A 133,907-nucleotide genomic window follows, 5' to 3' on the forward strand; every position below is an offset into this window, starting at 1 on the left:
GGCGTTGGTGGTGTGGGGGGGGGGGGGGGGGGGGGGGGGGGGGGCGGAGACATTTGTCACTCATCACACAGCACTGTACACTCCATACGATGCCTTTCCTTCAGAACGCCCAGTAGATTCAAGAAAACCAACGACTCCTAGAAACGCCTTGCTCGAATGCCCCCACGATAGCTAGCTGGCCCAAGCAGACGTCCCAGCACCAGCACCAGACCGCGATTATACCTGACAAGAGTAGCTATGTTATGTTATGTACTTGTATATACCAAAAAAGCTGCGAGCACGCGCAAAAGATACAAAAAGGGGCGCCAAATCAAAGAGATGGAGAAAAAGCCTCCCCCCCCGTCGGCGCAAGGGTAGGTAGGGTCAAGCAAAACCTGCCATCATCATCTCTCGTCCAGACAGAACACATGCAATGTATCCCATGTCCGATCACTTTTTCAATCCAAAGATATTGCGCTTCTTCTTGTCCTTGTCGGCCTTGTGGAGCTTGCCGTCGCCGTGGGCCGGAGGCGGAGGCCGGGCACTCCCGCCGCCGCCGTTGAGCGACATGCTGCCCATCTGGGCCGTCGGCGGAGCCACGGCCGCTGCGCCTCCCGGCCTGGGCCCGCTGGGGATGCCGCCTCCGCCCCCGGGAGGCGCGGGGCCCCTCGGCATGCGCTGCTGAGACGCGCTCGGCGGCAGGCCACCCGTCGCCCCCGGCCCGGCCGGCAGCCCCTGCTGCTGCTGCTGCTGCGGGGGAGGCCGCTCCCGCTCAAACAGGTGGGCCGGGGCCTTGGGCTTGGGCCGCTCCATGGGCAGGTCGAGCCTGCGCTTGTCGACCGACAGGTCGCCGACCTGGCGCACGAAGAGGGCGGGCGTGAGCATGTGGCTCGTGGCGAGGAAGACGTCGCGGTTGTGGCGCGCCGAGGCCTCGTAGCAGGCGCGCGACTCCGAGTACGTGGCGCCGCCGGCCATGAAGACGATGACGCGCTGCCGGTTCTCGACGACGCGCCGGCCCGCGCCGGCCCAGCTGGGCTTGGCGGCGCGGAGGGACCCCTGGCTGGCGAGCGCGGCGTCCTCGTTGGGGTCCAGCGGGGGCTTGACGTAGGGGAAGACGGTCTGGTCGAGGGTGCCGCGGCAGAGGTGGTCGAGCATGTGCTTGACGGCCGTCTCGAAGCGCGAGAGCGCGTACTCCTCGCTCTGCGACGCTGCCTTTGTGTCGATGGGGAAGAGGGGGGGCAGGTTGGGTCGCTGTTCCTTGAGGCCCCGGTTGATGCGGCCCCCGAGCAGCTCGAGGTTTGATATTATTTCGCCATTCTGAGGCGGGAGAGAGGCGTGCGCCAGCAGCCTGTTGATGTCTTCCGGGATGACTCCCTCTCGGTATAGGATGTATAGCATGATCAGGCGCAGCCTGTCGCTTGGGATGATCGCCTCGTCGTCCAGTAGCCGGACTACCTGATCCAGCACGTTCTTGGGTTTTCGATAATCCTCATCGAGCCCCGTCACGAGAGTCTGCTCCACCGAGGCCACATCAGGGAGTTTCCTGTTCTCAAAGGCGTTCATACACTCCTGTGCCATGCTAAGGTGCAAGGAGTAGGCCTCCTTCATCTCTTGGAACTGTGGCAAGCCTGCCAACATGTCCTTGATGGCGTTGAGACTCGTGGTGTCGGGATTGTCGTTCGAAAAATGGGGATTCTTCTCGATAAACTTGCGGAAGTCCTCCATCAATTTGTCGATCGTGTCCTTCATGTGCCGATGTCGGTTGTCGACCCAGACTGAGTCTTTCTCTTGCAGCTCCATGTCCTTCTCCTGGGCATTTATGGCGCCCTCATTGATCTTCATATGAAAGGTGACCTTGTCGCCCTCCTTGATGGGCAGCAGGTCGTGCGCCATAGCCTGGTATGTAAACTCGTGTACCAGGGGTGCCATGATATCCATCGAACGATCGGCTATCATGAGCACGCCTGGAGGTCTTGACGAAGGTGGCGGGAAGTTTTTATTCCACTGGGCGTATTGATCGAGTTCCTCCTGTACGAAACGAGCCAGGTGGGAACACAGCACGCTTGCCTCGTGAGATGGATTCGCCGGTCGGTAGTACCTGACCTTGGGATACTCGCCAAGCGATATGCAGATATCGGTGATCTTAAGGCGAAGTCAGCGAGGTTCCGGTACAAGCCCTTGGGGACAAGGCGCAAGCAGACCTTTTGTGCCAATATTGACATATGCGCTCTGACTAGATTATTACACGCCGGGTGATAGAGTATGGGGAAGCTCCAGGGGTCTCTAAAGGTGATGACCTGGGCCTCCCGGGGGAAGAAGTCAACGGATAAGGTCTCAAAGCCAGCTATTTGCTGTCGCGCTGCCGGAGAGGCATCGATCCTCCTGCGCACTTGAGGGTCGAGGACCGCAGTCCACACCAAGAAGGCACTCTTGTACCTACGCCGATCGAGGTCCGCGACGAGGCAGTCGACGACATGGGGCTGAGGGGAGAGGACATAGATGGCGTCCATGGTAGGGTTCATGTCTCTTCTGTCTTCGATGCGCTCGATGTCTATGTGGTATTCAGCACATTGGCACACGTCAGTGTGGTGGCCTGTCTCAGGGAGCACATACTGGCGATGTTCTGGTTGAGCAGCTCATCCTCCTTGAGAACATTGTCGATGATCTTCTTGGCAGCCTCGTCTACGACGAGGACTTTCCACTGCACATAGCCAGATTGGATGTCAGTTTCCCAGTTGCCCTCGTCGTGTATTGAGTTCGGGGTAGTGAAGGGAGCGCAAGTGGCGGTGGTGGGAGCTCACGTCATTTCGGGCGATGTTCTTGATGGTGTCGAGGATCACTGCGGCGCGAGTTGAGATGTCAGCTCGGTCTATTTCCTAATGCAAGCTGCCATCGGAGTTGAGGCAAACGGGGGGTTAAGGACCTGGTGGCCATACCGTCGTGCTGTTCTTGGATGATCGAGACACCCATCTTGGCGGCGGGAGTGGACAACCGCCCAGGCACGAGCGGCTGTCGCAACAACGGTCCTAGGGTGGTGGGAGGAGCTCTTGAAGGTTCGGCAGCGTCTTGGAGCTCCGGGAGCGCTTGACGGTACGAGGCCGAGCGAGCGAGTAGAGGCTGCGGCCAGTCGACTATGGGCTGTAGCAAGACGGGGGCTCCGATGTGTGCTGGAGCCGCGCAGAAAGGGGCGGCATGGAAGTGCTGGTAGCTATAGCTTGTCCGGTGCTGCAGAACGGGGAGAGAGGAGTGTGGGTGTGACGGTGAGGATTAGACGGAGGAGAACCGATCGATGCCAATGCGGCTTTGGCTGTGTTGCAGGTTGCTTGGCGGCGGGGCAACTTGGCTTCAAGCATTCTGCATGCCTGAAATGGACTTCTGTTTCATCATCGTTCTGGAAGCGCGGGGCGGGATCACGGCCTCTGCATTGCCTACGGCACACTAAAGCTTAGTGTGCTCTAGGGGCCAGATGCCACGACCTTAGCGGGTGGGATCCACCTCCGGGCTGCTGAGGATTGGGGTGTTAGGTACCTCATACGGGTAGGCACTTTAGGTAGGTTCCAGGGCTCCAAGCTGGAGGTTGAGAAGTGCCGGCCGCCTGCATCGACCGGGATTGATCCATTGGTGTTGCCATCTCATTTAATATCGCTCTTCACATTCAGGCCAGTAAATCCAATGAACTGTGGGTTTGAATTACAGGCTGTAATGGCCAAGAGAAGGAGGGTATGTAGCTAGGTACCTAGATATCACAATCTTGAGCACCAAGTCCAAAGTTCTATTGCTCCCGGGTGTCAGGCAACGAGTGTGAGTGTTTGTGGACTAGGCCAACAACAAAGGCATTGTCTTTTCTCTCTGTCTGCAAGAATTCTATCTCTTAATCTTCCCGCAGAGCACAACATCTTCGCCGAGCTGATGCCAGCTCGCGCCTGCGAGCCTTACGGCAGCTTGTGGGCGTCCTTCTACATCGAATGACCGATTAGGTGAGACGACCACACCGCCCTGCCCCAGCCACGTCGGGGCGATGGTGACAATGACCGAGTCCACGAGGTCGCTATTGGCCGCATCAAGCAAAGAATTGATGATTTGTCCGCCGCCCTCAATCATCACGCTCTGCAGGCCTTCTCGTTGTATTGCCAGTAGGATATCTTCCCAGCGGAAGCGCGCTCTTGAGGTTTGCCCTGCTGGACTTCCTTTATCGAGAACAATATACTTCCCGCCATGCCTTTGGAGCATCTCACGCTTCTCCAAGGGCGGCTGCTGGACCGAGGTCACAACATACGGGGCCAGTCCTAGGCCCCGTCTGACCAGCTGCAGCACTTTGCTGTCTTCCGAGAAGTCCCAGCGGCCGTGAGGGTCAACGACGATGGGCCGGGGCTGCTGATCTAGCTGCCGAGCCGATTCGAGCCGGCAGTTCAGGCCCGGGTCGTCCGCAACCGCAGTACCCACGCCAACAAGGATGGCATCATGCCGGCTGCGAAGAAAGTGCGTCATCGCCTTGGACTGGGGCCCCGAAAGGACTGTGCGAGTCCCCGGAGCTAGCGCTAAGGAGGAGTCCAGGGACGTGGCGAATGTGAGAGTAACAAATGGGCGGGATGGGTGTGATACCCCATGAGGTTCTCCAGTCCGGTGAGGGAGGTGAGGCTCGAGCTTCGCAGCTTCGGCCTCGGAGAAGTGCAGAGACTCGGCCATGGCTCTACAATCACCGAATCCCAAGCACAGGAAAGTGGCCAGCAGAAAGCCTTGAACCTTGAGGATGTGTTAGTTTTGACCTAGAGCAGGCCGATGGTGTTGACTCCAGTAGGGCTGACATGAAGGCGGACTAAGGGTCGACGACGGCGATTGGAGCTCGGCGGATGGCTGGGCACCGGGAGATAGTCTGGTCGTGACGGTCTCCAAGACAGCTTCCAGCCTGCAGGCCGGCCGCGATTCTGTCGCTTGACTCTCCTTCTGGCGGCTTGATACGGGATCTCGAAGGGGAGCGATGTCGCTACTCTCCTTCTTTTCCTGGCTCCCCAGAGCGTGCCGTCGTGCTTCGCAGAGGGGCCGACGTTAGGACCAAGCCTTGAGATGTCTGCAAGCCCGTTAGATCTCAATATCGGACCCGGCACATGCACGGGAGTAGCTGCAACGTATTGGCGACGACAGTAACGAATCGATTGGGCGATGGACGCTGTGGATCACCGAAGACCGGCGCTCATCTCGGCCAATCAAAGCCCTCGACGCACCCGCCAGGACGTTCCAGAAGGACGAGGCCCGGTGGCGCAGCCCTCCAAGAGTGAACGCGCAAGCTTCCAAGCCGTGGTCGTGGCGCTGGAAGGCCACTGTAACTCCGTAAGGCGCCGTCTCGCAAAGGGGAATTCCTAGCGCTTCCGGTGATGCTGGAGTGCGTGTGACCTGACACAGATACAGTTTTGTCCTTGTTGGCCTTTCCTTCGCCGCCCTCCTCCTTTCTCTTCAGTCCCTTTTCTCAATTTCTTCTCCTCAATAAATAAACGAACCTCATAATTCGACAATTTTTCGTGGGTCGCATCTGTTCGCGACTATTCCAGAGGACGGGGGCCTCGTTCGAGTAACCGAGGCGAACTTCGTCAGGCGATATTAATAGCTTCAAACCTTCCCACGCCGCTACCCGTCAGGCCAAGACAAACGAGCAAAATTAAACTCCGCCACCCATCGCAAAGCGTCAGGAACACTTTCTTCGTAATCCCCCACCCCGAGCGACGCCGAGTCAGCCGATTGCCTCTTAATTACAGCCGTCTCTGCACGACCGATTGAGTTCTCTTCCATCATCTCGACCCCTTGCCAGTACCTCTCTCGACACCGATCTGCGCGCGCTCTCTCCCTTTCTCACTCCATTCACGGCACGATCTCGACTCCCCAAGCTACACATACCGGACCAGCCTAATCTCGACTTGAGAACATCAGACCTCTCATCGCTCCCGACCACCGCTTCGACAGGCGCATCACCCATCCCGCCCGTCGCAATGGCAAACAAGTACGAAGAGCCGCCGGCGTACCCCGGCCCCCAACAGCCGCAGGCCGCTTACCACGGCGGCGGCGGCGGCGGCCCCGCCAACCAGGGGTACTACCCGCAGCAGGGTCCTTACCAACAACAACAACAACCACAACAGGGCGCCTACTACCAGCCCGGCCCTCAGATGGGCTACTACCCTCAGCAGCAAGGCTACGGCCCGCCGCAGGGACAATATTACCAGCAGCAGCAGCAGGGCTATTACCAAGACCGACGTCAGGGCCCCGGCTGCATAGAGGCCATGCTGGCCACGCTGGCGTGCTGCTGCTGTCTCGACTGCTTGCTCTTCTAAAGGTTCTGAAAGGGGGGGGCTGAGAGAGTCCAGGGATGCCGGTCTCGGATGGTAAAAGACACGACCTGGCTTTGAAGCACGCAGGCTCAGACGGAGCGTGTGCAAGAGGCACATGGACATGCCGACGCTGGATGGGATCCAGTCGTCGCTATCGAGCGGAGCAATCGCAGGAACGGTCTTCGGTTGGTTCTCTTTTACAATCTTTGTTTGGAATGGATCTGGCGTTTGAAAGGAGGCGCATCAGTCGGAAGCACTCGCATGCATGCATTTTCTCCCCTGCTGTCTGGCACGGCTCCAAAGATACCACTTATACCTGTACCTACCTAGTTGACTTTGGTGCCCGAGCAACCACTGAAATGCTCTTAATCTACTTTGTCTTTTCAACAGTGGCTCCTGCCCTTTGACAGTCTTTCTCATTTGACTTTGTCCTAGATATTCCTAACCCGCGATGATGCAATAGATACAAAAAGAAGAAGAAAAAAACATTTACAATTTGGCTGCTATCGACTTGTACAGGTCGTCAAAGTTCTGGCGCGCGTGCGCGACGCAGTCGTGCGAGTAGATCATGTTCTGCACGTCCGGGGACGCCCACTTGTCCGGGATGGACGCCTTGTTCTCCTTGAAGGCGGCAAACTGCTTGTCGCGCTCCTCCTTGGCCTTGCCCTCGCCGAGGTGCAGCGCGCGGCCGGACTGGTAGGCGAGGTCGACGAGCTCCGAGGTGCGCTCCTTGCGCAGCAGCTCGTAGACCTTGAGGCAGCGGTGGACCTCGGCCGGGTCGGCGCTGCGGGCGCGGCCCAGCACCTCGGCGATGACGGCGCCGTCCTCGATGGCCATGGCGGCGCCCTGGCTCAGGTGCGGCAGGGTCGGGTGGCAGGCGTCGCCGAGCAGGGCGACGCCGCCGTGCACCCAGGTCGGCAGCGGCTTGTGCTGGCGCAGGCGCCACTCGCAGACCTCGCCCTCGGGCACCATGCCGAGCATCTTGTGCACGAGCGGGCAGAAGTCGCCGTAGACCTCGAGCATGGCCTCCTTGGAGCCGAAGGTGGTCCAGGTCGCCGTCGGGGCGGCGGCGAACTTGGTGTCGGGCTGCGCCGACGACAGGTTGTAGATGGTCTTGTTGGCGACCGGGTAGGCGATGATGTGCCGCTGCTCGCCGATCCAGCGCACCACCAGGTCGCTGTCCAGGAGCGCGAGCAGCTCCGGGTCCGTCGACATCTGCTCGCGCGTGAGCATGATGCGGTACGCGGCCTGGCCCGTCTCGAACTCCTCCGCCTTGAGGCCCAGCCTGCTCAGCATGCTGTCGCGGGTGATGGACTTGATGCCGTCGCCGCCGATGACGACGTCGGCCTCGACCGCAAAGTCGGGCCCGTTCAGCGGCTTCATCGTCACCTTGGCCTTGGGCGAGAAGCTGTCGACGCTGACGAGGGTCGTGCCAAAGTGGAACCTGATGCCCGGCTCGTTCTTGCAGCCGTTGTACATCTCGCCGGCGAGCGACGCCCGGTGGCCGGTGCAGTGGGGGTAGCCGTACTTGGCCCGGATGTCGGGCATCTGGACGTGTGCGAGCTCCTCGTTTGTGCTTCCCTCTGTGTGTTGTCGGCTAGGTTAGAACATGTGCGACTCTCGTCCAGTCGAATGCCGAGGAGGGAAAACGGGGGCACATACGCCTGATGCTCGTCTCCTTGACATTGGTCGCCTCCTTCTCGATTGCGTCCCAGCAGCCGAGCCGGTCCAGGATCCGGGCCATGTTAGGGGCCATCTGGATCCCAGCACCGACGAACCCCAGGCCCGGGGCGTTCTCGTAGACGTGGACGTTCTTGAAACCGTTCTTGGCCAGTGACAGCGCACAGCCCAGCCCTCCCATGCCTACATTTCTGGTTTAGCCCCCCGTGAGGTAGAGGGTTCCTGGTGCAACGCGGGCTTTGTACATACCACACCCTACAACGATAATGTGCAAATCCCGAACGTCGGACATCGTGGGCAGAGCGGGAGAAGCTGTCGAACACAGAAGATGCACACGGGAAGCTCTCAAACTTCGAGATCAGGATAGGGCTCGGCAGTTGTTTGGTGAAGCACGACGGGACAACAAAGGCCTCCCAAGAGTCAATTGACAGAAGGCAAACAACAATATATGTGAGACTCAGCCCTCTCCAAAATACCCATTCTCCCAGGAACTCGTCACGGCGTCCAGAACAAGAGCCGACAGCGCCGTCCGCATTGTGTGGGCGACAGACTGGCCAGCGTGAGGGGGGGACCGAATGGGCAAATGGGCTCGGGAGTGTGGGGTGGGCGCGGGGAAGTGGCAGTTGGAGCTTTGGGAAGCAAATTGGAGAAACAATTTTGCCGCGATTTGGTTTCTGGCGGTTGGGCCAACATCAATCCGTCGAGACAGCTCAACGGTGAACCCGGTTCCGGCTCTCCAGAACTCTGTGTGGTCCGTGCACGCCCACGGCCTTTGTTACTCTCAATTGGGGTCCAGACCATCCATCCCATGTCCTCCCCGCGTCAGCAGGCGTTACACCGATCAGGAACGCTGGGATTCAGGATCGATTCGATCAGTTCCGGGGTCCCTTTGTTGCAACGGTCGTGTTGCAGCAGGGTCCGCATGGCTTCCTTGAGCACACCAGCTGCTCTTCCTGGGTTGGATAAGAGATTCATCCACGCCCAAGTACTCTACTGAGCCATTGTGGTGATTTAAATGGTCCAACGGGCGGCATCAGCGATCGCCTCTCCGAGTCTCGTAACTAGTGATAGCAAGTAGAAACGAGAGGAAGAGACTTCGATGAACCTTGTGCTAGGTAAAGGGTGTAGAGTGAAAGCGTCTTATGAACGTGGTGCTACGACTTGAGTATCTACTGGCGCCTATCAGTATGGGTGCCATCATCAAATGCCATTTCAGCTCCTAGCTTCCGCTGTCACCTATCAAAATCCTGCCTGATCGCCATCGTCACCGATCGTCTCGAGCCATGCTGCGAGCCTGCGAATACGCGTGTACGATCTGCAAACCTCGCCAGGTAAAGTGCCTACGTTTCCATTGGCTGGCAAGGAGGAGAGGGTGTCTGCCCCATCGCGAGCAAGTCCATAGTGGGCATTAGCGGGCTTTGGTGACGCAACAGCGCAGGAAGAGAGGCATGCAAGCCTCGGAACCTTTTGCTGAGCGCGACGGGCAGGACGGCGTGGATGGGTCAAAAGGGTGGGCCCGCCGTCCCACTGTCCACTGTGGACGGCCTGTTGGCATGCCGTGACTCTGAAGGACATGCGCGTGCTTTGCGTCGACTTTAGGTAGCCCCGATCGGACCTGTCTTACTACTTGTAGGTAGTATGACGTTTGGCGTAGGTACCTTAGACAGGGAGAGGTGCGTATTAATCTGCTGTTGCTGTTATCACAGGTGATAGCTAGCAAGGCTCTCTGTTACAATCGGTTCAATGTTCCGCACGGACGAGGAGCTGAGAGTGCACTTCGTAATGTTAGGTACCTGTACTCCGTAGATCAGCTCTGAAACTGGCAGGCGGTTAAAGGGTTCAGCTCGCAACGCATGCCGGTACGGTACGTACGGGCGTTGTTGATCTGGCCCGACGACCGCGACCGCGACCACGCAAATGTTGGTTCGGTGGGAGGAAGCCAAGATTTCAGATTTCAGGGGGCCATCTCCGCCCCAAAGGCGGGCCAATCGCAGCGTCCCCACCCCTGGTCGCATTGGTCCGCAGCGCTAAAGCCGCCTACGTCAGTGAAGTCACACCCAATTAATCTGCCAGTCAAGGGGTCGCTGCCGCCATCCAAAGATCCGGTTTTGAAACACTTCGCTTTCCCGCACACGCGCGCATCGACTCTCCTTTAGGCTCAGCACGGGAATGGCCCCTTTCATAGGACGCACAAAGGCCAGTCAGGACAAATACCCGGCCAGCAGCATCCTGCCCCGGTTTCTCGGTAGGTCATTCTCTGTTCAGCATATAGTTGGGCTATCTTATACGACCCTTATAACACCCCAAACGGTCAGGACGACCATCACCGCCTGAGCCAGTCTGGCGGCCTCTTCGACCCCGGAATCACAACACAGGCGTCTCGGTGAACTGGGAATGAATCTGACCCGTTTCTAGTCATAACTTGCGGTATCTCGGTGATTCACGCGACAGTACGGCCATAGTCTGTGACTGTGCGGCCGACCATACGCTGGGCGCTTGCCCCTCGACTATAAGCCCAAATTGAACCACCAAGTCCTCAGGTTCGAAATCGCGACGGCCACAACCCGCCATCGTCCCCAGAGCGCAACGCTGGCACCATGTCTTCTACAACAAGCGCTGCCCCGGCGGCGACGACGTCCTCGGCCGACTCAGCCGGGAGCGGCGTAGGACAAAGCTCCGCTGGAATCAGCCTGGTCGCCTTTCTCACGGCGCTGGGCACATCGTTGATCATCTTTGGTGTACAAATCAGCATATTCCTGTTGTTGAGGAACAAGTTGGCGAGAATCTTGTAGGCCTCGAACCCCCTTTCCTAAGGCATATGTCTTCTTCTGACCACCTGCGTGTAGCAAACCAAAGTCATACCTAGTACCTGAGCGGGAACGCACCGAACCTCCTCCTGCAAGTCCGTGGAGCCTGCTGCATAACCTACTCCGATTCAGAGACCGCGAAATCATCAAGAAGTGTGGCCTGGATGCCTTCTTCTTCTTGCGGTACCTGCAAACCCTCCTCTTCATCTTCGTCCCCATCGCCTTTGTCGTCATCCCCATCTTGGTTCCCATCAACTTTGTGGGAGGCAAGGGCAACTCTGTCGATACCAAACTTACCAACAACAAGGACCCAAATGCCGTCACTGGCCTCGACACCCTGGCTTGGGGCAATGTCAAGCCAGACAAGCTCAGTCGCCGGTGGGCGCACCTGATCCTCGCATTAGGCGTCATTCTCTGGGTCTGCTGCATCTGTTTCACCGAGATGCGTGTCTACATCAAAGTCCGACAGGATTATCTAACCAGCGCCGAACATCGCCTGCGGGCCTCGGCCAACACAGTGCTGGTCAGCTCCATCCCTGACAAGTGGCTGTCGGAAGAGGCATTGCGAGGGCTTTTTGACGTGTTCCCAGGAGGTATTAGAAATATCTGGCTCACACGCGATTTCAGCAAGCTGCTCGACAAGGTTCACAAGCGCGATGCTGTCCACAAACAGCTGGAGGGCGCGCAGACGGAGCTGATCCGGAACGCCAAGAAGAAACAGCTCAAGGTCCGCGCAGCCGAAGAAAAGAAGGCCCGCAAAGAGCACAAGACGCGGAACCTCACCAAGGCGGAGAGGGAACAGCGCCAGCGCGATGAGGATGCGGCCGCCCAGCGACGCGCTGCCGCCTCTGGAGGCCTTAGTGCTGGCGATCACGAAGACGTCCAACAACTAGATGATGTTAAGGACGATGGGTTCGGGGGAGTCGATAGTACCGACGATCTCGAACTCGGCAAGACTGAATCCCGTGGCGGCCTTGAAGGCGGGCTTGCCAAAGTCGGTCACGGCCTCAAGGGCGGTGTTGGGCTCTTTGGCAAGGCCGGCAAAGGCATCCTCGGCGGTGCGAAGCAGATCGGGGGTGGTGTCGACAAGGAATTGGAACGCACTGGCGGCTTTGAGTACATTCCCGACCAGGGTCCGACCGGTCCCTCTGCGAGACCTCAGACCCGAGATGCTGAGCGCCCCAAGAAGACTGTTCATATGGCCGATGATACGGACCCTCCAAAGGTGTCTTTTGCATCGGAAGCCGGCCGGAGCAGTCGTGCGCCATCGACCTCCGCCGGCTCGGTCGACTTTGGCCACCCGAGCAGGACCAATACTGACATTCGCAACCATACCAACACCACAAGGAAGGTGGACAACTGGGACGACGTGCTTGTCACTGAGGAGAGCAAGTGGTGGCAATTCTGGAAGCCCCCGTCGGGTGCCTACGCATCCCCCGTACCCCAGGGCTTAGAGGGCGACGAGTATCCTTTCATCGACAAGGAGGTTGCTCACGAGGAGAAAAAGTCCCTCTGGGCAAAGATCAAGTCTGCCATCCCCTTCGTGGGCGGCGACGATGAGGAACCGCCCGTGGACTACCCTACTGCAATCAACCCGGACCACAGCGATGACGACAAGGAAGAAGGTGCCGAATGGAGGAAATGGCTTAAGGAGTCAGACCGCCCCACGCACAGGCTCCCGCTCTTCGACTTCACTCCGTCATGGCTGCCAGGCCTCCCAGGGATTCACAAGAAAGTGGACACCATCTATTGGTGCCGAAAGGAGCTCGCTCAGCTCAACATGGAGATCGAAGAGGACCAGCAGCACCCGGAACGCTATCCCATCATGAATTCCGCCTTCATCCAATTCAACCACCAGGTTGCTGCTCATATGGCGTGCCAGAGCGTCACTCACCACATCCCCAGGCAAATGGCCCCTCGTGTCGTGGAGATCTCGCCCAATGACGTTCTCTGGGACAACATGGCTGTGAAGTGGTGGGATGCGTGGCTCAGGACCTTCATCAGCATCGGTGTTGTGGTGGGCATGATCATTCTTTGGGCGTTCCCCGTCGCCTTCACCTCAGGCCTGTCGCAGATTGACTCGTTGATCAAGCATTACCCTTGGCTGGGCTTCCTTGGGAGGAATCCGACTGTCTATGATGTCGCCAAGGCCGTCGCAGGTGTCCTGCCCGCTCTTCTGCTGTCCATTCTCCTGGCGCTCGTGCCCATCATCTTCGGTTTCCTGGCGTCGTTCGCGGGGGCTAAGACGGGTTCGCAGAAGACCGAGTCGGTGCAGATTTACTACTTCGCCTTTCTGTTTGTACAGGTCTTCCTGGTTGTCTCCATCGCCTCCGGTGCGCTCACAACGCTGCAAGAGGTGGCAGGAAACATCCAGAGTATCCCAGAGACCCTGGCTAAGAACTTGCCCAAGGCCGCAAACTACTTCTTCTCCTACATGATTCTGCAAGCTCTCTCGACTAGCTCCGGCACCCTGCTCCAAGTTGGCACCCTCCTTGTGTGGTTCGTTGTGGCGCGTCTCTTCGACAACACAGCTCGCAGCAAGTGGGCGCGGCAGACGAACCTTTCCAACATCACCTGGGGATCCTTCTTCCCAGTCTACACCAACTTCGCCTGCATCGCGCTCATCTATTCCGTTATTGCGCCCCTGATCTCCATCTTCGCCATTATTACCTTCAGCTTGCTATGGTTCGCGCACCGCTACAATATGGTGTACGTGATCCGATTCCAGAACGACACGGGTGGTGTTTTGTACCCGCGTGCGATCAATCAGCTGTTCACCGGGCTCTACGTGATGGAGCTTTGCCTGATCGGGTTGTTCTTCCTCGACAGAGACCAGTATGATCACGTCGCCAGCGCGCCGCAGGGCATCGTCATGATTGTTGCCGTATTCTTGACTGTTCTCTTCCAGCTCCTGCTGAACTGGTCCTTTGGTCCGTTGCTCCGATACCTTCCCATCACCTTTGAGGATGAGGCGGTCATCCGTGACGAAGCGTTCCAGAGGGCCCAGGACCGGCGTCTGGGACTCATCTCGGACGACGATGACGCTGGCGAAGCAAACAGCCTGACGGCGGCCAACAGCGCTGTCACCACCGACACAGATATCGAGATGAGAAAGCTCAACAACCAAGGCCGGACCGGAACGAATCGGCTGGGCAAGCTGAACCCGGTCAAGGGCATCAAGCAGGCCGGCACATGGGCTGTGCGCAGCGGAAAGCACGTCGGCAACGCCACCTTTGGCAAAGCAGGAGGCAACTTGAAGACCGCGGCGCAGTACCGCAGAGAGCGCCGGATGAAGGACCTCGAGGCGCAACGCAAGATCGGCGAGGCGCTCTACGGCGGCTACCACGACGAAATCGAGGACCTGACGCCGGAGGAGAGGGACCAGCTCGTCAAGCAGGCGTTCAAGCACTACGCCCTGCGGGCGAGACGGCCTACCGTGTGGATCCCGCGCGATGATCTCGGGGTCAGCGATGACGAGATCATGCGCACGCGGGAGATGAGCGACTACATCTGGATCAGCAACGAGGGCACGGCTTTGGACAGCAAGGTCCGTGTTGTATATGGCCGGGCGCCTCCTGACTTTTCAGATGTCGAGCTTATCAACCTGTGATCCGTCACGCGTCTTATAAGGACAGGATCACTACGACTTTGCATCCATTTTTATTTCCCTCTCCTTTAATTTCCCTTCCAAAAAACAGACCGAGCGCAAAGTACCACATTTCTTTTTTTTTTTTTTTTTTGTTCACTGCATTCAATCAGGCATTTCCTGCGTCTTGCGTTTTTGCATTGGCCCCAAGATGGCAAAAGCTAGAAGACATGAGACATGTCGCACTTATCTGACATAGCCCTGCTTGTTCTGTGCACGATGGACGCAGAGAGGGCTTTTCGGGAGTCGCATGCACGTACACGAGAATACCCAGAAGGCGAGGAGGACGACGATGGATAGATACCAATTGCTTTAGCATGCACGAAGCCAGAATGAAACGAACATCTGAAGATACTTTGAATGAGATCTATGTTCACCCAGCCACCGATATCATCACTCCTCGTGCAATACACAATAAGTATCTGTATACGCTGTGAAGTCATGACTTGGTGCAGTATAACGTTGAAATCTGAACCTTAATATGAGCCTGTTCTTCTACCTACTACCTAAGGTACACACTCCAAGCAGGGGTTTTAATTGAAACGCGTAAGAACGCGTCAAGCGGGACGAGCCGACGCGTAAAGTTACCGCCGTCGTGGCGACTCGCATGGTGCTAGGCCCACTAAAGTTACCTGCTGAGCTGCTGTCAATTTGTACATTCACCAGCTGCAGCTTTCGAGCACGAGACTTCTCTCCAAGACATTGCCGCATTCCTGACATCTACCAGAGCGGCCGCACGATTGCTGTTTCTCGAGCCCAGATCCAGACAAGACAGTCTGGCCCTGAGGGACTTTGCGATGGCCGCAACTACCACCCCTAGCAGAAAGCGGGCTAGGGAGGACGATGCCGACCAGGAAAACGGAGAGTACGACGATGGGCGCAAGACTTTGGCCGTTGCCTCGGCCAAGAAGCGCCGGCTGCAACTCGCCTCGTCTCCCTCGACGCCCAAGACGCTGAACGCCATCGCCTCGGCAATCTCGGGCGCATTGGCGGGCGCGAAGCCAAAGAACGGCCACGCTGCGGCGGAGGACGGTCGTGGCGATGTCGACATGTCGTACGAGGTCCCCGACTCTGATGAGGAGAGGGCGCGGGAACAGTCGAAGAAGAGTAGCAGTTCTACGGACAAGACGGCGGGCGTGGGGCGCTCAATCCGGAACAGCAACGCGGCAAATGTCTACGACGTGCCGGGATCCGACGACGACGACGACGACGACGAAGGCGATGCAGCCGCCACGCCTTCGAAGCGGAGCGGTGGGAAGAGCGCATCTGGGCGAGGATCTAGTACAAGGAGGACGGCGGCGGGCCGGTCATCGCAAAGAAAAGTCCTCGACGACGGCGAAGACGGCGAGAATAACGTTCTCACCGACACCACCGCGACTCTCGAAGATGACAACAACACACCGACAAAGCCACGATCGACGAGAAGATCTCTGCCTGCTACTGCAATCGAGAAGGACGGGACAGAGACGAACCCAGGCACGGCCGAAGATGAGGGCACGCCACGTCGAGCTGTCGAGCTGACACCCTCGGGGCGCAAGAAGCGAGACCCGTTGGCGGAGCTGGTCATCGACGGAACGCCCAGGCTCAAGGGGATTCTCACCCCGTCGAGAAAAGACAAAGGCGCCGGTGACCGGCCGCAAAAGAACGTCGCCTTTGAGCAGGGAAGCAAGGAGAAGAAGAAAAAGTCGGAAGAGGTCTTCTTTGCCGATCTTCCCGGCAAGAAGACCGGCAGGTCGCCCAAGCCACCGGCTCAGAGAAAGGCATCAGCGTCCCCGAGGTCAAGAAAGAAGGAAGTCGTTCCGGCTCCGCCCAAGATCCTGGAGGCTGAGAAGGAAGAGTCGAGTGGCGAAGATGACACTCCTTGCGCCGTGTGCGGCGATCCGGAGTCGGGCCCGTCCAACGACATCATCTTCTGTGACAACTGCGACCTGGCTGTGCATCAAAAGTGCTACCACGTGCCCGTGATCCCAGAAGGCGACTGGCTCTGCAAGACTTGCAGCCAAGAGGACTATGCGCCTCCCGAGCCTGGCGCGGCGGTTGTCTCGAAATCCGCCGCCGCAGCTGATGAGGTGCCCGACATTCCAAACTTCGATACCCATTTGCGTTCATGGCAGCGAGTTCTGTTGGACAGGTGTACGGGCAGGCGACGGATGAAGCTCAGGGGCCAGGGCGAGGCTTATGATAAGACCTATCAACTGGTTGAACAGACAGTCCTGGCCGGCGAGGGGAATTCCATGATGGTCATTGGGGCCAGGGGCAGTGGAAAGACAACAGTAAGCCCGCCAATCCTCTATGAACAGTGTGAAGTGAGAATGCAAAGCTGATTATTTCATAGATGGTAGAGTCTGTTGTGTCGGCCCTTGCTGCAAGCCACAAGGAGGAGTTTCATGTAGTGAGGCTCAATGGGTTTATCCACACGGATGATAAGCTTGCCCTCAAGGAGATATGGAGACAACTTGGTAGAGAGATGGAGGTGGAAGACGACCTCGTGAACAAGGTGTGTCGCTCCAAACTATCACCTCACAATTGATACCTCACGCTGACCCTACCTAAGACAAACAACTATGCCGATACTCTGGCCTCGCTGCTGGCCTTGCTCTCTCACCCTTCGGAGATGTCTGGCGCAGAGCAAGGGGTTACCTCCAAATCTGTCGTTTTCATCATTGACGAGTTCGACTTGTTTGCTGCACATGCCAGGCAGACATTACTATATAACCTATTTGACATTGCACAAGCAAGGAAGGCCCCCATCGCGGTCCTCGGCCTCACAACCAGGATAGATGTGGTCGAGAGTCTGGAGAAGAGAGTCAAGAGTCGCTTCAGCCACCGATATGTCTACCTCGGCCTGCCTAAGAGTTTGCCTGCCTACTGGGATGTTGTCCGCCACGGTCTCAGTATCGACGCTGAGGAGCTGGCCACAGAGGGGATCGACACCAAGCTCGAGGGCCACAAGCAATTTTTCGAATGGTGGACCACCAAGATCGGAAACCTGCGCAAGGACGACGCCGCCTTCCAGGACCACCTCGAGTACCACTTCTACACCAGCAAATCCGTGCCATCCTTCCTCGCGACCTGCATCCTGCCCCTCTCCGGCATGACGCCCACCTCGCCCTCGCTCAAGATCCCCGGCTCCGCGGCGCTGCCGTCGCTGGCGCCCCCGGACTCGAACCTGCACCTGCTCGGCTCGCTCTCGGACCTGGACCTCGGCCTGCTCATCGCGGCGGCGCGCCTCGACGTCGTCGCGCACACGGACACGGTCAACCTGGCCATGGCCTACGACGAGTACGCGTCGCTCGTGGGCCGGCAGCGCGCGCAGTCGGCCGGCGCGGGCATGCTGGCGGGCCTCGGGGGCGGCGTGCGCGTCTGGGGCCGCGGCGTCGCGGGCGCGGCGTGGGAGCGCCTCGCGGGGCTGGGCCTGCTGGTCCCGACGGGGCCCGGGGGTAGGGGCGGCGGCAGCGGCGGCGGCGCCGCCAACGCGGGCCAGGGCGGGCTCGAGGCCAAGATGTGGAAGGTCGATGTCGCGCTCGAGGAGATCCCCGCCGCGACGAGGCTGAGCGCCGTGCTTGCCCGGTGGTGTCGGGAGATCTGAGGCCGGGCTTTCAAGCAAAGCCCAATTCAGAGCAAGGGGGTGGTTGGCTTGGCTTATTGTAACGGCTGCACCTCTGTGATCCAGGGCTACAGGTTTTGGGCAAATGCATCAATTGTAACATTGCTAATGATGGCGGCAATGTCACCTTTCCCACGGCCATAGGATGCCATTACATGCTATTATTTCGGCTACTGACTCTGTGTGTGTGTGTGTGTGTGTGTGTGTTTCGGCCATGTCACTGACGCATCATGACTGTTCGAATGGGTGCTGCGTCGCACGATGAGGGAGTACATAGTTCCAGGAGAAGAGTGTGCCGCCTGGAACGATGAGTGTTGCAATGCGTTTGCACGATTGAGAGAGCAAAGTGTATGAATAGGATAGCAAGGCGGTACTGCAGGCATACTCACTGCGCATGTAGGCAATCAGCAGCTCGGCGTTTGTCATCGTCGCCTTGACACCCACTGAACAAGGAGCATTTTGCCATCTTGTGCTTCGACTGGCGGGCAACGTATGCAAAACATCTCGGGGGAAGTACATCTGTATGCTTTTGCGGGGACGGTGGTGGCTCAGATCGACGCAGACTTCCGACAGGACGACGCAACGCAGGATCGTGGCGCCCTGACGAGCTGGTGATTCACACCGTCGTGCTGCACCTCGTGGAGGCAGTGCTTGCTGCCTTGCGGGTTCGCATTCTCCAGTGTCGCGACAACCAACCACGAGTACTTAAATTGGGGCCGCCTTGTCCGCAACACAACCTTGGGAAGCAATCCATCCATCACATATGGAGATCTCCAACTTTTCCATCGCCACTGTTGAGACAATCTTGTTTCCCGAAAAGGTATCGGTTTTATAGATAATGAGCGACCACAGCAGCGGATACATAGGGTCGGACGGCCGGCGCCGGCACGGGCAGGGTGGGGACGCGGCCCACCGCCGTCCCCGTCACCGTCACCGCCACCACGGGGCGGCCGAGGACGATAAGGTCGACCCCTACGGCTCCCGGGCGGTCGCGCTCAGGCGCCACGCTCTCGCCAGAGTGCCAGAGGCCGCCCGCTCCGACGTGTCGTCAGAGGTGGAGTACGAGTACGACCATCGCGACCGGCGCTACGAGGACAGCCCGCGGCGCCATCGCGAGGACCGCCGCCGCCGCAACGGCCGCGACCACAGGCACGCGGGCATCATTGTCGGCCTCGTGATCCTCCTCGCTTCCTTCATTCTCTGCTGGAGAGGCAACGAGGACAGCGATGACGACGACTGACTGGGCCGTGCCCTGGGCTGCGGAAAGCGGAGCAGGGCATCAAAGAAGACAGGAAATCAGGCGAGTGCGAGTGTACACACACCCGCCAAATGTCCAACGCAAGCCACTCCCGGCCGCATACAGAGCCATCTTTGCCCTGAAAAACGCCTTGAATCCAAGCAGAACGCAATCAGAAGGAATGTTCAATCTGCCATGCCACGTAACCTGATACCGGACACCGCTTGCTGCCCAGCCTAGCAGCAGCAAACTCAAGGGGGGCCTCCAGAAGTGTGTTACCGTTGAGCAAGTATCCCACGCCGCATGGGAGGAGGCGACATCTCTGCATGAAGCACCTCGACAAGCACACGCATGAGGTTGCGGTACAGCAGATGATCAATGGAGAGACGTCTGCTTTCGCGCTTAAGCAAGCGGGACGCGAGCAAATCCAGGAGCACCAAGAGCACCAGCAAGAGTGGGCAGCAGGGTCCAACACAGAAGAGCAAAAGGAAGGAGGGGATTTTGGCCAATTGGCCACTCCGCCCCACGAGAGAGGGTGGCGGCTCAGCAACAGGACATACAGACGTCTCTTAGCTGAGCCATCGTGGCAGTCGCCGATCCGGAAAGGTGATGACCATGCTGTAGGCCGCAGATGTGGCGATCTGAGCCATGATTCCGCATGCACGCGAACACGTTGGTACGGGAAGTCGTATACAATAGGTGATCACTTATCATAATGTTTATGTACTAGAGCGGCGACATAGATAGCATGGAGGAAACACGATATGGGCACATACCACGGCAAGCACCAAGACTTTAGACAATCAAAGTATGCAATCGTTGCAAGCGCCAAGAGTGATTCCGCCTCATACCATGCGGATGCGCCTAAATCCAAAGTCTAGTTCTACGCGACCTCCTCATACGCCAGCTTGGCTTTTCTTATTACACCAGAAGGTTGTTCAGAGTAGATTCCGTGTGTGAGAAACTAGTCAACCCTCAAAACGCCATTGCGCCGTTTTCGCTCCGAGTCGTCTTCCCCTTCCCCTGATTCCTTTTGGCATTGTCCTAATGTACAGTTCGAATTGCAAGTCGGGCCCGTGCCGCGTGTGGATTCCAGGTCCGTCAGGTCATCATACCTTCGTCGGGCCCGAGTCCCGCTTCCAGCCCTTGGACCTCATGTTGGCCTCGATCGCCTTCCAGATGGCCTCCATGACCTCCCTGTCGCGCCACCTGCCCGTCTCGGCGCCCGGCTGGCTCGGGTCCCGCCACTTCTCGACCTGGGTCTGCAGCACGCCGTGGCCCCAGGCGCGCACGTTCTCGGGCGCCGGGTCGCCCCGCCAGCCGACGTACACGCCCAGCGCGTGCCGGAAGAGGTCCTGCGGCTGGCTCCACTTGTAGCTCTTGAACTGCCACGTCTGGCCCGTCGTGAAGACGGCCACGACGCGGTTCCAGTACTCGGGCTTGAACTGCTCCGGGCCCTCGACGAGGATGAACCGCAGCGGCCGCGCCGGGTCAATGTCCCTCATGGTCCGCTGGATGTGCAGCATCGTCGCGGTCGAGCTGTTGTCTGGCGGGACGTAGCGGCCCGACTCCAGGAAGGACTTGATGTTCGACATGCGCAGCAGCGACGAGGCGGATGGCGAGAGGAGGATGATGGGGTCGGGCCGTCGCGACGGCTTCTGGTTCAGCGCTAGTGAAGGGTTGGACGAGATGATTGCCGCGGCCGGGTGGCTGGCCTTCTTTGCCATGAAGGGCGCTGCGAGCTTGCGGATGCCGGAAAAATCCTACGGCGTGTTAATCACCAGTAACTTGAGCACAGTGAAGCTTTTGACTCGACCTACCGTGGGTTTTGTCCCCCTCAACACCGTGTTGTGGTCTCCCATTCTCCGCTCACCGTTGTAAACCACCGCCAATCGAGGGTCAAGAGTACCACGTCCCGATCGCGCCGTCGCTGCTGTGGGCTTGGAGGCAGCCGTAGTAGCAGCCGCCGCGCCAGAACCAGCACCCGCGGCGTCCTTGTCGCCCGCGAGAGGTTTGATGTATTCACTCTCCTCGCTCGCGCCCTCGAGCCAGGTAATCAGGTCGAGTCGCTCGACGAACGCAAACTTGTGGACAGCCGCGGCGCCCGCGAGCTCCTCGTTGAGCTTGGTGGCACTGGCATTGTAGTCGGGAATGGCGACCTCGCGGTTCAGCCACGCGAAGTAGATGGAGCGCAAGTCGACAGGCGAGCCGCTCGAGACGAAGCGCGTCTGTGAGTCTATAGGGATGGCGATACGCGATGGCTGTGAGAACTGCAAGTGCGTCGCTTTCGAGAGAGGAACTTCGGCGCCTGATTCGGGCGAGGCGATCGGGGTGATGGAGCTTCCAGCTGCGATGGACTGGCGAAGCAGCAGGAGCGGATCGTTCTCTGCTGACGCCGCCATGGTGAATGAAGCCCGACGCTCCGAGATCCGCACCCTAATTCTCTGCCGATCCGCAAGACTGAAATCAACTGTATTCGAGGAGTTGTAGGACTATATGCAGGAGCCCTTCTGGAGTGGTGGAATTTGGCGCAAGCTGGATAGACTGGAAGAAAAATCGCGGCGTGGTGAAGCTATTCTGATGGACAAAGATGGACAAGGTTGGGGGAGGTTAGTAGAGCTGTGCACGGACCACTGAACAATACAAGTACCTCAAGCACCCAGTATTGTCTCTCAACTCAACTCTGAATCCGTATTGATCAAACCGATTCACTTATCATTTAAATCCCCAAGTAAAAGGGCTATTCAACTACTGTTACTGGCTGTCCCGAGCCTTCTCGTTCTTTGGGTAACACATGCGATCCTTGGCCATTCCCATTGACTGTCCAACAGCTGTCTCGCCAGTCACTTTGCTGCTTTTCCGTCTACCATGATACTTGTAGGTCCATCGAGGTCAATCAGTTTGGACATCAAACACCAGTAACTACGGCAGCAACTCACAACACAGACCACCCGATCCGTTGCTTGGTGCAATGGATGGGCGGGACACAAGGTGCTGTCAGCCTCGTGCGGCGGCAGATCGAATTGAAAGCCCGAGAATGTCAAGCTGTTGACACGAGCACGCGTCGAACGAGTCTGTGCATTCTCCAAGTCCATCGCGTCCGCCTCGATGTGGTTGTGAGTCCTGGAGCGTCTGCTGCTGGGTTTAGACGACGACGTTGAAGCCGAGACCGCAACCGGCGATGATAGTTTCTCTTGGTTTGCAGGACTAGCAAGACTTCTTCCTTTCCGGATGGACGGCTCATCCTTCATCGGCGGAGTATTTATTCTTGTTGCTTCCTGGGTACTGTTCAGTGTCAGTGTCCTTGGGGGAGAGATGTTTCACTTACGCCGCCGGGGAATGACCGTATTGATCGCCCGCTCGCAGCTACGAATATTATACTCGTCAGTGACAAATCCGTCATCGTGGGCGGTGCGGAACAGCACTTACATGGATTATCGGCATCACCGATTGGAGTCGAAGGCGGGGATCGTCCTATGAGTATCTCGCGTATCGAACTACCCGCGCTTGTCATCGAAACGAACGATTCCCTCTTGTGCCAAGGAGCCTTCCCGAACAGCCTGGAAGTTCCCTTCTGGGTGGTGTTGCGATCCTTGCTCTGTAGAGTTCCCGACCTGCCTCGAGGGATCTGTGCAAAATAGCCCCCAACTGCATCGAGTGTAGTGCTGGTGTGCGAGTTGTCGCTGCCACGCGCCTGGATTGGATCATCGCCCCTATTCCCGGACTGCTCTTGCTCTTGCGAAGACAATTTCTAAGGAAGCACATGGTCAACAAGGCGGCTCGGAGATCTTTTGAGCTTTCGGCCAAACGCACCTCTTTGCTTTTGCTAAACTTTCCCCCCATCCTCTTCCGGGCCGCTCGAAAGAGCTTTCTTCGCGTCGAGGTCGAGAGCTCGCGCATCGGCCCGGACTCCGGTTCCAGGTCGTCCTTGGAGGAGAAATAATGCGAGGACGGTACTTCTGGATCGCTTCCAACGCTCGTGGGCCGAATTTTCGATGGCGGCGGGTGCTGTAGCGATGCCACATGCGCTTCCTCGGTCAGGTACGGGCTTGGTGGCGGCGGCACAAAAACCTGATTAGGAGAGAGTTTGAAGGGTGTCTTGGGGGACGCCGACGTTGTGCCTCCTTTTTGCTCATCAGAATCCGCCTTGCCCCTGGAAGACCGGGAATACTATCGCCAGAGCCTGCTCTCGCTGCCCTTGCGGCTTTCTGTCTTCTCGTGGACCGGCCGTTCGGCCCAGTAGCCATCCGGGAACCAGACCCATTCGAAGCCGTCCTTGGCCGGACGGGGAGGATCAACGCCGTACGGGCTGCCAGCGCCGTCCCTGGCGCCCCTCGACGGCGTTGAGACCTGACTTGAAGGTGTTGGAAGCTTGCCGGTGGCATTGTCTACCATACTTCTATGTCTTGCTTTTCGAATATGATTGGGATCATATCCCAGGGTAGGAGTTTCAGGCATCTATCACAAAGGTCTGCCGTATTAGTGAGCTACTCGGTGGCTCTCGATTAGCGAAGTCCTGCGTTCTTGAGATGGGAAAAGGTCACCATTTCAACCTAGGTCAGTAGCCATTCTCGGATATCGAATATAAGGGCGTGGGAAACGCAGACTGCGATGCGTCGAGGTCTGGAATTTAGGATACGTAGGTATCACTAACCAAGTGTAGTAGGGTCGTACGGTGTGTGAGCGAGCACGTTGTAATGCTTTGTGAAGAGCCGGGACCAGCGATGATGTCAAAATTCCCATCGTCAGATACGCAAAGCCTCACGCTATGTTGAAAGAAGTGGCAAGAGCATCCTGCGGTTGCACCTTCTTGTTGGCCCGTGGACAATTTGCACGAATCTTCCATACCGCCAAAGAAAGTCGATCTTGGGCAAAAAGTATCAGGATCAAGCGAACATGTCATAGTAAGACTGACGGAACTACTTCGTCACTGGTATCATAATATTGTGAATAAATCCGGCTCGGTGCCGGTCTAAATCAACCGAATTCAACGCCATGCCAAGGCTTTTCCCAGACCTGTCAAACGCCAAACATTCATGCATCACACCGCCGTGTGTAAGAAGATTTCGTTGCGATTACGCAGCGGTCAATCTACCAACATGGTATCGTCTCCATCGAACGCCGAGTCTTGAGGCTCGAGCGGAACTCCTCTCCCCCTCCCAGCCAGAAGCTCTCTCCTGACCTCGGGGCCAATTGTGTGGTGGCCATGCGTCAACAGCAGATCTAGGAGAGCCTCACGCTGGTCCTCAGTAATATCGTTGCGGTATCGTTGAGCAAACGCCAAGAGACACTGGTGCCAGATCACGGGCAGCTGTCTTGTGTTGCCGCCGCCACCAGTCAAGCCGGACATGGCATCCCCCTCTTTGACCGCCGCGGGGTCCACGCTACGGAAGCGAAGGAAGTGAAATACCAGGGCATCGATGACCTGGAAGGGAAGTGCGTACTTCTTCTCAAGAAGAGTTTTGATGAAGATGTTGGTGGCACCGCCTCCCTCGGTGCCAGCAGATGCCTCTTGCGCGGCGATGTCACACAGCCCCTTGATCGCGGCAGCTGAGTGGAGGACCGGTACGGAGACGCGAGTGAGAACGGCCGAAATGATGTGAGCCTCCCGCAACGTGCAGGTGCCCGAGCCGACTAGCGGGAAGAGGAACCCTTTAAACCACGCGCTCGGCTTGTACAACCCCTTCTTGAGCGCATTGAAAAGATGGACATTCAGTTTCTTGGTCTCGTGAATATCCTCGCGGACCCGATCCAGGATCACCATCTCGAGAAATCGTTGCGCGACGATCGGTTTGGAGCTGACAAAGATCCTCGTCATTTCATAGCATGCGTTGGGTGTCCAGGTGTCCGGTCGAGTAAGCTCGAGAATGTCTTCCCACTGCGGAACAGTGGGGAGAACCTTAAGTGGCTTGGGCAGCTTTCCAGACTTGTAGCGTGACAAGATCATACCAATCCTGGAAGGACACCAGTCAGTAACTCTACGATGTACGGGGTCAGAGAACTGCTTGAATGTACTTACTTGGTATAGACCTCAACCACCTTAGGCGGCAGTTCAAAGTCGTCGTCAACAGCAGCCATGGGATTCTGTCGACCCTCCTGTGTTGCTTCGTGCTCCGCAATCTTTGCCAGAATGATGTCGGCCAGGTTCTGCCCGCCAGCACTGGGCTCGGCGGCAGCATCAGCGCCCCAGCCGGGGAGGTTCGCCAGAGGATCCTCTCCATTGGCAAGAAACTTGTTGAAGGTCTCGAGGTCAGAGGGGTCAACCTCAATCTCTTCTACAACCTCGTCCTCGTCTCCCCAAGCCTCATCATCCTCAAAAGCTCCTCCCTCTTGCTCGTCTTCCTCGATGAATCTGGAGCCCAGACCGAAAGCATCTGGTGCTGATATGGAAGGCTCTGGTTCCGCGCGATCTTCGTCAGCGAGCTCGCGACCAAGTTGTAGAATCTTCTTCGAGGCCTTGGACTCGATGAACTGGTTGTCGGCGTCCTCGTCACTCTTCGATTTGCGCTTGGGTGCCTTTTGGCGCAGGACGCCCGTAGCGAGAATGTCGCTCTCGAGAGGGTTGTGCCGCCGGCCAGCCTGGCGGGCAGACGTAGGGGTGGTCGCTTTGGGCATTGTGAATTGAGCTTTGTCCGGTACAATTCGAGACTATCACGGGCCTGACGAAAGGCGGTCTCACAAAAATTTTGGCGGAGTTGAAGTGCGTGTGCACCTGAGATTTTCTGGTGCCAACTTGGAAATTCAGGTGGGGTCGGCACTGCAACCCTCTATCAATTACGGGGGCAGATCCCCTATCGACCAATTACTATTGGCCGAAGGAGCCTGAATGTGGCAGAATCTTCCAAGGTTCATTCGGATAAGAAAGTTATCCCACTATCAAAAATTTTGATAAGGAATTTATTCGGCGCCCCTCCGCTGCGGTGGCATTGTTAGTTATTTATTGCCTGAGATATCACCATCCCGGACACCGAATTCACGGCCTTTACAGCTATTGCTGGGAACCATAAGTGTATCCTTGAAAGAGAAACGAATACCATAGTGGAGAGACACATTGTCAATTTGTGAGATCAAGACTTGTCTCACAATGCCTACGGAATTAGAAGAGGTGCGTGCTCCACGTCATATGGTGCTCCCGTGCATCAAGCTAAACAACTGGTCACAGCTCGTCGGCTTCATAGCCCACCCCAACCCTCAGATCCGGCAGCTTGCAGTCGAGAATCTTGTGCCGTACTCGACCGTCCAGCCCGCTATCTTCAAGGTCAACCAGCTTGTCCCTGTGAGAAACTTGAAGATCTTGGTACGGGATCATCCTGTAAGTCCTTCCCGAGTCTACCCAAGTCTTTACAGCCTTCTAATCCACTCGTTAGAAAATTGCAGAGCATGCAATCACCATCATGGTCAACCTCTCTGCGGATAATGAGATTCTAGAGAATCTGGCGAAGGATGACTCATTTCTGGAGCTGATCTTGTCTCGTGTAACAGTAAGTCTTGCCTTCCACCCTCTTTTAAGCTGACCACTGACCTTTGCTGGCAGAATCCGTCCGAGCCCAATGCCAACCTCTTGGCTATGTTATTGGCCAACCTTGCCAAATGGGATGGGCTAAAGAACATAATACGTCGGAAACAGGCTGCACCGGAGACTCTGAAGTCAGACGAGCTCGTCCTCAACCAGCTTCTGGATCTGTTCGTGAAGGGCCACGATGGGTCCTTCAACAAACATGCCGATTTTGACTACCTTGCTTATCTTTTCGCTGACCTTGCGAAGCACCCGGAAATACGCCAGTTTTTTGTCAAGAAGCAAGAATACGACGATTCTGTGCCGCTGACCAAGCTGAGAGTTTTCACCGACCACAAATCCGACATCAGAAGGAAAGGAGTCGCCAGCACCATCAAGAATGTGGCGTTTGATGTGCCTTCTCACCCTGCGTTTTTCGCGGAAGATGAGATCAACATCCTTCCTTATATTCTCCTACCCATCATGGGAGACGAGACCTACGAGCCAGATGATATGATGGATATGTTGCCAGATCTGCAGCTCTTGCCCCCGGATAAGAAGCGGGATCCAGACAACAATATCGTGCAGACTCATGTGGAGACCTTGATGCTACTAAGCACTACAAGGGAAGGCAGGGACCTTATGCGAGAGGTCAAAGTCTATCCTATCATCCGCGAAACTCATCTCCGGGTTGAGGACGAAGGTGTTCAGGAGGCGTGTGAGAGGCTAGTCCAGGTGCTGATGAGGGACGAAGAGGACCAGAGCTCTGCAACACGTGTCGAGGAACTGGACGACGACGAGCGTGTGGTCGAGGTATAACGATCCAATGACTGGGTCGATACCACGAGCTGAGAGATCACGTCGAGCTGGATTCTTGCACAGGTCATGCAGCATCATCCTGATGTTCCTTCGTAGCCGGGATGCAACAGCGTCCGCGTGCTGTTGGTGGTGTGGAGCAGGCTTGACGGCTGCGCCGAAAGCGCCTTGGCAATGGAACCTGGAGGAAAGGGTGTTGCCAGGAGAGCCTCGTGCATCTCGGCGCAGCTAGGCCAAGGACCAAGCAAGGCGCTGTGAGTAATCGCTCTGCCCGCCAAGACGGGCTGCAGAAGGAGAAGGCGTTTTCGTGATCGCCAAGAGAGCTTGTCTTCCTCGTCTGAATGCTTAAGGCGCCGAGTTGGCTTGGCGAGCACGAGACTTATCCTCACGGTGATCTGGATACCTATTTCTTGCAAGGCGGGAAACGCAGCAGCTCTTGGTCCTCCATTGCGAATTGCCTGGTGAACCAGAGTTGGGCGTCAGCAACTTCCCAATTCTATCAAATTAGCGGCGTCAGGGAGGACAACAAAATTATCATGAAGAATGAACATGATATATCTAGTGGAACCTAGTCTCGAAGCCAAGAAAGAGACAGGTACCTAGCCGTGAAGATCAGACTATGACTCGTTGTGGCTTTGTGGAAAGATCCGAGTGGAAAAGCTACGCTGATGCCGAACTACTTCCACCATTTCCCCAGAGTTGGCAGTTTTTGAATTGAGAGTCGGGCGAGCAGAATAATTGCATGACGGGTGTTCTAGAACACGAAACATTCGGAACTCGTGCTCATATTGTGCATCGCGGTTGGCCGAACCACTCAGCATCAGGTGCAAATGCAATTGTGCGGCTGGCAGCAGATGTGACACTCGTTTGAACAGGGCGTCCAATACGCCAACCCGTATGCGCGGGAATATCCTTCTTCGTAAATAGAAGCTTGGAGTTCTCAAATAGGTTCTCTACCTCGGGGAACTGGACCCGCCACCAACAATGGGCACGCTTCACTCCTCCTCCTCCTCCTCCTCCTCCTCCTATTGATGTACAGAGCCAGAAAGGCGAAGAGGCGTCGGGAGGATGACAGGAGACGAGTGGAGGTTGCTTTGTCGTGTCGTATGTTGGGTGTGTGCGCATATATGTAATTGGGCGAACTGGAGGCTGAGAGGCTGAAACGTGCGCGGCTCTTCTCAGCCGATTCGTCGCCGGGGATCGAGGCGCTAAGTCCGGAGGGTTGCGCGGCCCCACTCCCGGCCATTGAGTCCACTTGCCGCGACGACCCACCCCCAGTGTCCGGCCCCCATCATAATGGGCAACCTCGAGCTGGGAGGGAGGAGGTGATCAGGGTGATCAGGGATATGGTCACTACCCATCTTGGAGCCAACCGTCAAGCGTTCATTACTACTTATGCCACGACTGCATCCGCGTGGGACTGAATAAGGTTACTGCTCATGCTTAGACAGGAGAGGGTCCCTTCTTCTGAATGCCTCTACTATCCAAGACATCTCAAGAATCATAAGGAAAGTGACGCAGATAAAAGAAGACTAGAAGATCTAGATAAGTGAGGGAAATAAGCCAAGGTCTGGGGCACTGAACAGGAGTCAACCGCGAGACCAGGGTGCCCGAGTGACATCTTTGGTATAGCTGATCCGCCATGGACGTGTTGCCAAGAGCATCGTGGAAGCCTACTCTTTCCTAGTTCATCGCCAATGCATCGCCCAGACATTGCCCAGAAAGCTTGGTTAGATCTCACAACCGCCTGTCCCGATCCCGAGCGCTCCGGGGCCCAAATCCCAGGGAATTTGTATTCAGGTTTAGGCCAGCAGCTGGATCGTTTTCACGGATGAGGATAGAGATTCCTACGCTGTTTGAATCTATTGATATGTCTCTGCTGATGTAGGCCCAATAATAACATTCGACAGTTTGACCCCAGGTGCGCCTCGACCACTCGTGGGCCCAGAAGGCCCTTTCCAGCCATATGTAACAGCTAATGCTACCATTGATACCTGTCACTGACCCACTTCATCACCAGACGGGCAGTCCGGATTGACTTTATGTTCGCTTGTGGGTGCGTGGGTATTATCTGCACTTCGGTATGGGCGTCTACCTAGGTGCAGCTGAGATGCCATGTCCAGGTTGATATGCAGGTCAACCTTCTACGGGAAAGGGATGGAAGCCAGGATCTTGCTCGGTGACGGGTGGCCAATCTGATCCCTGCTCTCGATCATATGTCTATTGTATGAGTATGCGAGCTCGACTGGTATATTAGACTGTAACCCTCCTCTCGGGAACCCTGCGTTCTGCTATTCCAACTTTTTGAATCCAAACCTCACCCCCTTCTTAATCCCTCTTCTACGGCGGAGGACTGCTTATCTCACCATACAAGGCCTGTCCTCATAAGTACTCTTTATTACTTTTGAGAAGGGTAGACACATCACAACACCTTCAAATTCTTATCCATCCAACATGAGTGAACCCACGGGGCCAGCTCCGGCTGCATCAAAGGCGGCCACCAAAACGTCCGGCGGGAACAATGCCTACCACAACTTTCACAATGACTTTCTCCATGTTCATGATATTAATGAACGCCGTCGCCTTGCTCTTGCCGAAGTTGACAAGGCGCCTTTTGGCTGGTACCACGTCAGGGCTATTGTTGTTGCCGGCGTTGGTTTCTTCACCGATTCCGTACGCTTTTAGAGTCACAAACTCAGAGGGAAACATGCACTGATTTGCGTGGCAGTATGATATCTTTGCTGTGTCACTCTTGACCACGATGCTGGGTATAGTATACTATCCAGGAGTGGGCACGATGCCCACAAACAGCGATACAGCCATCAAGTTGGCCACCTCGGCCGGCACTGTCGTCGGTCAGCTCGGCTTTGGTGCATTGGCAGATATTGTAAGTGTCCAATGGTGAATCAAAATACATTTTCATGGAAGATCCATGTCTGACTGCGTTCAAACAGCTCGGCCGAAAACGCATGTACGGTCTCGAACTCATCGTTATCATCTTCGCAACTCTGGCACAGGCTCTCTCCAGCGGCTCTGCTTCCATGGACGTCATCGGCGTAGTCATCTTCTGGCGTGTTATAATGGTAAACATAAGCCTTGCGAGATTCACCTCTGATTCTATGATTGCGACAGGCTTGAAAGTATCGAGAAAGAGCGTGGCTGACATGTCTGCAGGGCGTCGGTATCGGAGGTGACTACCCCCTATCCAGTATCATCACCTCTGAATTCGCGACAACCAAGTGGAGAGGCGCCATGATGGGAGCTGTGTTTGCAATGCAGGGCCTCGGGCAGCTCACGGCCGCCTTCGTCATGCTCTTCATCACCCTTGGCTTCAAGAAGTCGCTCGAGCCGTCCACCAAACTTGCCAACTGCAACGGCGACTGCGCCGTCGCCGTCGACAAGATGTGGAGGATACTCATCGGCTTCGGTGCCGTTCCTGGCTGCATCGCACTCTACTATCGTCTTACTATTCCGGAAACCCCACGATACACTTTCGATATCGCAAGGGATGTCGAGCAGGCCGACGACGATGTCAAGGCGTACATCAACGGGAAGCGCCAGGGCAACCCCGACGAGGTCTCCCGCGTCGCTGGAAAGAAGGCTGCTGCCGAGCAGATGGCCGTCCAACAGGCAAGCTGGCGTGACTTTATCCGTCACTACTCGATCCCCAAGAATGGCATGCTTCTGGCTGGGTAAGTCTACGATCTCCTACACCTGGAAACAGGGGCAACATTAGTAAACATGCTAACCACCACCCCCTCACACAGTACTGCCCTCTCGTGGTGCTTCCTCGATATCGCCTATTATGGTGTCTCGCTGAACAACGCCACCATCCTCAGCATCATCGGCTACTCGACCAAGGACGCCCACAACACCTACGAGATCCTCTACAATACGGCCGTCGGCAACCTGATCCTCGTCCTCGCCGGCGCCGTCCCGGGCTACTGGTTCACCGTCGCGACGGTCGACACCATCGGCCGCAAGCCCATCCAGCTCGGCGGCTTCGGCCTGCTAACCATCATCTTTATCGTACTCGGCTTCGCCTACAACCACCTGTCCTCGTCGGGCCAGCTCGCCCTCTTCGTGCTCGCGCAGTTCTTCTTCAACTTCGGGCCCAACTCGACCACCTTCATCGTGCCGGGCGAGTGCTTCCCGACGCGCTACCGCTCCACCTCGCACGGCATCTCGGCCGCCTCGGGCAAGATCGGCAGCATCATCGGCCAGGGCGCCATCGCGCCGCTGCGCACGCGCGGCGCCACCAAGGAAAATCCGGCCCCCTGGATGGACCACGTGCTCGAGATCTACGCGCTCTTCATGCTCTGCGGCTGCTTCTCGACGCTGCTGATCAAGGAGACCAAGCGCAAGACGCTCGAGGAGCTGTCGGACGACAACGACTACGCTGCTCAGCACGGCGGCGGAGTCCTTGCTGGAGATGATGCTGCTGGCAACGGTGGCTCGTCGGATGAGAGGAAGGATGCTGGAAAGGCTGTCTAGAGGCCCTTCCATGCTCTCTCTTGTCATAGTTCTATGGTGGAAGTGTGGTGGTTGTGAAGATAATGGGGTTTCCAAGACCGATTCGTGGAGTGAAGTGAACCCCGAGGATTCTTTTCCTATTCGTGTTCCGAGGGTGTCATAACTAGTTTTACAGAAGATGTGATTGCTGTTTCTTGCCAGCTATTTCTATTATTTCTTATAGAGATACCACCTATTTAAAAAAATACTTTCCCCAAGAACATTGCTCACTTCGAGGCCCCCAACACAAGGTGTAATCAATAATCCTCGGTTGAACAACGCTGAGGATTGGAAGTATGGTAGGGGGAAACTCGGGCATTGCTCGAGTGCGGCAAACAACCCTCCAGGTTGAGTTGCTTTTTTTTGATATGCATTACCAAGAGAGACGGATCAATAAGAAAGACTTAGACTGGGGAAGCATGCTACCGGTTGCAGTCAGCATCTTCATGACAGCCTCAGCTTTGTAATCTCACCCATGACTCGTCCAGGATGTAATTACTCGACATTAGTTGTCAGGTCTTTGTGTGTAATTCTTCTGAAATGAGATATCATCTACTAAACTGACATAAGGGCAATCTAGGCCGCCGTATCTTTTCCCTCTGCGATACTGCAGGACAGTCGGAAGTACCCGACGCATGACGAGGGTGTGCTGCTCATTGAGAGACTAAAGAGTCGAACTCCGAGCTTCCGGCATGCCGAGCACCGGATACGTCACCGTAGTTGCGGAGCTCCACCCCTCCTGAGTCCTGACACAAACGCAAACCCCGGGCGAGATCCGGTGTCTGCTCTTGGCCGATTATTCTCGAGAATCTGGCTCCGACGGCAGCGTTAGCCTATCTTTCCCTGGACGCCGGATATAATGCCAAGCCTGCATGCTATCCGGAGGTGTGGCTGCAGGGACAAAGTTTGATGGACCGCCCAAGCTCTTGAGGCCGGTGTTCTTCCCGAAGGGAAAACTACAGCGAGGGCCGTGGAGAAGAGGGTGTCGTCCCGCCTAAGGAGCACAAGCACGCGGCCTTCACGCCGAGGAGGGCTGTAATTGGCTGCTCATATTCGCCGTAAGTCATCGCCTGCGGGAGCCGGCGGCGAGCAGTCATGATGGTGTGAAGCAAAGTTTATCATTCATCTTGACTTAAACTGACCTCGCTTTAGTGCCCCTTTGAGCCGCCCTAAGTACGAGTATCCTGCCGTACCCTGAGCGGAAGAACCTCGAAAAGAACGGGGAAACATGTCAAAAAATTAGTCATCCCCTACACCACCTCCACGAAACGTCGAAACAAGCATGTTCGCGCACCGCCGAGGGACAAGTCGCGGGTGGGGACGGCATCGCGCACCGGCACTCGAGCGGCTCCGAACTAACGGCCTTAACACGGACACGGGCTACGGATCTCTGATCTGACTCCAAGCAAGGTTTCACGAAGCAGAAAACGAGCCATCTCCCAGACTTCCGCCATCCTAGGCATGTGCACCTCTAGCGCGCATGTGCAGAGTTTGACAAGCCCTCTTCGCGCGTCTCGCTCGCTCGTTCAACTCCATCCCTCCCGGTCACCGGCTCCCCCCAGGTCTCGGCAACTCGAAGCACGGCATCGAAAACACTGCGCGACGTCGCGAAAGCGCGCCGTGTCATGCGAGATGACTCGGGAAGGAGTTGGGCACATGCGGCACAAGAGAACGGAAGGGGTTGGTTGGGTGGGTGAGCCCGGCGCGGCTCCCTCTGCAACCCCCCAAGCCCACGTGTTGAATGCCAACGGCATCTGCCGTGCGACGCGATTTCCCACCCCAAGCCTCCGTCAATGTGACGTGGCACCGGCACGGGGGATACGAATGGAAATTGGGCAGGACAATGCCTCGGCTTCAGAAAGAAAGAAAGAAAAAAATGCACTGGATCAACGCTGGGAGCTGAATCAAAAACACACGCAAAAAGGAAGCTGTGCGACGGGAAGTAGGACACGGCAGGGCGCAGGCGTGGGCGGCCGATGAACTCTGCCGCGTCAGAGGGGTCGAGGAGCAGCGACATGTCTCACCGTGGAGGATCCCTTACGAAAGGTGTATGAGGCTCACGATGACTGGCGCATATGCATATCATAGTGTTGGTTTTTTGACAGCGGGGTGTAAGGAAGCAGCAGGAGGTGACCGTTGGGAGCGGTCCTCGGTACCAGTTTGCAGGGAGGTTAGTGCAACGAGAGGTTGGACGAGGAAGTATAACAAAAACGTAGTAATCACATACCAATCGGTGTATGCATCTCGCAGGTGGAAAGGGCGTGATGGAAGCAGCGCCAATGCACAGTAAGGTTTGGGGCCGAGGTCAATGGCCCGATGTTCGTTGATTTGCAGCTATGCATCGCGTTCAGGTGGTGGCAGTGGTGGACGGCTATAGAGGAGCCCCGTGACGGGGTGAGGCATAGTATCAGAGGCACCATGAAGGCGAGTGTCGAGGTTGGTCAGCTTCCTCGGCACGGGGGGGCGAACAGATGGGATAGATCAACCGGCGGCGTGTACCATGAAGGAGCACTTACAGCGGTGGTTGGTGTCTACTTGTAAACTAGCAGCTCCGTCTCTCTCCCGTCATGCGTAGTACCCACACGCATTCGCAATTCCATCCGGTGTGTCGGTTCTGCTTGTGATGCCAACTACACGGAAAGTCCTGCCTAGTCAAGGCAAGCCATGACGGCAATCAGAGCTGATCGGCGCGCTAGGGAAAGCAACCAGCAGACTGCAGATTATGTACCGGTTACCGAACCCAGCGCTGGGAGAACGGCGGTCAATGTATGGTGACTTTCTACTCTTTCACACTCCCGAAGCACGAGTCTTGGCGCGGAGGCCGGACCCGGATCTCAGTCTAGGCAGGCCGTGTGTGTCAGCCGCGGACAACGTGTACGTACGTACATGTCCGCGCAGTGGCATGCGGCTTCTGAACTAGAGGCAAAGCTCAATGCCAAGAGCGAGAATTATCCCAACCTTTTTTCTAACGTCTTAGCCACAGGGATCCACGGACTTGATCATCAGGGGAGCGGTGATTGGGCTGGGCTGTGTACGGGATGCAACGGCCTCGGCCTCGTCGTACGATCCATGCCTGCAAGCCCCGCAAGACAGCAGCGGCATCTGGCTTTGATAAGCTCAAGGGAAAAGGACCATGCGCACAAGTGTACAAGGACAAGGTAGCTGGGTAGGAATACTCCGTAGGGCAACAGACTTGGCTAAATCCAGATCTCCTCTTTGACGGGCCCCGCATTGATTCCTACGGTTTGCTTCTTCGCTGTACGGTGACAGGATCGGATCATACCAAGGGTCATCGGGCCCCCCCAGTGGATGTTGTTAATCAAAAGGGCCCTTGTATTCTTCTAGAAAAGTCTCAGGCTGACTGGGGGCGGTCCATCCCTAGATGGGGGTCAGTGAGCATTGAGGTGCCCCCGGTGCTTCGCTTGATCCGAAATTTGACAAGAGGGAAAATAATCCCAAATTTACGAATCAAGCGGGGGTCGAGCAAATGGACCGCAAGAGCGCAAAGGATGGAGACTTGTTTTATTGTTGGCCTGCTTGTGCCTGGTGTGAGTGTGTCGTGCGTATGCACGGAATATGGACTTTGACCCTGAGATCGGCCCATGATGGCCTTGGAGCTGCATATTATCGTCATTGATCCCACCCAAGGAGGTGTGACTTCATAAAGCGAGGTCCTCTCAGAACTATGGCCAGCTCTAGTACGACTGTTGTTGACAATATCAACACCAACATGGCGGTGTTGGAAAGTGATGTCAATCTCATGGGCTCAGCTAACTACCTAGGCATTCCTTGTATGCTTCCAGGAGGCGAAAGCCGGCATGAAAGGAAACGATCTAGAAACATTCCGGATTGGTCGACGGTCTTTTTTCTTTTCTTCTTCTTTTTCTTCTTTTGCCGCGTCACATCCTGGAAAGCGTCTCCAGATGTCGGAATAACGACGGAGACGGCAACGGGCAGAAAAGTGGGAAAGTTGGGCGTTGGAATGGGCCATGCCACGCTCATGCCATGTGGCTTTATCCAGGGTTCCTCATCCCTCACTGCCTTGCCACGCGTGCGTCGCGCAAGTCGCGGTACCGCCAGCGTTTTAATGAGGAGGAGAGTGGTTCTCCGCCCGGCTAGTCGCAGTTTGAAACAGAAGCAGGGTACGGCTCCCTCTAGACGAAGAGGCTAGGTACAAGTAGTCACGGCAGAATGTTCTACAACGAGCTTGTGTGTTTTGTCGCGCGCTTGAGGATATCCCTTCTGGGCAGTCCTTGCGAGTGCCGACTGACTGCCTGACTACTTGCACAATAACTTACTCCGTAGGTACCTAGTGAAGGGCTCATCTTCCAATCTCCCTACAAGTACAACTCAACTCTTCAGCCAAGCTTCCAGGGCTCGGGCCAAAAAAAGTACAAGTAATGTGGCTTTGGCCCACCACGTGGCAATCCCCACTTAGCCACGCTTTCTTTCCCCCCGAACGACTGAGATTGCAATTTATCCGCGACTCTTGCGACGGCCTCTGAAGCCTTCGCCCAAGGTCTCTCTACAAGTACTCCGTTCTCCGTACTTTGCTCTCTGGCCAACCACTAACTACACAGCCAGCCAGCCTCCCTCTTCCCCTACCCACACCCTTCCTACGTTCTCCGTACAAGTAGGTCCAACCCGCCTATGAACGAGGGTGAGGTTCAGCAGACCCACTGCATCACGATCGGATATTTCCAAGCGGAAATTGATCTTGCACAAAAATAAGGGCCACAGGGGCAGCGGACTCCATTGGGTCGACTGCCTGCTCATGCTGCCCTTGACTTCACTCCATCAACTTTGCAGGTTGTTTTTTGCCGATTAGCCACTGTCGCATACATACAGCCATGAGTATGTTGGGGCCAAATGAACAGGAGTTTCCAGTGTAGGGCAATCTACGGAGTAGGTACCTACTTGTATGTTCTGATCCTACGTAGTGTGCTGAAAACTCGGTGACCGGGTTCTCCTCTTATCCTCTTTGGTCGACGTGCAGAACGGCCTCTGCTGCTAGGTACGAAGTAGATTCGTCTTGGCGCGCCTCTTTGGCTGCACCGGTGCTTTTCCGCGTCGTCGCTCTGACGAGCCGAGGAACTCTTCTCCCAGCCCAGAGCCAATAGGTCCGCCTGGTCAGCAAGGTACAGGTAACGTTAGCTAGGTATCTTCCCCTCTCGCAGTGGCTGCCGATCCTTTCCTATGCGAAAGGGGCATGCCTGGCCTAGTTCGGTGAATCAATTCTGCTGTTTGACTACCTAAACCAGAATGGAGCCATGGAGCCTCCGATTCGCTGTCAGATGACTTGCACCGCATTCGCCATGTTTCGGACCGGCCCACCGCCGTTCTCTTGCAACAAATCTCTGCATGTGTTTTGCTGGGATGCGCTGGGGAAACCCTCTGAAAAAATCGGGACGCCAGGTCCCACGTGGATAACATGCTGTGCTGCTTAGGCCGACCCATGGGAAAAGGGAAAAAAAGAAATGTGACAGGCCGGTCTAGTTACTCAGGTTGTTCCTAGAGAGGGAGAGAGGCGACTGGGGCCAAAAGGGGGCGCTTCAATTTCCATATCATTCCCGGGACAGGTGCGAAGTAGTGTTCGGCGCCGACCAAACCTCCTGTCTACAAGTCCTGACCTCTAGGCGATACTACAAATACTGCCTCATGACAGTACTGCCTGCCTGCCTGCGTTGCTTCCCTCACAGCTGCAATTGTAGACCGGCACGAGCCAAGTACAAGCACAGTAGAGCGGCAAGTGGGTGTCTGAATGGTTGACGGGAAGTTCATCAGGAGCTACCTCAATCTTAACAATCAATATCCCTGTCACATCCTTGCCCTAAGAACTCGGAAGAGCTATCCCACTACCTAAATCCGATGGGCTTGATAGATAGTCAAGTACTTCTGTTAGCAGTCCGTCAACTCACTTGAGCGGTAAAGCATGCACTCAGCTGGGTATGAGCTTGACTGGATTGCCTGAGCCCGCCGATCACTTCTCTTAGTCGACCGCCCTTTCCAATTACGTCGTAGAGTTCTATTTGCCAATGCCGATCACGACTGATGACAACACTCTTGCAAACGATCCGTGAACTCTAATGAGAAGAGGTGCTGTAGTACCGTGATGTCTTCATCGGCCGTACGGGCGCGCGCATCGTTAATCAGGCTTCATCACATGCATTGGCATCTAACTAAAGCACCTATGGATGTTGTGCTCGCTGCCCAACAGCGCCGACGAGCACAAACAACCACTAATGGGCTGTCCATGACAGCTCGCCCAAGGCCAAAAAGGATAGGCGAGGTGGAGAGGCCTCGCCTAGAGGGGATACTGGAGGCCCGGAGAGGGGGTGAGCAGGGGATCAAGTCCAGGAGGGTCGCTAAGAATGTTGGAGAATACCTCCGTACACACATACAAGTACATAACCCCAGGATGTTCTGATTCCGAGGGCGCGCTCGGTTTGTCAAATGAATGATCTGGACATCCAGTGCCTTCGAAACTGTTCCTCACAAGCCATCTGAAGGAAAGAAGAAAGCGAAAGACAAAAAGAAAGTACGATCTTGCTTCGGTCGATGATCGGAATCCCAACCGCACCAAAGGAAGGAACAGCCCGGATACATATGCCAACAAGCAATATTTCTGAACCAAGCGCCCCTCCGTCACGAAAAAGTTGCAACCCACCGACCAACCCTCGATCCAAGCGCCCTCTCTCTCACCAATACTCCATACCTAGTTGGAGTGTCGGGACCAGACCGGCCTCTGAACCCATCTGCTGTCACGGGAGTCGCACCAGGACCAGCCCCCAACGAGCGATTGTGAGCACTAGGGATCCCCGACTACGAGCCGCGAACGAGCTGCGAGTTGTGTCGTTCCATAGGCCAGCTCCAGACCAGGACCGCCGCCTCATTCCGGCAGTCAATCAATCAATCAGTTCGATCAATCGATGCGAAGCGTCTTGCCAGGCATGTGCCTTTGAGTTCACGGTACGTGCAGGGCTTCTCTTGATCCGCTTCTCGTGAGCTCTATCCAAGGCGTCGGTTCGCCATGCTTTCTCCGCAATGTGCTCCCTTCTGTTATCTTGCTATTGCTTTTTCTGAATTTTTTTTTATCTCTTATTCCCAAGCTTTTATTCCTTGCCTTTGGCTCAGGCCCAGTGGCACCTGGTTGTGGCGTTTATGCACCTCACTAGCCTTTTCAACTGGGTGCTTCTTCTCCTCCTCAGCGATGCACAACAACCTCAAGGGAGTCTCGCCAAGGGATAGGGACATGAAGTGCTGGATGGATGTTTGGCACAAGCAGGGACAAGGAGCCTAACATTTCCTCATTATCATCTACCTGCTCAGAGTAGTGCCACTGTACCCCCACGGCATTCGCATGACAGGTATACACATACCTACTCCTGCTTTCGACTGCTGGGCTAGTTGGCCCTGTGCAGTTTGGGTGGCTAGGCAAGGTACCAACCTATGGAGGTAGTCCACCGCCAAGTGAAGCGAACACGAGAGACTGAGTTGGCGTGGGTGGTGGTGCTTGATGGCTGCGTCAGGTGTGGGTGTGGGTGAGGGGTCGGAATCTGACAGGGACCTCTGACAAGCCGCGCCTCGTGGGAGTCACTCGAGCAGGGATCATGCTGCAGGGTAAACACGCCCTAGCGAGCGTGGCTGCAGGGGTCCCAGGCCGAGAAGGGTTTGGCCTTGAGGCCAGCATCCCTGAAAGCCACGCGCAGATCTTGGTTGGCCATGCGGTGAAACTTTCTGCTTCCACAAGTTCCATGCTAGCCAGGCAAGGCCATGCAGACCACACGCACTCCATGCAGCCCATGCAGTCATGCACTTTTTTTCATCCCACCCCGCCTTCTCCTGATTAGAGGAAATCCTCCTTCGGCAAGGCAGGGCAGAGGGGACCATACACAGGACAACACCTGCAGCTGTAGCAGGACAGAGAGGCACGCCGTCATCACCTGGCTGTCTGAGAATGGACTGGCCCAGCCATTGCAATCGCAATGCACTGCGGATCATGTCTTCTGTTACAGCCAGTCTCTGGGTGACATATTTGCCTGTTTACCTCACCTTCTAATTGTGCCTGCAAATCCGCACACGAGCACAACTCCCCGATATTGGCGATTCCCGGTACTTGGCGCCTAGCACTAGGTAGTTCCCTTGTTGCTTTTTACCTTTCATTATCTTGTTAGATAGTATTTTGTTATCCACGGGCCGTCACGATTCTCCGGTGTGACCGCTTGTTTCCGCTCTTGGCAAGGTGCTTTCTCACGGAGCCTCCACTCCTCTTCTCCGAGCCAGCCAGTGCCCTACGCACGTAGTACCTACCTAGAGGGCAGCTAGGTTGTCTGCAAACATACATTTTCACGAACTGAAGCCCGTCACTGTCGATTGTCCTTCTCCTCTTCCCTCTACGCTGCTTGATTCACAACGATAGGGACAATCTTGGCCGTTTGGGCAAGTGTCAATGCATCGGACACGAATCGCATGATGATTCTAGTGAACAAGTCCTCAGGCAATAATCTACTCATAGGCAAGTCATCTGTCTCAGATAGCATTTGCCCGTTGAGCAAGTGCTTCCAACAAGACGCTTCTGCTGTGGGGTGACAAGGCAACCTCATTTTGTGGGACAAAAAGCAAGATGCCTGACGGTGATCCTCTGCCGTGTTTCAACTTCAAGACCCTTGGAGCGTTGGGAGAGCGAGCGTCAGCACTACGCGTAGGGAACATGGTACCTTCATCAAGTTCCTATTGCCCTGTGGGAACACCGCTGAGCCCTACGGATAGTACTGCCCAGGGCGCCTCTTTATGTGAGACGGAGCTCGCGTGCTTTGGTGGCCAGGACAGTCTTGACAAATCTCTTGTCGGATTTCTTGCCCACGAGCGGCGTGTGCCCCGGACATAACACCAAGCACACCGAGCATGGAGCATGGGAGGAGCGAAGAATGGGAAGAAAAAAGCAAAGAAAAAGGGAGGCTTTCTTTTTTTGTGTTTAACGGCGGATGACCATCTCCACTTTTCTCTCGTGGCTCCATCTCGGGAATTGGGCTTGAGTACCAGGGAACGCAGCGAGGCCGTCAGGTTTCGGCGGGCTTGTACCGGTACATCTGCACGCACAACCCTTGCAAGCTGCGGTGGTCCCGCTCCTTAGCTCATCGCCGAGCACCCACCCACCGCCCAGAGAACGACGGTTCCCTGCAATGGTGACGCCCTGGCTCGTGGCCGCCGCCCCTCCACCACCACCCACATCTGCCACTCGCTCGTTCACTCACTCACTCATGCAGAGTCACTCCCCACGGCCTCTGGCCCTGTACCTGACTCTCCTTCTTCTCGGCTCTCCTGACCTTGTCATTTTTGCGTTCCCCTCTCCCATTAATTTACATGACCGTCTGTCTGTCTGTAGCCTGTACGTACCTACTCATGCTTTGCGACTTACTAGGCAGTTCCTAGTCGTCCGGAAGTGGAGGTCGAGCGGCCTTGACTTCTTTTTATTCCCATCCTGCCGCCTGCGAACCCCTACACTTACTCCATCGCATACATGCGCACATATACCTGCGTCGTCTCGCAGACGTCCTTTCGTCCCGCCTTTTGTCTCACCTTTCCTTTTAATCATCACTGACCCCCCCCTTCTCTGCGTTAGATGGCCGCAGTCTCACAGTCTACCCGTTCGACGCCCATTCACGCACCACCACTGTCCAACGCAAACACCACCTACTCCACGCAGGACGGCGCTCATACATCTCGACGATCTGTTTCTGTCGCAGAGCTTCCCCAGGACCGCAGCACCACCCAAGCCTCGGCCAATCTGAGGGATCAACATCACCACCACCCCACCCCCTCCACCAGCTCGCTGAGCAAGACTCAGAAGCCCGGTGGCATTTTCGCATTTGCAGCAGCGGCCTTGGACAAGACTCAGAGCGCCTTCACCGGCACCTCAGATCCCAGAATTCGACCTCGCCAGTCGCTGAGCCGTCTTTCAATCGGCCCAAACTCTTTGAGCACCCAGAATTCGTTTTCGAATCTGTCGTCCAACTCCACCACTCCCATCAGTCCGCAGTTTCCATCTTCCCGCACTCCTCCCTCACAACCGTACACAGATACGGACCCCAACCGACCACCTCCGGTCCTGCTCCCGCGCCTAGACAACAAGATGCACCAAACCTCGTCGAGGTTGCTCCGCATGACGGATGACGATAGGCCTTTCACTAAGGTGAGATCTGAGTGCGATTGGTTCAATGTCCCAACCAGACAGCGCTCCCCCGCCCTACCCATTAGCAAGTTGACGTGCTCACAGATCCTGGCAGGATTTCAAAGACCTCTTCTCCACACTGATTGTCAGTCTGCTGCCCTTGTCCGCGCATCGTGTGCGCTTGACAAAGGTCGAGCACACATTCCTCTCCGAAGATGCCATCAACAACCTCGGATCTTTGAAGTTTTCACAGTCCAATCGCATGCCGGATCCGAAAGACCCGTCGCGAATCGTGACGACGACCACCACGACCACCTTTTCCATGGCGAAGGACATGGCCCGCTCCATCTGTCAGCGGTTCCTGGAGGCCCGGTTTATCGAGTCTGCAGATGGCAAATATCAGCAGGTCTATACGATGAAGGGATCGGTCTGGCAGATTACTCCCAAGGGAATCTGCATCCTGGACCGCTTCTGCTCAAGAAACGGCATTCAGCAGAAGCAAGTCGCGGAGCTCATCGGCCCGGCGATATGTCAACTTGTGATCCTGGAGCGGGATAGCCAGACGGACAAGCTTGTTAGCGATCGATCCTCGATCGAGGTCATCTTCAGGAGATTCATCGGCGTCAACGGCCTCAACGTCAAGTCGAGCGTCAGCTCGGCGGACTCGGAGTCGCTCAACGACTACCGGGACGGCTTGACCGGCGTCAAGATGGCAAGCGAGCGCAAGGTCGGAGGCAAGACGTACAAGGACACTTTCACGGGCAAGGCCACCACCGACTGGCTCATGGACTGCTGCACGACGGTTGACAGGAGGGAGACGGTCGAGATGGCCTCGCTCTTTGTCGAATATGAGCTGATGGAAGCCGTCGCGCAAGACCGCACCTACATGGCGACGTACCCTGGAAGCACCCTTTTCCAGCCCACCAAGAATGCCATTTACCAGATCTCGGCCAAGGGCAAGGAGCTGATCAATGGAACATCTACGAGGGGTCGCACGTCGGAGAGCGAGGGCGTCCAGGCTTCCCGGCCCGGCATTGCTCGGGATTCCAACACTCAGCGGCTGGACAAGATCCTGAATGACGCCGCGCTTCGCCTGCTCTTCCGCGAGAACCTCCGAGACACCCACTGCGAGGAGAACCTGTCGTTCTACTTGGAGGTTGACGACTTTGTGAGGAGCTGCCGTGTAGCTATCCGAGCAGCACAGAAGAACGCGACTGCAACCTCGATGGACGGTGTCAAGGAGATTATGGCGCAGGCATATGGCATATACAATGCCTTCTTGGCCCCCGGATCGCCTTGCGAGCTCAATATCGACCATCAGCTCCGGAACAACCTTGCTACGCGGATGACCAAGGCTGTCGGCCAAGACGTGGCCATGATCGATACCCTGCACGAGGTGACGGCCCTCTTTGAGGATGCGCAGAATGCTGTCTTCAAGCTGATGGCGAGCGTAAGTTCCAAAGCCCCCCCCCCGGCTATATATGCCATGTCCCGCCATAGTCCTGGTTCTAAGGCGTTATTATAGGATTCGGTGCCCAAATTCCTTAAGAGCCCCAAGTATGAGCAGACGCTCAAGAACTACGACTTTGACTCCATGTCGGGCAGTCAGACACGCCTACCGGAGCGCAGCCAGAGCAGATCTAACCGCAAGTGAGATGCCTAATGCGCGGCGATTGCTGTTGGTGTCGTCGTGCGTGACCTGCGGAGTGGATCTGATCCACCTGGTCGAGGACGGAATGAAGCGCAATTTCTGGCCACCAAACATGCCAGTCACTCGCTGATTCGCCTCGCCAAACCTGCGTGCCCGGATTAGATCCTCTTTTTTTCCTTTTATCCCTTTCCCTCTTTTGTGTGCATCGTTTCAGCACGGGTGTCTGTCGTTTCCAAATTGCATAGACATGGAAAAGGCAGTTGGGAACCCTTGGGATGGGGGTTGGCCTTGTCGTTTCTGCGGCTGTATGAGATACCTTTGAGCATCTTCACTCCGAGCTTTCTTCTTTACTGCATCAACGGCTTTTGGAGGGTAATGATCTATATAATTGCAGGGCCGGGGTGTACTGTTCTGGACACTTCTCTATTTTGGCGGGTAGAGAAGGGCGTTTGCAGAGAGAGTTGACCCATAGAAGGCCCATCACACACACACACACACACATATCGGCGTTGGGCTAGGCGTGGCGGATCCCCATACCGCCTCCCCGGTGTGTTGCATTGGGGTTTGGCCACGAGCCATGTCTTGTTTTTGTTTTTCTTTGTTCTCTGCTAGCATTATCAAAATCTGGAGCGGGCGGCCGGGGATATACACAGTACACGAGAAGAGAAGGGAGGAAGAGTTTGCCGGAAGAGGGGCGTGAGAGACGGTGGCGGCTGTCGAGTAGAAGAAGCAATAAATAAATGATGAAACAGCTTTGTAGAAAGGCTGATTCTTCTTGTCAAATTCTAACAGTCCTTGCTGCCTGTCAGTGAATCTTGAAACATAGCTAGCAATGTCAGACTTGATTTGAGCTTGAGCTTGAGCTTGAGCTTGAGCTTGAGCTTGAGCTTGAGCTTGTGCTTGAGCGAGTCAGACTGACTGGCAGGGCAGATGCATGACATGACGGCCCCCGGCGCCACCGACGATGAGTTGGCTTCTTGTGGCACGCGAGCTAGGTGCACGCACCCGCGAGCCGAGAGAGGCCCGAGGCTGAAAAGTTGATATCCGGATTGGACTTGGGGGCTCGGTCCAGAATACTTGGGCAAAGTCGGCCAGCCGGCTCTCTTGAGATTGATTCTTCTAACGATCCGGTATTTGGACTCGAATTGGGAAAAAGTGCCAGAATTGATTCGATAAATCAGCATTGCGGAGTAAACACTGATATCCGGGCATACCAGCAAGCTGTAGTTGAATTTGGCGATACGAGGTTGGTTCGAATGATCGGTATGGTCCCTGAAAGGCGCCATGAGACCATGACATGGCGGCTTCAAACCCCGAGATGCCAGGAAGGGAGAATGCGTCAGGAGTCCCACTGCGCCGCGTCTCGCGAGGGCTTCTCACAAAACTGGACCGACATATCCTATCTATTGTCTCCTCTCTACAATACTGTACCTGGCGCTAGTACAAAGTCGAGCAGACGCAGAACTATTTCCTGACAAAGGGGAATGGAGATCTGATCGTATGGTTTACGGAGTGCCTACCTACTACCTAGATGGATCGTCCTGATCTACGGGTCGTTCATGACATGGGTAGTCGGTCATGTCTCAAGGGCTAGCTAGGGAGGCGGCCGGCTACTACCTATTGACGATGCTTAAATTTCCTCTATACTGGAGAATGTCTCGTTCCCGGTCCTGTGCCTGGATCCCGAAACTTGCTTGGCATATCATACTTATCCTTCTCTTGCTTCGGAGGTGCCTCAGCGAGGCTAGCAGGAGGGGTGGGACTGAAGCATCCGGGCAGGCAAAAAGTGGTGTCAGACTAGGTACCGACCTTGCTCACTCGGTCGTGCCTCTCTTGTGTGGTCTGGCATGTAATCGATCAGGGCTGCGACGATGCGATCACGATATGGACCAATGCGCGGGCAGCGAATTGGGGGAAAAGAAAGAAAGCTCGAGCTGTCATAGGTAACTACCTACCTAGTGTCATCCGGCCGCCGGGCCTGATGTGTCAAGCTTTTGCATCGGCTCTCCGGGGGGCCCAACGCTACATTTCTCCCAAACATTTTCCCCGACAAAAATCAGGAACTATTTTGATTTGCGTTTCTTTGAACGAACCCAGGGCCCCCCCCCAAAAAAACGGGGCTAGCGAGCTGATGGGAGAGGGCAAAATCTTTTGATCTCGGGTCGTTCGTGTTTTCGGTCGAGGCTGCTGGTTCGGCGGCGGTGGTCCGAAGGGCGGGCGGGCGAATCCACTTACACGGTCGGGCTGGAATGCTGCGGGTTGCGCGCGCCATGGCGGAGGCGCCGCACACGCATTGCTGGCATTCCAGGCCCGGGCAGCGGGCACCCTTCTCTCCTCTCTCTCTCTCTTTCCGGCCAAACACCACTGAGAGAGGAAGGAAAAGAAGAGCTCCTACTCTTTGTTGTTTTGATCACCAGCACCGGAATGCCAGTTTCCTTTCCCCCCCCCCATTGGCCGACCCACCGAGTTTGATTGCTGAATTCTTGCGCACCTTCGTGACCGGTTAAGCATACTCAGGCCGGCATAGCGAGAGGAGCTATCGAACGGGTCCCTGTCTCCCCTCTCCTACCTAAGTAGGTAATCCTCTGGCTCTGGCCGGAGCAGGTGAGGCTATCCGGGCTGGGATGAAGCTGGGAGGGGGGGGGCGGCGGAGAAGGACTCCTGGCAAGCGTGGGCACCGCATGTCTGGCTCGGCGCGCTCATCGAGGGTTGCTTCTTTTTTGTTTTGGTTCCGTGCCAATCAATGTCACGAACACCCACCCAAGTCCGCCGCCCCCCGAGGCTGGGTGGCCAGGAATGCTGGCGTTCCTGGACCACGCCCGAGCCAAGAGCAGAGCAAGAGTGTGATCCCGCCGACACATAAGTACAGCCTCTCTCCGTCCCGTCCCTCTCGACCTGCCTTCTTCTTTTCTTTCTCTCATCCTCGTATCAAAGTAAGTCTTGCGTTCCGCAACAGTCACTCGCTATAAACCGAAAACTCGCCCTCAGTCACTCCTTACCAAGCCACTTTCTTCTCCCGCCAAAGTCTTTTTTCGACTCCCCAACAACAACCAAATCAGCCAAAATGCAGTTCAAGGCCTCCATCCTCGCCCTCGCCGCCTCGGCCGCCGCCCAGAGCACCACCGCCAACTCGCCCCAGACCATCAACGGCACCGTCCACGTCACCACCGTCGTCTCGAGCTTCACCACCTACTGCCCGCAGCCCACGGTCCTGACCTTCAACGAGGTCTGCTACACCGTCACCGCGCCCCAGGTGCTGACCGTCACCAACTGCCCCTGCACCATCGTCACTGTAAGTCTTGTCTTTGCCTGATCATCATCTGCCCGGCCCTGCTCTCAACAAACAAACAGCGCTGACGTCTCTTCTCCAGCCCGTGCCCGTGCCCGTCAAGCCCGTCTGCCCCCAGGGCGGCTGCGTCGTGCCCGTCTGCCCTCCCGGCGGCTGCATCACCGTCACCCCCGTCCCCGTCGTGCCCGTCACCCCGGTCGCCCCGACCGGCTCGTGCGGCACCGCCGGCTGCGTCCCCCCCCAGCCCACCTTCGTCGTTGCCGGCGCCCCCAAGGCCCAGGGCATCGCCGGCGCTGCCGTCGCCCTTGGCGCCGCCGCCCTCGGCGCTCTTGCTCTGTAAAAAGCGGCCCTCTTCTCTTCCCGAGTTGAGCCGTCTTTACCTCCTCTCTTCAAGGGCTCTTCTCTCGTCTTTTCCCCGGGGCGGGTTTTGCCTCTGCTTTTCGAGCCCGAGCCCGGTCGTGCCGTCTCTGAAGACCGTCCGGCCGGTATATCGAGCTTCTTTTACTTCTTGACCCTCTCATCGTTGCACGCGCCTGGTGCCCTGGGAAGGAGAGTGAGCCCCGCCGGAGAGGAGCCAGACAAGGGAAATGTTTTTGTTTGATCCCCGCCTGACGATGTTTCGATAATGTCTCCGGGCGGGTTGAGAAATGTGAAGGAATTCTTTTTGGGTTTTCTGTGGTTGGGGGATATTTTTGTCTTTAGTGATGGGAAATTCAAGGGGAAACGGGGGGGATGCAAAGCACGATTAGCATGATTATCACGATAGTCTTCCCAGTGTCCCCCAGCGGCTAGTGGTCGATGGGCATGATGCATGCGAAATTGAGAAGTTGAAGTTGGCATATAATTTCAGGGGGGGGGGGGGGCGGTCTCTGCTTTCACTCACCTCACATCTCTGTTTCCCACCGGGCTTGCCTTTTTTTTTTTCTTTCCCTCCCATTGTTTCTCTTGCATGTTTCTGCTCTTGTATGATAACATGGGCATCATGTTCCTCAATCTTAAACGCTAATGTTTACACAAAAATTCATAACCCGCTCTGTCCGAACCTTTTGAGATGTCCCATTCTAGATTTGATATAATGGTATATATAGTACAAACGAGCGATGTTGGTATCATCATGGAGAGAGGCCCGTCAACCGCCTCGAAAGAAAAGATAAAAAAACGAACGAGTATGGGGGGGTATAGGTTGCTTTGCGCCCTGGCTCTTCTTCTCCTGCGCGCTTGTACAAAAAGCAAACTCGCGCTGTGAAAATACAAGACTCCGTATTGCTATGCTCTGGTGTACAGTTTCCACCTTGGAAAGACTGAAAAACCGACCATCATCATCATCATCATCATAGATGTACCCGTGCTCCCCCAGTCAGTCAGTCTACACTACACCAGACAGAAATTCTCATAGAACTCGGGCGCAAAGGGCGCGTTGAGCGTGGCGCTCGTCAGGCGCGCCGGCTCCTCCAGCCGGGCGGCATGGGCGGCCTCCCGGACGGCCGACAGCGTGTCGCTGATGCCGCGGAGGATCGCCGCCCTCTGCTCCTCGGTGAGCACGATGGGCGAGAGGCCCTCGTCCGAATAGGGGTTGAGCATGGGGTACAGCGGGTGCTGCGTCGTCGTCGCTGTCGTCGCCACCGTCGCCCGCTGGCTTTGCTGTTGCTTCTGCAGCTGCTGCTGCTGCTGTTGTTGCTGCTGCTGATCAGAGGCGGGGGCTCGTTGGCGCGTAAGAACGGCTGTAGACATCCCACCCGGTCCCGCGCTGCGTGGGCTCGGAGCTGGACGACGGGCGGCGGCCAGCTTGGCTGTTTCGGCACCCCGCGAGCTCAGGTGCCAAGGCGATGAGGTAGAAGAAGCCGGCGGAGCGGCGTGCCTGGCCGATTCCGGGCTGGCTGGTGCCAAGTGGCCGTTATTTGTCATTGTAGCCGTCGCTGTTGTACCGCGACTTGTGTCGAGGGTAGTACCACCCAGAGTGGACGGCGGTGGTGGTGGTGGTGGTCGCACAGGCGCAGAGCTATGTCGGTGGCTGGGCGGCGGATGGGCGGCGGGTGAGACATGCCGTACGATCCGCAGGGGATGGGGGTACAAGCTGCTGTCTCTGTCGCTGTCGTTGTTGCTGTTGCTGTTGCTGTTGCCATGGCCGCCCGTCGTCTCTACTGGTACTGGTACCGGCGGCGGAGCTGGGGAGGGCGGGCCAAACTGAGTCGTTATCGGCGGCAGACTCAGTCGTGCCCGCGTGCCCCGAGTCATGCCGGGCGAACTATCCCGCGACGCCCCCCAACCACGGTTGTGATTTGGATTTCTCGTCGTGTACGTCTCCGGGTCCGAGGTCGAGTGCGACAGGGGCCGGAAGTGGGCGAGCTTGGGCTGCAGCTCGTGCGCGTACAGGCCCGGGGCGGGCGTCTTGGAGTAGGCCATCGTCGTCGCCGTCGTCGACCTCGGCCTACTAGGACGGGCCGGTGCCAGCCACGCCTGCTCGCAGAGGCGCTTTACGTGGGCGGCGTGCGACCCCCTCAGGCTCTTCTTGAGCGACGACGCCATGAGGACGTTGCAGCGCATCTCCACGTCTTCTCGCAGGTGGAGGCCGATCAACGGGGCCTCGGCGCGGCTTCTCGGCTGGTGCGCCGGCTCGCCGGGAAGAGCGCCCTCGACGATCCATCTCTGGCGAATGTCGCTGGGGGACGAGCGTCAGCAGAGAGGTCCATACATACATGCGTGCAACAAAGAAAAGGAGGGGAAAAAAAAACCACATACACTCCCATAGTCGCCCAAACATGTGTTTGTATGCCGTCTGGAAGATTGTAGAAGGAGCACTCCTGAGTGATGTCGTCGCCTGTCCGGCCGTGCAGAGCCGAGTGGCTCTTCTCCGTGACCGAGAACCACGCACATTTCTGCTCGTCCGGATGCACGCCGGCAGGCGGTGCTATCCGGCGCCATTCCGTGACGAGCGGGTTGCAGGCCAAGAACTCTTCGTGGTTGTGGAGGTAGTCGAGGACGGCATCCCGGCCGACGCTGGCTGGGAGCCGGGTTGTGGTGGTGAAGGCATATCGTTTCGACATGCTGGGCGGCCGTACCCAGTTCATGATTGTTCAAGAAGCAGCAGACGATGGGGAAACGGTCGGTCTAGGTGTCGGTGACGTGAGGAGGAAGTCGAGGGGGGAAAGGATGGAGACGAGAGAGAGGCAAGTCTGGTGTTTCGCAAGGCTGTGCTGTAGTACCATAGCCTACCAACAAACGAAGCAGCGAAGCTAGGGGCTGAAGAACAAAGCAATCAATCTAATGATGGGACCAAGTCTTCGTCTTCCCAAGAGGAGGGAAAGCAGAAACAGCGTGGGGGATAAGAATTAGAAGCAGAGGTTGACGTGACGACGATGCCCTTTGTCTCGACTTGAGTCGGTCAGCCACTTTGGTGGTGTTTGCCTGAATCACGCATAACCATAAAAACAATCGGGACTCTGTCCGCCCGGGCTGGGTTGGCGATCCCGAGGACGAACCACACAGTCTGGGATATTTTGAGATGGGGCCATGGTGGCCGATCCTATTCTCGATACAGGACTGAATCTGTCCGCTCGCTTACTCGTCGCTCTTTGTCGAGAGACAGGCACATGAGCAGGCACAGCTCAGATGATGGGGGCCGCCAATTGCTGTGCTCCGCTGGGCCTCCTGCTCCTCCTCATGCTCCTCCATCATGGATGACTGTCGCCGTCGTCATTCGCCTATCGCGGCGTCATCCGCGCCAGCTGCGGCGCTGCCAGAGGACCCAGCTGGGCTCCAGCAGGAGGAGGAGTTGGTGGTGAAAGAGGCGGCGTGCCATGCCAGCCCATGGATGACGGAGCTGAGTGTGGCGGCTGTGCATCCACACATACTCCGTAGTTAGATGGACATTTCCCAAAATAGACGCCCGGACTCGCGCCCCTCCGACAACGAACGACAAGGCAATTGGAAGAACCCTGAAAATCATCTGGACCCCATGGCAAAGTCTCCAATTAATGATGGAAATTTTTCCTACGCCGCAAGCAGGAATAACATTGCTATCTTATTCATCAAAGCCTACTTGTACGTGGCTACGCGGTCCGCATCACAAAGGAAGCACAAGCACTTCATCCCGAGGACTCGCTGGACCCTCTCGCACTCTGACGCGCATTTATCTTTGGGCATAAATACCCAACAGAAAAATAGCTACGGTACTGGGGACCCTGGACGACATACAGACTTCTCGTTGTACAAGTGTAGATGGATGGGACTTTTGGCCTGGCGCAAACCCTATTTTCATTCCTGACTTTCTATGTAAAGTAACGGGTTGATTACGTAGTCCCCGACTTCAAAATACCTACATCCAAACCGTATATGTATATGGATGCGCCTCACGACGCTAAGGATCCAACCGATTCAGGCAAGGATGAACATGGCTGACGACGTACAGAATGATTGACATAACCCAGACACCCTGCTTTACTCTCTGTTGCTTATTGTGTCAAGCGAGGGTCAGATTAGCTGACGGACTGCTAACAGAAGTACTTGACTATCCATCAAGCCCATCGGATTTAGGTAGTGGGATAGCACCCTTCCGAGTTCTAGGGCAAGGATGTGACAAGGATATCGGTTGTTAAGATCGAGGTAGCTCCTGATGAACTTCCGTCAACTATTCAGACACCCACTTGTGTGTCATATTTTGGAGTTTTGGCGATCTGATGCTCCAGAGTACATCATCTTACCAAGAACGTCGCGAGCTAAACCTGAATCTTCGATTGCCTTTGTTATTGCTTTTATTCCCAACGATATATCAAATCGAATCACCGTTCATTATATGACCTGACCATAAGAGTGTCTGGCACAATGCAACCCTTGGTCTTACTCAACTCTATGGTGAATTGTGTTTACCCTCATGTTTCTATGAGCAGAGGAATGTGTAAACTCTCCAGATATATGCCCTGCGCAGCCCCTTTTATGGACGGACAACAACTCACTTCTGCTCTCGTCAACAACCACAACGAGACAGTGGGAAAAACAACAAGAAGCATGCCGTGTAAATGCCATAAAAACAAGCCAATGCAATAAAGTGCCTCCCCCAAAACAACGCCGCCATAAATAGACAAAAGCCGCCCCCCCCAAAACAAAAAGACGCAATGGCGCCGCCATTTTGCAACACACACTCTCTCCACATCTAGATGCCAAACAAGGTCTTCAAACGCTCGTAGGTATAGAAGCTCGCCGCCGACATGGGTATAATCTTGGCATACCCGATCGTCAGGCCGACAAAGAAGCCCCGCGGGCCCCTCTCCTGCAGGATGAGCCGCGCCGTCTCCCCGATCCGCAGCCGGTGGCCGTCGCCCACGGCGCCCCCGACCTGCATGCGCCGCCTGATGACCTCGAGCGGGTACGACGCCGTCTGCGACACCAGGCCCGCCACCCCGCCGGCGAGCAGCTCGGCCCAGGACCGCAGGGGCACCCGCTTGCCGGGGGGCGCGTTCCGGGGCTGCGGCAGCGTCGTCCACCTGGCGATGGCCGGGTGCCGCAGTATGTCGCCGCAGGTGTCGTGCGTGAGGAACGACATGCCCGCGTAGGGCAGCATGCCCAGCATGGTCGGCGTGAAGCCGCGGTAGAAGTTGATCATGCCGGACTGCGGCGCGTGCAGCACCGCCGCGGTGCCTGCTGCAGCCTCGCCCGCGGCAACCCCTGCCGGCCGGCGGTACGACTTCTCGCTGTATATCCTCTTGCAGATGGAGATGAGGGAGGAGCGGCCCTCGCGCTTCGTCTCGAACGCGAGACGTACCCTGATGACTTCGAGCGGGTATGTAAAGAAGACCGAGGTGATGCCCGCGAGGGAGCCGCTCAGCAGGCGGCGGATGGGCGTCTCGTACTCCTTCCTCGGGATGATCGTAGATCGGATCTGCTCGTAGGCGATGAACTTGATTGCGGCGTAGGGGAAGATCTTGAGGAGAGTGGCCGAGTGCCCGCGGAAAAGCCCGACCGTACCGTCCTGGCGATAGATGACCTTCATCGCATTGGCCACGCCGACCCACGACCCAGAGTACTTGGCGAACTGCGGGTTGCTCGACTGAAATAGAATCTTGACCCTGTCGAGGGGCGCGACGATCGTCTTGGCCTGCATCGTTTGTCCCGTTTAGTACACCGAGTCCAGAATCGACAATACGGCGCCCACGTCGCGCTGGATAGACCAGAGGGTAAACCTACCGCGCACCCAGCTGCGCCGCCCGCAACACCCGACCGCCATAGGTAGTCTATGCTCTGCTTGTCCAGTATCTTCTTGCTCGCCGCCTCGCGCGACCTGGCGTCCGCGACCGGAGCCGCAGGCGCGCCGGCTCTCTCGCGGCCGCCGTCGTTGTTCTTGGCGAGCGTCGCCGCCTCTCTGCGCGACTGCTCCTGCGCGATCACCGGCATTGCGGCATGGCCGGCGAGCGCCGATGGCATCACCTGGCCACCGGAGCCCTTCTCTCGCGTCTCGATCGTGGTTACGGCTGCCGGCTGAGCGACACTACCATTCCGGGGCTTTGATTTGTCACCGGGGCCGGTTGGGCGGAGGCTTCCGTGGGGGGTTTTCGCGGCTATTGCTCGGCTCAAAGAAGAAGAAGAAGAAAAATTCCGAGTTCGGAGAGAGACGCGAGGAGCGAGCCCACAAGACAGATTGTACTCTTGAAAGAAAAGGTGTCGGATCGACAAGCAAAGTCGTCGAGGGACTCCAGAATCTGGGGTCTGGAGTGGGAAAACGCGGAGGCAGAAAAAAAGGGCTTTGTCAGGGCAAGCGTGAGGAATGACTTTCCTCGGAGCGGGAGCATGCGACCAGAACAGCGAACGTCATCCGCCCGCCGGGGGAGGGCTCGCTGGATTTTGCCCAATGGTAGGCGAGGCATTGGCCCCCAAAGCACAGCGCTGGACCCGGCAAAAGGCGCGGCTCCCGCTCTTCGACCTCGCCTAACCGAGGCTTACCGAGCCTCGACTATTCCTCCGACTTCACACACTACTACCTATCACACATCGAGCCTGGGTCACCCATCGCCCACTTATTACCCTGCTTGAGCTTTGAATTGGCGATATAAGCCTGGCTACATGGGCCATTTCAGAACTAGGTAGACTGGTTGGACTGGAAGCCTCACAGGCACAGTTCGCGGCTGATGAGTCGAACGCCATCTGTGCTATTCCAGAATGAGGACAAATCAGTGATTCTGCTAGACCTGCCCAAGTCTCTTGAAGAAGGGCAGGTCCTTTCAAACGAGTTACACGGCGACCGCGAGCCGCGACTCCGGAGGCTCATCTCAACGGCCCCTCCAGAGGAACCATTCAAGCTTCCGGAGCCAAAGAAGCAAAGCTTCCAACATGCCCCGGACCCGGCAGCTCAGGTGGCCGAGTTGATGACTCTCGCAAGAGTGAATGCAGCTCTGGAGGAGATCCAGCAGACCTACTCTGGACCCTGGTGCCATCCTCGTACATATGATGAGTCCAGGCCGTCCGACTCGGGCGAGGGCTCCTCGCAAAAGAGGAAGTCTATGTCTATGCAGTCGAAGTGCAGCAATGATCAAGTGATACCACCAGAGTCTCCTCGGATCATGACGCCCAAAGACTCCCACTACCTGGAAGGCACAATCCGGGATCGACGACAGGACCTTATCGAAACAGCGCCCTTGTTCGACCTCATCCTCATGGACCCGCCCTGGCCCAACCGCTCAGCCCGTCGCAAGCAGAGAGGCAGCACGTACACCACTGCCGACGGGCTTTCCTCGACCAGGGACCTCCTAGCAAACACCCCCGTCCGTTCCAAGCTGGGACCAGACGGCCTCGTCGCGGTCTGGGTCACAAACAACCACAGCTATGTTGACCTGCTCACGTCGCCGCGGAACGGCATCTTTGCCGAATGGGGCGTGGAGCTCGTAGACACGTGGACCTGGCTCAAAGTGACGACGACGGGAGAGCCCATCTTCGACGTCGAATCCCAGTGGCGGAAACCATGGGAGCGGCTGCTCCTGGCCCGGAGGGTCGGTTCTCCGGCACCAAAGCTCAGCTCGGGAGGCAAGGTCATCGTCACCGTCCCCGATGCGCACTCGAGGAAGCCTTGTCTGCGGTCGCTGCTCGAGTGTGCATTGCCCACAGACTACACTGCCTTGGAGGTATTCGCTAGGAATCTCACTGCCGGCTGGTGGAGTTGGGGCGACCAGGTGTTGATGTTCCAAGCGCCTCAGCATTGGCACAACCCGGATCATGATGAGCCCGGGAGTACAGAGACGAGTGACAGTAGATCAGCAGAAGCTCAAAAGCGTTGCCGAGATACTAGTTGAGAATGGACAACTTGTTGAGCTGGCCATTGGTATCATTCCATGTTGTCTTCCCCAATATCATACAGTCTATCAATGCGTGACGTGACAGTACATGCACATGCTATAATTTACAAAAAACTTTCCGCTCATCATCGACACACCTCGTGGGGGGCCCCCGTTTTTTCGCTCTCATGACGACTTCTCCTTCGTCTTCTGTATCCTCTCCAGCTCCTCCCACTTGTCGTCGAGCACGACGTCGTTCTTCCACTGCGTCTTGCCCTTGCGCAGGTCGGCCGCCTGCCTGGCCAGCTCGACGCGCTGCGGCTGGATCTCGAGCTCCTCGCGCAGGGGGTACTTGCCCGCCATGATGCGCTCCCGCGCCTCGAGCTGGCCCCGCTGCGCCTTGCGCAGGCGGTCGTACATCTCCTGGTCCCAGGGCTCCAGGTCCTCGGGCGCCTTGGGGAAGACGAACGGCTTGGCCAGCTCGACCGTCATCATCTTCTTGGACAGCGGGCGGTACCACTTGCCAAACTTGGCGCCGTTCTCCTCAAAGGGCTGCCGCGGCTTCTGCTGGTTGATGAAGGAGCGCACCGACAGCACCTCGACGTCGTAGGCGTGGTACAGGTAGTCGCGGAGGTCGAGCTTGTTGAACTTGAGCGGCACGAGGAAGGTGGCGTAGGTGGGCGGCTGGTTGGGCTTGGGCTGGACCAGCGTGATGACGTGGTTGGGACTGCGAGCAAGCGACATGCACCGTTAGAGAACATCCCTCATCTTGCTAGTGGCGCGCTCTGCGGATGAGGCCATCGTTTCACTCACAGGAAGACTTGTCTGCTGCCGACTCGAAACCTCGGGCCAGCCCTGACGGCCGCCTCTGCCACTGCTGAAGCCATGACTCTGATACACAGCCGAGGATTATCGAGATTGACAATCCCGAGCAGAGTATGTGTGTGTGTGACGAGAACGGATTGGCTTCTGCTTGCCTCTCTTTGATATTGGCAGACGGCGTTCTTCGAGTCTCGAAAATAGCACTGGAAAATTAGAATGCCCAGTCTCCGGAGATTTTATGGGTCCCGGAGCTGTCAATTGGTGCTAACACGCATTGTGTCAAGCGTCTGCTGGTGGATTCAGGGATTGCATGCAAAGGGAAGCCCTGCACCCCACAATATCGTCTGCCCAGCTCTGCCCAGCTCTGCCCACCTCGTGTGATGTAGCAGGCCATAATGCGACGACGCAAAGCACTCAATTGCACACCGTCTGATAGTCAGAGTGCGGTCCTGGAGGATGTGATTCCATTGTTCATCCTAGAGTGGTGATGCGAGCTGCCACCGAGTCCAAAACCTTACAACATCAAAGATCGATCCCAATTCATACAAACCCTGAAACATCCGTCTCGCCTGCAAACAAATCCGTGGAGCTAGCCTTTAGCCCATGTAGTGTATCCCGATCTATGCAAATCCCGTCTATGAGTCTAAACATCAAGACCATCGACCACAACGCCCTTAACCCAGGTCCACTGCATCTGCCTGGCCACCTCCTCGGCCGACTCCTCCGAAACGAGAGCGCTGACGAGATACAAAGCTGCATCCACGCCAGCGCTCACTCCCCCAGCCGTGATGACCCGAAGCCCTCCTAGGCGCATCGCGGCGCGGCGGGCGATGGACTCGCGACGTGAAGAGCCCTTGAGAGACATGCTTCCCTTCCTATATGCACAGACGTGTTAGCGGCTGCGAACCCATGCCGAAAAAAATGGAGTGCCGTGTTATTATTTACCTAGCATTGGAAGGACGGCGAGCATCCGACTTGCGGCGGACGTATGGGTTCTCATCCTCGTCGCCAAGGTCGAAGCGCAGATTGTTGACGACATATCTGGCATCCTCGTCCACGTCGGTGCGCTCAGCGAGCTCGCGTGTGGCAGCCTGGCTGCAGAGGTTCTCAAATCGGGTGAGGTAGTCGGGGTGGGTGGTGGCCGAAAGGCCAGTCAGGATGCCCTGCTGGGCGAGGAAGAGGGAACCGGTGCAGATAGACAGAAGGGTCCTCTCGCGGCCGGGGTCGGACTTCTGGAGTTCGGCAAAAGCAGTGATGATGTTGAGGGGCTCCTTCTTCTCCTTAAGAACGGTTTCCGAGTTGCCGCCAACGATGACGATGGTATCGTAGTCTTTGAGGTTCTCATAGGCCTCTTTGTAGGACAGCTGGCCGCCAACGACAATGCCTTCCTCAGACATGACCTTGGGTTCCTCGGAAGCGATGGAAATCTCAAAGGCCTTGGAGGCTGTAGGCGCGGAGGGGGGCAAGCGGTCAGCTCGGAACTACAAGTGCATCTTGGGCCGTTTTCGTCATTTCACCTACACTTATCCTTGATCTCATGGAGCGCGGTGGTGAAGACCTCGGCAGCGCCGCTGAAGTCCATCAGGTTGAACTTGTCCTGCAGACAGAAGAGCACCTCAATGGGCTCGTCGGCAACGGCAGAAGTCTTGTGCGCCATGATTGATGTGTGCGGGATGAAATGTGAAGAATGTGAGGGTGGCGTGAGAATCAAAGGATATCTAAGGCAAGGCTTGTACTGGGAATAGAGGTGCGTTGAAATCTAGCACTCTCGTGAGTCAATGGCAAGTTCGGAGCTGTCTTGGAGGGGAGAGAAGAGAGAAGAAGAGACAAAGGAGGGGTTGGAAGACGTCCCGCACTCTTTATAAGCTGGGTTGCTGCGTCGAGTGAGGAGTTAGGAGGTGGTAATGGTCTCGGTGGTGGGAGGAGGTGTGTGTGCCATGCAGATCAGCTTGTCCATCCTCCCAAGACCCCACGTAGGTACCTAAGTCATATAACAACAGCCATTCCTCAGTGGCCAGATGGTGGCCTCATTGGCCAGAGGCATTGGACCATTGAGTCTAGTCGAGGCCCATGCCGGGACTCCATCGCGGGGTAGCAGAAGAGGTGTCGATAGGCCCGTTCAATTGCACTGAATGGGTAATTTAGCACGTAACTGTGCTTCACTGGCGTGACTCGGTCGCTGGAATTATGGGTATTGCGGGGTCCCAGCCGTGGTCACATGCCCCGCCTGTTGCGACAATGAGGGCATTTTCTGCATGGTTAGTGCAGTTGCTTCAGGCAGGAAACGCCAACCCGGCCAACTGACCAGGGGGGAAGCTGTTCGCTTAGGTAAGTACGTGGACCTTCTAGCAGTAGGGGCCCAGTGGGTATTAGCGTATGCAGGATACCGAGTGGAGGAGAGGAGAAAAGCAGATGACGAACTTGATGGATGCAGCTGTCAAGCTCCGAGTCTCGAGCTTCAGGAGCTCCTCGTGTTGGCCTTGCATCACCACCATCGCTGTCCCTCTCTGGCTACCATTCTGAGGTGCTGCCAGGACAGGTAATACCGGACTTGTGCCCTTCATCGGGCGCACGGCTTCGACCCGCCCACTTCGGATCTCATGGCGGAGGAGCTCTCCAAACCTTGGACCCTTCGAGCTCAACGTCAACGCTAGCTCGGCTTCCCTGAACTACGAACGCCAACATGAGTTCTCATACGTATGTCCTCGGGTGCCATAACCCTGACCCTCATTCCCACCGTGCCCTGCCACGCTCCAGACAGCCTACGAGCTAATGCTGATCAAAATGGTACCCCAGGTCGACCAAGGACCTCACCAAGGCAATTACGGCCTTTATAACCACGCCATCGCTCCCTCTCCCCGATGATCTGAGCAATACGATCGAAGGATACCTCGAAAAGCATGAGAACTATGACCAGGCTTCAGCGGAGAAGCTCCAAGAGGAGCTATTGTCCATCTTCAATAAACATGTGCTGGACAATCCTCCGCGATTCGCACCATTCCTTGCCATCCTGCGCCAAGTACGCCCGGCTATCCGCGCCTCGACACATATACTCCAGTGGTTTGACATATTGATCGAACCCGTACTCGGCTATCTCGGGCAGGAAAAGAGACTTGCCATGGAAGCGCTGTCCAACATTGAAAGTCTTTTGATTGCCGACGGCGATGATCAAGAAGCCGAGGAACACACAACAACACCAAACCCTGTCGTGGAGCGTCTCTTTGAGAAATGGGTGGCTCTCGCTAGGCTTGCGCAGGATGACAGTCCTGACGCTGCTTTCCATGAACGTTTTGGGCGCGAGGCAGCTCTTCGATGTGGCAAGAAGAGGCCTCGGGTACGTCTATCGCATGCTCGTCATATATCATTGAAATAGCTGGCTGACAACTCATTCAGAGTTTCTTCCTAGCGCTAGACCGGGCGTTTAGGAAGAAGGAACTCCGTAGCCGAACGCTTGTGTTGCTGTGCGAGTTTGTCCAGACTCAGCCAGCCCACCTCTACGTCGCCCAGAAGACACCACTCTTCGAAGACCTTCTACGTTGTCTTCAGACCGATACCTCCACTACTGTCGTGTCGCTCGCCCTCTCGGCACTGATCATGCTGTTACCCAACATGCCGAGCTCATTGGTTCCTTACCTGCCCGCCTTGTTCAACATCTATGCCAGGCTACTCTTCTGGGATAGAGAGCGGGCTGTCGCACTGGATGAGACGCAGACAGCCTCGAAGCAGGAGAACACGGACAGCGCCACTGACTGGGAGATCTGCACATACTCGCCAGATACGGACGGTAATCACATCCAGTATCTCCTTGGCTACTTTACGATTCTGTACGGCCTCTACCCACTAAACTTTATCGAATACATCCGGAAACCGCAGCGATATCTTAGGCATGCCAATGCATCAGGCGTTGATGACATTGAGGTGCAGCCGTCCGAGATCCGCCACAGATCTGAGCGATATAGGCAATGGCACTTACTTCATCCCAACTTCTATAGCATGACGATCGACTCGGAAAAGACCGACTTCAGCCGGTGGATCAAGAGCGAGCCAGCGGATGTAGTTGCCGAGTGTATGGCTCTCTGCCTCCCTCTAGAGTCGGGGGCGATGAGCCATCTAGGCTCGATCCCCTTGCGACGTTCCCCAAGCCCGCTGACCAGCGAGGATGCCGAGAAAGAAGGCTCAGACCATGCCTTGCTGAGCGGGTCCCTCATGATGCAATCCAGTCATGGTTTCGATGCGCAGCAGGCCGGATCCGGCGCTGGGGGATCGGGACCGAGCAGCAGAGCCCAGTCCACAATCGCACGCCAGAGTTCCGTGTCAAGTCATCCTTCTGTGCACGAGCCCACAGAAAGCCGCATGAAGGAGTCGGCAGCAGACAGTCCAACACTCCCGCCTCACTTGGTGTTATCACCCTCGCAGACAGATTTGCAGGACATGATCAATTCTAACAAGGCCATCAAGTCTGCGGGACTGCAACAACATCTGCCAAACGATAGTGTCCCATCCCTGTCTTTGAGCCACCATGAGAACATCCCGGAAACACCGTCCGTTCGTCTGTCTGGGCCTGGACAGCCCCTGACCTCCCGTCATGTTTCCACGGACGGCACTGACCAAGTGGCTGAACTACGTCGGGAGATCTTGTTGCTCAAGAACGACCTCAACTTTGAGCGGTATCTGAAGCAGCAACATATTGCTCATATCGGGACGCTACGAAGAAAGCAGGTCAAAGAAGCAGCGACCGAAGCGGAGACCCAGAATCTCATCATGGCGAATCGCAATCTCAAACATCGCCTAGAGGAGTCAAAAAGAGCCGAGCTGCAGACCAAGAAGGAATCAGAGAAAAGCCGGACACTGGCCAAGAAATGGGAATCTGATCTCTCGAACAAGCTGAGGCACCTTCGCGACGAACAGAAGAAGTGGAATACGGAGGGAGCATCGCTGAGGCGGGATCTCGAGGCGGCCAGAGAGGAATGCGAGAAGCTCCGTAAACTAGTCAGCAATGCAGAAGTCAAGCAGCTGAACTCGGCGCAGACCATGCAATCTATCGAAATCAACAGCAGCGAGATGGAGAGACTCCGCGCCGAAGTTCAACGACTTGCCGCCTTGGAGAGGGAAAATCAAGGCAAGGCAAACACGCGCGAAGTTGCAATGCGGGAGGCTGCTCAAATGGAAAGCGGAGTCGAGGCGCTGAGGATGCAGCTTCAGGCCCGGGAGACAGAACTGACCAGGACGCGAAATCTCTACGAAGGCCAGATCGAGGAGCTAAACAAGAAGCTTGCAGACGCGCTCGAGAGAGGCAGCGCGCCAAGCGGTGCTGGCAAGGAGGCTGCAAAAATGTTTGAGAGTGCCCTGGCAGCCAGCCGAGCGAAGCAGTCGGATCTGCAAAAGCAGTACAGCCTGCTGATGCGCAAGTACACCGTCTTGCAGTCTTCGCTGCTCGACATGACCTGCAACGCAGCGCCCTCGAGGTCCAGAAACGATGCGGCGGCCTCGTCGGATGCCGACGCAGAGGTCTCCGCGATCGTCGGTAGCCCGTTGAGGACCACGACCAGCAGGACTCAGAGGATCATGTCTGACCCGGATTCCTTTGAGCCGTCGTCGGCCAGTGCACTATCACCGCTGGAAAGTTACGAATCTGGTGGTTCGGCAGCCACGGCGATCCATCGCCCCGCGAGCCCTCCGGGTGGAGCCAGCCGATCAGCCGACCTCTCCGGCGGCGCCGTAAGCGTTAGCCCGACGAATGAGAGGTACCATGGTAGAGGTGAGTTGTTCAAGAGCATGTCATTCACCGTCGACCACAATAGACTAATTGTGAATGCATCGGCAGGCGGCGTCCAGAACACGATCCGTAAGGATCGGAAGGACAAGAAGAAGGACGAAGGCGACAAGAAAGAGAGGAAGGGCAGCGAGGCCAGGGATATCCGAGGCCTTAGGGGGTTCGTCATGAGGCAGGTGCCCTAGATATCCAAGTCGCAACAGCTGGGTACTGTTTTCAAAGGTCGAATAGTTATGGGTAGCATGGGTGGCGGCTTTCTATTATCAAATACCCAGGCGCTTATTTTGCATCTCCCCCGTCCCCCAACTTTGGCATTCAATCGAATCCTCCCAAAGAGGCAGGATTGTTTTATGCGGAGATTTCTTGGCATCTCAAACGGGCCTATACAACTACTGGCGTGAGGGTGTTGATGCGGCAGGTTTCCCAGCCACTCGCATTTCCCGGAACGCTAGGCATTAGTGTCATCAAAACCGGGTTCAGTGGGCGGAGCAGCCGCGTATTGGGGGTGGCAGGGGTTTGTTGGTTCCATCGCGGGCTCGTTCCCTGGACTGGACTTTGAATGATACATGCATGCTTGCTGGTGCCTGCCCCTCCCTCCAGTCTGCCCTCGTTGCCCCGAGGGTCAATCATGATTTGATTACTTGCTCTGCCGCTTGCGCCGGCGACCCCTTCCCTGCTTCTCACATCATCGCCATCCGACCCGGGCACTCCTCTTCTCTCTTTCGCCCTCCCGCCGCTCGCTTTCCACTCCTTTTCATCTTTTGGAATCGAATCCGCATGGTCGCGACACATTGCGCGGCCTTCTGCCCTGGAACAGAACCAAACCATAGCCGCAAAGCTTATCGGGACGTTCCGCATCAGTTCGCGCTCCCGGCAGAGCTAGGCAATTAGCAACATTCCTCCCGCCGCTCGATTGCGTAAAGTGCTCTGCGAAACCGAACGCGCGCCCGCCGGCCGTACCAACGAATCGACGAAGCAAGAAAGAAGCTTTGCGGGGATCTCCAATAGTCGTCCGAATAATCCTGCGGACGTCGGCGATTCGTTCGCTCCATTCCCACGTCGAATCGCACAATCCTCATCATAATCTGACCCCATTCCACTCGCGCGCGCCTCGGCTCTCATACGACAAGCGATTGTCCACCGGAGCCCTACGCCCAACAATGGCGCCTCTGATACGGCGCGGTGCCGCCGCCGCCGCCGCCGTCGTCGCCACGCCACCCCGGGCGATACTGCCGAAGATCGATGACCTGTTTTTGGCGCCGCGTACACCTCCCGCCGTCGCCGAGCGTCTGCTCTCCCATCTACCCTCGAGAACGCCGGTCGAGGCACCGAGCCGCGTCGTTGCGGCGCGCGATGAAACAACCTCTACCATACCCTCGGGTTACGGGGCTCTGTATTCCGGCCCGGACCCCGGCACCGTCGTGGGCATCACGCTCGGGGCCGTGGCGGGCTTCCTGCTGCTGGCGTGGCTGATCCGGTCCGTCTGCGGGCTCGGCGGCATCATGGTGGGCGCCGAGGAGTCGAGCGTGGGCACGGCCAGCGTGGTGACGCGCAAGTCGCGGCACGGCCACCACCACCACCACCACCACGGCCGGGACCGCGTGCGGCGCGAGACGGTCGAGGTGCGGACCGCCTCGCGCGGGCCCCCGGCGGCCATCATCGTCGACGAGCCCGGGGGCGAGCGCGTGGAGCGGGTCGTCATGGAGGAGCGGAGGCGGCGGTCGGTGAGCAGGCAGCCGTCGGTGCCGCCGCCGCCGCCGCGGGTGGTGGCGAGCGACGACGACGAGGTCGTCGTCATCGAGGAGCACTCGCCGCCGAGGCGGCACCGGAGCAAGCGCCACAGCAGCGGGAGCCGGCGCGAGAGCGGATACCGGGACATTGACCCGGATCGGTTCGCCGGCGGAGACGCGCCGCTCAGAGACCCCAGGAGAGGGAGCAGGCGGTATAGTCGAGACCGCGGGTGATGATGGCGCGGGGGCGCGAGATGTGTGACGAATATTTCTGGATCCCAAATGGTGTTAGGTGCATTTGTAGGAACTTCATGTTGGGCTGGTTCTTTTGCTTTTCTGGGTGAGGAAGGGTGTTCCAACGGGGGGAGGGGCTCACGGTTGAATCTCCAAGCCGATGTGCCTTCTGAGGGCTTGGGTTTCGGCTTGTCCGTTTCGACGAGCGGTGGCCATGGCGTTGTTTTATCTGGGAGTCGACGAACACTCGTGGGCATTCAACGTGGATTTACGGGCATTTCTTCGGGTATATATTGCATACCATTCTATCCCTATCCCTTGGTTCAGTTGGGCAGTGGTACGGCCAGGGTCCGGATCAAAACCATATAATGTTGTAGACTGTTCATATATGTTGGAAATATGACCGCATTACCGATGCAGCGATTAATGGGCCAAATTGATCACGATGCTTCGTCCGAGAGTAGCATCCATGGATGCACGACTGGTCGAGGGCACCTTCATCCCTCCACTGGGTCGAACTTACCTTCTCTAAGACAATGCTATTGCGTAGAGATGTGAAGCTGCCCAATCACTGGTTCTGCTGGCAGCTGGAAAGGGCAAGTGGGCCGCTGTCTTCACAAGGGAGCCAGCACCAGTTTGTGAAAGTGGAAAGAGAGACAACTCGTGTAAAGGACTGCCATCGCGGGGAGTAACAGAAGTAAGTTCCCCGGCGGGCGGCGACTGCATGTCTCTCCTGGGTAAAACCGGTCGAGGAAGGCGGAAGGGGCCTCGTCATGTCCAAGTCAATATAAGTGATTGATTGCTGTTGCAACGAGTCGAGGCCTTCCATGTTACTGATCATTCATCTCCATCACCGCATTTCCCTCCTCTTCATGCTCATTGCCTGGCCCACAGATACAGACAACGATCCAGACGCCTGCCATTCACGGCATTGTCGGTCGAACCCAGCATTTGACGGTGCCGAATCCAGATCCGATCTGGCCAGCCCAGCATGCTTCTCTCTGCTGTCTCGCTCCACCTCCGGAAGGCCAAAGAGGCATCCGCCGGCATGCCTGGTCTTTCCGGAGTCTCATACGGCCCCCAAATCAAGTGGAATGGCCAGACATCAAAGGCGCCTCCAGATGGCGATACCCACTGTGAGTCCTAGAGGACGACCTCTAGACAACCTTCCTCGACTTTGACCGCCGGGTCCATGCTGACCATGATTGTGTCATCCTTAGTAAACGAGGTTGTCCGTCGACTCATATATCTCGAGGCCTGTGACCCAGAGGACATCCAGGCGATAATGAGACAAACCTATCTTCCAGACGCCTCGTTCCTGCACCCTTTCTTCAGCATCCGACCGAGCAACACTGGGCGATTCCGGTTCTGGCTCTCGGGAAAGGTGCAGGCAGTCAAGGCCATATATCACCTATTTCTCTTGCAACGGATCATTCTCGGTCCCACGGAGAGCCTCAAAGTAAAGTATGGTGAGTGAATAGCCACCCGCATCCCCAGGCTGAGGCAGCTCTTGACACATTATGTACATAGTCTTTGCCTCTGAAGACAACGAGTTATACGTCACATATTCACGTCGGATCGCGGGTCCATTCTCTCTGATAATTCCCCGGTCGACCCAATGGATTACCAAGTATGAACTGGTCCGCGTTCAGCTGCAATCGTACAATTTCACTGGCAGCTCCTTTGCCCCAGACCAAGTCTGTAAGTCTCATCACCTTTCTTTCCAGGTCAGGACGATCGCCGAGGGTACCCCCAAGGATTGACCGCGCGGGCTCTAATTCCATATTAGCTACTTTCAAGACTTTGTGTGATCGATTGCCAACCATTGGGTCAACCAAGCTCAACAGAATTGTTGCCATCTCTCCCCCAAGCAGAAAGGGCAGAAGAAACCCGAAGATTATGACCAATGGGCATACCACAAGTCGCCATGTAGACGAAGAATACATCGCTCCGACGTGGGATCCTGACCTGAAAGGTCCTTTCGCTCTAATCAAAGTCATCGACCGGCGCCCCATGTCATCAGAGGCACCACCGACCTCTCCAGACAGGAAGAGATCATCACCCTCTCCAGGCAAGAAAACACCACCAACCTCTCCAAAAAAGAGGCGACCATCAACCCCCTCAAGCAAGAAGAGACTATCAACCTCTCCAGACAAGAAAACACCTTCGAAGATTCCTGACAACGTCGGCCCATGGTTCTACATGGTCAAGAGTCGCCAAGACCTCTACGATACACCTCTGACTAATGCAGGCCCCCTTGCATCCTTCTTCGACGGGGTGGTTCGGATGATTGTCAGTAGCCTGGCTGTCCTTTTCAGTATCCTCCTCCAGTGGCTGTCAAAATATTTCTGAAGGGGTGGGAAGCGAACAGTCTGATTGCCCGTGGGAGCCATTACTTGGTCGGCAACATATGATACTCTGTTGTTTTGCGCCTGCGCCCACCGAAAGGCCTATTCTCGGGCTGTCCTGTAAGGGCATAATACTTGTTTTCTTGAGGAGTGGCACATACTTTTATATGGCGAGCATGATTTAGCAAATCCCAGGAGGGTTATTATCCTATTTTGGCCTCTTCATCCTGCTGTGTTTGAAATTCTGTAGTCTCTACAACTAGTGGCAATGGTTTGCCAGACAATACAGCCGATGATCAAGAAGTGAAGGACCACAGTGATTCACCCCAAAGCCTCGAATGCCTACAATCTGTGGGCATAACTTTGTGACCTTCAACACCAAGCAGTCTGTACTCTACAGCCTTTGACCATTTTTGTCCCAGCCTGAGCAGTCGCCTGGCTTCCAAGTTTGCACTCGTCAACTTGAGAGTTGTTGTCATGATTATCCATTCCTCTGATAAAAAATGGCTCGCTATATACTGTCAAGATAGCTTCGGAAGCTTGGGCGATACAAAAACGGCGTCCGTCCGTCCGCCCGTCCGGGTTCCAGTGGCACACACTCATCCTCTCACATGCCCTCCATGCCCCCTCCGCCTTCGCCGGCGGCACCGGCGGCGCCGGACTGCTGCCCGCCAAAGAAGTAGCCGTCAAAGATGTCGAGGTTCTGGCCCTCGCTAAAGTCGTGGTGCGTGCCCTCCCAGCCCAGGCCCAGGCCAAAGTCCATGGGCGGCGCGTCGAGGAGCATCCCGTCGCCGCCGCCGCCACTGCCGTTGCCGGGCAGGCCACCGCCGCCGGGCATGCCGAACCCCTGCAGCCAGTCCATGCCCTGGAAGTCTGCAAAGGTGAGGGCCGCCGCCGCTGCCGCCGCCGCCCCCGGGTCCACCATGCCTCCGGCGGCGTTGGGGGCGAACATGGGCGCTTGCTGCTGCTGCTGCTGTTGAGAGAGGTAACTCGCCGTGGCGACGGCCTGGGTCGTCAGGGGCGAGCTGCCCGTCATCTGGGGCCCGCTGGCGGGGGGCATGCCGTGAAGCTGCATCCCCAGCTGGGGGGAGGGCTTCATCGGCATCGACGCCGACGATAGGCCCTCTGGCGTCACGGCGACTTCGGAGGAGCTCGCGTTGCTGAGCGGTGCTGCTGGGGGAGGCGCTGCGGGGTTTCGCAGCATGGTGGTAGGGTAGGAGAGGTCGGGGTCGGACTTGAGCACGCGGTACTGGGTGGCGTGGTGCGGGATGGAGGAGGACACCTGGGACGACGGCGCGGCGCTCGTCGCCGCCGAGAAGGCGTCCGACGCCGTCGTCGAGAGGCTCGCGCGGTGGGAGGAGTGGTCGGATTTGCGACGGTGGTGTCGGGGATGGGGGGGATACGACACGTTTGATGACGAGTCGCCAGCCTGGCGGGGAAAGTCATGCTGCTGTTGTTGTTGTTGTTGTTGTTGTTGTTGTTGCTCGACGCCCAGGGGGCCAAAGCCGCCCGTGGCATTGGCCATCTTGATGGTGGCCTTGGCGGTGCGGTCAAAGGCGTCCTTGCAGGCCTCTGCGGGCGGACATCTTTCGATAAAGTCGTTGAACACCGAGATGGCTGCGAGGACAGTGAAGTCCACCTCGTCCATTGTCTGCAGGTGGGATGGGATTAGCAAAGTCAGAGAGCCCGGAATCCCTACCAGCCGGAAAGGGACACATGATGACTTACGAGTCGGCTCCGTACCACGGGCGAGTGCCAGATGGCATAGAGATACGAGATGCCGGCGGTGAAGATTTGGTGTGTCGCAAAGTAGGTGTAGTTGACAAGCCCTAAAAGGTGCTGCTGTCTGTAGAGACGAAGGATCTTCTGACCGGCCTCGGCAACCTTGAGATACACCCGGTCCTCGTCCTCCAACGGCTCAATACTGTGCACAGACGGGCTGTTAAACTCGGTAGACGTGTTGTACTCGCCCTCGAAAACGGCCGGAACGCTCAGGCTTTGCCGGTACAGAAGGATGATGGCCTGCCAATAGTTCAGGTCTAAGAACTCGACTGAGAAAGCGACGCCGGTCTCCTGCTTTGAGGGGGCCGCGAGTTTCCATTTCCACAATCTTTTGTCAATGTCCACCCGCCATGAACGAAAAGAGTCAAACTTGGAGAGGAAAGGCGAAGGCAGCTTTGGGTGCAGGAAATGGTCCTGCCGGTTCCTTCCATTGGCCCGAGCAATCTGCGCTTGCTGATACTGCAGGACCTGCAAGATCTCGGATTGAAGCAGCCGGAGGCGGAAATAATGATGTGCAACTAGCTTGTAGGTTGGTTCCAATGGCGGCTGCATACTCTTCGTAAAGCCTGTAGTCGTGATGTAGTGGTCCTCCAAGAGGGAGGGGAACTCGGTGGTCATGACGAGATCCGAGAAGCCGAGAGGGCGCCCAACGCAGACGCTCACGAGCCGGTCCAAGGAGTAGGTGCACCACCAGAGGCGGCGTCTAAGGTCTCGAACGTATTCCCGTCGCCCTCGTTCGCGAAGGAAATGATCTTTCGCCTCTGGAAGTACCTCGTGAAGGCCGGCATCGAGGTCCTTGCCATCCTCATAGTGAAGCCCGAGGTCGATGGCTAGCCTGACAGCAACACCGATAATGTACCTGAAGATCGATTAGCCAGAACAGGTGAGCGTTTTCCTAATTACTTGAGCACCTACCATAGGCCAGGCGGCACCGGCTTAATGAGTGCAAAATTGGCCAGCAGCAGGACAGCCTGCAGCTCTTCAACTCCGCCACCACTGTTGTTCAGGCAGGCCTCGAGATGGACGATGGCACTGGCGTGATACTCTTCAGGCTGATAGTACCGCGTACCCGGCGCTTCTCCCGTAGCATGCTTGGCGGCATCGCCCACAAATATGCCACTGCCGATAGCAAAGACCATATTGAGCATATACAGCTCCTTGGCCCCGCGCACCCGCCCTTCGCTGGCGTACGCTTGCTCAAACATGCGCATGAAAATGTGCTTGTGAAGAACCGGGATCTGGGGGTTGGCATGCTCGAAATACAAGTTAACGAGCTTCAGGGCGAGTCGCTTGTCGGGGAACGCCGCCGGATGTATCGTGGGTTTCGTGTGCAGACCAAAGAAAGAATCTCTCATCGAGGTCCCGCCGAGACCCATGGGAGGTTTGTAAGGTTTGATGCCGCCCTTGTCGGATAGTGATCTCTGATCTGAGACCGAGGACTGAACAGCAGCAAGGACGACTTTGGCAAATGAGATGCCGGTGGTCGACCCCAGATAGCGAGGATTCGAGGCTTCGGGAACTCTCGACATTCCGGTTCTGGAAGCCAAGGTCTTTACGCGACCGGTCTCGTCCTCTTCGTCGTGTTGCTGCTGAGGGCGCGCAGCAGCCTCGAGAACATCCTTTGGCGCGGACCGCGCATCGGTCGGCGACTTGAGGGCCTGAGGATCCTGCCCTGGCTTGGAACAATAGCCAAGGTCGGCGGCTGGAGGGAAAGGGATGTTATTGGCGGCTAAGAGGCCCTCGAGCTGTTCGATACGTGACTCGAGGTAGAAAACATAGCTGCGAGCGGGACAGTCAATATCACAGATGCCCTTATTATATATAACACTTTTGCCACTCTTCTCCGCGAGATAGGTGCTGCTCTTTTTGAAAACAAGCGGGAAAACCAAGTTCCACGGCAGCAGAAGAAAAGCAAACGCAGTCTTACCTCCGTGGGATCTCCTTCTTGGTGATGGGATCGTAGCCAATGCACGGGACTCCAGCCTTTTCGCAGCTCGCGCAGCTCGGCAGCCGCTGGTCGCAGCGGTTTTTGCGGTGGCGACAGCGCGTGCAGGCGCTGACGCTGCGGAAGTTGCTGCTCTGGCCGACCTTCCCTCCGTCGTGGGCGGCCGAGTCGCTGGCCGGGGAGGGTCCTCCGCCGGCGGCCGAAGCGATAGACGGCGGCGAGTCGCCCCGGTCGGGCGACGCTTGGCGCTGTCGCTTGGCCGCATGGGACTTGGACGTGGGCGGCGAGTCGATCGGCATGGCGTCTCTGAACGAAAAGGGTACTCCGCGCCGGGAGGGGGGAGGGGGCCTTCCACGGCCCAGCAGGGTCGAGGCTGTAGGAGACTGAGCCCAAGGACGACCGCGTCAACAGCTTGGATGTCGCATCGGCTATTGGTCGCCCGTTTCGCAAGAACGCGACTGCGCGGGGGCTCTCTGCTAGCTTATCCTTCCGGAAGCTGCCAGGGCCATGGCTCTCTCGGTCTATATCGTTGGCCAAACGTGTGCGATATCCTGCGGCGCGCGCGCGGGTTTGCAAAGACCAAGGCGCAAACCGATTCGCTGCCCGTAGCTAGAGGGAACCGCGCGGACAACAAGGCCTGTCTGTGGCCGCAGAGATGGCTTTCTGGATCAAGGAGGCGCGCGCGATAGCAGAGGAATGCGGCAGGAGGAAGATCACGACAAGGCGAAGACGTCCCGAGACAATTTAGTTTCAGGCCCCGAGGAGGTCAATTGGGAGAATCTAGCTTGCAGAAGCGCGAGGAGGTATTGCACGCGCGCCAACGAGTCAAGGGCCCAAGGGCGGAGGTGAGGATGCTTGGTCTGGCTGGATCCCCGGATGCGATCCGGTGCAGGTCGAGCCGCTGCAGGTGGGTGCAGGGTCGTTGACAAACCGTAGCCTCGCCCTGCGGGAGAGGAGAAAGAGAGATAGAGAGAAGGCGGGCTTTGGATAAAGCAACCTTGGCAGGCCGGATTGGATGGATGCATGCGTGAGGGAGGGAGGGTGGGGGTGTGGTGGCAGGAGTCAGCAGCGCGTACAGAAGGAGGGTACACTGTACCCTATGCTGTGGCTGATGAGCCAGGCTCGGTTTGATCCAACACTGCACGCGATGCACAAACACACCCACCCTTTGACCTCTTGTTTGGGCCGAAGAAGTCCAAGCAAGCAAACAAAGGCTGGAGAGAGAAAACACACACACACAATCAAGTCGGCGTCGGGGATGGAGAGATGGAGAGAGAAGGGCGGGGTGAGAGAGTACCTACCGATTCCCAGCAGTCTGGTTCTGGTCCCCAAAAAAAAGACCGATAAGGGCATTGTCCCGGAATATCGAGCATCGAGGGTCGAGTATCAAGCCCTCTCTGGAGGGGTTGAGGGGACAAACCGCCCATTGTCTCGCTGCTGATTCGCCCGAGTTCGAGACAGAGGCGTTGAAGGAACCAACAACCAGCACGCTAACCAAGCCCCCCACAGTCCCCATTGGCCCACTAAGGGGAAAGCCTACCACTAGAGGTCGGAATAGGATACCTAAGCCTTAGGTAGAGTGCTTAAAGTAGGTAAAGTACAGTAAGCTTGTCATCAAGTGGAAGAAGACACAAAGTGCATCCCAACCTGGCTAATAACTCTGTTTCCCATGTTTTGGTCGTCTACCTTCGTAGCTAATGAGAACAGTCAACGGGCGTCAGATGGAAACAGAAACCACTTGCCACTTCTCTCCGCTCCAACCCGTGGAAAAGAAAAGAGAGAGGGAGAGGGAGAGGGAGAGAGAGAGAAGGAGAAAGAGGAAGAGGGAGAGAGAAGAACTGGCTAGGGCAGCAAGGAATGGAGCTTCGACCCGTCCCCCTCGTGACCAAAGCTCGGGTTCTAGCCCATGCAGGGGACTGGGTTTTTACGAGACATGCTGCCTATCGCCAAAAAGGAGTGACGGGAGAGGAGCGAGTCTGTAAGATTGCTCCCAGAGACTGTGAAGCGGTGTAGGCCGGTCAGGCAAGGTAAGCTGTTATTGCATTGCAGGTGAGGCTTGCTAGCTGCGGGCGTCCATCCATCTCCAAGCACGTCGAATGTCACTGCCGACGCCTGAGTGAGCCTGACAAGGGAGGTCCCAGGGAGATGAGGCATGGCATGGATGGGGTGTTACCGCGTGCGCCTTTTGCTTGCTCAGCAGGCAACTAACTGGCAGGGATGCTGCTGTTGGCGTCGTGCTGTTATCTTGATTACGACGGCTTGCATGTCTATCTACACTCTCCCTAGACCAGGTGGCATTGCGATGCACAACGGAATCCAGTCATCTTTCTTCGTCCATGGGTTCTATCTCGGCATGGGTGAGGCATATGGGGGAGGCAGCTGCTGAGAATAGAATGAATGCCTACAAGTAGGTACATTAGGTTGGTTGCCTTGCCTTGGGTGTGTCTCGGGGATGGCGTTGCTTGGATGGGATGGACGGCATCCCGATCGAATCCGGAACCCCAAATCTCCACACATGCCGTCCCGTCTGGACAAATCTCCTTCGCTTTCCGCAGCAAATCTCGTGTGCTAAATAGGTACATGGCACTAATCGCTGGGCTGGGCTGGGTGCCCGATGAAGCTTCCTGCCTCGCTTGCCATGTGATGCAATGTGCCATGTTCTCGATTCGGCCAAGCTCGATTGTGACGACGCCCTCTCTTCTCGGTGATCACGGAGGGGGAGCGGATGATAACGAGATTGTTTCGCGAGCGATCCCTGCACCGTCTAGGACGTCACTGCCTACGAGGCCCCTTGCAAGGAGAGCAAACGAGATGCAGATCGGATAGTCAGAGTGTTGGTGTGATGTGTGTGCCCTTGGACACAGCCTTCCCATCCCCGTCCAGCTGACTGACTGTTGGGAAGCAAACAACCAACAACACATCAGCGAGCGACACGTACTAGGTAGTTTGCATAACCCACGGACCCTGGATCGTCGAGAGGGAAATCAATTGATATTCAGTAAGGAAATAAAATGATAGAAACTCCAAAAAAGAAAGAAAAAAATGACAGACCGGGGTGTGAGCCTGCGACTGCGATCTCCAACTCCCTGTGCTTTAACAAATCAATTCGCCCCGTGGTATCTTTCGCCTCTCCATGCTTTCATGCCCGTGTAGCCATGTCCCAGAAAATCCCGAGCAAGAGTTCGCCCGTCTCTAAAATTCCCAAACGAACGGCGTAGTAAAAAAAAAATAAAAAAATAAAAAATAAACAGATCTTCCCAGTCTTGCCTGGCGTCTAGTAACAGTTGAGAAATGGCGGCCCGGGATACAAGACAGCCGTCCAGTATCCTGGTGCCCACCCCTCTCAATTATCCTTGCTTTTTTTTGTGTGCTTTTTTTTTTTGGTCCGTTGTATTTCGCCCTGTATCAAATATCCCGCGTGTGTGTGCTCTCTGAAGAGTTATGCCTTTCTAATCCATCTTTATGTTTCTCGTGTGTTGTGTGTGTGGTTGTTGCTTGTGTGCGCGTCGCCACATCCCAACGCACACCTCCAAAGCGCCCAGCTGAAAAAAAATAAAAGCATTGTCCAAATCGCACCCGGAAAAAGGAAGAAGGAAATAAACAATCCATTCTTGCTGAAGCAATGTGAGACAATTCCCGAAAAGGATATCCTCAAGCCAAGAAAAAAAAACAAGGAATACAGAGTTACGGAAAATAGCAATGTCCCGCGTCTCGCGTCGGGATGGCAAAATGGTCGTTCGTTAATCAAGTCGTCATAGTCGTAAACCGGCCGCAAGCCCTCCAAAGTCCCCCCCGTCGCTTCCCGACTTCCCATCTATATGTCTGTCAAGCACCCTCATTCAGGAGGCGCGGCCCGGCGGGGACCGCCTCGATGTCCTTGATCTTCTCGTCCAGGTTCCCGTTGGGCTCCTTCAGCTGCATGCTGAGGAACGCGCCGCCGACCGTGACGAGACCGGCCATCCACCACGAGAGCCCCGAGTATCCCGTCTCTAGGCCGGTCGCGTACAAGAACCCCGATATCATGGGTCCGAAGGCTCGGCAGAGGCTGGCCGCGGATGCGGCCCAGCCGTTGATCGTGCCCAGGACCAGCCGAGAGGACACCGAGGTGTTGAGGATAATGGCGTTGCTGGGGTAGGCCAGGGTCGAGAAGGTGCACTTCCAGACGATGATGGCGTAGATGCCGCCCATGCGAAGGTTCTCGGGCAGGAGGACCAGATAGGGCGTCACGAGGTAGAGGAAGACGTAAAAGGCCGAGATGAGCTGGAAGAGACGGAGGTTGCCCAACCGCCTCGTCGCTGCCGGGAAGAGCACGTAGTTCGAAAACATCGAGTACACGCCCTGCACGGCCAGGATGACGCCGATCGTCTGCGTATCGTACCCGAAACCGCCGACGAACTTGATCGGCGAGCTGATCGACCGACCAGACTTGGGAGGCTCTGTGCTGAGGAAGACGGGAAACAACTGGTCAAAGGTCATGGTGTGGCTAGACAAAACAGAGTTAGCAAGCGGAGCGTGGATTTCATGATGGGCGTGCGAGCTCACAAAGCAAGAATACCGTAGGTCACAATGATGAGGATGATCTGCTTGTTGAACATGGACGTGGACCTAGACTGGCTGGCCACCGACGGTCTGGGTGCCGTCAGGTCCAGAGGCTCGCCGAGCTCGGGTACCTGCGTTGTCGAAGACAGCTGTGGAGAGCTTTCCGTCGTGCAGTAGCCGGGCAGCTGCTCTTCAGAGTCGAGAAGCGGCTGCGCTTCGGCGCACTTCTTGGACTCGGGCGACGAGGCAAAGGGCTTCCAGGAGACGTACGAGAGGAGGTAGTTGCCCAGCTCGACGCCTCGGTCTCGCTGCTTCTTCTTCTCGGCGTGCGTCTCCTCCAGAAACAGGAGCCCGACCAAGAGTCCAAAGAACACGGCCGCGGCGCTGAAGAGGTTGGGCAGCAGGTACGGGAATCGCTCCCAGATCGTGCCAGGCGGGAAGATGCTGGGGTAATATTTGCACGGCGAGGCGAGCGCGCCGCCGATGGCCGGTCCGACGATGGACCCAACGTTCCACACGAGCGGCATGATCGTGTAGGCTCGGGGTTGGTGCTCCTTGACGGTGACGATCTCTGCGACCGTGGTCTGCAGCACGCCCACGTTTCCGTTCAAGAGGCCGCCGAGAGCCCTCGCGAACAGAGCGACTGGGAGGCTCGGCGCGAAGCCGAACAGCAGAACACTCAGCGCGGTGCCAAGGAGCCCGGTGAGCAAGACAGGCTTGCGTCCGATCCTGTCGCTGAGCCTGCCCCAGAAGATGCCGGTGCAGAACTCGGCGAAGGTGAAGGCGGACGTGACCATGCCTGCGTACATGGAGATCTTTGACTTGTCCTCGGTGATGTGGAAATCCTGCACCATGTAGTAGATGTAGGGAAAGATGCCCATGAATGCGATGGGCTCACATATCCTGCAGAGTGCTGTGATGCCGGTCAGCAGAGTCCGCTGCACTCACTCGTCACCAAGGCCACTCCCACGACCCCAGGGGCTGTGAATGTCGGGGATCATGGACCTACATAGAACCAGCATCTGTTTCTTGGGGAAAGGTGGGATTGGCGCCATCTCGACAGGACGCGAAGCGCTGGCCAAGTAGTTCTGCCTCCTCATGATTGCTGACTGTCTCCGGCCTGAACCACGACTTTCAAAGGCTCAATAGTGTCAAGGACGTTGCATGCAGGCAACTCTCCGGTGGCTCTCCAGATAGAACACCGCCGATTCTTGGAGAGCGTGGTGTCCGATACGAAGGAGCACAGAGTTATATGCCGTGATCTAAAACAAACTTTTTGAGAATAGTGACGTCTTAGTCCCCTTTTTTCCCCGATGTCGCGAGAGGCTACGCCTGGTGGGTATGATACGTAGGGTGAACTTTGGTAAAGAATATTGAGGTTTAAGAATGAGTACGGTTTCACGGCGGGTTACAGGTGGACAACGTGGTGGATTTGAAGGATCTCGAAGAGGGTATGTGGTCACGAGGGAGGGGAGTCAAAAGAAGAAATATGACCGTGGGCAAGAGACGGCAAATGTTTGTCTACCAGGGTGATACGAAGAAATGGAGCTGGAGAAGATTCCGTAGAAGCCATCTGGACAACGGACCTTGGGGAGGACTGGACGGGGTGGATTCATGGTCTTATAAAAGGGGAGCACACGAAACGGCGGTGACAGGATGGGACTTTGAACACGAAGGCGACGACACAGAGCAGATCCTCGCCGCCAGGTGGAAAGGTGGATTCGGGTAGCAAAGCTGGCAAGCCAGGTTTTCGCGAGAGTAGTGCCAGTGTGTGATGGGAGTCATGATGGGATCCCCGGGTATGGAAGGCCATGGGGTTCCGCAACTGGGACCAAGCCAGTGGCTCGCGGCCCCGACGGTCGACCAGCCCATCCTCTCACCCTTGCACGGTACCTGCTACAAGTACAAGTGCGCACCAGGGACAGCAAGGATGGCTTTACTTGTACAAGTAGAGGCAGGGAACTAGACTTTTGGGACTTGGGGACTTGGGACCAGGGCCGGGACCAGGACCGTTGCTAGGTATGAAGTGTGAGGTAGGTTTGTGGATGTGAGTGGGACCCTTTTCTCCCCCTGTCCATAGCCAGATCCATGCCGGTCTTAAAAAGCTACCCAAAGACCCGGGGAGCTAAAGTACCTCTAGGGTCACTCGGACACTTTCCCTGTCCTCTGCGCTTCCCCAATGAGCTGTCAGCCCTGGAAGGGCTGGTACTACGCAAGGCCTGCCTTATGAGGGGAGAGGGGACAGAGAGGGGGGCTCCGTCTTAGATCATGGGTTGCTGCATTCGACGTCTTCCATGCATGGGCGGAGGACACGTTGAAGCCCATCGCCAGCGCGAAAATAGCCATGCCAACGTCCTGTTTGTCTGCGGCAAACACCCTCGGAGGGGGGTGGGTAAGAGTGGTCAGATCCCAAATGAAGTCGACTGCCCGACTTTTTGGAGACATCGCGGCGGCGGTGCATCTGTCGGGTCGTCATGCTGTGAGATCGACACGCGCGCCGGAAACGACGGACGGAGAAGCCAGTCGGCCAGGGAAGCACAGAGGGAAATGATGCAAACCGGGGGGCGGAGGAGCCAAAAAAAAAAGGGGAGAGAGACCCGCGAGCTTGGATCATGATACAAAGAACCCACCGCCTGGACAATCGTTTTGGATTCGGCCTTACGAAGGTAGGCAAGGAGGGAGGTACCCACTGGCGGCGAGCTGGCAGGCGAGCCACCAACCTTGCCTAGGTCTACCTATTCTGGGCAAAGGAACGCCGGCACTTGTTAGGCCAGGGCTTACATCGTACTTCTTCCTCCTCCTCCTCTTTCCCCTCTTGTCGTGGCGGCGGCGATGCAAATACAGGGTTGGTATCTCTTCATCACGACCGGTTTTGCAATGCAGCAGGGCACAGTTATTCCCTTCTAATCACACACCCGCACACGACGGCACGCATGTGTGTTCCTGACTGTACGCATGACTGTAGGTATGTATGTACTTACATCTATAATTATGTACCCAGGAAGATAGTAGATTGAGGTGGAGTAATCGACAGAGTGGATAAGGATGGATGGGATGCCACGGGCTGCAGACGCACGACGCCTTCTCCCTCGTAGTTAGTTGGGCTTCATCTGCGGTCAAAATCTTGCTGCGAGCCGCAGTGCTACGCGGAGCTCATCACGCCAAAATTGTGGATCGCCGCCGAGCAAATATGATATCAGAGCGCGCAGCCGAGTGACGCTGGAGTACAAGTAAAGAAAGGCTGACCGGCGGCTCGTCCAGGAGGCGGTGTATCCATGTTGGTAGGCAGGCCAGGCCAGGCAACAAACAGGCAAAGCAGGCAAAAGCAGGATGGCGTTGGCAGAGGATGGAGAAACAGCTGCCACACATGACCATGGCCATGTTCCGAGATTGAGACTCTGGGTCGTGCCGTAGCGAGCGACGGCGGATGACATGACAGGTTGCAACCCACGTTCCGTCCGGGCAGTGATGGCTATTCCCGTCGTCCGCAGAAGGGGCATGACTTGGGGTTGCAGCTGACAGGCCCTTGTTGTTGTTGTTGCTGTTGTTGCTGTTGGAGAACGAACAAATCATCTGGAAGCACATCGTTCTGGAAGCCAGTTTGACTTGACAAGCCCACAAACCCAGGCTCTCCTCTTGCAAGGGTGCTGCCACCCGACAAACCCCGGTGCGAGGGCCTCGCAAGGGTCTTTTTTCTTGCATCGCCCTGCTTGTACACCGCCCACATGGCTTCCTCAAGACCATATTGGCTGCTTCTGGGCAGGGGACCGACCGGTGAGCAAAGCGACAACAAAGACGTCTCTCATAGGTCCAGGTTGCCTAGATCTGTTCGACAGCTTCCGGATTGCAAGCTGTGCACCTTTTGGTGTGGTCAAATATTGCGCTGCCGGTGTGCAATGTCTCGCGCTGTTTGCAGAGAACAGGAACCCGGTCAGCGCAAGGCCGAGTCTCGCACGGTGTGTTTTGCTGTCGCGATCGGCGCTTCCCAACCCTACCTCCTCTGGCCCATTACCTGCACAATGGCACGGAAGCGCGCGCCAGGACTGTAGATATGAGCGCATGCGTACAGACATGATGTACTTCGGCATGCCGAAAACTGCACAGCCGAAACGCAGGCACACGAGAAGCCTCTTGTGCACATGTTGTTGACTGGGCTTTCCCGCTGCACCTACCCTAGTGTTGGTCTTTATTTGTGAATGCGTATCATATCATTGGGATGGCTGATGCGACAGGCATATCATTTCACACATCGCCCGCTGGCGGAGCTACGGCCAGATCATGAGTGGGCTTGACCGTGGAACATCCAGATTAGTTGCTGGTCTGTGATAGATGATGATGCGAAGCCATGAGCACAGGCCGGAGTTGTAAGCGCCGGGCTGCCGTTGTTGTTCATCTCGGGATCTTCGAGGGATGTGCATCTGCGAACCTGAGTCAATATGACAGATCCTATCGACGTAGTCGCATCTAGCAAGATGCGTAGGAATCCATATAGCCAAGAAGGTAGGCATCGGACTGCTTCCCACACTTCCTTTTGCAAGTATTATTAGCGTATCAGCTTCAAGTCGCAGGGCCTGTCGCATCATCATCCCACCCCATCCATCCACGTCAAGCCTCAGGAGCGGATTTCATCGGCACATGACGCTGTCTCGGAAGAGGTGTCCTGCAAGTCAGACCGCGCCTCAGTGGTCTGGTGCGCCAACAGACCGACGGCAATATCGGGTTATCAGGGCACTCTAGCCATAGCCTTCGTCATCATACGTCTGGATGTGTGCAATTGATGACTGTGGGGGAATCATTCGTCCTCGCAACGAGTGGATTGGTCGTGGCAGAGAAGGGCCGTAACGAGCCAGCCAGGGAAGCAGCAATACCACAATACATACGAACCATTGGCCTGGATGGCCTCTTGCCGCTTCACTCTTCTCTTCGGCTTTCCTCCCACTGCCTCCCTGTGATGCCCCACGTGTGGGAGCCCCCGGTTTGCACATCCACACATCTGACAGATCCCCCACTTGTTCTCGCTTCACAGTCGTCGGGCTCGAGCAAGAAAACCGGGTACTTACAGAGTAGGGCGCTCACCGCCTGCAATCGACACGGTCTTCATCATTGCTCCTCTGCTGGTGTCTCAAGCATTGTGTCTGAGCTGGCATGGGGTAATTTCTCCGACCATTGCTCCTCTTTCGATCGACCGGTGAGCTGTGTTGGTGGGGTAAAACGCTGGGCGACAACCTGCCTTCTGCCATGAGCCGTCACCGCTCAGTTCAGGCAGGTCGGCGACGCCGCTGTGTTTGGCACACAAAATGTAGATCTTGTACGATGGTAGCCCAAAAAATTGGACGGCAACGGGACGTGCGGCCTGACCTAACCGGACTGGACGCTCTCGGCTGGGGATCCAGCACGTCTCCCGTCTTGGTAATACCTAGGCGTACAAGCAATGAAAGAGATTGCCTGTTGCAATGGCGCAGGTTCACCCGAAATAAGATCGTCCGTGTTCGCGGAAGCCGGGAGAGATTTCCCAGACTGCGCATGCACAGCATGGAAACACAAGTGGTGGCTGCTCAAGGTTCGACCGAGGCTGGCGCGAGAACAATATGGGATGGAGATCAATTCCCACGCGGTCTTACTTCGCAGCACCGCACCCGTAACGTACCACTTGGACGGAAACGAAGCCGTTTCCTCTTGATAGGATGGGTAGGGCAAGGGGGGGTTAGTCCAAGAAGGCAATCCAGGGGTGGTGGGGGTGAAACGTCTCCAGCTGGCAAGAGGCCACGAATAGGAGCTGAGAGGTAGGGATCCAGGAGATTTGCCCTTTCTGGTGTTGAGATGGTTGTGGAAGCTCGCCTGGTTTGCTGGCCTGCCAAGCCTACCCTCTTCATACATACGAAGTAGGTACCTAGTTCCCTGGTTCCTGATCAAACAAACCATGTGGCGCTCCACTTTCAAGACGCTGGATTAATCCGTCATGCATAGCCAGTAACCTGAGACTATTTGGCAAGCTGTTTCCAGAAGGACAGCCTGGGCCTCAAGACAGGCGATTTACACTTGTGAACGACCGTCCGCGCCCGCAAAGGATCTCGTGGAGTCTCGTCTCCGTGTTCGGTGCGAGAAAAACACACGAGGCGAGCGGAGATAGTCGGGTTGTCCCAGGACCTGGCCGATCCAAAGGATAGCTCTATCTACAAGTAGATATTTGGCCAGGCCGCCGCTTGGCGAGAAGGGAGAGAAAAGCAAATAGAAGAAGAAAACGAGACAAAATTGGCTCGACCGACTGGGTCTAGCAGGGGAAGGGAAAAAGCAAAAAGAGAAAAAAAAGCAACAATGGTCGCGATGATCCTCTCCTGCAATCACATCTTTGGGCACCACTGGCAGCCCACAAGGAGCCCACCACCAGCTGCCAGGGTGCTCCCTGTCTCGCTTCCACCACACGTTTCCCCATACATCATCCAATCCAGCCGAGCCGGCGCGCTGGGTTCAACAGGGGTAGCCAAGCGACTGCCGGAAGCTGTGCCGAAGACCAGGTTACTGATTCGACCTCAGCCGCTGGTGCGAGGTACCTCGAAGGTATCATGTGGCTCTCAGACCGCCGCCCGGACTGGAGCGTTGTAGTGAAGCGCGCATCCATGGTGCATTGGACAGAGATCATGTGGCCAGAAAAAATAATAGTCATTGTCAGGGTCCGAGCGACAACTTCAGCGGGAGCAGTAGTCGCGGACGCACATAGCCCGACTGGATTTTCCTTTTTCGCGCAGAGCCAGAGAGCCTGGATGTTGGTGGTGTTTTGTCAGCATCGTGTTTTTTTTTCTTCTTTTCTTTCCTTGCTTTTTTTTGCGTATTGTAATCTGATTGCTTGGCTCTAAACAGGCAATCACCCACGAAAAAAGGGCGGAGAGAAGCCGCTAAAATAACCAACATCCCGTGGTAGGCAAGCCGAAATGAGACACAGAGAGAAAAGACAAGGAATAAGCAAGAAGGAAAAAAGCAAAAAGAAAAAGAAAAGCAAAGACGGCAGAGATTGGGGGTTGAGATGTGCAACTGCTTGCATGCTTGCAGTGGCTTATGAAAAATACGAAAAAGCAATCAAAGCATTCTAGGGGATTTCCTGTGCCTTTCCAGCACCGCAGCCAATCGTCCCCTGAGGAAGTCCCCAGCTTGGCAGGCTGGGGACCGACAATTGAGATGTCTGCAATGGAAATGTGCATGTACGTATGTAGGTATGTCATGCAGCAAGGCCCAGATCGGGACCACTCAGGACTGCATTCATTGGGGGCGGCTCTTTGGCTGATCGGGCTTCTGAACGATCTTTGATCCACCAAGGAACACTGGGGTTGTCTTCGTCGCTCCGACAAAACCAAAGAGGGACAGTCCTTGGGAGCGCGAAAGGATGAGAGAAAGTGCATGCCGTATTCCATCCCCCTAGGCATGAAACCCTATGTACGTACGAAGTACGGACAGCAGAACAATGCTCCGTACGGAGTACAGACCGTACCCCACGCCATCGCCCTACAAAATAGTCCGTGACCGTGCGCAGGTTTTTGAAATTAATGCTCGACTTGCCTTGCTTCGTATTGATGAAACTGGCCTCACCGCAAGAATGGAACGAGGACGGGGTACTCGAGGGCTACGCAGTCTGACCGGCTCTTGCAAGTCTCGTCGACCCGCAACGCCGGAAGATAGGCGCTTGGCCACCAAGAAGGAGTCACTAGCCACTTAGCCCCCTCGCCACGAAACAGGCCGGTCGACCCGTCCAAAGGGGAACAGCCGAATGGTCGGAAAGCCTCTTTCTCTCTCGCTGGGCTGGTGTGGAGGAGCTGGTGGTGTGGGTGCTCACTCGAGAAAAGGGGGCCGCCGGCCTCAGGGGAAGCAAGGCACTTGGCCGCGTTGCCGAGCCAAGTGGGAACGGTGGATGCCAGGGGACGCTTCCGATGGGACGGATCCGGGACTGACCGGGGACTGGACGGGGGGACTTGGCTCGCCTGACCACAGGCGCTTGCAACTCCGACTTGGAGCTAGCAGACGCCTATGTACATCATTTCCAGAGCCCTGGAAGGTGAGGCGGCCACAGGACGGGGACTGTCAAACATGTCAAAATGATGAGATCAGGAGGCTCCATTGTTTCGCAGGTGGCAGGGTATGAGGTACCTAACTTCAAACCAAACCAACAAACTTTTTCCCCCCAGGTCTCGCCCCTTTCTTTTCCCAAGCCAGTGCGCGGAAGCTTGCCACTTGCGTAAAGGCTCTACCTACTTGTAAGGGGATCCCGGGATGTGGAACCCCCATTGATTGTTCCATTTCGTTCCTCAACTCTTCCCTTTCGGGAATGGCCGGTCAGCAAGGGGTAGCCTCTCAATCTGCCAGACAAGCCTTTCTCAATATGAAAAATGACGAGCTGAAACTGTGGTACCTAATCTCAGCACGAGGTGCTTTCTCCATTCAGGCCATCGGCGTCTCAGACACGCAGTTCTTCACTCGGTAGCCCAGAGGGGCAGACTCGGTCAGCCTTGCCAGTCCCTTGCCAGTCTCAATCTTGATCGACCAAGACCTATATGCGTGCCCAGTATCAATGACGATCGTCATCCTTCCTCGGGACCTCGTGACCCTCGTGATCATTGGCGATAACCCCTCGGATCCAACCTTGCACCGTCACCCCTGGCACTCTGGTCTCCAAGCTCTGGCGCACCCCCACGCCAGCACGCCAGCACACCGGCTCAACTCTACACCTCATGCAATGATCTGCAGCCGGACTTCACCCGGCCCACGCCTTCCAAGCCACTGGGTTACAGCGTCCCCAGGAGGAGTCACCGTTGCCCAGCTGATATGATTCCAACCCGCCAGCAATCCAGCCATCTGTCGCGCATTGCTAGGTTTGATTTTTGTGGCTCGATCGTCTCCTTTGGGCCTCTCTGGTGATTGAACTTGAGGTTTGCCTTGAGTTGGACTCTTGCCTTCCTTTCCATAGATGTATCTGACATGAGATATTTCCCTGGGCTTTTATTAGTCAGTGGATAGGTAGTTAATGCAGCAGGCAAATATCACAATCGATCTCTGCTCATCAGCGGAGGGGAGACTTCTATCTCAACGGGCAGCGCAACTGGCACCCGGTCGCGACCACAAGTCGCTCTCGACCCGGGCACACCAGCCGGGAAGGCACGATATCGGTCATACTGCACCTGCCGCGAGTCTCAACTGGGCAGTGCCGTGGATAGCAGTTTCCAATTGTAGGCGGCTCACGCGAACACTGATTTCCACTGCGTAGCGTGGAGGCAGGTGCGATTGGCGATCCGCGGATCCCGACTGACGATTTCATCCGCGCGAACAACAGTGCAGCAGCACTGAGCTACTTCGTGTCACTACAACCTGCCTGCACCTCAAGCGGCCAGACTCTCGAGGCCCGTCAGTGTCCGAAGGCAACCTTGGAAGTGAGCATGCCAGACCTGGTCGGTCACGCGGGACGCTTTTTGGCGTAAGCCGGGGCCGGTGTGCTCAACTTTGCGTTCAACCCTTGTGATGCCGCGGCTCCTGGTTGGCCTTCGTCAACCTCCGGGAGCTAGAGTACGGATGGGTATTGTGACAGCTCAGCGGTACCAAATCTCCATGGCCAAAGTATCTCTCCACGCCGCACGGCTAAGTCGGCAGCAAACACGAGGACTACGCATAAGCAGTCAACGACATTGATGCACCTGGCACAAGCTTTGGAGGGCCATGGAGTCAGCCCAGCTTCCCAACTGGTTGGGCAACACCACGGCGACGGCCGCCATGTCACCGGCTTTCATTCGCCATCGACCTTTCTTGGAGCCAGTCTCAAGCATAGCAGGTGTCAAGGTTCAGCAACAGCACTCTGGCCCATGTGACCGCATCATTGCACCACCTCAGACCAGCCGCACCCTCTGGATTGGCTTGGATGTCGTCACAAATCGGGCGTCCCGTGGAGGGGACTCGCTGAGCTTTTACTCCTAGTGGACGTAAAGGTGAGTCCGATATGCCGGTCAGCGTATCAAGTTGCTTTCGAGGCCCGTTCCGTCCCCATGGAGCAACACTCACAGTCTTACTGGACAGACAGCAGTGGGGGTGAACTGCCTCCTCGATCTTACCGGTTGAAAACAGCCCTGGCACAGCTAGGACATCCAAAGCTCAGCGTTACAGCCGGGCACAATGCATGAAGAACATGGTGGAGTCATGCTCGGGGCTTGAACTGACATGGCTCATCTTCCATTCCATTCGAAGCCCAGGGCCAATGTATCACATCTCACCTCGGTGTGCATGCTGACCTGTCATTCTCGTCTCTTTGACCTTTGAAGAACCCAGACCGTTACTCAGCCACTGTCCTTGTAGTCACAAACATCGACCGACGCTGAACTCGCCTTCTGGGGCCTACGGTCGGAATCCGTGTCGGGCGATTGTCCACATCTACGACACGAAGGTCATTGGGTTAACACGCGCATCCGGCACGAACCCCCCCTCTGCCCGGCCACTGCCTGAATGAGCGGTCGGCTACGAGACAAACAAGGTCCAGCAGCGCCAGTCGCGGCTCACGCTATCACGAGTGGGATGGAAAGGGGGGAAGAGAGGCATACTCCGCAGTTGGGTAGGAACTTGTGGAATTGAGTGGTTCGTCGAGCTTCACGCCCTTCACACCGCCACTACTCGGCCAGGGCGGGATGGGTGCCTGATGTACCGCCCTCAATGGTCTACTGCGCCGTGCTTGAGCCTTGGAAAGGTCCTGGAAGGAAGCAAAGTAAGTTGTCGTTGACCTTGCAGCCCTGGAAACGATTCGATGCGGGTCGCGCAGTATCAGCCTCGACGACGACGACGACGGCTAGGCCCTGTCACACTCGATCAAGCGGTGTCGTGAGCAACACGGGCGGGACAGACCGGGCGTACCTCCATCGCTGACATCCGACTGATCCACAGCCAGGTACTCTCTGTGTACCGTGTGTGTCTGACACCGATTGTATATATATAGAGCCGCGTTCAGGGAGTGAAGACGGTAAGTGAATGTCGGAATGCGTGATAATGAGGCTTACGAGTGGAACGCAACCATGTCGACCAACCCTGTCACCGTTTCATTCTCGCTGGGCGATCATGGGTAGGAAGAGATCTCTTGGGGAGGCAAGAGACACTGCAGTATTCCCGCACGAACCTCCGTCGTTGCCAGGAAGTTCGTGTTTTGATAATGCGGTGAAACATGATGAGCAACACGCAGGCCACAGTCACCAACGCTTCTCTTGAAACGGGCTACGACTGGCTCGCCTGAAATGATGCCACAATCTAATCTCGGGTACGGTATTTGGGAAGGCGAAGGCCGGTCAATCATCCCAAGCCCTCGGGTGTTTAAGCTTCAAGGGACGCCGGCACAGAAGAATACACCTTCTCTGAACATCCTTGTCAATACGCCGGAATACCGCAAACTGCTCAGGATACGCAGGGTTTGCTACGAGGAGCAGGAACGACGCGCGCCAAGGTCTGCTTTTGCATCTGGCTGCAGTGCGGATGCGTGAGGTGCGGGCGCGATGCAGCTTGAAGCAAACCGACTTATTACATGCACGGAATATGCGAAGCCAGTCACTGCATGCGGCTTCGCCCACTGAGAGCCCATCAATCCTGCAATGGCATCAACTTGTGCAGTCTTGCCGCTATGGTGCCGCTACGAGGTCGGAACATCCGTCCGCGTAGGCTGTGGGGAGAGAGCCAACAACTTTTGACTTGGTAGAGATAACCCCCTGTCAGTTGGAGATGAAGCTCCCTGCACTCAACCCGGGCGTCAAATAGTAACCATGATTTCGTAGCGGGAGGCCGGGGTCCCTGGCACCAGGGCCGCTGCGCGGCTGCACGCGATAGGCGGGAGACGGTAGCCATGTGTGGGCTAGAAGGTTGTGAAGAATCTTTCACAGAACGTGTCCCACAACCAGGGCCGTTCCCGGCAGTTACTCAACTCACCAAAGAGACATTTGGATTGGACTGTGAGTCAAACAAGCGGTCAACATGGAAGGCCGCCCGGTGACAGCATGAGACCCGAGTTGTTATCCTTGCTGAGCCGGATGCTCACGTCGTCAGGCCGGTAAGGACATCCAGTCGGGAGGCCCCCTTCGCATGCGGGATCTTCTCAGGCCTACGCACCGAAAGCAATACCTCAAGAATCGTCACACTTGAACGATGTGAGAGCGGTACAAGGGTAGGGGGCGGCTGTTGCAGGAGCGATCCGTTGCAGCCAGCATAAACATCCGCCTCCTCTCTTTGGGCGACTGTGTAACTGATCTCACTGTGACATGGTCTGCTTTTGTGTGCCGATGGCAGGATCCAATGCAAGCGGGCACCGGACCGGTGGCCCTGAGCCGTATCATTGGGCCGAGCAAGACCAGAAAAGCAGATACATGTATCCGATCATCCCGACTTGCCGTCGTCCGACCCGAAGCGCGTAACAAAGCAAGGTTGGCATAGCGGCTAGGTTCGAGCATGCAAGCAGCAGGGGAGTGAGTGCAAGGTACGATGTACAATTCCCTACCTACCTCTTACATACATACGTACATACATACTTACATACTGACAGTACATTGACGGAACCTACCGGTCGGGGACAGGCGGCTGCCTGCTTAAGGTTACCTTAGCTTGGCCTGGTGCCGGTGCGGCGTTGGATGGCCGGCGAAGAGGCGAAAAAGGGACAAAAGCGACGCTGTGTAATGGTATTCGCACCCGTTGTTGTCCAAAATGCGTGTGCGTTGTACGTGATGGAGAAATGCCATCATGAACAACAACTTGATCCCTCCCCGGCTCACAGGAGCCGGCGGCCGGAGGTCAGCCAGGCTCTCGCACCAGTGACGGACGGTCTTTGGGCCCCGCCTGTGCCCCGCCATATCCACCACTAACTCTTGAACCCACCACCTCCGGCTGCTGTGACACACCACGTCACTTGCCGTTGTCGCAAGACAGAGAAAAAAAAAAAGGAATACATCCATTCTTCTACCCAGGCCAAAGAAACAAAAATCCTTCCATACGAGGCAGGGTTCCGATTCACCACCGCCAGACCCTCACTCGAACCACCCGGTCAAACACGTCCCACCTCGCTTCACCCGCCCCCCTCCACCGGCTGCGATCCGACGAGGCATCTGACCGACAAAAGCGCTTCCGACGCTTGGCCCTTGCCTGATCTGCGACCGACCTGTGACAACGAGAATTACCAGCGGCCATGGCGGGAAAGAAAGGAGGGGGCGAGAACAGTAAGAAGGCCGCCGGCCAGGCGCGCAAGGCCGACGCTGCAGCGCAAAAGGCTGCGGCCGAGGATGCCAAGAGAGAGGCCGCAGACGCTGCGGACTGGCAGAAGGGATCAAAGAGCAACGCGAAGAAGTAAGTCCGACATGATGGTGCCACCCTTTCTTTTCTTGCACCTTTGGCGACCTTTGCTTTTGCTTTGGTCCATCCCGTTACCACTCGTGCCTTGTGTGCGCCCCTGCGCTCTGCGAACCATCCTAGGTAGTCCGCGCACTACGCCACTGCCATGGGCCATCTTGAGCTCTGCCTCTCTTGGAACCCAAAGTGATATGCCCACTCTTGCATCACGATACGTCCGGAGCAGAGCGATGCTACCACCCCCGCCGGGTACTACCTCGTTGAGCAAGGCGATGCGACGGGGTCAAGGGTGCCCAACAGATTCCGTGATCATCACAAGGCCATATCAACAATCACACTCGCACGACATGATTCACTGACTCGGACGCCTTTGTGGTACAGGGAGGCCGAGGCCGCGAAGAAGGCCGAGCAGGCGCGAAAGAAGGCAGAGCGTGACGCCATGCTTGCAGAGGAGGAGGCCAGCACGCCAGGCCGCTCGCAGCCCAAGAACTCCAAGACGGCGGTGAAGAAGTCGAGGGGCCTGGACCTGTCGCAGCTCGACGCGGGCAGTTCCGACGGGCCCCTCGCGGCGCTCAACGCCTCGGGCATCGACAACGCCCTCGACGCCCTGTCTCTGACGCACTCGTCGGGCGATCCCAAGATCGACAGGCATCCCGAGCGGAGATTCAAGGCCGCCCATGCGGCCTTTGAGGAGAGGCGCCTCAAGGAGATGGAGACGGACGGCACGGGCGCGGGACTTCGCCTCAACCAGAAGAAGGACAAGATCCGCAAGGAGTTTGAGAAGAGCCCCGAGAACCCCTTCAACCAGGTCTCTGCCCGCTACGACGCCTCCAAGGAGGACCTGGCGCGGATCAAGCACCAGGAGAAGTCCAAGATCGAGGGCCGCTTGGCTGCCAAGTAGAGGCAGCATCCTAAAATCGTATCTGATTTTTGTTGGCATCGTATATATCCGCGGCATAGTACAGAGAAGAAAGTGATATGCTACAGCCATGATTCCCCGAACCAACCCTTTCATAGATAGACCACCAAGTCATGCTGCCGCGTATTGGCTTAGATAAGTGAAGAATTCTAGTGCGCCTGGAGCTCCTGGACCCTTTTGGCTTGCAAGTGAGGAAAACATCGTCCACTTCCCATGGCATCAGGCGTTTGAGTCAAGCCTCGACCATCGACTCATCACTCTTATCTATCACTAAGGAAGAAGGCCTTCTGTAGTTGTCCGACGCAGACGACTTAATACTATCACAGAGTTGACCCCGCGGTGGAGCACTCGAAACAAAAGTACTTGTAGGGCCTAGCTTGGGGGGAGGGGTACTGTAAGCTTGACCGTTGCTAGGCTGTGTTTTGTACGGATGAATTTACTTCACCGCCTACGGAGTACTTCACCGCACGGGGATCTTGGATGCATGAATGATACTTGCCATCGAGTCTCAACTTGTCGCAAGATCTTCTGAACCCCAATACTGTGCTTATGGCCTCATGACAATGGCGTCTCTAAAGATGGGGACGCTTCCGGCCCTACGGCGACAGCATCTGCTTGCTGAATTGTGTGTAGAATCTCTCCCGACCCTTGTGTGCCTTCTCGCGAGTTCATACTGATGATGCGTCACCAGCTCGGGTCTGAAACAGGCATGCCCTGAAGGCGTGTTCGTGAGCCTGACGCCGGGCGATCCCTCCCTCTGGTCGGGCGTCATATTCGTGCGCAAAGGTAGAATACACAAACACCATCAGAAAGGGTCCTCGCTTGCAACTCGGAACAGAACTGATCAAAGACCCCCTAATTAGGTCCGTATGCGACTGCCGTCCTGCGCTTCCAGATCTCATTTCCCGATGCCTACCCTAGCCTGCCGCCGCTGGTGACGTTCTCGACCGACATATTCCATCCGCTCGTGACGCCCCTGACGACGTACATGTACACGACCGACATCCAGGACAACGGCACCGTCAGCGCCACAGACGAGGAGCGCCTGCCGCCAGGAGGGTTCAGCCTGCGCCACGGGTTTCCGGACTGGTTCGGGCGCGGGAGGAGGAGCAGGGTCACCAGCGGTAGCGGCACTGCCCCTGCTGGCGCCGGCACCGGCACCAGCAGCGGCGCGGGCCAGGCGTCGGGCTCCGGGGGCATCGCCTTCGCGCAGACGCCGCCGAGGTCGACGGCCGGCAGCGCCCAGAGCACGCCCGCCTCCAAGGCCTCGCCCGCCGGGCCGCCCGGCTACATGCAGACGGGCAGGAGGGAGATTTCGACCTATGACGTGCTGCGGTACATACGGAGCACGTTTGACGACGAGGAGGTGCTCGACTCGGTCCCGCTCGAGGCGGCGGGCAACCCCGGCGCGTGGCACGCGTGGAGGACGCACCAGCGGCAGCTCGGCAAGGGCGCCAAGGAGGGCGGCGCAGTGGGCTCCCCCGCTGCCGGTGGTGAGGGCGGAGGCGAGAGCGGTGCGCCTCTGAAGCCGGTGGCGAGCACGTCGAGCATGGCGCGGAGGCCGGGTGAGTGGAACTGGGAAGGCGTGTGGGAGGAGAGAGTCAAGAAGGGCATCGCGGCCAGCCTGTCTGAGCCGGTCATGTTTGGCAGCGCGGGCGCGACCGATGACGTGGTAAGTCAAAGATGTGAAAGTGACCCGGGAAAGAACCTATGGGACTGACACTGGTTGCTCTTCGCAGATCCGCTTCTTGAGCATGGAGGACAGCGACGTGGAGGCCGTAAAGGACAACCTCAAACGGACTCTTGGTGTTGCTAATGAGCTCGGCGGGTCTGAAAGAATCAGGATGGACTGGGTCTGAGTCACTCTTGCCAGGCTGAGATATTCTGGTCACATGCTAGTAGTTGTTTGGGAGAGAGGAGGGAAAGCTAAGAACACCATCGGGTTCTCGGAAGGTGTAGTCAGTCCTTCGATCGTTTCTGTAATGAGCATCCATCCACGCAAATGATACCCTTCCCTGCACCGCTTTTCTTCTCCTCCTCACAGAGACAGCATCGGATTGCTTTGTATGCTTTGGACATGGTTAGCTACACCGAGGCCGCAGTAGCAGTATTCATCGCAGTCATTGTCGGCACCTGCCTTCTCATATTCACTATCATCAAGTGTGTCGGCTACCTGCGACGACGCATTGCTGCACGTCAGGCAGAGCACGAGTCTCCAGGCACGGGGGAGACAACAACAGACGTTGCAAAGGCAGTCTGATTTCCCCAAGAGAGAGAGCGTGTGTCTTGCCCCGTCTTCCAGGCGGGAAAGACTTGGCGGGCCATCCCAGCAAGCGTGCTCACGATGGCGAACTTCTTTCATAATAGAAACATCCTCCACGACCGCCCAGAGCCACTCCACATCCTCAAGAAGACCAAATCCTTCAGGCCGGAAAGGAGCCATAATCCCGACCCCCGCCGCAGCAGCACGGGTACCTGCGAGAGCTTCGAGAGGCCTGGAGCTGACAAGCCGTTGACGATACCCAAGAAGCGCGCTAGGGATGTCTACCCTACCATTGGCGGCTCCGGATATCGATCTGCAGACCTTTGGGGGCCTGCCTGTAGTCAAGACATCTCGGCCCTCAGCTTGAACGAAGTCTTGAGCCGGGCCGACGAGAACAGGAAGCCTTCTGATCTGCACCCAGCAACATCACCGGGCAAGGGCATGGCGATCCCAACGATGGCTCCTTCGAGCAGGCATCAGAGCCGCATGCGCACGCCGTTGTCACCAATCCGGTACTGCCCGCAGGAGGATGTGCCCTTTGACGGACCGCCCACTCCGACGCCCCAGCGTCCTTCGTCTCGTCGGCCCGCGGGTGCAGCAGTACTCGTTCCTTGCGTCACGGTCACACCGGAAAGCAGAGCCGTAGACGACGACACGGTTAGCTTGTGGTCGGCGGTAGAGATCTCGACGCAGCTGAGCGTATGTTCTGGTGCAGATGGCGCCGGAAAGTTGATGAGTGCTGGTGCCGGGGCCCAGTTCGTTCCTCGACCGGTCCGTGAGGACGAAATAGGTAGGCAATCAAGACCAGGGTTCTGCATTAGACAGTCATCTGACGTCCAGTACCAGGCTCCTCGAGATTCGGCTACCTTCACGATCTGACCATCGATATCGTTCCGACGGGGCATAGCCTCATATCGAACGTGCTGGGTAATTGCACTGGGGAAATGTATGGGCTTTGTTCTGATGAATGCGTTTGAGGACCTTGAGCATCTCACTAACACCTGCCCTCAGGGTGCTAGTGCCAGGCAGCACTGTGCTTCTTCTTGTAGAGGCACAATTGAAACCCCGAAACCCAAGAGAGCACAAAGGGCACGTACGGCAGACTTCAGACGAACTGATTGAAGATTTAGAACAGCATCTTGGCAGCACAAGAGTCGAGTACCTCCAAGTCCGCTTCAAATACTCCCATTCGGCATTCCCCAGACAGCAGAACGCGGATGCGCAAGCGGCGGCCGACTCTTCAGTGCAGACCAGGCATGAAACCATAGTCACGGCGGCCATCAAGAGGCATAATGCCTGCTCGCTTTGGTCACCGAGACCGGCGCCAGTGGCCAACGTGCTCACTAAGATTGTGGCAAGGCATTGGGGCATGGATGCCGCAGCAAATCTCCTGCAGCGCATGCGAGCGTCATCGCGTCACGGTGGTCGTAAGCCAGCTAGTCTCCAAGCTGAACAGGCGGCATCGGTCAAGAAACGCGAGGTCCCACCGCGAGTAGACGCCCTGGTATCGCCTGCCGGAAGCCAACGAAGCCAGAGGAAAGCACCTGCGGCAGCTTCCAGGGTAGACTCAGCTGGAGCCATTTGGAAGGAGATACGCCGCCTGTCTGGACATCGTTCGATGAGCAACCTGCGGCGACCATCGGCCAGCCGGCAACGGGCCAAGGAATCTTCAGCTCCAGGGTACATGGCCAACTCGACAACCCCAAGGCGTCCAACAGATCGGTATGCAGCAGTGATCCGCGGCCAAAGATCGATAGGGGGCGACGGGCTCCGGAACATGGCAAGCATGTCGTCCGATTTGACCCTTGACGAGGAGCAGCGGCGGTCTCAAAAGAGTAGTAGCTTTCATCGTGGTGACACCAAGAGAGAACCAGCTCGTTGGGCGTGGGGTGCTTGGTGGCGATAAGAGCCACACCCAGGTATAGGTAGTCAATAGACGAATTGTCGACAGCAGACCTCATGTGCCTTTGCCTTTTGCCCCATCCCACATCGGATTGCCATCATCATCAAATTCTGCCCATTGGAAGAACGAGCACCCGGCCTCCCCGGGCGAGTCGCCGCCGCAGCACATCCAGAAGTACCGCCCAAAGTTCTCCTTCTTTCGCTGCACCACTCGCAAGATGGCGGGCAAGTCGCAGCGGCAATGTGGTGTTCTGCTCGGGGAGAGCTCGTCTCGATAATCGCGATAGGTGATGTTGATGCGCTTGTTCCCGGCTATCGGGTGAGGGTCGATGGCCTGGGCGGGTGCGATGCTGTGTTTCCACTCCTCCTGCATCTCGGCGTGCATGACAAGCAGCGAGTTGTGCGGAAGGTGGATGCTAATCTGCCCTTGAGCGTCAGGGTCATCGTCGCCATCGCGCGGCAATACACGGCGGACTCTGAACTCCCGGGCGACCCCCAGGGAAAGGGAGCCGATCACCGCGCGAGGCCCGAGATACGTCAGCCTGTCACTGTGCCAGCCAACGCTCTCCTGTGGGCCATTGTAGCAGTTTACGAACGCCGCATTCGGACGCCAAGGGCCCGGTGGTTGGTACTTGAGCTTCTTCCCGCCGGGATAGCGCGTCCTGATCCGTTCCTGTATCTCGCGATTGACGGCTTGCTCCACTCGAGGTTTCACTCGAGAGAGCTCGGGAGTCAGTTCCCGTACATCCTGCAGCTAATGAGTTAGCAAGTCGGAACAAACGGGGAAGAGAGTCTGGCACTGACAGTCAACCGAGCGCCGCTATAGAGATATTCCATCTTTTGTCTGTTCACTTCGTCGAGACTTCCAACATAGAAGCTCGATGTGTGTGGGCTTTCAACCACGTTGTCGAACAGCTTGAAAGTGATCTTTTCAAAGGACTTGGACTCCTCGAGCAGCTCTTTCAGGAGACTGTCCGCTTCCTCAGCCGGAAGGAAGTTGTGGAGGACGGTACATGGGGTGTGTTCCGAGATATCGATCGGATCGAAAAGAAAGAGAGTCTTCCCCTTCTTGGAGAGCAACTTTGGCTTCTTTGGTGACAACTCGGGGTTTGCCAGGCCAGATCTAGGAAAGAACCTGAGAGATGATTGAGAACCCACGACTCCAGAACCTTTTTTCCTTGGTTTCCCGTCTTTAAAGGCCGCCGAAGCCTCGAGCACGGACCCATCATGGGCCAAGAGAATATCTAGCAAGGTCTCCTGGTCGACCGAGGGGTGAAGAGACGATAAGATGGCCAGCTTGACTTCTGTAGGTTCATCATCTGCTTCTGAAGCTATCTCGTTGCTACCAGGGGCCAGCTGGTTGTCGTTGAGGAGGAGGTGGTGGCCAGGATCAGCATCAAGCTTCCTCTTCTTTCGAGTAATGAATGCCTCCATGACGTCTAAGTGCCCAGGTCGTTGCCCTCTTGTTGAAGAATGGAGGGATGACGGGATGTATTTTTCATGGCAAAGAAAACATCTGTCTACATGATGGCCTGAGGCTAGCTATCGCGCCCCTTTACCACATTTCGGATGATGCGCATGGACCCTTCGACTTTGAGAGCAAGAAGTGGAGGCAAAAGACAGTCAAGATGGTCCAACGAGACGCGACAGCATCGGGTGCGCTTTGGGGCCAAAATGGCGCGAAGTCAGGTGCCTTCAGTCTTTCAGTGGGTCGCCACTTTAATGATCCATGAATTGGATCCCCGGCGTCCTGCGGCCGCTAATCGCGGGGCAAACCTCCAGATTGGTGTACCAGAATGTACAAGGCCATGCCGAGGCAGTCGGCTAGCTAATCCATATTCTCTCATTCCTCAGCTCACCCGCACAGTTCAATCTCGCAAACACTGTCGACTGTCAGCGAGAAGCTAGTTGATACGGAAAGCATTGGAGATTACCAACCGGCGAGTCCCTGTTCGCAACCTTTCGCGATCCTTTTGTGCATGAGGAGGAGGGGGTTGATATCTGAGCGCTCAACGCCATGGCGGGCATGCTCGAGTTCCGGACGCCGGGATTCAATCCATATGCCGTCAAATACTCCCCTTACTACGACAATCGCGTAGCTGTTGCCACTTCAGCCAACTATGGTATTGTAGGGAACGGAAAGGTCTTCTCGCTGAGACTGACCGCGCAGGGACCTCAAGTCGAGACAACGTGAGTGAAACAAAAGGATGCGCTGCGCATTGCATGTGAGTGCTTAGGTCGGCGCTGACAGAGTACATGAACAAAAGGTTCGACACAAACGACGCACAGTATGATCTCGCGTGGTCCGAATTGAACGAGAACCAGCTTCTTGTAGCCTGCGGAGATGGGTCCATCAAGCTCTTCGACATGACCGTCAAGGACTTCCCGGTCATGAACTTTCACGAGCACAAGCGCGAGACCTTCTCCGTTAGCTGGAGCCCGGTCACCAAGGACACGTTCATATCTAGCTCCTGGGACGGGACGGTAAAGCAGGTGAGTGAGCTCTTCCTGACGACCTGCAGAGCTCCGACCGGCTGATCCCTTGCGCCCTCCAAAGTGGTCGCCGACCCGGAATCATTCCCTCACGACACTCCCTGTCGGTAATTGCACATACAGCGCAGCCTACTGCCCTTCCAACCCAGCCATCATCTCAGCCGCCTCCAGCGACTCCCACATCCGCATATTCGACCTGAGGACACCCCCCTCGGCCAAGTACCACCTCACGGCCACGATCCCCGTCCACATGCCCGGCCAGCAGGGCGCCCCCAGGCCGGGCGCCCCGCTGCCCGTCGCCGCCGCGCCGTCGGAGCAGCTGACCCACGACTGGAACAAGTACCGGGACACGGTCATCGCGACGGGCGGCGTCGACCGCGTCCTGCGCACCTTTGACATCCGCAACCCGGCCGGCGGCCCGCTGTCCGTCATGCAGGGCCACCAGTACGCCGTGCGCCGGCTCGCGTGGAGCCCGCACGCCGCCGACATCCTCATCAGCGCGAGCTACGACATGACGGTGCGCGTCTGGACCGACGGCTCGACCATGCCGGCGGCGGCGGCGGCGCCGGACCAGGCGCAGCCCGTGCGCATGGGCATGGAGCTCGGGCTCATGAACCACCACACCGAGTTCGTGACGGGCGTCGACTGGTGCCTGTTTGGCACCGGCGGGTGGGTCGCCTCGGTCGGCTGGGACGAGAGGGTGCTGATGTGGGATGCCAACTCGCTGCTCCGGCGGTAGAATCGCCCGGCTGCAGGGACGAAGAGAGGCTGAGCAGTCAGAAAGAAGAGGCTGGATGTTTTGATACCCCAAGATGCGCGCGGCCTAGACGGCTCGCGTGGCCGGAGGGCAAGGTAGAATAATGAGATGAATGACACATTGAGACGCGGACGAGCATCGGAGATCCAAGGCAAGGTGTTTGGCAATCTGGATTCATGGACATGCGCATGCTTATCAGAGCCGGTGGCCGGTGTATAGTACTATGAGCCCTGTCGCACTTACATCGCCGACAATGTACATAAACATTGATTCAGGGATAAGCAGAGGAGCGACAAGCCAATTTTGCTGAATGGCAGAAGAGTGAGTGATATTAAAAAGAAGAGATAGTTGTTTGAAGTGTAATGTACAGGCCCGACATTTGCATCGCCTCTCCCATTTTCATGATTTGCCCAACGCCAGCTATAATACAGTACGATTTATCAAGCGTCAACCGAGGAGACGTCTCCTGTCTCCTTCAAGCGTCATATACAGATAGATAGTAGTACAAGTTTCGTGAAGAGCGAGGCTTAGAACTGGCAGCGTCCAGGACCTAAAGCCTAGAAGCTAGCGCTAGGCCGCTGACTTCTCCGTGGGCGGCGATCCTGAAACTTCTCTTCCACCGCATTAAAAGGATCATCACTCCGAGATCCCCTCGAGATGCGGTTATCACGGTTATCGCGGGAGTTGAACTGAGCATCACGCCGGGGAGGCCTGTGCTCATCATCCTGGATACGAATCCCTCGAACTCGAGACAAGTGTCGTTGCGAAGCGAGTTTTCTGGGAATGGCCGGTGGCTGCTCCCAGCCCCATCCATATCGGACCCAGTCGTTGAGGGCATCGACGAGTCCCTGGGCTCTAACCTGGCCGATACGTCCGAAAGCGCCGATGTACGCATCCTCGAGCAAGAAGTCCGGCAGCCGCTGCGTCACACTAAAGACTGGCTCAAAAGTCTCGGGTTGGTTGACAGCATCTTGACGAGCCAAGTGATAATTCGCCGAGTCGAAACCGGTAGCACGCTGGATGGGGAGGCCCGGCAACAGTTTTCGAGCCTCATCGACTTCCAGCTCGGGCACAATCAGCCAAGCTTGACCAGACTTGCCGGCCCGGCCAGTACGGCCGATGCGGTGAATGTAATGCTCCCGATCCGACGGGTTGAAGCACTGGATAACGTGGGTGACATTGGGAAAGTCCATGCCGCGTGCAGTCACGTCGGTCGAAAACAGAATGGCTGAGCGAGAGATTCTGAAATCGTCTGCCGCTTGTGTCCTCGCTTTCTGGGTAAGCCTGGAATGGATTTCAAGGGCCGGGGGGTATTTCCTGCGATCGCTACGCTGTATCCTGCCAAAAATGCCAGCGGCAAGTCGCACCATTGCAGCTGTGGGCAAGAAGACGATCGCCTTGAAGGGCTGGCCGTCATGGCTCTCCTTCGCTGCAGCAAGCTCCTTGTTGATCAACTCCAACAAGGTCGGAAACACGTTCTCGAAGCCTTTGACAGGGACGATGAACTGGGGTACTTTCTCGTGAGTAGGCACGTCGTCTGCCTTGATCGTCTGCACAAACTCGAAATTGTTGGCGTCGACATAAGTCCTAGCAAGTTGTACGACATCCTTGGGAATGGTGGCGGAGAACAGCATAGTCTGGCGTGGAGTTTCGTTTCTGTCGGGGAGCAGTCGAACAATGTTCCTCAGTTCCTCATCGAAGCCAACATCCAGCATTCGGTCAGCCTCGTCGAGCACCAAAGCCGTTAGATTTGGTGCATCAATGCCGCTTGTGGGATCATTGAGCAGGTCGTAAAGTCGGCCGGGCGTAGCAACGAGAAGATGACAACCCTCAGTCCTCGTCTTCCTAAGCATCGACGCCTTCAGTGTGCCACCGACAGCCGTCTGTACAATGACGCCAGTTCCACGGCAGAGACGACGGGCCTCTTGTCCTATTTGTTCGGCAAGTTCTCTGGTGGGAGATACGATGATGGCACGGATGTCATCGGAACGGGCACGGCCTTGACGAGGGTGGGCGAGCTTCTCATCGTCCACAATGATCTTCTGGACAAGAGGAACGAGGAATGCGAGCGTCTTTCCTGTACCGGTCTTGGCTTGCGCAACACTAAGTGAAAGGTCAGCGATCACGCCGACTTGGGAATGCTATAGGGGGGCTAAGAGCGCATACAGGTCCTTTCCGGCCAAGGCGGCGTGAATAGTCGCAGACTGTACATCGGTCATATCCTCATACTTCATGCCCCGAGTAATGGCCGAGACAACATGGTCATGAACGCCCAGGTCGCCAAGCTCGGAGAACTTGGACAACTTCCGAGGTGGTTCTTGAGAGTGTGCAGCCGGTGATGTGGTCTCCGCAGCCGCGTGCGAGTACTGGCGCAGGGTTCGCCCGATGCCATTATATGAAATTGGGGCCGTCGGATTCAAGGCTGACGAGGTCTGTGTAGACCGAAGTGTCGTTCTGAAAGCGGCGAGAGCTGATCCAGCATTCGGACCTGCGATACGACACAGGCGAACCTGTCGCAAAGCACTGGCCTTGAACATGTCGGCCGAGCACTACACCACCAACAATGAAGGAATGAGCTGAAGAAGAAGAAATAGCAGAAGCCGAAATAAGACCAAGAATAGGAATTGTGAGGAAGTAGTACCGCCGGGTCTGTCTTGGGATCCTAGGACAAGGAATTGAGGAAGAAAAGCCGTCGAGGACCGGGAGACTGGGGATATCGAGGATGCAGATTTCCCTGACGGATCCATGGATGGAAATTTTGTTCAATGTCTGGTACAAGCGACCTAGTCCTTATCTTATCAGTCGATTTAAGGGGACGGATGTCACATGTTGCTAATCAGAGACTGCTGTGACGCGAGAAACTAGCCGTGGCTGTACCCTGTTCATCAAGTCGTGCGCTAACTCTTAGTTAACTAATAAAGGCACTGTAGGGGGCGCGTTTGTATGGGCACGCACCTAGGGTCGCGCTGCGCCCGTGCCCAGGGTACTCTTCCGCCAATAATTCATGCGCCCCTCGCCCCACCTGACGGTTGACACCCACTTTACAATACATGCAAGCCCGTCACGCTTTGTTTACTTGGTTTCTCTTTCGAGACAGACCGACACACAGCAACGACAAGGGCGACAAACGACACAACATCGCCAATATGAGGGTGACGGAAGTGATCATAGACGTGAGTAGTTGCGCGAGTTGTTTCTCATCAAGTACACAACGACTGACATTTTCCAAAGGGCTTCAAGTCGTACGCCGTGCGGACGGTGATCTCGGGATGGTTTGTTTACATTGCAGCCTCTGGGCGCAAAACACGGCGCTGACTCGATGCAGGGACGAGAGTTTCAACTCGATCACCGGCCTCAATGGCAGTGGCAAGTCCAACATTCTGGATGCCATTTGCTTCGTTCTCGGCATCACCAACATGTCTACAGTTCGCGCACAGAACCTACAGGTGCGCGACGAGCCCCTCCCTTGAACAGCTGGTCGAATGCGCTGGAACTAATCGTGCGCGCGCGTGTGCAGGACCTCATCTACAAGCGCGGCCAGGCAGGCGTGACCAAGGCGAGCGTCACTATTGTATTCGACAACCGCGACAAGAAGAAATCGCCCATTGGCTTTGAGGAGTATGCGACCATCAGTGTTACCCGCCAGATTGTCCTGGGCGGTACTTCAAAATATCTCATCAATGGACACCGCGCGCAGCAACAAACAGTGCAGAACCTCTTCCAATCAGTTCAGCTCAACATTAACAACCCCAACTTTCTCATCATGCAAGGCCGAATCACCAAAGTCCTCAACATGAAAGCCGTCGAGATTCTCGCCATGATCGAGGAGGCGGCCGGAACCAGGATGTTTGAGGACCGAAGGGACAAAGCCCTCAAAACCATGGCCAAGAAGGAGATGAAGCTGCAGGAAATCACAGAACTCCTACGTGACGAGATCGAGCCCAAGCTCGAGAAACTACGGACAGAGAAGAGGGCATTCTTGGACTTCCAACAAACGCAAAATGATCTCGAGCGCCTCACCCGGGTCGTTGTCGCCCACGACTATGTCAGGTGCCAAGAGAAGCTCCAGCAATCTGGCGCAGACCTCGAGGCTAAGAAGCAACGACAAAAGGACCTCGAAGACTCGGCAGTCCGGCTCAAGAGCGAGATCTCGCATCTGGAGGAGGATGTGAAGCGTGTCAAGGCGCAGCGCGACAAAGAACTCCGCAAAGGCGCCAAGGCCCAAGCTCTGGAAGAGGCTGTCAAGAAGCACTCTAATGAGCTCGTCCGTCTGGCAACGGTCATGGACCTGAAGAAGTCAAGCATGACCGAAGAGCAAGACCGCAGGACAGGCGGAGAGAAGAGCGTAGTGGAACTCGAAACGGCACTCAAGGCAAAGACTGCAGCCTATGAGAAGATCAAGACCAAGTACGACGCTGCGAAAGAAGAACTCGAGAAGCAGAACCAGGAAGCAGAGTCCAATGAAGAACTGCTCCAGACTCTGCAGACGGGCGTCGCATCCAAGGAAGGGCAGGAAAATGGCTACCAAGGCCAACTCCAAGATGCAAGGAATCGCGCCACCGCAGCCGTGACCGAACAGGAACAGGCCAAAATCAAGATTGCACATCTGGAGAAGAGAATCAAAGAGGAGGAGCCTCGCGCCAAGAAGGCCAAAGCACAAAATGCCGACCTTCTGCGCGATCTCGATGGGCTCAAGAGTCAGGCGCAGAAGCTCGAAAAGGAGCTCGGCAAGCTAGGCTTCAGCCCGGGAACTGAGGAGGCTATGTACAAGCAGGAGAGCACCCTGCAGCAGACCATCCGGTCACTTCGCCAAGAGTCAGATGTCCTGAAACGCAAGGTCGCCAACATTGACTTCAACTACTCCGACCCGGTCGCGAATTTCGATCGGTCCAAGGTGAAGGGCCTGGTTGCTCAGTTGTTTACCTTGGACAAGGAGCACACCCGTGCTGGGACTGCCCTGGAGATCTGTGCCGGCGGCCGTCTCTACAACGTTGTGGTAGACACCGAGGTGACAGGTACTCAATTGCTTCAGGGAGGCAAACTCCGCAAGAGAGTCACCATCATCCCTCTCAACAAGATTGCCGCGTTCAAGGCGCAGGCCCAGACCATTGCTACCGCCCAAAAGATTGCGCCAGGCAAGGTCGATCTTGCCCTTTCTTTAGTCGGCTACGACAACGAGGTCTCCGCCGCGATGGAGTACGTGTTTGGCAACACTCTGATCTGTGCCGACGCAGACACAGCTAAGAGAGTCACATTCGATCCCAACGTGCGAATGCGCAGCATCACGCTCGAAGGTGACGCGTATGATCCTTCTGGTACGCTCTCCGGTGGCAGCTCGCCCAATTCAAGTGGCGTTCTGGTCACCCTGCAGAAGTTGAACGAAATCACGCGTCAGCTCAAGGAGGCGGAAGCCGAGCTACACGGCCTCCAGGCCAAGATTTCGAAGGAGAAATCCAAACTTGACCAAGCTCGCAAGACCAAGCAGGAACTTGACCTCAAGGGACATGAGATCAAACTGGCTGAAGAGCAGATCAGCGGCAACTCCTCATCATCAATTATCCAGGAGGTTGAGAACATGAAGGAGCAAATCTCGCAGCTGAAAACCAGCTCTGCCGAAGCCAAGAAACGGCAAGCGGAGGCCAACGCCGACGTCAAGCGTATTGAGAAAGATATGAAGGACTTTGACAACAACAAGGACGGCAAGTTGGTTGAGTTGCAGTCAACTCTAGATAAGCTACGTGCTTCCTTGACAAAGAACTCGGCTTCGGTCAAGGCACTGCAAAAGGAGCTGCAAGCTGCACAGCTGGACTCGGAACAAGTGGCTGCTGATCTGGCAGCGGCGCGAGAGTCTCTCCAGGAAATCGATCTGGCCATCAAAGCCCAACTCGAGGAAATTGAGGACCTCGTCAAACAACAAACGCAGCTGAAGGAGACACATGATACTGCGCAAGCGCAACTTGATGATGAGCGGGCCAAGCTCAACATCTACGACGACGAGCTTCGTGCTCTCGAAGAAGCCACCCGCTCCAAGAACGCCCGCATTGCTGAGGAGAGTCTCGAGATGCAAAAGCTCGGCCACCAAGTCGAAAAGTTCCACAAGGAGCAGCAAAACGCCGTGCAGACTGTCGATCACATGGAGAAGGAGCACGACTGGATCGCGGATGAAAAGGACAAGTTTGGGCGCTCGGGCACTCCCTACGACTTCAAGGGGCAGAACATTTCGGAGTGCAAGGCGACGCTGCGCAACCTGACGGAGCGGTTCCAGGGCATGAAGAAGAAGATCAACCCCAAGGTCATGAACATGATCGACAGCGTCGAGAAGAAGGAGATGTCGCTCAAGCACATGATGAAGACGGTCATTCGCGACAAGCGTAAGATCGAGGAGACCATCATCAGCCTCGACGACTACAAGAAGAAGGCCCTGCAGGAGACGTGGCAGAAGGTCAACGGCGACTTTGGCCAGATCTTCAACGAGCTGCTGCCGGGCAGTTTTGCCAAGCTGGACCCTCCTGAGGGCAAGACCATCAGCGACGGTCTCGAGGTCAAGGTGTGCCTCGGCAAGGTGTGGAAGCAGAGCTTGACTGAGTTGAGCGGTGGACAAAGGTATGCCGAGTTGGCTTCTCGATTTTTTTTTTTCGTCCTTTTTTCGTCCTTTTTGTTGAATATCCAACTAATATGTCACTTGCCATCCAGATCGCTTATCGCACTCTCGCTCATTATGGCACTCCTGCAATTCAAGCCGGCGCCCATGTACATTCTGGACGAGGTCGACGCTGCCTTGGATCTGTCCCACACGCAAAACATTGGTCGCCTGATCAAGACTCGGTTCAAGGGATCCCAGTTCATCGTCGTCTCCCTCAAGGACGGCATGTTCCAAAATGCCAACCGCATCTTCAGGACCCGCTTCAGCGAGGGCACGAGTATGGTGCAGGCGCTGACCCCTGCCGACATGAGGTAGAGGCATGGGGTCCATCGAGTTGTGGATGGATGCGTGTAGGGGATGGGCGACGCCATCCTTGTCTCTTCTTGTATGCCCTTATCCGGGGCTTTTTACTGCTTCTATCTGTTCCTTGTTTCCGATACCTGGCATGACATGGCGATGGGTACGCGCGCGGTATGAGTGAAATGATTCGATTGGGTTAGGGTTTCAGGGTATATAGGGGCTCTATGTTCTAATGCTTTCATACCGAATATGGTTTGTGGTGTACACGTTGACTACTTACACACAACATGGTCCGCTGCCCCTCTTATTCACTGTGGAATGTACAGATGTTCTCCCTGCTCCAGGATCTGAACCGGCATGCCGACTTCAATCAGATTCTCCATGCCGCCCCCTGCTTTGGCATCGCCAAAGAGGGGCGTCAACTGCATGCCCAAACAGCCAGACTTCGGAGCGCCCTCGTCAACATTGCGGAACGTTCGTAGAGATTTGTCTGGCTGAGAGTCGTGACGGACGCCCGTGTCTGGGTCGACGTTGGGCAATCTGCATCTAAAGATTAGGTTAGTTGAGGTCATTTAATCCAGAGTCCCAAGAATCCTTCTGGCAGGCGCAAGGGACGGGCGGTTAAATTCAAAGTCGACGTGGCGGGTATATCGTGTTGGAGGGGGGGTGTGGTGTAGTCAAGATCAGCGCGATCTGGTTATGAGATCCGTAGCAGCGTGGGCGACGTGGAGAACGATTAAAAAAAAGAAAAAAGGTTTGAACTCACCGAACGGTGCGGCACGACACGTGAAATTCGCACTTGTCGGCCGTGGAGGAAGGCCCTGGCAAGAGGCGTATGCTTTTCCACGATTCCTCCTCGTATGGCTCGCCTCCAGAGGCTGAAACGGAAAACGTCGTGAGCTCGTGCATGAAGACAAAAATGCCATCAACCGCGTTTTTGCCGCACGCAGTCGTATTGCAAAGAGAGAAACTTACTTATGATATTTGCGCGGAAGCGTCTCACGTCGAGATCTCGCAGGATGTCATCCTTGGGCACCTTCTTGGAGAACTCTTGTATGCTGCTCAAGCTGAGCAGATGCAGAGGGTACTAAAAATAGCACAAGTCAGCGATCGATAAAGAGTTGTCATATGTTCGGGACCCAAGGACAATAACTGACGGCATCTTGCAGCCCGGTCACTGGCTGATACCCCACAACCTCCTTTGTCGGTGCGCACCTGGTCACCTCTCTGAGCCTGGCGGGGTCGAGGCGGAACAGGCCGAGCTTGTTGCTCACGCCGAGGTAACGTGCCAGTTCAGGCGGCAGGTCCTTTTCCATATTAAGCGCGGTGACGGTCTCGTTCCATATAGTCATCTGCTCAAAGGCGTAGCCCCTCTCCTTGATCTCGGCCGCGGAGGGGAAATCGACGGGGAGCATGATCTCCTTCACGGGCTGGGCCTTCCAGCCCCGCGCCAGCTTGGCAGCGACCCAGGAGAGGGCCCCCCTGATCCCGTCCTCCTGCCAGGGGAAGCGCACGATGATGAACGCCTCATTGGTCCTGAAGCCTTTCCGCTTCTGCTTCGCGATATCAGGCAGCCAGAGCTCGACCTGCACGGTCGCCATCCGGGGGAACTGCCTGATGGTGATGAACTTCCAGATGTGTTCGCTCTTTTCCTTGTCCGTCGAGTCAAGGCCGACGGGGAAAGGGCTCTTGAGCTGCGCCAGGGTGTAGATCCTGTCGAACATGAGTCCGGACGGAAGGACCCGGGCCTTGGTGACCTCGATGCCGCGGCAAGACTTGACGGGATACACCCAGAGGCTCTGTATTTTGGGCGACTTGGACTTGTCCGGTCCATGTTCCGGAGAGAACTGGGTCTTCAAGTTGCTTTCGCCAGGCTCGAGCCCCAGCTTCGTGTGGGTTTCCCGAAGAGCCTCGCTCCTCAACGGCGGGACTGGCGGGTACACCAGGATCATGGGCAGGAGGAAACCACATATCGTGATGAAGAGAATGGAGGCCGCCGACAGGTTGGTGTAAGCTACCGTCTCTCTGAGGATGCTATCCATCTTGAGTCTCGATGGAGGTTTGTCTTTTTCTTCCTCTTTCAGGGTTGTATGTGTTGAGCTGTTGATGCTGCTTCTGACTCAGCTCGGAACCGAGCAAGACCGGATGTAGAAATCGGGTGTACCCCGTCTGCACTCAAAAGACCCAAACAAAACAACAACTATTAGTGAATCCCAGTTGAACTCATGGCTTCTCTTGCTGGGATCTGTCTATGTCACCGTCTCCCTCTCGTACGATGTGTCCCTCACTGTTTAGTTTCCACTGTCGTTGGATCAGAGCTGAAACAGCTGTGCTTCTCCTGAGCCTGGGTTTGGTTTACACGGGCGACACAGGCATTTTAGATCACGTGACCCTCAATCCGTCCTACCCCCTAGCCTGGTGGTGCCAGTCTCAGGTTTCACGTGGCCCGTCTGCAACCTCGTCCGTGTGTCAACACCGTTGCTGCGACTTTGAATACGGAGTAATCGCGCGATGGACTTGAAGAGACGAAACAGGACTTCGCATTCCGGCCTGGCCATGATGACAAATTTTCAGGCGACTCTCCCAGCCTCATCCGGGTCGAAGGATGAGAAGGACGCTTTGTACGCAATGACCTTCACGGCAGACCTGACGAGGGCACAAGTGTTAGGTCGATAAGTGTGATCGCGGGCAGAGACAGTACCAGCAGAGAATATGGTCAAAGCTCCTTGCAAAGAATGGGATAAGGCTGAGGCTTCCCGTCTGGTGTGACCAGGTATAGCAGCTATTAGCCCTATTATTTCGGGTTAATTCGCTACCTGATTACCCATCATCCAGCTGCCGTCCGATTTCATTTGGCAAATTTGCCCAAGTAACGATGCCATGCACGGTATCGAAAATAAAGACAGGAGCCTAAAGCTATCTGACGAAATAGGGAGACCGACGACAAAACCTGGCGGGAACTCGCCCCGAACTCAGCGGCGGGCGATCTGGGCGCTGGTGAACCCGACTGGTGACCCGACTGGTGACCTGAGTGGTGATGCGCCAGCTGCAAAACCATGCATGTGTTGCGCGATGCAAGCTGTCTGCAAGAGGCATTTTGCCGGGGGAAAAGTCAAATTTCCACGTCTAAACAATCCAGCACGGGGGAGACGCTGCCGGGAGATTGTCCCTCCTCACATATCAGAGCTGGTCGCACCGATGAAACCTCTCGGTCGGTGTTGACGCCGGTCGCGGTAGGCTGTTAGACCTTTAATTCAACCAGGATGAAGAATACTTGCTTGGTCGGTCAAGAAAAGAGATCAACCGGCACCTGGCGTCACGATCGGTCGACATGCAGGAGGCACAAAGCAACATCAAAGTGCCCGACTTAAACCCATTTGGTCAAGCCGCACTGAGCATCGATGCTACCTTCTGCATTTCGATCCTCTTCTTCGCAAGGCATGACACATAATTGGGCGATGAAATCTCGTTGCTCGGGTCAAACCCCCGCAATAGTGCTCAATCTCGAGACTCCCACGGAGATCGATCTTGCCGCAAGATCTGACTTCTTGATTGACGGACGTATCGCCGGAGGCCCGACGGGACGAGTCCAAGGTAGTCGAGACCACTGTGTATTATTGATGCTTTTTGAGATTTTGCTAGCACTGGACGAGGCCGAGCGACGGTTTCAAACAGATGACTGTCATCTCTACTTGCAACTAGCGTACGTCAACTTGTCGAAGAATACTAAACTCTCCGATATAGCAAGCCACAGTCTGTATTCCGCAGGAGATCATCCCATCAGGCGTTGTTCGAGTTCGTTGAATCACCCCCTGGCTGGGCCTTTCTGTTTTTCAGATCCATTCATCACCATCCTAATGTGAAATCAAATGTCCAACGGGCCAAAATATAACCTCGGTTTGTTGGTCATCTCTGAGAAATCGCGAGGTGTCAAGGAAAGAGAGTAAGAGACTCTGGAAAAGCCGCAGGCTGGGAGATTAAACGGTCAGTAGTGCCGGAGTTGAGTGCCAGAAAGCGTTCCAATCTGTCCGACATCCAGTCGGGGAATTGTCTGGGATATGAAGGAGAACGTTTTCGGTCTGTACGAAGGAGAGCGAGGCAGAAGACGCCCAGCCAAATTTCCACATTCATGTGATTGCGGCAACCTCCATCTCCTTAAGAGCATTGTAGACACCCCAGGGTCTGTTATGTATCCCCCCTGTGTGGTAGCGACCGAAAATGGACAATGCCCCCATCATATTAACCGGGATGCCCAGCACTCGTATTTGTTAGGGTCGACAGAGAAGGCTGTAGGGAACGCGTGGAAGCTTCGGCGACTCTATAGCAGAGAATGATATATGAAAGCTTTACCAGGATAGGACGCAGGGCCGAGGGGAGCTACTTCGTACGTAACTTCTGAGGCGTGAGGCTTGGATGACCACATGCTTTTACACGACGATGATAAGGATGAACACTACGAAGGCTGTCCGGGGGGGCAAACATATCTTTCTGGAAGCAGTTGGTTCCAGGTGCATGAGCCGTGCCGGTCACAACGTCATGGGAAGCTGTCGACTCATTAAGATCTGCACGGTTCCAGAACCATGACTGTTGGTCTGTGGCTTTTTGGCAGTGACCGTCGTGTTATTGAATCTTTAGTTAGCGAACTTGACAGCTATCTCAGGAACACACATTCTTTCAATCTTCCATCCTGACCCAACGCGCACCAGCAGTCGCGAGTGCTAGGTACCAGAGCGACCTAGATGACATTTTACTCCGGTACCCGCAAGCCACGAGGCGTAAAGCCATCGGCCGACTAGCCGATCCAGATATTCACACAGTCTATCCTGGTTTCTAACTAAAGTAGTTCGTTCAATGCGAGCTGAAAGGAGACACCTTGAAAAGCAAGCCCATGGCAGGGAGATGGATTCGGACGGGGACCAGACTGGATGGCGTATGGCGTTGGGTAATCCGGGCCGAGACTGTTTCCAAAATCGTCTTGTCCCATGCAGTCACTGGACCGATCTGTCAGGGGAACAACATGGATATTGAACATCCATGTCTATTTGCCCAATTTGTCATCTTCTTCAGGACGGGTCTTGCCGCTTTAGGTCCGGTGACAGTGAGAGAGGATATGGTTGAAGTCTTGGACGTGATGATGTTCTGGTAAGTCGAGCCATCAACTAGACAAACCCCGTAGGTATCCATCAATGATCGACTGGAATGCGGTTAATGGCTCTTAGCTCTTAGCTTGCTGTTGGTTGATCGAGACGGTACGCAATGTGAGACATACAGAGACATGCAGCTCATAGGCACATTAGCATGGCATATTATCCACTCTTCATCTTCAGCTGCACTGACTGCACGACCAAGTCACAAGGTGTTCGCTTAGGGCCAAGTTGTTAGGCATTGGGGCATAGCTGTGCGCGAGATGCTCAACGATGCCAAAGTTTTACGCACCTCCTTTCGCTCCCATCTGGTGTCTCTCGTGGCAGATCGCAATGTTGACGACCAAAGACCGGCCACCTCGGCATGAACAAAGACGAGATCATGCCGGGCCTCTAGCCCACCTTAGCTAACTAGCGGTGACGAGGAACCCTGCCCGTCGAAGGGGAAAAGTGAGGCTTGGGTCTTATGCATAAGAATGGCCAATTTCAAGGCTGGGGACAGAGAAGTTCTAGAAAATGAACAACCCCATCCCCAGTGATGAGCGCACTTCGTCAGTACCTAGGCCGGGTGGCAGGGGAAGTCCCGAGAGAATGGGGTTGACAGGCTACTAAAAATTGATCAGGGTGGCACGGTGGTACACGTAAAAAGGGGGTTTGGGGCTGAATAGCGGGTGTGGGTGCGCCCGGGGCTTTGCTGGGGATCCACAGTGCGCTAAGAGGGCAAACAGAGGGAAGAAGAAGGGTAAGGGGACTACCGAGTGGGCACCATTAGTGGTGGTGCACTGACTGCCTGCAAAGGCCCGGAAAACCCACTAGGCGGCGCATGCGCGTGTGCAGGCCATGCGCCGTGGCCCCGGATCTCCAGATCCTGGCACGCTGGCTTGCCTGGCCTGGTCTCAGCTCCATTTTATTCCCACATGCCCAAGATTGATCAATGCGACTGGGGCCGTCTTGAGGACATCGTACTGATCTTGGACCAGATGCCCGTGGAAGAAGAAGACATTCTGCTCCTACAAGCAGAAAAGCAAAGAAAAGGGGGCACGTTTCTAATCTCAGCACGGGCAATTTGCAGGAGGCTGATCTCCTTCGTACTTTCCATGAGCATCCAAGTCGAAATTGCAGGGACCACATGCAATGTTTGGTTTGGTACTTGAGGCAGGTACCTACCTGTATATCGTGCAGACGACTGTGGGTTGAGGGAAAGGCCGAACTGAGACCTCAATGTCCCTTCCCAACTTTGGGGAGATCATCGAGTCAGGAATGTGGCTCCCTCTCAGCACAGACACCTCTAGAGACACATTTTTTCATGTTTTTTGTGCTTCACCTCCTCCAATGTGCAAGAAAACGACCCAGCTCGAACCCGCAATGACGCACATTCTGAATTGTTAGGACATGGTGGCTAGCTATTTTGAGAAGCTCTTCCATGCATGGGAAATTCCCCTTTGACCAACTCGCTTGTTATGCCCCGTCCTGGGTGGCGAGGACCACCTTCGAAGGATCACCTTATGACACTCAGCCAGAATGGATATCTCTGGCCGAGACACCGAGCGAGCGCTGTGTTGCAGAAGGAAATTGGCACGCCTCGATCCATCGATCCATCTAGATGGGCGGTTTTGAGCGCGTGCATCACTTCTTGGAGAACACTTTGAGTACAAGCTGTACCAAGTGTCAGTGCGAGCCGCACTCGGTGCTCCCGCCATCAAAGCTGACTTGAAGCCGGGCACCCCTGGTCGGAAGCACGTCCCACAAGGCCAACCCTTGAATCCTTGTCTCTCGGGGCACGCATTGGTGGGACAACACATGTACGGAGTACTCCGTACAGCCTGTGGCTTGGGCGCTCTCCTCTCCTTTACCTGTACCTGCACATTGAGACTTTGACCATTGGATCCATCGGAATGGAAGCAAGGTTTCCCAGGCTTGGGTGCCGTACCTCCCACATGGCATTCATGAAATCGGACCTCGATGGATGCAGCCAGTCCAAAGCTTGGTGGGTCATCCCCAATGGATGACACAAAGGGTCAAGTGCCCAGTCAAAGTACTTGCAGATGCGCCGTTCTGCCCAAGCTGGCTGTCTTTCTACAGGTTGAGCCAAAGCAAACATCACAGCATACCCCCTTCGTTCAGGACCTGTTCCTCCGGGCTCCGACCCTTCCCACAACGCCTTTTGCATTGCAAATGGGAATGAGGAAGCGAAGCGAAAACCAACCAACAGCTTACTTAAACAGACCGCCAGATTCCTTCTTCAGCTGGGATAGACTCAAGCTATTTCTGCAGACAGGGTCTACGGAGCCTACAAGATGACACCCATTACACTCCAAGATTAGCGGCTTATGCCGGACACTCACGATATCTACCACCGTGGGCGGGCCCGTTGCTGGCAATTATTCAGCCGCGCCCAGTGGATCATGCATTGAAAGCAATACTGAAGTCTGGGTCAAGGTCATGCTGTGGTTGTTGCTGCTCCATAGCCAAGTCTGCATGCAGGGGATCCTTCACCTAGCCGCCTGTTGATCAAACCCTTGTTCCTATTTCCTGAGCCACCTTGGCCCCTGCGGCTTCTGACCCATGGTAAAGGTACCACTATTCAATACCTAGACAGGGGTCTAATATCACGACCATACATGATTTTACCCAGATGGCCGTTGAAGTCGACCGTTCATGTCGGACGCCGGGGCAGCGGCGCGGCCACGCGCGCGCAACACAAGCCCCCGCTCGTCAAGTCGATGCCACTTAGACTGCCACCCCTGCGTGGCCTTGCATTCCGCTTCGACGTCACGACAAGAATGACAAGCTTATTGCGGGATCTGCCCCGGGGAGCTGCCGCATTCAGAGTCGTGGGTGTGCTTGTGAGTGTTCGGCACCCGGCCTGACGATGCAGTCTCGCAGACCAGACCTGGTGGCTTACCATGGCCTGGCATTCCATGCCTAGCCTGCCCTCCCCACCCTGGTCCTCCCCTGACACTCCTTATATACTGCCGTAGTAGATGCTGCCGTGCATCTTGCGGTCCAAGGCATATGTACTGATCCAAGTTCTCTTTTCCTGCATCCATGCTCACGCACTTTGCATCTGACCTATCTTGAAAGGGGTCGGTCATCTCCTTCAAGAGACCAACGTGGACCAGGGCGGCGAGGGCCTACCTCGGAGGGTTTACTCGATTTGAGAAGCACTCAAACCCACAGTCTTGGACCAGTAGCCATATCGGTACATCGTATGGCAGGGTTTGATTCTTGTTTCTGGGCCCTAGAGACACCCCACCGGCATCGCTCAGTCGATCCTGTAAACGCACCCCATACGCGGGCGCTTGACCCTGAAAGATCCTGCTACCAAGAGCATACGTTGTCGAGACGTGTGTTGTAATGTAGGTCAGATCCCTGTCTTCCCTCCCGAGAACATGCGTAGCTGTGTCTTGAGCGGTTACTGATCTCCTTTCTAACCAACCACCCAGCTCCCATCCCAAGTCACTCACCACATTCTGCACGCAGGCACATACGACCCTGAACCCTGCTAGATCGTACCCGCGCATGGCTCATGAATGGACCCCTGGCGATAGACTACTGCATTCTTCCTCTTTATTGTCATACCTTGGCATCTCATCAACATATCGAGCGGACGACCCCTGTGCCTCATTGCATGGCTCCTCCGCGACACGCCTCTACACCCCACATCCGGCCTCGTTCTTTAATCAGGGCATCCTCCCACTGGATACTCCTAGTAAAAGGATAGTTTCGTCAGGTCTCTGATCACACGAGTAATACCTTGTCCTTAATACTTCACACTTATTGCACTCGCCTTCTGTTTTGGACCGACGACAGCTCGCAGAAGGGAAGCATCCGTTGGCATTATTGCACAATATCCAACTCCAAAACGTTCCCCATTGCAACCCAGGTGCTTTAGTGGCTGGGAGCGAGTAGACCTATTCGCCAACATTGAGTACTCTCATCTGCAGAGAGGCGCGCCCAGGCCGCTGGCCAAGCCAAACATTGGACACACTACTCGGCGACGCTTCCCTGGTACCTCATCCAGTTCCTCTTTCTTCCAAGTGAAGAATCTTCTGTTTACCCGCTCGACCCATTCGGACTGCTCGAGCTATCGTTGAACGGCCTACTAGCCTCTGGGCCACAGTTACATCGGCTTGGGCTGGTGTATGACCTCTGCCTGGCCGCGCCGCCGTTGGAGCCGGACAGAAACAAACAAACAGCTTCCAAGGTACTTGATTCTTCCTTCAGACCCTAACGTCCTCCCTCCTTGGCCCAGAAGCCCCACACGCAGTCATCATCAAGCACAAACCCCTAGTCCTTGTCCACAAGCCCCTCGTCCCTCAAGCGCTACAAAACATCTGGTCCCCTCTCGTCGCACAGACAATCCCAGTGCCTTAATACATGTTCTGTGAGGAAACAGCAAGAACATCTATATCCCTAGCTTCTATCCAGGCACTTCGGGGTGTGAAAAGCGTCTCGCCCAAGGGCATGGTTCCCCCCTGACGGGTGAGGCGTCTGACAGATCAAGTTGGAGGCGCGTTCTTGACTTGTAACTCTCATTACTGCCAGATCTAGCAGCCATCTTCTCTATTGCCGGCCTTCCCTCTCTCTTTCTCTCCCACACACACATACCCAGCCGCCAATAGCATCGCATAGCTGGGAATCCCACCCCATGCCTGGCATATTCTGATCATGACTTCCAGTTTACCAGCCTAACAAAGCTGCTAGACCCTTCGCCAACTAGGGCTTGTAGAGCCAACGTGCCAATGCCATTCGATCACTCTTGACAGGAGATCTCATCGGCTTGGTACCGGCTCGAGCATGTGGCATCACGACACATGTGGCAAGTAACGTGGCAGAGCCTCCCTCACCCTAAGCAACTCTGCGACTCCGCTCAGCAAAGAGTCTTTGACTTCCGCAAAAGTCAAATTCACAATGGAGCCTTCCGGCGACTATTACCAACAGTTTCTGACCTCCATATCGGGGGTTGGACCTGATATATCCTCGACCCCAAGCCCTCAAGATGCTCATCCGCCACAGTTTGGTCACCAATCCGCGCCCATGCCCCTCGGCCGCCCACCAGTTCCGAGTCCATATCACCACTTCGGCTACTTTAGCGGATTTCCAGATGGGATGGTCTTCAACACATCGGGTTCGCAGCGTGTTAGGCGCAAATCAGCACCAGGTTTCGAACATATAAAACATAGGCGAACAAGATCTGGTTGTTACACCTGTAGAAGCCGACGTGTAAAGGTAACTTCATACGCAATGCGTCTTTGCACATTGAGAGGCTGACTTCTTGAATAGTGCGATGAAGGGCGACCGATTTGCGCGCGTATGGATTTCCCACCCTACCAGACATGGAGGAGTACTAATCGTCGATTCGCAGGCTGTAAAAAGGGCAAACGAGACTGTGTGTACCCAGAACCAACAGCACCAAAGCAATCCGCAGCTGCAAGCAGAAAGGGACAATCATCTCAGCAAGATCAGAGCCCTGATTCATCCCACGATGACGAAGAGGGAGACACTGAGCAGGAGTCAAAGCTCGACACCATACTCGACGAAGAAGAGCAAGATTCAGATGCACCAACACACCCTTCACTAGCCTCCGTTTCAGCCATCAGACGCTCGAGCACGCCATCAGCTTCTGGGTTGCAAAGGCTAACTGTGAGGGCCCGAAGGGACTCCGAGACGCCATCTGCTGAGGGCAACAAAAGCTCCTCTCCAGCTACGTCTACTGGCACAAGCAGTTCCCTCCCTCCGATCAACCTTGCTTTACCTCCCCTTGCAAACTTCACAGATGCTCTTCGCGACGACTGGACCCGACTTCCTCAAGATGTGCGGTTCTATCTCAGCTATTTCCATGAGAACGTAACCCACTACCATTACGCCATGGTTAGCGATAGCGATGACTTTTTTCGAACAATCCTACCAAGCATCGCCATACACAGCGACTCCCTACTCTATGCTTTGGTGGCATTCTCGGCATACCATTACGCTCTCAATGATCCCAATGGGAACATGTCCCATTTTCTTCAATTCTACAACCAGAGCGTCAGGTTACTGCTCAAGGCGCTCAAGAAGAGGGACAGTCATGACATCGCGACCCTACTCACGATCCTACAACTTGCTACCATAGAGGTGAGCATAGATGCAAGCAGGTGGATGGGGTTACAGAAGCTGATGTAAATGCAGGAGTACCTTGGCGACTGGGTCAATGTGATGGGTCACCAGAAGGCCGCATTCGAGCTACTGACTCGAATGTTCGTTCCTGAGTCCGTCATGCAGAGCCCACCCGGTCGCATGTCGCTGTCGTGGTATTCCCGGTTCGACGTCTTTGTGGGTTTGATGGGTAGTTTCGAGACCATTCTCCCCGAGAGATGGTTTTTGATCTCTCTGGAGTACTATCAAGCTCAGACCGCCCACGACCCCCAGAGCGTCGGCTTGAAGTTCGAAGAATATTCGGCAAGACTTCGTCTTATCTCAATGCGCATGGCTAACATCTATGGACGGAGAGCCAAGGGATTGATCTCTGATGATGTCTACGCCACTCAACACAAAAGACTGAATTCGGAATTGCAAGAATGGAGGGCTAGTTGGGATCCTGCCATCGCGAGTCCCGAGTTGCTCGTCAAGGATTTCCCCAACAGAACACCGCTGAGTGCAGGCGATATCGTCGATCCTTTCGCTCCAGGTGTGCTGTATGCACATCCCGCCTTTCCACTCACGGTACTGGGCTGCGAGTGGCATTCAATTATGATGATGCATCAGTGCCAGTCATCCTCGGAACTATCAGAGCAACACATGACGGAGATGACTCGCCGCGCTTATGCCATCTGTCAAGCCTTTGCGACCATCGAACAGTGGCCATACACACCTCAAGGAGCGCTAACGATGATCCAATCGTGCATTGGTATTGCAACGTTGTTTCTTCCCCAGGACGAACGCCACCACATGTGGATACGGAGACGATATGCGCGGATCGAGAGCCTAGGGTGAGTTTCAATACCAGTTATGCCGTATCTGCTCTTACATCAGGTTGTATTGTTCTTTCGATTCTTTTCTCATCTGGAAGAGGAGCCGTATTCCCAGGTGTGAAGGGAAACTTGATTGCACTCGTGGCGTTCTTCCCCGCTGGTCAGAATCGTGGTGAATCGTCCCCCTTGCATTGCTTTTTGCACCGCTTCAGATCTGATAACCAAGTCACTAACGAGTTTGCTCATGATTGCAGATACATAATTCCCGCAACGACACGGAAACGCATGGCAGAACTATTCCGCGACCAGTCTTGCGTCAGATGGTGGCTTCCTGACGATGATGGGTTTACCCCTCTCCTGAAAAACCTTCGAAGCTTCGCGGATGAACGCAATGCTACTGTGGTGTCGGCACAAAAAGGAAACCTGCGAGAGATACGGCATGTGTTTTCTCGAATGCGACTGAGAGGCACAGACGAACGGCATCAGACGCCTGAATCGGAGCATGGAAGTCTTGCCGGCAGTATCAAGGGCAAGGGGAAGGCCCTTGACTGATGAGTTCGGCGGCTGATGCCGAAGTCTCAATTCGGACACGGTACCAAGTCCCACGTCTTTACTGTGATTGCACGTCGCAGATGGTGTGAGAGATCTACACCAGCAAGCTCGTCTAGACCGATAGACGGGACGACTTGCGAGGCATCAGAACGAACATGCAAGTTGGGGTTCGGCTCTCGACCCCGGATTGAGCAGATCCCAATTCAGCCGGCGGTCCATTATGTTTTCGCTCAAATTACACAGGGGTCTATCAATGCCAGTCAAAGCCCGGCTAGCCTCGAGGCCAACTCGTTTTCCTTTGTAGTTCAGATCAACTCTGGATCGCCAACGTTATTCAGTGGGGGGTGTTATTATGGCTGGGAGGATTCTCACGACATGAAACAAAGCAATTTCAGCCGCAGGATCCAACCTCAACAATGGGAATGCAGTCCCAGACGGGCCCTCATCCCTGGTGCGGAATGAGGAGCCGATCCGGCACGGCTCGATTCAGAGGTTGTCTCTGCTTCCTGATGGGCATGGACGAGTTTGACGATCCTGGGGCCGCCTGGTACCACTCATGTGGTCAAATGCTTTGTCAGAACTTGACACTAATGCAAGGTACCCGTCCGTGGTAAGGAGGTTGTTTCATCACACAGACCACATTGTGGCCGCTCCTCCGCCAACTCGGCGGTTACACCAGCTAGTCCGCATCTCGAAACGAACTGCCTCGTTGCGCGTCCCGCTATTGGACAAGAAGCTCTCGAAAGAACCGGCGGCTCCATCATCGCCGCAGGGATGGATCGGGTTGCCCCTTTTAGGAGAGACCATCAAAAGGGCATTTACTGCTGAAGGGGGGCTATTTTCTGGCTAAACACCACCACGGCAGTAACTTGAGGCGAGAGAACACACGACCAATTGAACCCAGACCAGACCGGGCGGACGAAAACGCTAGGGAGGATCCACGGGTGGGCACGCATACCCGCAGAGCCTCCTTGAGCTCTGTGCTGACGACATCTCACGAACGCAACATTCTCACGATCCGGCTCGCAACACCGAGACATTGCACCGAAGCACCGCATTTCATGCCAGTTCTTCATGCGTTTCTGCAATGGTTGCATTTTCCTTCTCACTTTTCCTACTTTGCTTTCCTTGATATTTTGTCCAAGTCCCACGCTATTGTCGTCTTCCTTACTTTTGTATTTGTCCGAAAACCTACGACCCCTTGCTTATGATATTACAGTCATTGTCACAATCTTGTATTACTATAATTCGCATTTGTTATTTCAATGTTCCTCTAAAACGGGACGAATTTCCTTTCCTTCTTCATTCCATTACTAATATTGAATTAACGGCCTTGTAATATACATGTGTATGATAGACCTTTTTTAATCACCGAAGGCGGAGGAGGGGTTATGCATCATTCAACGATTAACATGCGAAGCAAGTCTCATCCTTAACGACTTGGCATTTAGACAGAGCCGAGACTTGACGAGAAGAAAAACAATAGATTCTTCTGCTTTATTTGCAAACGAAAAGACTGCTTCCCTTCAGTCCTAGCTTGCCCGAAGTGCCATAGATGGGAACTCGCGTGCGTGGATGACAGAGCAAACAACTACCCACGCAAGGTGCAGAACTGCATGGAAAAGGTGGTGAAGTCTCATCATGGGAATGCGCGTTGACACTCATGATGCAGGTTCTTCGCATTGATTTTTTTTTCGAACAGGAACGTTATGCAATTGAACAGGCAACTGACCGAGCAGCATAAGAGAAAGCGCTCATCATGATAAGGTTTTTATAGTACACACAGGCTCCAAATGCCTCGAAAAAGAACGATGGAAGCACCCCCCTCCAGCAGAGACAGAATTTAAGCTGTTCCCTCAGGCTTAGGGTCGGAAGCCGGCTCCGACCCGGCTGGCTCCTCGGGTTCCTCTTCGCCCTTCTGCAACTTGTCCTTCTCTCCTGGCTGGCCATCTTTCTCTGTATCTTCTCCCGGGCCAGAAGTAGTAGCATCGGCCGCAGACGCTTCCTCCTTGCCGGCGGTGGGATCCAAATTATCGACTGGTGTCGACTTCTCGTCGCCTGCACCCTGGACGTCGACGGTTTCGGGTTCATGCTTGGCATGAGGGCTAGCTTCGTCCTCCTCATCTGAGGCACCAACTTCTACCTCTGTCACCTCGGGCTGTGACGAGCTAGAGCCAGCCACGTTCCTGAGCTCATCCGCCGATGTACTACCCTCCGGCGCCTCGTGCACCGTCGTCCCCTCAGAGTCACTCTCTTGACCAACAGGCTTCACCCCCTCCTGATGTGACGCGGCTGAAGAATGCTGCGGCCGGCCTGCAGGACCGTGCTCGACAATGACCGGAACTTCTGCGACATCGGGCTCCCCCTCTGCCGAGTGCGGTGCAGATATGCGCATCTCCTTCAGCTTGCCCACGACGTCGCCATGGTCGTCTTCGTCCTGCTCCATGACCGTCGTGACCGCGCTACCGGTGGAAGGGCTACTCCTAATGTGCCTCCGGGTGTTTGTCCGCCCGACCGGCTGGAGGTCCTCGCCGAGGCTCTCCCGCTGGGCTGGCGGCTTCGCGATCGATGTCGGCACGATGGAGGACCTCTTGTCGCCGCCGGCCCCGTCTGAAGAAAACCCGCCGAGGTTTGGTGCCTCGAGGCCTTCCGCTTCGGGCGGCAACTTATAGTTCTCCGCTGGAAGCAGGTCGTAGAGGTCGCAGACCGTCTTGAAGAAGACGTACAGGCCGGTCTGGCCCTCGACGCTCCAGAACACGCCGCGGTGTTGGAACCACGCGTGCGCAAAGATCCGGTGCAGGCGCCGGAAGACATTGACGAGGTTCTTGACTGCCGTGGCGGCGCCGCTGCTTCCGCCGCCTGCCCTCGAGTCCAAGGCCACATCGGCGCCGGCCAGCGAGAATCGACTCGGGAAGATCTTTGGGTTGGTGACGACGTTGGCGGCCCAGTCGAGGGTGTGGCAGCAGTAGTCGATGGCGCAGCACGACTTTGGCTGGTCGTGCACGGCGCAGAGGAACTGCCACTCGGAGGCGCGCATCTCGGGGCACGTCGCGGCGCTGCAGGGCGGGGCATCGAAGAGGAAGCCGACGATGAGGCTGTTGCACTGCGAGATGAGGAAGCGGCAGAGCTCGTAGAGCCATAGCGTACGGTCGATCCCGGGAGGCGGTGTCGCCAGGAGCTGCGCGGTCTCGCGGTTGATGGGCTGCGTGTTGCTGGCGGTGTGGTGGTAGTGCAGAGCCGCGAGGTGCTCTTGGAGTTGGAACGCCGAGTCAAGCTGCGCGACACAGGGCGGTTAGCATGGCAGACTTCTGGAGGGGGGAGGGGTTTCCTCAGGCCCAGCAAGTGTGATTTCTGACCTCGTTCAAGGGGACAAGGGGAGGCCCTGCAGCAAAGTTGGCCGCTTTCGTGCCCGGATGGATACGGCGCTTAGAGTTTGCGTTCAGAAGCGTCTGCTCCATCTGCTGCGCCTCGAGCGTCATCGCGGAGCCCATGGAAGGCGAAGTAGGGCCGATCTGGTCCTCTGCTGGGGGAGGCGGGCTGGGAAGCCTCGGTGAGCTCGGCGCGAGAGCAGCCATGGCCTGCCGTCGGGTCGCTGCCAGCGACAGCAGCAGTTGGTTGGACAAAGACGCGTAGTGGGCTTCGGGATGCCTTCAGAGCCTGGTCTTGTTGGTTTGCGCGGGCCTGAAGGGGACGAGGCTGAGCGTACAACGGAGAGAGGTAGGTGACTTCAACACACGATATCGGGGAAAGGGTCTTGTGAGACTCCGTCTGTGCCTATACAATGACACTTGTTGCTGTGTCTTCCTCCGGAACGTCAAAAGCTTTAGAGCTCGAGCTCCAATCATCGATGGAAGCTGGAGGCTGGCGGGTCAATCTCCAGCAGATCCCTGGTCGGCTTATGTAACGATACTAGGTAATCTAGGCGCTGTGACTGGGCTAGGTGGCTGCAAATAAGCAGCCTTAGCGCCCTGGACCGCTAATCAGCGCCCCGGAAGTTACGCAAACTGCTTACCCCTCAGTGGGGTTTACTGCAAAAAGTGATGCGCTCAGGTACCGAGTCCATCCACATCTTCGCGACATGAAGGGCGCATCCCAATTGGGGCTTTTACTAACACCAAAGCAAGTTCTGCTCACCTTTGAGATCAAAGACACTACGCAGAAGTTCTAGTTTCTTTTAAACCCACACCTTGAGCTCAGAAAGGGTGCGGCATCTCTCGACAGCAAACTTGCAACTCTCCACATCTTGATCCTCGCAGGCTCGTAAGACGGAGTGACTATGAGTTTCGAAGATGATGATATGCCGCCTGACCTGGTCGAGGCTGGCAATGAGGTTCCAGAGGAGGAGAAGCCCGTCAAAGTGCCTATCTCCATTGTGACTGGTACGTCAAACCTGGAAAAGCACCAGGCTAGCTGGCAGATCACTGACTCCACGCCAGGTTATCTTGGGGCAGGCAAGACGACTCTGCTCAATTACATCCTGACAGCAGAACATGGCAAGAAAATTGCCGTCATTATGAATGGTGAGACTCGTCTCCGGTGATTTGTGGTGGGTGGTTTTGCTAACATACACTGCAAGAATTCGGAGACTGTAAGTGTTTTGAAGGCTCTCCTCGGTTAAACTATCCCTCAGCTGACCCCCTGCACAGCTTTGGACATTGAGAAGTCCTTGACAATCAACAAGGACGGTGAGTCAGTGGAGGAGTGGATGGAGGTTGGAAACGGCTGTATATGCTGCTCAGTAAAGTGAGAACGCGGCTGGCAACACGCACGGGCGAGCGGAGTCCTGTCTAACACGGATTTTATAGGGATACGGGCGTGAACGCGATAGAGTCGTTGATGGAGAAGAAGGGAAAGTTTGACTATATCCTTCTGGAGACCACTGGGCTCGCAGATCCTGGAAACCTTGCGCCACTCTTCTGGATGGATGATGGGCTTGGGAGCACTATCTACCTCGATGGCATTGTCACTCTTGTCGACGCCAAGAACATCCTGCGTAGTCTGGACGACCCGGCGGGCAAAGTCGAGGGCCACGAGGAAGGGGATGAGCACGGGCCAGTGATGACGACAGCTCACGTCCAGATTTCGCATGCCGATGTCATCGTCATCAACAAAGCCGACCTGGTAGATGAGCAAGAGCTACGCCGTGTACGGGAGAGGATAGAGTCCATCAACGGACTTGCCAAGATCCACGTTACGAACCAGAGCGTTGTTCCGCAGCTGGAGGGTGTTTTGCTAGACCTGCATGCGTACGACAATGTGGAAGAGCTGGATCAGGCGAGCAAAGGCCATAGCCATCTTGACGCGGTACGTGTTGAGATGCCACGCGAATGCCCAGTAATGAATACACTGACTTTCGTTGCAGACAATCTCGACAACATCAATACCTCTGGGTATACTTGAGGATGGTGACATTGCCAAGGTTGACGAATGGTTGAGGTCAGTGCTGTGGGACAATCAGCTTCCACACGACCAGGGCAGTCACTCATCGACCTTGGAGATCCACCGGCTCAAAGGCCGGCTAGCCTTGGCAAACGGCGACATCAAGATAGTGCAAGGGGTACGAGAGCTCTTTGAGATATTCGATGCACCAACTCAAAGAGAAGAAGGGCAGGAGCAGGAGAAGGAGACATCAGAATCAAAGGCATCCAAGATGGTGATCATCGGCAGGCACCTGGAGGACTTCGACTTGAAAGGCAGTCTTTTGCAAACACTGAATAGACGATGAATATATCACACAGCGGGCTTGACAGAGGGTCAATATGGTGATACCTCACGGCACGGCCGAGATTGATGTACATTGGGCTTGTTGTGAAGTTGAGAATAAGTTGGCGTTGTACCTCGAGATGTGTTTCTCCCTGTAAAAAGGATACCATGGTACCTTGAGCGCTGGCACGAGGAAATGGGGCAAGCGGGGAACGCACAGACCACCTGGCAGGCTAAGATTCGAGCGCCAACCACAGCATTTGATGCGTTTGCTAGTCAAGCTAGCCTTGGGAGATTGAACAGCCTTTCAACGACAAACTCAACAACGAGCATTTCGATCTTTTCGAGAACCGTAGTTAAACACCAGTGCCCGGGAACCCCGACGACCCTTTGACTGTCGCAATTAATCCTGATCGCCAGTGCTCCTCGGCTGAACCTCTGAACCTCCCCGTGTCGATCGAATACTGCGAGACTGGAAGCATGAATCGACCAGGTACGGCCGTCTCTTCCTAATGCAATTGCAGCGGCGCCCCGGGCCGATTGTCTTGTCCTCGACCTCGATCCCCGTACAGCGCGAACCCGGTCTCATGGCCTGGGACCTTGATCTTGGTGGCGTGTTCCGCCTCTGCACTCGAAGCGCGCCGTCGACACGAGGATGGCGTGGGTGTGCTGCTTCTGAGGAAGGCGGAGGCCCGTCAATGGTAGTCTTGACCAGGCAGTACACATGAAAAGGGTCGCGCTGTACGGATGAGGAAGAGGGAGCTATGTAAAAATCGGCTGCAGGGTTGGGCTGCTGTGCTCATGCCGTTGTTCTGTTCTATCCCTAATGCGACAAGCCTCATGGAAGGATATCAGCTAACACCAAGGCTGGCGCAGGAGGAGTACCTCAATCCTTGAGGGGGATGCCCGCGGGGTTTCAGAACCAACAGCAGCAACAACAACAAGCGAACCGGTCTGTGTCTGCAAGGTTACCTAATGGGAAGCTAGGTGAGGGAGAAGTGAAGCCAACCTGAGCGCGCTCTCAACGGTGACTGACAAGTGCTTGAAATCGAACATCAATAGCAGGCAACAACTCTGGCTGGGCATTTGGAGCTGGCGTCCCCATGACTGGAGCTGCTGGCGCCGCTTCTCGACAACTAGGAGGCAATGTCAGTTTCGCTCAAAGCTTGAGCGGGTCACAACCATCAACACCTCTGGATCTATCGTATGTGCTTTCCACGTCGCCCAGCTACTTTCACTTTGTTCAGAATCATCGCGGACCGGCAAGACTGTACTTTGCACGTTAAACGTGCTTTCTGCCACAATGTCTGCACCACACCTGCCCCCCTTTGCACCCGCACCCTCCAACCCAAGGAAGCCAATACTGGTCACCATGATGAAGTGGACCGATTTCCCGGACAAGAAGAAGAAAGCCGAACCACAGGCAGCCCAAGGCCTGCCATATGCGCAAGTCGTCAAGGGGTAATGCCAGACGTTTTGTCCCCTTTTGAACCTCCCTCCCTTTGAGCCTGCTTTATCTGCTCCCTTTGACCTCTAACTCGTAGCCTACTCACCTCGTGGATCACGATCCTTTTCGGCACCACTGCTAATCTGACTATCGCTAGCGAATTTCCGTCCCTCTCGAACAACCCGCAGGCATCAAGCGGTAATCCTTCCTCGATGTGGTCCGGTTCTGGCGCGCGTAACGTTGGAGGCCCCCCAGTGCAGCGAAATCAGACGACGCCCCTTTCTGCTCAGCAGAGCCAGCACGACGACATGTTTTCTTCCAACTCGCGACTTTCTTCGGCGCAAGGCTCATTCCGGTTTGGCAACCAGAACAGTGCTGCCCGATCATCCCAGCCTCAGCAGAGCGCAGCTGACGAATTCCCACCCCTGAACCGGAACGTGAATGGCGATATCGGCCAGGAGCGTGGATCGAACCTCATGTCAGGTCTTGGATTTGGATCTCAGGCTGCCTCCTCTGCTGTTGCCTCCCAGAGCAGCGGAGGAAATGGCTTGCTGAACGCCCTATCGGCCAACGCCCGTGCCAGCGAGGCGCGATCTCCAGTTGGTAAGAGCACCCGACAATTCTGACCTTGTATGCAGTTTGTTGACATTGCCCCTAGGAACACGGCCTCAAGACGGCAGAAACTCTGTGGTTGAGGATGACGCGCGGCAAAAGCAGACACCCTTCCGAGAGGAGAGCATGACCGCGCAGTCGCCTCTGCCCGCTGGTGTCCCGGAGAGCCAAGGCGCGTTGGGAGCCATTGGAAATGAAGGTTCCTCGGCAAAGGCCGCGGATGAGAACGAGACCCAGGTCCAGAATCCTCTGGAGGGCATGTCTGATATCGACAAATGGGGTTTGAAGGGTCTGCGCACCCTCATGGACAAGTACCCAGACTACAATGCTCTGATGACGGGCATGGACCCAAACACCTTGGGACTGGATTTGGGCACGAACGAGTATGGCATATACCCCGCAACGCTATCATGAAGCCGTTTCTAATGGTCTGCCAGGTTGATCAGCGCACAGATCTACTCTCCCTTCGACGACGTTCCGCCACGCCCAGCCATCCCCAAGTTCAGGCTGCCCGAGTGTTACAAGGTCACCAACGTCGGCCCCATCGAGAACAAGATCCCTAGTTTCAACGAGGAGACCCTGATGTGGATTTTCTACTCGTGCCCGAACGACATCAAGCAGCAGCTTGCTGCGATGGAACTGTAAGAGACTCGTTGTCGAGTACGCAGGTGCAGGGTCGCTAACAGCCAAACAGGAACAACCGAAACTGGAGATGGCACAAGAAGCTCCAGATCTGGCTGACGAAGGACGACATGATGGTGCCTCAGGTCTTGAGCCATGCGCATGAGCGAGGCTACTACATCATCTGGGACATCGGCAACTGGCGCAAGGAGAGGGTAAGTTCTCCCCGGAATATGTATGTAGATCGTAACTTGGAGCTGCTGACACGACATTTCTCCTAGCGCGAGTTCACGCTGCACTATGCCGACCTCGACACCAATCCTGTCGCCATCGGCAGCGCAGCTTAGGCAAGTGCAGCGCAGCCCTTGGTCGGCTTCATGACGGGTCAAATGGGGCATGGATCTGGATAGGGTCTGATGAGTCTTGTTTTTCTCCGCAGTCTTTGCTTATGGAATGTCCTAGCGCTCAGCAGCAACAACATGGTTACGGTTGCATGGTTTTTGAGGGTCACCCGTTCTTGTGTATTCAAACGGATGGGGTATTGGGGTTTAGGACCTGGCTCGGCTTCTACATGCATTGCAGCCTACGGACAGGCTTGCTGTCGAATCAACATATCAGCGGTGTCATTGCCGTAACGTTTTCACTGAGCTCTTCTCTGTCTGTCCTGATGCATCGTGAGATATGTGAGACTCGGATTCTTGTCTTGCGAAGCACCATGGTCTCGTGACTCGCCGAGTCCCGGGAGGCGTAGGCGCGGCGACATTGCTGCCAATTGGACACAGGAGACTTGATGTTAATGCTAATCTTCAATTGCCAGCAAACGTGTTGTCGTTTGATCAGAACCATCCGGTGCATGATACAGCCTCAGGCGGGCAATTTCGCAGCAAACTTCAAAGGTGGGAGGGAGTGAGTGAGGTGGCGCGCGTGCTGGAGCCTGGGCGGAAAGTGGCCACCTTAGGCGCACTGCCGACGTGCTGACGAACGATACCGCCTCCACCTTTCCCCAATAATTCGGAGTAAGTCAACCTTGAAGCGTGCGCCTGGAACTTGCCCAACATACTCGCGTGTGCCTGCCTAGGTACCCTACCCGCTTTGTGACCTGATCAATCCCAATCATTCGAGAGAGCGAGGGCCTCGCTCCCCTATTGGAAATATCCGTACACGGTCGCGACCTCGAGAGTGTCTAGCTAATTATCGAGAATCCTTAGGCCATTGAGAGCACATCCGACTCGCAGGCTAGAGTTGCTCCGCTCCGGAGGGATTCAGGAAACTACCCCCCGTTCCTCGGCGAATTGAACCAACCCCCAGTCCGATCCTCAACCGACTCTGTTGTTCTCCAGACGCAGCACAACGAGCGACCGTAACCCCCTGCAGGAGTCTGAAAATCAAAATAAAGGTCCAGTGCAGCAGAGTTCTGAGTTTGGGCTGTTGTGGGACCGCAAAGAAAGATGGCCGACGACCAGATCAACGTGCCGTCCCTGGTGCTGGTGCTAGTCCTCTCCGGGCTGGTGATCCGGTACCTCTTCTTCTCGCCGTCGGGCGACCAGGCGGGCGGCGCCCAGCAGGGCTCGGGCGGCCGGAGCACGCGGGACGCGTCGGCGGCGGCGACGGCGCAGCGGCGCAGGGACGAGGCCGCCGAGAGGATAGTGCAGATGTTCCCGCAGGTCGACCGGCGCACGGCGCTGTGGGACCTGCAGCGCAACGGGTGCAATATCACCGCCACGACGGAGAGGATACTGGCTGGGCGCATGGAGACGGTGAGTTCTCCTTGAACCTCCTTTCCCGTTTTGGGACTATACTTTATTTTCCCCCTTCGATCGGTTACTGACGTGCGGGCTTTTCTTTTTCCCCTCTTATTAGCCACCGATCACCTTCCAGCCTCCCCCGCCTCCGGGAGCCGCGACCGGCTCCTCGTCCACGTCGACTCAGGCCAGGCCCGCGGCGGATAAGCCGGCCCAGCCGGACCTGATCCAGAGGTACAAGCTGCAGGACAAGCTGGCGGCAGAGCAGGCGAGCGGCGCCGAGCCAGAGGCCCAGCCCGCGCCGGGACAGGCGGCTGGCAAGGGCAAGGGCTGGAGCAACAACAAGGAGGAGCGGCAGTCGCTGCTGCAGAAGCGGAGGGACGAGATGATCCTCGCGGCGCGGCGGAAGATGGAGGCCAAGATTGCGGCGGAGAAGGCCAAGACCGAGGGCGCGGCGAGCAGTTAGGGAACGAACCAAAGAAGGGGTCAATACACAGGATAAGAGGAGGGAACTGTTCATGCGGTATCAAGGAGGGTTTTTTCCCCGATGAGTGTGGATAGCGGAGTTGTAACCGAGTATATATTGTTTTGGATCGTGCCCGGTCTCCTTCTTTTGACGTCGTCTTGTTGTTGATGGGCTTTCTGGTGCTTAAGGGTATCAAGTTTCCCTCTACTCTGCGGCTTGCAAGGTAAGAGATGCCATTCCGATTACACAAGGACATTCAAGTGGCTAACAGGGCAGGATAGTCATGAGTGATGAAGCATAGTGCGTACTGCCAGGCTCAAGGATGGTTGCTGAGGAGAGTAATGCTTTGGATGCGGGAGCAGAAGGCTTAGCAAGAAAGCAAGGCAGGCCAAAAGACAAGGAACTCGAATCTCGTCATCGCCATGCTGACCTGCAGCCCCAAGTGAGCCTCAAAAGGCACTCCATTCAACCTCTATATTTATCTGGATACTTTTATCGAGGACGGCGTTCTTGGCTCACCTTGCAGTCTTTGCCTGTCCTTGGTGCAGGAGATGTAGCAGGTCTTGAATGTCTGGACGCCTCAAGGACTGGACCTGAGCGGCCGTCATGGCGTCACTACAGGATCGCGATACTAGGAGCTGGGAAGAGGGCACGCGAGTGAGTGTAACGATGAGCGTCGCGCATCTATTAGACATCCATGACCCGCGACTCCAGTGGGGGGGATCTTTAAGCTTATTCCCTTGAAGCAGATCAACGGTTCAATGAGATGAGGAAAGGAAACGGCGCCCGCAGTGGAGACCTGGACCCTCAGATCCTACGGTCTATGCCCGTACAGAGCAAGAGAGCTTGATGACAGGCGAAGCCTTGGTTCTTCACGTCTATCGAGGCTCAACGGTCCGGTCTATGTAGCATCATGGGATAGTCCAGTTTTGCGGCACAGGCTGATATGCAGATGCAGATGTTCCTCGGAATGTTGAAGATCAGTCCTCTCACATGGCTATGCACTCGAGGTTCGAACCGAATCTTCCCGATGGATTCGATATACTTGCATGCAAGGCAGCTGGATAAGGTTTTGGGTGCAGTCGTACCCGGATTGCGTGCCGTGCCAAGATCTTCAACACCGCGGATCTGCCGCCTTCGATGTCCCGGGTATGCACGACATCGAGGCTCTGATAACCACTCCAGCCAGTCAAGTGTGCCTGTCTGAATGCGATTTGCTCCAGTCCCAGTGCAGCATAGACCCACGTTCGCGGCGGGTAGCCAAGCGCCCGCAAGTGGGCATACCTTAAGGTACTTTAGTTATCCTTGCGATATTTGCGATATCAGTACGGATAACTACGGAGTACTTGCAGCTTAGTTCATGTTGGTTAGGTGCAAGTACTCGTATGGAAATGGCTCCTGGCGTGATGATAAGAAACTGGCTAGACTTTTTGGCGTGGGGGCCCCCACCATCTTCACATGCTTTCCCAACTTGAGAAGGGATGGCGAACTCCCTTTCAAAGAAGATCCTTTGATTATTTTGACTCAGTCCCAGATTCCAGCCTCGAAACCTTCAAGGTTTTGTTTGTCGACGTTACGCAGAAGGGTCTCGTTACTTTCCATTGGCCTTCGCTTCTACCCTTTGCCGAATTACCTACGTACCAACTCCGTACTTTACACTGTCCGTGACAGCTTTTATCCCTACCTAGATTGGAGGTCGATTCTCGTCCAGAGGAGGGATCGGGCTCCTTTCAGAGTATTCTCTTCGGTTTGCATTCCTCATTCTCAGACACGGCATTCTTGACGCCAGAAACGCATATACTTCACCTACTTCGTACACCTTTTCTTGGTTGAATCAGCCGACCCATCACTCTTACAACATACTTACGCAGTATTCAATTCGCAATTCTCGGGTACTGTCCTCTCACGGTCTCACCTCCACACCCCGGGCACTGTAACATGGGCGGCCCCGCTGGAATGCCGTCGATAGAGCGGGATCTCGACTACCGCTTCCCAGCCGCGTCAACAGAGCCAATGGCTCAGGGCACGCCCTCGCTTCTCACCGCAGCTCTGCCCTCGTCTATCCAGTCCAGGCTGCCATTTATATCCTCCATCCGAAAGACCGTTGCCTCGCAGATCACCTCCTCGTGGCGCCTCGAAGGCTCGACTGCCCGCTGTAGCCAAGCCACAACTCTCGAAGTGGAAGAGACCATTGAGAACCGTGCTCCAGCCAACGACAGATACCGCAACAGGTCGAGACCACACACCCCTCCTAGCAGTGTCGAGGATAGCCCCGAATCTGTATCACGGTCATCCAGTCCGTCAGAAGAGATGATGCGCCAGGATCCCCGACAATTCAAGCGCCGGTCGCTCGAATATCCCTGTAGGGGCTATGGTGGCAATGGAGCAGGTAGCAGTGCTGTGGGCGTGTCGATGAAGTCTGCATCCGGCGTCGATTGGAAGTATGGGAGCCATGGTTAGTATATGCCTGTGCTGAGAGAGAGGACCGAGAGGCCATCCTATCCACCACCTCAGTTGCTCATTCGTAAACAGGACTCAGATTCCTCGAGGTGGCGGTAGCCGAGGCTGCCCTCAAGGACACGGCGTATGAGTCTGATGCCAATTTTGAGCGGCAGGCCTACATCGATGGGGTCATCTATGCCTTGAGAGGTCTACCACCCGACCTCGACGACGCCGAAGTTCTCGCCCTGCGGCGGTCGTCCCCCGATCAGGTCAAGCTGTTGGGACCGGGAACAGCAGCGCCAGCGAATCGAGGCAACGACAAGCGGCCGCTGCCGCAAAGACTGACCCAATGGCTCGTCATGAGGTTTTTCATTCTGCTTTCTTATGTCGTGCCAACGATAGTGTTCCTTTTGGATATCTTTGTCCAGCTGGACAAGAAGTTCAAGATTCCGGAGACTGTTGTGACCGGCTCGATCTGGCTGGCTGGCAAGGTCCACCGTCGAACCGTGGGAGCTTATCTGGCGTTCTGTAGTATCGACGACGGTAGAGTCGGGCAGGCCATGGGGGACGGCGCTGCCTACCTGGTGGACAGCGTTACGCGCGGGGTGCGCGATGGCATCTCGGAGGGCATCGGTGTTCTCAAGAACTAGACCGCGTATATGGCTGCCTATGATTATGATGAAAATGATTTTTTAATGCTGGGGTTCCGGGGTGGGAGGCGCAATTGAGATTCGGGTCAGCGGGTTGCTTTCTTCAGCGCGATAGGTAGACGGTCTGGATTTGAAAGCGGTCGCGAGGCTGCGATGACTGAGGTGATGTCTCGTCTCAGTTCAGCTAACTAATACGGTATTATATGGACTTATATGCGTCTTCATTGACGGTGCCCCTCGTTCAATTTGAAAGGTGAAGCTTTGATGATCGGGATTGAGGGATTTGATAAAGAGATTGTAAACAGCTGCCACCGCCTTGTGTAGTACCAGAACAAGCGGTTGTCGATGCTTTGCTATAGAGTGGCTGTGGGCGCTGGTTAACATGACAGACCAAGTACAAATGACGCACCTCACTCAGTTGGCGTATATTTTGGTAGGTAGGCTGGTGAACCCCCCTGGAAGCATGGAGTTCAAACCTGTCTGTAAGGAGGACCCCCGGCGGAGAGACTCAGCCGTGGAGCCGCCCTAATCAAACCACTGTCGGAGGCCAAGACGTAAATGAAAGTGTACCCATTCTTTCGGCGAGGATTACGTTGTCGTTCATGTCCCCCTTCATACCAACACCAGACACGACCGACAGACGAGGCCACGCCGCCAAGTGCATTCTCTTGGGCTGTCGCAAGGCTGCTCGTTACTTTCTGACAATCGATCTGCGCCCCTGTCCCAAACCCATCTGGCCAGCTTTTGGCCATTCGCCGTGTCTGCCATTCAAGCAGCACATCTTTCCCCAGGTTTCGCTGGTCTGGTCGTGCTAGGCGCGGTAGCTTATCGCCATTTGACTACCTGCTAGCCTCGACCCCATTGACGCAAGCGCCCTCCCTTCCGGATAGACTCCAGTCCTCCTCAGCTCCCTCCCTACCCGACCTTGCTGGCCATCGGACATCACTTCAACGCTGCAGAGACTCCGGGGTGCCAATGCGGATCTAGCTCTCGATCTGATGCTTACGATAAGCCCCTGGAGCCGCGGTCCTGCGACGACCATTGCCAATGTCTTCCACGACCGCACTCGTTCCAGACCCCGACTCCGCAGCCCGCCCGCGTAATCGCCGACTCGTGTCCACCGCCGGCGCCTCGACCGCCGCGTCCGTCTTCTCCAGCGCCGACACCAGCCCCTCGCAGAGCCGGGGCGTGAGCCCCATCCCGTCTGCGCGCGTGGGCCGGCCCTTCGCTGCTGCCAACGGGACGAGGGGAAGCGGCTCTGCTTCTAGCAGGGCGAAGAGCACGGGAGCTGGCGGCAAGGGCCTCCTCGACACGACCACCTGGTCCCCGAGCTGGGCCTCCGTCACCGAGTTCGCGTCGTCGTTGCTCGGCGATGCCTACAAGAGCGACAACGAGAGGAGCGGGAGCAGGCCGCGCAAGCCTATCCGCAGGACGAACCCCGCAAGCGCGGCGGGCACCTGGGGCCCAGCGCCTCCGGACAAGTCGCGGCCGCGGGCGGAGGACATAGCCGCTGGCTCACTGGCGGAGCGGGAAGCGGCGCTGAAAGCGGTCAAGACGGCCAGCGTGTTGGAGAGCCACCCCGGCGTTAATGGAGGCCTGGACGTGGCGGGAAAATTCAAGCGGCGGTCGTCCGAGGAGGACTTGCAAGGGGCGGCGGCACAGAAGCAGGAAGTCGAGGAGTACCTGGTCTACATCCACCACGTGCAGCCGACCGACACCTATGCCGGGATAGTGCTCAAGTACAGGTGCCGGGAGGACGCGTTTCGGAAGGCCAACGGGCTCTGGTCGAGGGACAATATCCAGGTCCGCAAGTGGCTGGCTCTCCCTGTCGACGCTTGTGAGATCAGGGGCAGGCCCAGCGAGGGTCCGTCGTACTATTCAAGGAACGTTGACCTCTTGGCGCCCACGCCGGGCGCCGGTGATGAAGGCGGCGACGATTTCTTCGCCAGTAGCGCGAAGAACAGGGCGCCTGAGCGTCCGAAGCAGGAAGAAGAGGAACCAGCCCCCTGGGCGCACGTCAAGTGGGTTACGGTAGACGGGTTTGCTGAGCCTGTCGAGATCGGCAGGGTCTCCCGGAGATCCCTAGGGTTCTTCCCGCCGCGGAGGAAAAAGAGTCTGCACACTGTGTCTACGCTATCGACACCCCGGCAGTCTCTGGACGTACCAGCGAGTGGCAGTCCAGCTGGAGATCTCGCGGTAGGCAGCCCTGGAAGCACTCGCTCTCGAAGTCTGAGCAGTGCAGGGAGGGGCCCATTAATCAACGCATATGGGAGTTCTGCACCCACAACGACACGGAGCCGCGGAGGAAGCGGCGGGGACGATATCCGGCCTCTATGGATGCGGCGTCCGGGCGGTGTCGGTACCATGGGCAAAGGCGTCCGCATGCCTGGGCCCGACAAGGACGCCTTCAACTCGTGGGCCAAGAAGCATCTGCCGGGTCTGAACATCGAGAACCTGCCCTCCATGTCGGTCATGGGCTCCGAGACGGCACACTTTGGTTTTATGAAGGACGCCTCGGGCATCGTGGAGAGCCCGTTCGAGGACGGCCGCGATGTGTCTACCGCGCTTCACCAGCAGCAGGGCAACGGGCTGGACAAGGCCGCGGCGGCCGTCGAGACGTGGCTGCGGACGGCCTTTGCAAAGAAGCCCGGTACGCCTAGTCTGGGACCGCGCCGTGCCCGGGCCGATCAACAGGGGCTTGGCGATCTTATCGAGCTTGAAGACACCAACAGCGATGACGGGAGAGGAGGTGGCGGCGCTTTCGATATCTCCAACAACGCGGGGCTGCTGAGGTCCGTATCGCATGCTTCGACCGCGAGGAGCGACGGTGCTTCATCTGCGGCAAGCAGAGGCAGGAATGGTGCGAGCCACATGGCGAAGGGGAAGAAGGCCGACTAAAGTTACGGGAGACAGGCCATGGGCTGGTGTGGTGTAGAGAGTGATTCATCTTAGTAGCATTAGAGGCGTTTTCGGAGCTTGGCATCTAGTCGATAGTTGTATATACCTATTTGGCAGAAAACAGAGAGTCTTTTATGATAGCACTGCGAGCTCTACAACTGAACAGATTGTTACTTTTCTTCCATCTGTAAACCCATTTCATAGACTTGTCCTTTCAAAATGGCAGGACACAGTGTTTCAATTGGGGTTGAAGGTGGTGTGAAGATGGATAAGGGTTAGGGTTGGCTGAGCTTTCTACCCGTGATGCGTGCGGTAGGTATGGCGATTATCCATCTTTTTGTCGCGACAACCACATCCGCCTCGAAACACAGAAGCCAGCGCCCGCAACTCGAGTCCGGGCCCGTTGGCTCACGGAATGCTTAACTCTTGAGAGATTCGTCTCGACAAATCCACCAGCTCATTCGAACCCCATTGTAAGGGGGACCTGGGCGAGTCGTCATGCCGATCTGTATCGAGTGTCGATATCCAGTCAAGACGCTATGGACACAGTACTCGGGCGTCGGCGACAAGTCGAGCGGACACAACATACGGCTCACCGTGTGCAAGAACTGCGGCCGGTTCTGCGACAAATATGTCGAGCACGACTTTGTTGTCCTGTTCATCGACCTCGTTCTGATCAAGCCGCAAGTAAGGGAACATTCAAAGTAGTGTGCCAGGTTGTGGTTCGCAAGGGACTGACGGGTGGTCTTCGCTAGGTCTACCGACATCTTCTGCACAATACCCTGATGCGCGATGGAGACAAGTTTGATGTACGTACATGCGAGGCAAATTAAGCATATTCCTGAGTAACGTGTGAAGCTAATTCCCTGCAGCCATCCATCATCCGGCTAGGCATACTCCTCCTTCTCTTCGACGTGTACCTTACCTGGGCCCGTATCGAGAAACAGTCCGGCCCGGGCCCTGATATAGCAGATGGAGGGAACTTTGGGCGATTCGCTCAGGAGCCCATCGTCTTTCAGTACATATTCTTCTGTACGTACTTTCCCCGAACTCCAGACGAGTGTGTCCCTTACTAACACGGACGGTGTGCGCAAGTGATACTCTGCTCCCTCTCCACCCTGGCCTTCCACCTCGCCATCCGCTTCCTCACCTCGAGCCCCTTCTCGCCCCTCGCCTTCTTCGGCATCCTCCCGACCTACCCGCGCGCCAACTCGGTCTCGACCGCCCTGCTCGTGAGCTCCTCCACCAAGCTCTTCCCCATCCTCATGGTCATCTGGGAGTACGACGTCCCCGCGGCCGCGCGGTCGCTCGGCTGGGCGGTGGTGGTCAATAACGTCGAGGCGCTCAAGATTTTGCTCGACTGCGGCTATGGCGTCGCTGCTCTGCTGGCCATGGCGGGCGCGCTCAGTCGCTGGGCCGTC

The 133,907-nt window shown here is 56.1% G+C and overlaps 38 protein-coding genes across 38 annotated transcripts in view; 23 read left to right on the forward strand and 15 right to left on the reverse strand.

The window, feature by feature from the left end:
• Positions 1–429: 429 nt before the first annotated feature.
• On the reverse strand, positions 430–4,665 carry E0L32_008509 (uncharacterized protein; the record flags this gene model as incomplete). Its single annotated transcript, XM_031143372.1, has 6 exons — positions 430–2,121; positions 2,277–2,530; positions 2,593–2,680; positions 2,781–2,848; positions 2,916–3,180; positions 3,916–4,665. The coding sequence occupies 6 exons, from the start codon at positions 4,663–4,665 to the stop codon at positions 430–432; spliced, it is 3,117 nt and encodes a 1,038-aa protein (XP_030992170.1).
• A 1,295-nt stretch (positions 4,666–5,960) lies between these two features.
• E0L32_008510 (uncharacterized protein) lies at positions 5,961–6,299 on the forward strand (the record flags this gene model as incomplete). The annotated part of the gene is made up of 1 exon (XM_031143373.1): positions 5,961–6,299. One exon carries the CDS (start codon positions 5,961–5,963, stop codon positions 6,297–6,299), a length of 339 nt encoding a protein of 112 aa, XP_030992171.1.
• Positions 6,300–6,785: 486 nt separating this feature from the next.
• On the reverse strand, positions 6,786–8,268 carry E0L32_008511 (uncharacterized protein; the record flags this gene model as incomplete). The annotated part of the gene is made up of 3 exons (XM_031143374.1): positions 6,786–7,879; positions 7,959–8,159; positions 8,226–8,268. The coding sequence occupies 3 exons, from the start codon at positions 8,266–8,268 to the stop codon at positions 6,786–6,788; spliced, it is 1,338 nt and encodes a 445-aa protein (XP_030992172.1).
• A 2,305-nt stretch (positions 8,269–10,573) lies between these two features.
• E0L32_008512 (uncharacterized protein) lies at positions 10,574–14,393 on the forward strand (the record flags this gene model as incomplete). The annotated part of the gene is made up of 2 exons (XM_031143375.1): positions 10,574–10,764; positions 10,823–14,393. The coding sequence occupies 2 exons, from the start codon at positions 10,574–10,576 to the stop codon at positions 14,391–14,393; spliced, it is 3,762 nt and encodes a 1,253-aa protein (XP_030992173.1).
• A 368-nt stretch (positions 14,394–14,761) lies between these two features.
• Positions 14,762–18,018, forward strand: E0L32_008513 (uncharacterized protein; the record flags this gene model as incomplete). The annotated part of the gene is made up of 4 exons (XM_031143376.1): positions 14,762–14,847; positions 15,157–16,702; positions 16,765–16,926; positions 16,984–18,018. 4 exons carry the CDS (start codon positions 14,762–14,764, stop codon positions 18,016–18,018), a joined length of 2,829 nt encoding a protein of 942 aa, XP_030992174.1.
• Positions 18,019–18,874: 856 nt separating this feature from the next.
• E0L32_008514 (uncharacterized protein) lies at positions 18,875–19,276 on the forward strand (the record flags this gene model as incomplete). The annotated part of the gene is made up of 1 exon (XM_031143377.1): positions 18,875–19,276. One exon carries the CDS (start codon positions 18,875–18,877, stop codon positions 19,274–19,276), a length of 402 nt encoding a protein of 133 aa, XP_030992175.1.
• Positions 19,277–20,237: 961 nt separating this feature from the next.
• On the reverse strand, positions 20,238–21,675 carry E0L32_008515 (uncharacterized protein; the record flags this gene model as incomplete). Its single annotated transcript, XM_031143378.1, has 3 exons — positions 20,238–20,303; positions 20,389–21,036; positions 21,094–21,675. 3 exons carry the CDS (start codon positions 21,673–21,675, stop codon positions 20,238–20,240), a joined length of 1,296 nt encoding a protein of 431 aa, XP_030992176.1.
• Positions 21,676–23,443: 1,768 nt separating this feature from the next.
• E0L32_008516 (uncharacterized protein) lies at positions 23,444–25,888 on the reverse strand (the record flags this gene model as incomplete). The annotated part of the gene is made up of 3 exons (XM_031143379.1): positions 23,444–23,731; positions 24,369–25,227; positions 25,293–25,888. The coding sequence occupies 3 exons, from the start codon at positions 25,886–25,888 to the stop codon at positions 23,444–23,446; spliced, it is 1,743 nt and encodes a 580-aa protein (XP_030992177.1).
• Positions 25,889–26,357: 469 nt separating this feature from the next.
• E0L32_008517 (uncharacterized protein) lies at positions 26,358–27,587 on the forward strand (the record flags this gene model as incomplete). The annotated part of the gene is made up of 4 exons (XM_031143380.1): positions 26,358–26,378; positions 26,436–26,585; positions 26,641–26,754; positions 26,808–27,587. 4 exons carry the CDS (start codon positions 26,358–26,360, stop codon positions 27,585–27,587), a joined length of 1,065 nt encoding a protein of 354 aa, XP_030992178.1.
• Positions 27,588–30,038: 2,451 nt separating this feature from the next.
• Positions 30,039–32,078, forward strand: E0L32_008518 (uncharacterized protein; the record flags this gene model as incomplete). Its single annotated transcript, XM_031143381.1, has 5 exons — positions 30,039–30,257; positions 30,313–30,471; positions 30,539–30,667; positions 30,759–31,276; positions 31,352–32,078. 5 exons carry the CDS (start codon positions 30,039–30,041, stop codon positions 32,076–32,078), a joined length of 1,752 nt encoding a protein of 583 aa, XP_030992179.1.
• Positions 32,079–41,718: 9,640 nt separating this feature from the next.
• Positions 41,719–43,921, forward strand: E0L32_008519 (uncharacterized protein; the record flags this gene model as incomplete). The annotated part of the gene is made up of 3 exons (XM_031143383.1): positions 41,719–42,288; positions 42,383–43,717; positions 43,793–43,921. 3 exons carry the CDS (start codon positions 41,719–41,721, stop codon positions 43,919–43,921), a joined length of 2,034 nt encoding a protein of 677 aa, XP_030992180.1.
• A 3,061-nt stretch (positions 43,922–46,982) lies between these two features.
• On the forward strand, positions 46,983–47,547 carry E0L32_008520 (uncharacterized protein; the record flags this gene model as incomplete). Its single annotated transcript, XM_031143384.1, has 2 exons — positions 46,983–47,210; positions 47,290–47,547. 2 exons carry the CDS (start codon positions 46,983–46,985, stop codon positions 47,545–47,547), a joined length of 486 nt encoding a protein of 161 aa, XP_030992181.1.
• Positions 47,548–48,578: 1,031 nt separating this feature from the next.
• Positions 48,579–50,251, reverse strand: E0L32_008521 (uncharacterized protein; the record flags this gene model as incomplete). Its single annotated transcript, XM_031143385.1, has 2 exons — positions 48,579–49,866; positions 49,947–50,251. The coding sequence occupies 2 exons, from the start codon at positions 50,249–50,251 to the stop codon at positions 48,579–48,581; spliced, it is 1,593 nt and encodes a 530-aa protein (XP_030992182.1).
• Positions 50,252–52,356: 2,105 nt separating this feature from the next.
• On the reverse strand, positions 52,357–53,594 carry E0L32_008522 (uncharacterized protein; the record flags this gene model as incomplete). The annotated part of the gene is made up of 2 exons (XM_031143386.1): positions 52,357–53,298; positions 53,388–53,594. 2 exons carry the CDS (start codon positions 53,592–53,594, stop codon positions 52,357–52,359), a joined length of 1,149 nt encoding a protein of 382 aa, XP_030992183.1.
• Positions 53,595–54,325: 731 nt separating this feature from the next.
• E0L32_008523 (uncharacterized protein) lies at positions 54,326–55,483 on the forward strand (the record flags this gene model as incomplete). The annotated part of the gene is made up of 1 exon (XM_031143387.1): positions 54,326–55,483. One exon carries the CDS (start codon positions 54,326–54,328, stop codon positions 55,481–55,483), a length of 1,158 nt encoding a protein of 385 aa, XP_030992184.1.
• Positions 55,484–55,651: 168 nt separating this feature from the next.
• On the reverse strand, positions 55,652–56,352 carry E0L32_008524 (uncharacterized protein; the record flags this gene model as incomplete). The annotated part of the gene is made up of 2 exons (XM_031143388.1): positions 55,652–56,192; positions 56,279–56,352. The coding sequence occupies 2 exons, from the start codon at positions 56,350–56,352 to the stop codon at positions 55,652–55,654; spliced, it is 615 nt and encodes a 204-aa protein (XP_030992185.1).
• A 578-nt stretch (positions 56,353–56,930) lies between these two features.
• Positions 56,931–57,944, reverse strand: E0L32_008525 (uncharacterized protein; the record flags this gene model as incomplete). The annotated part of the gene is made up of 3 exons (XM_031143389.1): positions 56,931–57,162; positions 57,233–57,731; positions 57,809–57,944. 3 exons carry the CDS (start codon positions 57,942–57,944, stop codon positions 56,931–56,933), a joined length of 867 nt encoding a protein of 288 aa, XP_030992186.1.
• Positions 57,945–58,970: 1,026 nt separating this feature from the next.
• E0L32_008526 (uncharacterized protein) lies at positions 58,971–62,245 on the forward strand (the record flags this gene model as incomplete). Its single annotated transcript, XM_031143390.1, has 3 exons — positions 58,971–58,984; positions 59,084–59,621; positions 59,681–62,245. The coding sequence occupies 3 exons, from the start codon at positions 58,971–58,973 to the stop codon at positions 62,243–62,245; spliced, it is 3,117 nt and encodes a 1,038-aa protein (XP_030992187.1).
• A 975-nt stretch (positions 62,246–63,220) lies between these two features.
• On the forward strand, positions 63,221–64,024 carry E0L32_008527 (uncharacterized protein; the record flags this gene model as incomplete). Its single annotated transcript, XM_031143391.1, has 1 exon — positions 63,221–64,024. One exon carries the CDS (start codon positions 63,221–63,223, stop codon positions 64,022–64,024), a length of 804 nt encoding a protein of 267 aa, XP_030992188.1.
• Positions 64,025–65,015: 991 nt separating this feature from the next.
• On the forward strand, positions 65,016–66,376 carry E0L32_008528 (uncharacterized protein; the record flags this gene model as incomplete). The annotated part of the gene is made up of 4 exons (XM_031143392.1): positions 65,016–65,160; positions 65,245–65,493; positions 65,555–65,725; positions 65,814–66,376. 4 exons carry the CDS (start codon positions 65,016–65,018, stop codon positions 66,374–66,376), a joined length of 1,128 nt encoding a protein of 375 aa, XP_030992189.1.
• Positions 66,377–66,979: 603 nt separating this feature from the next.
• Positions 66,980–70,398, reverse strand: E0L32_008529 (uncharacterized protein; the record flags this gene model as incomplete). Its single annotated transcript, XM_031143394.1, has 4 exons — positions 66,980–68,023; positions 68,101–69,013; positions 69,070–69,933; positions 70,082–70,398. 4 exons carry the CDS (start codon positions 70,396–70,398, stop codon positions 66,980–66,982), a joined length of 3,138 nt encoding a protein of 1,045 aa, XP_030992190.1.
• Positions 70,399–73,924: 3,526 nt separating this feature from the next.
• On the reverse strand, positions 73,925–75,738 carry E0L32_008530 (uncharacterized protein; the record flags this gene model as incomplete). The annotated part of the gene is made up of 3 exons (XM_031143395.1): positions 73,925–74,582; positions 74,642–75,541; positions 75,587–75,738. The coding sequence occupies 3 exons, from the start codon at positions 75,736–75,738 to the stop codon at positions 73,925–73,927; spliced, it is 1,710 nt and encodes a 569-aa protein (XP_030992191.1).
• A 12,077-nt stretch (positions 75,739–87,815) lies between these two features.
• Positions 87,816–88,877, forward strand: E0L32_008531 (uncharacterized protein; the record flags this gene model as incomplete). Its single annotated transcript, XM_031143396.1, has 2 exons — positions 87,816–87,973; positions 88,358–88,877. The coding sequence occupies 2 exons, from the start codon at positions 87,816–87,818 to the stop codon at positions 88,875–88,877; spliced, it is 678 nt and encodes a 225-aa protein (XP_030992192.1).
• Positions 88,878–89,458: 581 nt separating this feature from the next.
• Positions 89,459–90,754, forward strand: E0L32_008532 (uncharacterized protein; the record flags this gene model as incomplete). The annotated part of the gene is made up of 4 exons (XM_031143397.1): positions 89,459–89,520; positions 89,587–89,681; positions 89,759–90,567; positions 90,635–90,754. The coding sequence occupies 4 exons, from the start codon at positions 89,459–89,461 to the stop codon at positions 90,752–90,754; spliced, it is 1,086 nt and encodes a 361-aa protein (XP_030992193.1).
• A 485-nt stretch (positions 90,755–91,239) lies between these two features.
• E0L32_008533 (uncharacterized protein) lies at positions 91,240–93,064 on the forward strand (the record flags this gene model as incomplete). Its single annotated transcript, XM_031143398.1, has 3 exons — positions 91,240–91,948; positions 91,999–92,104; positions 92,170–93,064. 3 exons carry the CDS (start codon positions 91,240–91,242, stop codon positions 93,062–93,064), a joined length of 1,710 nt encoding a protein of 569 aa, XP_030992194.1.
• Positions 93,065–93,115: 51 nt separating this feature from the next.
• E0L32_008534 (uncharacterized protein) lies at positions 93,116–94,494 on the reverse strand (the record flags this gene model as incomplete). The annotated part of the gene is made up of 2 exons (XM_031143399.1): positions 93,116–93,808; positions 93,865–94,494. The coding sequence occupies 2 exons, from the start codon at positions 94,492–94,494 to the stop codon at positions 93,116–93,118; spliced, it is 1,323 nt and encodes a 440-aa protein (XP_030992195.1).
• Positions 94,495–95,077: 583 nt separating this feature from the next.
• E0L32_008535 (uncharacterized protein) lies at positions 95,078–96,292 on the forward strand (the record flags this gene model as incomplete). Its single annotated transcript, XM_031143400.1, has 3 exons — positions 95,078–95,250; positions 95,298–95,557; positions 95,682–96,292. 3 exons carry the CDS (start codon positions 95,078–95,080, stop codon positions 96,290–96,292), a joined length of 1,044 nt encoding a protein of 347 aa, XP_030992196.1.
• Positions 96,293–96,867: 575 nt separating this feature from the next.
• On the reverse strand, positions 96,868–98,847 carry E0L32_008536 (uncharacterized protein; the record flags this gene model as incomplete). The annotated part of the gene is made up of 2 exons (XM_031143401.1): positions 96,868–98,413; positions 98,477–98,847. The coding sequence occupies 2 exons, from the start codon at positions 98,845–98,847 to the stop codon at positions 96,868–96,870; spliced, it is 1,917 nt and encodes a 638-aa protein (XP_030992197.1).
• Positions 98,848–99,456: 609 nt separating this feature from the next.
• E0L32_008537 (uncharacterized protein) lies at positions 99,457–103,268 on the forward strand (the record flags this gene model as incomplete). Its single annotated transcript, XM_031143402.1, has 5 exons — positions 99,457–99,483; positions 99,542–99,582; positions 99,636–99,756; positions 99,828–102,913; positions 103,004–103,268. The coding sequence occupies 5 exons, from the start codon at positions 99,457–99,459 to the stop codon at positions 103,266–103,268; spliced, it is 3,540 nt and encodes a 1,179-aa protein (XP_030992198.1).
• Positions 103,269–103,561: 293 nt separating this feature from the next.
• E0L32_008538 (uncharacterized protein) lies at positions 103,562–105,295 on the reverse strand (the record flags this gene model as incomplete). Its single annotated transcript, XM_031143403.1, has 4 exons — positions 103,562–103,799; positions 104,020–104,131; positions 104,229–104,340; positions 104,411–105,295. 4 exons carry the CDS (start codon positions 105,293–105,295, stop codon positions 103,562–103,564), a joined length of 1,347 nt encoding a protein of 448 aa, XP_030992199.1.
• Positions 105,296–113,311: 8,016 nt separating this feature from the next.
• E0L32_008539 (uncharacterized protein) lies at positions 113,312–115,905 on the forward strand (the record flags this gene model as incomplete). The annotated part of the gene is made up of 4 exons (XM_031143405.1): positions 113,312–113,629; positions 113,684–114,517; positions 114,572–115,371; positions 115,608–115,905. 4 exons carry the CDS (start codon positions 113,312–113,314, stop codon positions 115,903–115,905), a joined length of 2,250 nt encoding a protein of 749 aa, XP_030992200.1.
• Positions 115,906–117,748: 1,843 nt separating this feature from the next.
• On the reverse strand, positions 117,749–119,480 carry E0L32_008540 (uncharacterized protein; the record flags this gene model as incomplete). Its single annotated transcript, XM_031143406.1, has 2 exons — positions 117,749–119,179; positions 119,262–119,480. 2 exons carry the CDS (start codon positions 119,478–119,480, stop codon positions 117,749–117,751), a joined length of 1,650 nt encoding a protein of 549 aa, XP_030992201.1.
• A 701-nt stretch (positions 119,481–120,181) lies between these two features.
• On the forward strand, positions 120,182–121,630 carry E0L32_008541 (uncharacterized protein; the record flags this gene model as incomplete). The annotated part of the gene is made up of 5 exons (XM_031143407.1): positions 120,182–120,425; positions 120,482–120,493; positions 120,552–120,648; positions 120,711–121,209; positions 121,268–121,630. The coding sequence occupies 5 exons, from the start codon at positions 120,182–120,184 to the stop codon at positions 121,628–121,630; spliced, it is 1,215 nt and encodes a 404-aa protein (XP_030992202.1).
• A 1,281-nt stretch (positions 121,631–122,911) lies between these two features.
• On the forward strand, positions 122,912–124,635 carry E0L32_008542 (uncharacterized protein; the record flags this gene model as incomplete). The annotated part of the gene is made up of 6 exons (XM_031143408.1): positions 122,912–123,069; positions 123,153–123,658; positions 123,714–124,050; positions 124,105–124,308; positions 124,362–124,503; positions 124,570–124,635. The coding sequence occupies 6 exons, from the start codon at positions 122,912–122,914 to the stop codon at positions 124,633–124,635; spliced, it is 1,413 nt and encodes a 470-aa protein (XP_030992203.1).
• A 1,101-nt stretch (positions 124,636–125,736) lies between these two features.
• Positions 125,737–126,496, forward strand: E0L32_008543 (uncharacterized protein; the record flags this gene model as incomplete). Its single annotated transcript, XM_031143409.1, has 2 exons — positions 125,737–126,045; positions 126,149–126,496. 2 exons carry the CDS (start codon positions 125,737–125,739, stop codon positions 126,494–126,496), a joined length of 657 nt encoding a protein of 218 aa, XP_030992204.1.
• A 1,938-nt stretch (positions 126,497–128,434) lies between these two features.
• On the forward strand, positions 128,435–129,588 carry E0L32_008544 (uncharacterized protein; the record flags this gene model as incomplete). Its single annotated transcript, XM_031143410.1, has 2 exons — positions 128,435–128,951; positions 129,029–129,588. The coding sequence occupies 2 exons, from the start codon at positions 128,435–128,437 to the stop codon at positions 129,586–129,588; spliced, it is 1,077 nt and encodes a 358-aa protein (XP_030992205.1).
• Positions 129,589–130,635: 1,047 nt separating this feature from the next.
• On the forward strand, positions 130,636–132,486 carry E0L32_008545 (uncharacterized protein; the record flags this gene model as incomplete). The annotated part of the gene is made up of 1 exon (XM_031143411.1): positions 130,636–132,486. One exon carries the CDS (start codon positions 130,636–130,638, stop codon positions 132,484–132,486), a length of 1,851 nt encoding a protein of 616 aa, XP_030992206.1.
• Positions 132,487–133,373: 887 nt separating this feature from the next.
• Positions 133,374–133,907, reverse strand: part of E0L32_008546 (uncharacterized protein) — a gene marked incomplete at both ends in the record, with an annotated part of 657 nt that continues 123 nt past the window's right edge. Inside the window, one exon of the mRNA XM_031143412.1 lies at positions 133,374–133,907. This exon is cut by the window's right edge and continues 123 nt beyond it. Coding sequence (XP_030992207.1) covers positions 133,374–133,907 — 534 coding nt within the window.

This window comes from Thyridium curvatum (genome assembly GCF_004353045.1).
Source record: "Thyridium curvatum strain D216 chromosome Unknown NODE_57_length_291365_cov_88.079165, whole genome shotgun sequence".
Classification (NCBI taxonomy): Eukaryota; Fungi; Ascomycota; class Sordariomycetes; order Thyridiales; family Thyridiaceae; genus Thyridium; species Thyridium curvatum.